This window comes from Nomascus leucogenys, chromosome 13 (genome assembly GCF_006542625.1).
Source record: "Nomascus leucogenys isolate Asia chromosome 13, Asia_NLE_v1, whole genome shotgun sequence".
Classification (NCBI taxonomy): domain Eukaryota; kingdom Metazoa; phylum Chordata; class Mammalia; order Primates; family Hylobatidae; genus Nomascus; species Nomascus leucogenys.
This window is the reverse complement of record NC_044393.1, coordinates 6,731,827-6,873,507: the sequence shown is the minus strand read 5'-3', so window position 1 is coordinate 6,873,507 and position 141,681 is coordinate 6,731,827. Positions and strand designations below refer to the sequence as shown.

General features: G+C 48.3%; 4 protein-coding genes and 1 pseudogene across 8 annotated transcripts; 4 read left to right on the top strand and 1 right to left on the bottom strand.

Moving 5' to 3' along the window:
- Positions 1–42,367: 42,367 nt before the first annotated feature.
- LOC115838015 lies at positions 42,368–42,515 on the top strand (annotated as a pseudogene).
- Positions 42,516–43,586: 1,071 nt separating this feature from the next.
- SPO11 (SPO11 initiator of meiotic double stranded breaks) lies at positions 43,587–57,840 on the top strand. Of its 2 annotated transcripts, XM_030825221.1 has the most exons (13): positions 43,587–43,828; positions 45,677–45,790; positions 47,033–47,121; positions 47,534–47,600; positions 47,834–47,942; positions 48,590–48,676; positions 49,259–49,295; positions 49,638–49,747; positions 52,136–52,235; positions 52,853–52,890; positions 53,969–54,045; positions 56,575–56,686; positions 57,185–57,832. In XM_030825221.1, the coding sequence occupies exons 1-13, from the start codon at positions 43,698–43,700 to the stop codon at positions 57,302–57,304; spliced, it is 1,191 nt and encodes a 396-aa protein (XP_030681081.1). In that variant the 5' UTR covers positions 43,587–43,697; the 3' UTR covers positions 57,305–57,832. The 2 variants fall into 2 exon arrangements, with proteins under 2 accessions (XP_030681081.1, XP_030681082.1); XM_030825222.1 differs by lacking the exon at positions 45,677–45,790 and having other exon boundaries at positions 43,633–43,828; positions 57,185–57,840.
- Positions 57,841–63,405: 5,565 nt separating this feature from the next.
- RAE1 (ribonucleic acid export 1) lies at positions 63,406–91,235 on the top strand. Its single transcript, XM_030825218.1, has 12 exons — positions 63,406–63,739; positions 66,380–66,476; positions 67,069–67,173; positions 68,972–69,064; positions 77,894–77,980; positions 79,347–79,433; positions 79,547–79,618; positions 81,216–81,323; positions 86,256–86,362; positions 86,444–86,519; positions 87,397–87,591; positions 90,790–91,235. The coding sequence occupies exons 2-12, from the start codon at positions 66,387–66,389 to the stop codon at positions 90,874–90,876; spliced, it is 1,107 nt and encodes a 368-aa protein (XP_030681078.1). The 5' UTR covers positions 63,406–63,739; positions 66,380–66,386; the 3' UTR covers positions 90,877–91,235.
- Positions 71,428–72,004, bottom strand: MTRNR2L3 (MT-RNR2 like 3). The gene has a single exon (XM_030825220.1). It carries the CDS (start codon positions 71,550–71,552, stop codon positions 71,478–71,480), a length of 75 nt encoding a protein of 24 aa, XP_030681080.1. The 5' UTR covers positions 71,553–72,004; the 3' UTR covers positions 71,428–71,477.
- A 13,259-nt stretch (positions 91,236–104,494) lies between the features above and the next one.
- Positions 104,495–130,375, top strand: RBM38 (RNA binding motif protein 38). 4 transcript variants are annotated; one of them, XM_030825769.1, is made up of 4 exons: positions 104,495–104,917; positions 105,735–105,858; positions 106,357–106,411; positions 127,653–130,375. In XM_030825769.1, exons 1-4 carry the CDS (start codon positions 104,681–104,683, stop codon positions 127,816–127,818), a joined length of 582 nt encoding a protein of 193 aa, XP_030681629.1. In that variant the 5' UTR covers positions 104,495–104,680; the 3' UTR covers positions 127,819–130,375. The 4 variants fall into 4 exon arrangements, with proteins under 4 accessions (XP_030681629.1, XP_030681628.1, XP_030681630.1 ...); XM_030825768.1 differs by lacking the exon at positions 127,653–130,375 and adding an exon at positions 120,502–122,303; XM_030825770.1 differs by lacking the exon at positions 106,357–106,411.
- Positions 130,376–141,681: the final 11,306 nt, after the last annotated feature.

Genomic DNA, 141,681 nt, shown 5'->3' with positions numbered 1-141,681 from the left:
ACCTGGGTTCAAATCCTAGCTGCTTCACATTCTAGTAGAACGTCCTTAGGCATGAGATTTGGGCTGTTTGAGCCTCAGCTGCCTCATCTACAATATGGCAAAACAGCCACATCCATTTTGGGGGTTGCTACAAGGATTAAGCAGGTCCACACTACGTACCAACTTAGCCCAACGCTGGCATCTCAGAGATACTCGGTGACTGCGTGAGGAACGCGCTACTGCCTCGTAGTAGGACGACATTTGCCCATTTGGAAAGCACTCCTACACTGTTTCCTTTTAAGCAATTCAGGTGGGACCTTATGGAATTGCTGATATCTGACCGTTTTAACCTACAAAAATGGCAGCTTCATTGGGGTTAAAAGATGTTTCCCCAGACCACATGGCTGGGAAGCGCATGAGCCACTCTTGAATCGGAACTCCTGCTCAGTGTGTTAACAGGGCCCCTTTGAGCCTTTAGAAGCTGGCGTCTGACGCCAAGAGAACTCCAGGTTCACTTTGTTCCTCCCTGGTGGCAGGGAGGAGGCAGCTGCCTAAAGAGTGGTGCCAGGAGGGATGATGGCCACAGGGGCAGGCAAAGGCAGGGACCGCAGTGCGGCTGAGCAGGAGATGGAGTCTTGTGTGATAGGAAGAGATGCCCCTACCTAGCCTCTGAGCCCATTCCCTGAGCACATCACACAGCAACCTTTCTTCTCTTCCTTTCCCTATTCCTTCCTTCCCTCCTTCCCTTTTTCCTTCTTTTTCTTCCTTCCTCCCTTTTCTTTTGCCCTTCTTAGCCTTTCTTTCTTCATTTTTTAATTAAACAATGACTGGATTCCTTTCTAGCAGTTTCACAAGGGGTGAAGTCACTTAGCAACCTTAATTATTTCCAACTTAATAACGTCCTGGGGTGGGGGACAGGTCGAGCCCCCAGTGGCCGGAATGCCTTGCTGGGTAAGCCGCTCAGAGGCGGGCTCTGGAGCAAATGAAGCGTCCGACCAAATACTTCTCATATTTTCCCTCTCCCTGGTAAGGGCTTTTGTTTGGAGTGAACCTTTTTTTTTTTCTCCCCCTGATAAACATGAATGACTACAGTTGACTGCAATTTTTTTCAGCTGGCTGTAGCTTCAAAGATTTGAGGGGTTTGAATTCCAGGCTTTAAATCACATGTTTTTCCCTTTTTGCTCTCAGACACACCTATAGTAGATAATAGAAATATGAATTTCATCTTCAACTAAAAGGAAAATAGGGAGATCTGTTGTTGGGAGTAGAGGAGTCATCAGCGGTCAGACTGGTGTGAACAGTGTGCAGTGGTGGAAACCCCATAGATCATCACCACCCACTGAGTAATGACAGGGAGGCCAGCACGGTCCTGCCAGATTATCTCAGCCCTGACGGTGGGCAGGTACTGGGCATAGCCCCTCATAGACACCATGCCTTGGACCACCCTAGAAGGTAGGTGCCAAGATTACCACTGAAAAAGCTGCAGCACAGAGAGGTTAAGCAGCGTCTCCTGGGTCACACAGCTCCATCGTGAAGCTGAACCCAAATGCATTTTTTCCTCCAAAGCCTGCCTGCCTCCCCCAAGACCTCTCCCTCCTCACCAAAGGAGTAACATTCATGAGCAAGCAGCCATAAATCAAAACAAATAAAACATCTACTTTGAAGTGCTGCCGTGGCGCTTCGATGAGATAAAGGGCACGGAAGATTCTGGTTCGTGATTCCTGAAGAAACACTCACTCATTTCCTGCCTCTCCCAACTGGCAAGACACATTTGTAAATACCGAAGGCAAAGATTCAAACAGATTAGGGTTCAAATTGGGCACAAGTCACTTACTGGCCATGTGATCTGGGACGGGCCACTTAACTGTTTCTAAGCCTCAATTTTCCTCATCTGAAAAATAGGGCTCATGGCAGCACCTACCTCGTGGGGCTGTGGAGAGAATTAAGGGAGAAATAACAGTGAGTACTTGATAAATGTCATCTATATTTTTAAAACAAAACAAAACAGTAATAAGCTGGCAGAACTACAGAGGATGGTGGAGACTGCAGGGCGCTTGCCAGATGGCGTCTTTGCTGAAAGAGGAATTTTCTGATGCAGCCTGAAGACAGCCCCAAGTGACTTTCCTCAGCATTTGCTCTGTGCCGGGCAATGCGCTACGTTCCTTCCAGGAACTGGCCCAAGAACATTGCCACTGTGCTCTCATTTAACCACTGAGACAGCCCTAGGAACAAAGTCTTGGTGTGAGCTCCGTTTTACAGACTGGAAACTGAAGCTTGGAGAGAAGTCACTTCTTCAAGGTCACACACGAGGGCGGGGCAGCGAGGATGTAAACCGAGGCCAGTCCAAAGCGCCCCTCCCCACCTCCCGACCCAGCTGTCCATGACTCCAGGGTAGCCACTTCCTGCCATGTTATATTCATTAAAAGTTTAGAATCCACCTACTGTGCGTCAGCCCCTGAGTGATCTAACACTATCTTCGGACGGCACAGGGGTGACGTGCCGAGCTGACACCTTTGCTGTTTAAAAGGGAAAGAAGAGCAAATGACCTAATACATAGCAGACTTTGGGAAACCCACTGGGACTCCTTTATAGCTGCTCCCTTAGCAAAATGGTTTGCAGCAGCACTGTCATAGGAGAACACGGGTCTGGGTTCTTAAAAAAACCCACATCCCACAAAGCAGCGGGGCATCCTCTGCATGGGGTGGGGGGCGCTCCCCACCCCCCACCCCATGCAGAGTAGAAGCAAATCCTGAATTCTTGCAGTTCCCCAAAAACACTTGTCTGATCAGATGTTCCAACCTCCTCAAGGGTGCCTGGAGACCGGGCGATTCTTTGTCATGTTAATGAATCATTTTAATAGAGTGTTTTAACAAAAACATTCATCACCTTTTGTGCAACAAGGATTTTCTTTTTTGTTCTACTTAAATGGTTAAGTAGGTAATAAACGCCTATCAGCTGCACCCCCACAGCCTGGTAATCCCTCCAAACCCTAAATCATAGGAGGATTATTATTGTCCTGATAAATTAACACTCGGAGAAAGCCCACAGGAAAGAAAAGCTGGGTTTTCTTTGAGCCGAGTTCATCAGGTGACAAGCTGACTGCCCTCCAGCCTGGGCAACAGAGTACAGTAGATCAGGGAGGCCCCACTCCCGCCCACTGGGCCCCTGTGGCTGCAATGCCACCCTGGGGATGGGCGCTTCTCTCTCCCTGCAACTCCCCACCCTCTCCATCAGTTACAAAAGGCCCTACAAGGAATCCGGCCCTTTGCTGAATCCTGGGGCAACCAAAGAAGGAAACAGATGGTACCCTTGTCCTCAGGGAGTGACGGACTCCTGAGGGAGCCTGGCAAGGCTGTCCAGGGCCCCAACGCAATCGCCACTGTGGTTGGCACCAGGAAGGAGCCGGGCAGAGGACTGGCATGGGAGGGGGCTTGGCAAAACTCCGTGAGGAGGAGACATTCATCTCAGAGGCTGGGGTGGCTCTGATCTCCTGCAGGGCCTGGCTGAGCTACACTTCCAGAACTGCCTTCCATGTGGGTTTCTGCTGTGAGGCTGTTTCCAGAGGTTGCTCTCACAAAGTTCTGAACGCTTGGATGGCTGAAAACCACAGAAATGTGTTCTGTCACAGTTCCAGAAGCCTGGAGGCCAAAATCAAGATGTCAGCAGGGCAGCACTCCCTCCAGACCTCTGGGGAAGGAGCCTTCCTGGCCCCTTCCAGCTTCTGGTAGCCCCAGGCGTCCTTGGCTGTGGCTGCATCACCCCAATCTCTGCCTCTATCTCCACCTGGCCATCTTCTCCCTGTGTGTCTTCCCGTCGTCTTCCCTCTCCAGGTCTGTGTCCACGTTTCCCTCTCCTTATAAGGGCAGTTCTACTGGATCAGGAGCCCACCCTATTCTAGATGATCTCATTACCTCAATTAATTACACGTGCAATGACTCTAATTCCAAATAACATCACATTCTGAGATCCTGGGGCTTAGCATCTCAACATATCTTTTGGGGGATATGATGCAACCCGAGAAGGAGGCCAGGAGAGAGACCCTCGAGTGAGACCTGGAAGGTGAAACCACCTCAGCCCCTTGCAGCACGCGCACACACATGGCTGCTCTCCACTGCACACTGCATGGCCCGGGGCAGCTGCCAGCCTGCTGTTGCTCCACCTGGCCCCGGTTCCTCCTACAGCTTCTCCAGGTCCAGGTGTGCACTCAGCTTCGTGATAAAGGGCCCAGTGCTGGTGACATTCTCATCACCATGGTGAGAGGCAACAAGAACGGATGCGGGGCTCAGTCTGTCCTCGGGGCACCAGCTCGTGTCATCGGTTACAGCTTCTCCCTCCTCTCCCCATTTTGCGTCCACGTTCCTTTCCCAACTGTCTGTTCTCCTGACTCCATGCATCTGGACCTGCCCAGGTCTCCTCAGGTCCCCCTTTCTGCTTTTGTGCTCTCCTCCCAACTTCCACAGCCAGTGCCTGGTGCTCTGTGCCACAGATGCTCCCCCTGCAGGTGCAGGGAGTGGGACACACCTGGTCCCTACCTTCTTGAAGCTCTTAGCCAGAGACTGAAAGCCCAGCCCTGCCTTCAGGCAGGCCAAGCGCTGGGTGTCATTCACAGCCCAGAACTCCCTGTGATCAGGTAAGGCTGGGATTGCGCCTAAAATCACACAAATTTCCTTGACGTTTTCCCTTCTTGGTTCTGCTTTCCTGACTCCAATAGTGTTTCTCCTGGACACGTGTCCTCAATAAACCACCAGCGTGTGAATCAGTGATTCTGGGTCTGCTTCAGGGAAACTTGCTCTAATGCAAAGACATTTAGCAAAGTGATTTCAAACAGCAGGTTAGGAGTCAAACACCCTGTGCTGACGCTTGTGGAAGGTAAGACCAGGGGCTTAGTGCACAGGTGAGTGCACCTGTGTGTATCCTGGGGCACCACCCCATCCGGCCACGCTTTGTGTTAATGCGGGACACACAAAGGGGAGACCTTAACCCACAGGACCAGTAGGTCTGATCACACAGGCTGCCCTGCGCATGTGAAAAGTGGAAGCTGAGATCAAGCCCACTAAGACTGTCAGGAGGAATGGACATCTTTGCTTACTAATTTTTGTTTTGAAAATAATTTTAGGTTTGCAGCAAGGTTGCAAAACCAGCAGAGTTCCTATTTGCCCTTCACCCGGCTTCCCCTAATGTTAGCATCTTGCGTAATCATGGTACAAGGGCATCTTTTTAAAACTCAGCTAAGGTACCCATGGCTAGCAGCTGGACGCCACCCAGAATGAGTGGGGGAGGCAGGGAAAATGTCATCTCAGATCTGAAGGATGGGTAAGGTTCTCCAGGATGATAACCCTACCCTAACCCAGAAGCAGGGAAAAGTGTTCTGGGACAGACAGAGCATCCTGTGCAAAGGTTCAGAGCAGAAATCCCATGTCCATTGTGCAGCTGTGGGAGGTGATATGAGGGGGCCCTAGGGGAAGCGGGAGACAAAAGGGGCTACCAGGCCCTGGCAACCACACGATGCTGCAGCCAGGGGGACCAGGGCAGGTTCCCAGGGCCCTCTCCCCACCCCAGAGATGGGTGTCTTCACTCTAAGAGAGTGGAGAAGGAGAGAGCAAAGGATCCACAAACATACAAAGACTCCACAGAGGAGCCAGGGTCCCAGGACCAGACTCATGAACAGGGGCTGGGGTCACATCCCAGCTGGGGCAGCCCTCTCCAAGCAGGAAAGGCAGCGCCCCAGGGCTCTGTGGGCCCCTGGTATGTGTGTTTGCGGCGGCGGGGGGTGGGTGGGGGATCTGAGCAGTCTAGGCTACCCCTTGGGGGCTGACTCCACCCCATCATCCTTCCTCAGTGGCCAGGAAGCCATCCCCTCCCCTTCTTTCCTGTCTCACTCTTCCTCGGAGGTCCCTCCCAGAAACAGCTTTGTCCACATTATCAGTTGGCCACCCCCAACTCTACCCAGGCCTGTGCTGTCTCTCCTTAGAAATAAGTCTGTCTCCTTCCTGATAAGCCCTGAGGGAAGGAGACTGTCTTTCTTTCTCCCCAGCCTCAGGCCCACATCTGGACATCCAGAGGCACCTGAGAAGGCTGAAGTGCTGATCTAATTAGCTGAGTAAAGCAATTGGCACTAAGCTGTGGGTGGCCCAGGCAGCACCTGGGACTGGATGCTGGGAGGCCACACAGTGAAGCTGAGGAGCCCAGACCAGTGTGCAGGGGAGGGGACAACAGATGGGGAGGGGCACACAGGTGGCTGCCCCAAGAGATACTCACCTGGAGGCTATCTCAGAGCAAGGATCCCTCCCATCTCGCTTCCTCACCTTTGGGGGAATCTCTGCTCTCCCTCCCTTCCCACTAAGGGGTATCAAACCCTCGCCTGGAGGACAGTTTTGCCCTCTCACAGATGGAAGCCTGCTTAGCTTTGACATCTGTGCCGAAATCATCCCAGCCACCCCCATAGGTCTCCAAGGGCACTGTCACTGCCATCCACAAATGACACCAAATCCACCAATGATGTACAAAGGGAATGCCTGGGGGAGAGGGGTCACCTAGTGGACCAGGAGTCTTGGGTGCCCATAAACTTCTTAAACCACTTTCGTGTGAATTCTCTTTAATTCGACAGATCATAATTCCAAATCTGCTTATACCAGCAGGCTGATCACAAGTGAACATTTAAGCTCTGTGCCTTGGTTTCCCCAACAGTAAAGTGGGGTAAGGAGGGTTCCTACTTAACGGGGTGGTTGTAAGGATTGCAATGGCAGAATCTACACAAAGTGCTCTGTCATTGTGAGCTGCGGGCCTCTGTGTTCTGCTTCTGCTATGGTGGAGGAAGGCCGAGTTGGCAACAGCACACCTGGATACACTCTTTCTGGAAGTCGGTGTTGGAATGTGGGTCAGAAGGCGAAACATACTTCTTACCAGCCATGTGATCTCAATTACTTAACCTCTCCGTGCCTCCATTTTCACACCTGGAAATGGGACTGACAGTGCCTAATTCATAGATCGCTGTAAGGATCAAATTAATTAGTAAACGGGAAGCCTGGATCCAGTGAGCACTTGATTGATATTACGGCTATTATTTGGCCCAAATTCTATTTTTACAATTGTAACTCCAACTTTCAATTTTACAGTTCCTCAAGTGTCATATCATATGCATATAATGCTGTTTGTTGCTGCAGAGCTATTTGTAATAGCAAAGAATTGGCAGCCACTTAAATATCAACCCATGGGGTGGGAACAATATACTGTAGATCAGCTGTCCCCAACCTTTTTTGCACCAGGGACCAGTTTCATGGAAGATCATTTCTCCATGGACTGGGGCGGTGGGGGAGAGGGGGATGGTTTTGGGATGAGGCTGCTCCACCTCAGATCATCAGGCATTAGTTAGAGTCTCATAAGGAGTGTGCAACCTAGATCCTTCGCATGTGCAATTCACAACAGGGTTCATGCTGCTGTGAGACTCTAATGCTACTGCTGATCTGACAGGAGGCAAAGCTCAGATGGTAATGCTTGCTCTCTGCTGGCACTCACCTCCTGCTGTGTGGCCCCGTACCTAACAGGCCACAGACCAGTGCTAGTCCTCGCCCAGGGGTTGGGGACCCCTGTTACAGATCATCCATATGATGGGATTCTTTGCAGCGGTTAAAAAAGGATGACTCTATTTGGAATAATGTCCAAGATGTGCCTAAAGTCAAAAAAGAAACAAGAAAAAGAAAGTGACTAAACAATATGCAGTTATTCCATTTTAGTTTAAAAAATATGGTCGGGGTAGGCAAATACATTCTAAAGGAATTTTCACAAACTGCTCATTTCTAGAGAAAAGGATTCACTTTCTCCACTTACGTTTCTATATTTTTATAATGAGAATATAAGACTTTTGTAATCGACAAATAATACCGTAACAAGAAGTGCACATTAAAATGAAAATGGCCATGATTGCTGTCTTTGGAGGAGGGTGGGAACAAACCGTGGAATACTGTGACTCTGGAAAGGGGGAGAGCCCAGCTCCAGAGGTCAAATTCCACTGCAGTGACCTGGAAAGGGCTGTCACATACTTTGCAAAAGGAATCTCAGGGCATCGAGTGTGACTTTAGGTAGGTGACCCGAGGGCTGTGCTAGGGGATATGTCGCTAATCAGAGGTGCAGGCAGACAAGGAGTGGGGCCTGCCATGCTCCATCAGCCCCCTCAGGACACCCAGAGAAACCTGCCAGCTGCTCAGATCAGGGAGACTTTGATCTAAGGGGCGACAGATGAGATTCTGCCTTCTTGTGATGTGGCCACTTCGAAGTGGAAGAGGAAAGAGCAGATCGGGGGACAGAAGTCTGAGGTGGCACACTCCTCCATTCCCCCCGTCTTCCTTGCACACAGCTTCTTCCTCAGCCATTCTGGGTTCATGAAATGTCACAGAGCTGTCCAGGTCCTAGGCATAACCAGTGCTAGCATTGTTGAGGGCTTTCTGCAGGCAGGTACTGTGCACTAAGCATTGTTTTATTTTTTATTTTATTTTATTTTATTTGAGACAGAGTCTGGCTGTGTTGCCCAGGCTGGAGAGCAGTGGCGCAATCACAGCTCACTGCAACCTCCACCTCCCAAGTTCAAGCAATTTTCCTGCCTCAGCCTCCCAAGTACCTGGGATTACAGGCATGCCCCACCACACTCGGCTAATTTTTTTCTATTTTTGGTAGAGATGGGGTTCACCATGTTGGCCAGGCTGGTCTCAAACTCCTGTCCTCAGGTAATCCACCTGCCTCAGCCTCCCAAAGTGCTGGGATTACAGGCATGAGCCACTGCTCCCGGCCGCACTAAGCACTTTCTAAGGCTCACTTTCTTCCACCTCCTGAACAAACCTGTGGGTTATGTTATTATCCCCCTTCATACAGTCCAGAGCCTGAAGCTCAGAAATTTAAATATTTTTTTCCAAGTCACACAAATAATAAATCGTAGATTTTGTAAATCTTACAAATTTGTGCACTTTTTTGTACAGATTACAATTTTCACAAACTGTAAAACCTGGAATTTCAATTGATTTTGTGTTGAACCCATCATAAACAATAAATCAGCCAACCAGCAAACAAGAATGGTGTTGCTGGAAAGCTCTATAGAGACTCATTTCATTGCCTAACAAATATTAGATTGAGCATATTTTATGCACAGCATACTGTCCAATTGTTCTAGGTCCTGAGATGCCTCCTAGTACTTTTATTTGTATTTATTTATTTTTTAGATGGAGTTTCACTCTTTTTGCCCAGTTTGGAGTGCAATGGTCCAGTCTCAGCTCATTGCAACCTCCGCCTCCTGGGCCCAAGTGATTCTCCTGCCTCAGCCTCCCAAGTAGCTGGGATTATGGGCGCACGCCACCACGCCTGACTAATTTTGTATTTTTGGTAGACAGGAGGTTTCACCATGCTGGTCAGGCTGGTCTCAAACTCCTGACCTCAGGTGATCTGCCCGCCTCGGCCTTCCAAAGTGCTGGGATTACAGGCATAAGCCACTGTGACCAGTTCCTCCTAGTACTTGAAACAGTGCCTGACACCTAACAAGGACCCCCAAGTGATATTTCTGGTATTTCTGAATGAATGAAAGAATGAATAAGTAAATATGAATGATAATTTTTTTAAGACAGGGTCTCACTCTGTCACCCAGACTGGAGTGCAGTGGCTTGATCATGGCTCACTGCAGCCTTGACCTCCCAGGCTCAAGCGATTTTCCCACCTCATCTTCCCAAGTAGCTGGGACCACAAAGCCTGTGCCACCACACCCAGCTAAGTTTTTTATTTTTTGTAGAGACAGGTCTCATTATGTTGCCCAGGCTGGTCTCGAACTGCTAGGCTCAAACGATCCACCAGCTTTGGCCTCCCAAAGTGCTGGGATTACAGGCGTGAGCCACCATGCCTGGCCAGTTCTGCTCTTGAGCAGGACCAAGATCATTTTTGTACAAGGTTATTTATTGCAGTTCTCTCTGTAGAAGCAAACGATCAACCACCACCTAAATATTTCCAGCAAGGGACCTCATCACGGCATATCTACTCGTGAATTTCATGTGATGAAGTGAAAGGAGCTTTGAAAGACGGCTCTATGGAAAAAGCAAGATGTAGAAAAGTGTGCATAATATTCTGCCTTTTGTGTTAAAATGAGGACTATATATATATATATATATATTTGCATTGCCTTTTATCTATAAAAGATATCTGGGAGGATAAATAATGAACTATTAATAGGGCTTTCCTATTGGGATATGAACTGGGGTGGATGGACGGGGGCAGGGTGGAAGGGGGGTTCTTAGTGTTAGCTTTTACATACTTTTCAAACTAGAAGCTGTCTGAATGTTTTACCCACTCAAAGTGCTAAATAATTTTTATTGAAATTCTGTTAGTTGAATTTTACTAAAATTCTTTTAGGATAGCTTAAAAAAGAAAAAAAGCTTAAACTACCAAGTATTGATGAGAAGGTGGTGCAGCTGGAACCCTCCTGCCTTTCACGGTGGATGCTCCATGGGCTCCACCCTTTGGGAGCTGCCAGCCAGCACCTACTCAAGCTAAGTGCATGCTCTCCTTGAGGGCACCAGCAAGACAAGTGCACGCACATCGGCACGAAGAGAAGCACAGGACTGCTCAAAGCAGCTTGGTTCCTTAGAGTCAAGAACTGGAAACAACTCAAATATATACATCAAAAATAGAATGGATAAATAAGTTATGGTAGTCTGGGCGCGGTGGCTCACGCCTGTAATCCCAGCACTTTGGGAGGCCGAGGCGGGCAGATCGCAAGGTCAGGAGTTCAAGACCAGCCTGACCAACATGGTGAAACCCCATCTGTACTAAAAATACAATAAAATTAGCTGGGCATGCTGGCGTGTGCCTGTAGTCCCAGCTACACAGGAGGCTGAGGCAGGAGAATCGCTTGAACCCAGAAGGTGGAGGTTGCAGTGAGCCAAGTTCACACCATTGCACAGCCTGGGCGACAGAGAGAGACTCTGTCTCAAAAAAAAAAAAAAAGTTATGGTATATTCATTAGTAGAATACTACACAGCAATGAAAAATAACAACAACATCAATGAATCTCATGGACGTTGTGTTGAGACAAAGAAGCCGGACACAAAACAGAACTTACTATATGATTCTATTTACATAAAGTTCCAAAGCTAATCGACAGTGAGAGAATTCAGTACAGTGGTTACCTTTCCGCTGGGATAGGGAGAAGTGCTGCCTGGAAAGGGGCTCAAGAAAGTCCTCCAGGATCATGGAAATGTTCTATCTCTTATTCCATACGTATGGAAAAATTCATCAAGCTATTTATCTAACAATGTGTGTACTTGATGTAAAGTTTGTTAACTCCATTAAAAAAAAATCCAGCCTGGGCAACATGGTGAAACCTTGTCTCTACCAAAAAAAAAAACAAAAATTAGCTGGGTGTGATGGTACATGCCTATAGTTCCAGCTACTAGGGAGGCTGAAGTGGGAGGATCGCTTGAGCCTGGGAGGTTGAGGCTGCAGTGAGCCATAAGCATGCCACTGCACTCCAGTCTGGGTAACAGAGTAAGACGTTGTCTCAAAACAATAAAGTATAATACAATAAAAATAAAAAGAATTCATCAGAACAATTTGACAGTTCCTCAAAAAGTTTAACAGTTATGACATGACCCAGTAATTCCACTCCTAGATATATAACAAACAGAATGGAAAACAGGGGCCCAGACATATATCTGTACACAAATGTTCATGGTAGCGTTATTTGTAATAGCCAAAAGGTAGAAACAACCCAAATGTCCATCCAGAAATGAATAGATAAACAATTGTGGCATAGCCAGGCAACGGAATATTATTCAGCCGTGAAAGGAATGAAGTTCCAATACATGATGCAATATGGATAAACTTTGTAAACATGCTAATTGAAAGAAGGTGGACACAAAAATCACACATTGTTATGATTTCATTGATATGCAATGTCCAGAATAGACAAATCCAAAGAGACAGAAAGATGAGTCATTGCCAGGGGCTGGCAGGAGAGGGATGAGGACTGACTAGGTAACAGGTGCAGAGCTTCCGTTTGGGGTGATGAAGGTGTTCTGGAACTGCAGAGTGGTGATGCATGCACAGCGAGAATGTATTAAAAGCCACTGAATTGTACATTTTAAAGTGGTTAATTATATGTTATATAAATTTCACCTTGGTTTTTTATTATTATTATTTCCTTTTTTTGGTGTTCAACTTTTTTTTTTTTTTTTTTTGAGACAGAGTCTTACTCTGTCACCTAGGCTGGAGTGCAGGGGCATGATCTCAATTCACTGCAACCTCTACCTCCCTGGGTTCAAGTGATTCTCCTGCCTCAGCCTCCCAAGTAGCTGGGATTATAGGTGCCTGCCACCAAGCCCAGCTAATTTTTGTATTTTTAGTAGAGATGGGGTTTCACCATGTTGGCCAGGCTGGTATCGAACTCCTGACCTCAGGTGATCTGCTCGCCTTGGCCTCCCAAAGTGCTGGGATTACAGGCGTGAGCCACTGTGCCTGGCCTGTCTTCAACTTTTAAGTTCAGGATATGCAGGTTTGTTGCATAGGTAAATGTATGCCATGGTGGTTTGCTGCCAAGATCATACCATCACCTAGGTATGAAGCCCAGCATCCATTAGCTATTCTTCCCGATGCTCTCCCTCTTCACCCCCAACAGGCCCCAGTGTGTATTTTCTGCCCCGCCCCCCACCCCCACCATGTGTCTATGTGTTCTCATCATTCAGCTCCCACTTATAAGTGAGAGCATGTGGTGTTTGGTTTTCTGTTTCTGTATGAGTTTGCTGAGGGTAATGACTTCCAACTCCATCTATGTCCCTGCAAAGGACATGATCTCATTCCTTTTTATGGCTGCATGGTATTCCATGGTCTATATGTAGCACATTTTCTTTATCCAGTCTATCATTGATGGGCATTTGTGTTGATTCCATGTCTTTGCTATTGTGAATAGTGTTGCAGTGAACATATGCATGCATGTATCTTTATAACGGAATGATTTATCTTTCTTTGGGTATATGCCCAGTAATGCGATTGCTAGGTCAAATGGTATTTCTGCCTCTAGATCTTTGAGGAATCGCTACACTGTCTTCCATAATAGTTGAACTAATTTACACTCCCACCAACAGTGTAAAAGCATTCCTTTTTCTCCACATGCTTGCCTGTATCTGCTGTTTTTTGACTTTTTAATAATCGCCATTCTGACTGGCATGAGACGGTATCTCATTGTGGTTTGGATTTGCATTTCTCTAATGATCAGTGATGAGCTTTTTTTCATGTTTGTTGGTTCCATGTATGTCTTCTTTTGAGAAGTGTCTGTTCATGTCCTTTGCTTACTTTTTAATGGGTTGTTTGTTTTTATCTTGTAAATTTAAGTTCCTTGTAAACTCTGGATATTAGACCTTTGTCAGATGGATAGACTGAAAAAATTGTCTTCCATTCTGTAAGTTGTCTGCTTACTGTGATGATAGTTTCTTTTGCTGTGCAGAAGCTCTTTAGTTTAATTAGATCCCATTTGTCTTACTTTTGTTGCAATTGCTTTTGGCATTTCATCATGAAATCTTCGCCTGTGCCTATGTCCTGAATGGTATTGCCCAGATTTTCTTCTAGGGTTTTTATAGTTTTGGGTTTTGCATTTAAGGCTTTCATCCATCTTGAGTTAATTTTTGTATAAAGTGTAAGGAAGGGGTCCAGTTTCAATTTTCTGCATATGGCTAGCCAGTTCTACCAGCACCATTTATCAAACACGGAATCCTTTCCCCACTGCTTGTTTTTGTCAGGTTTGCCAAAGATCAGATGGTTGGATCACCAAGGTTTTTAAAAAGAAAAAAAAAACATTTAAAAAAATCCCCCAGGAAGTTTCAATGTTGAAAACCCAATTTGTTGCATCTCAGGGGTCAGGTAGAGCCACGTTTCCCTCTAGCGAGAGAAAGGACACTGTGTTGTCCATCAAGCGCTGGCTCTGCCGTGGCCCTGCCTCTAGGGCCATGTTAAAGTGTGGGCATCGGGGGACACGCAGGAGGTGTGGCGGGGGCAGGGCTCTGTGGCTGCTGCGTATGTGGTCTTCTCCAGTGCTTACAGCCCGACTGCACCTCTGCAGCTTTCTGGCTGGGGGATCAGGGTCAAGGTGCTTATTCTCGCTAAGCCTCTTTCCCCCTTCCATAAAACGGGAAAAATAACAATGCTTACCTCACTGAGTCACATAGAATAAGGTGGGCTAGGACAAGTGAGGCTCTGAGAACATGACTGGCCCATTCTAAGCCCTCAAAGGATTGAGTTTTTCCTGCTCTCTGTCCCACAGGACACTCACTGAGTAAAACGACAGGAGGAATCACCAAATATCTCGGTTTTTTTCAAAGTGCATACCACTGAATATGATGAATTAAATTCACGCCTATCATGACTTCAGTCCTCTACAATCAACCCCATTTTGGAGTCTGAGGCTCTGTCAGGAGGAGGATTCACCCTAAAAGCTGCAGAGTGGTTGAGCTGAACGACAGTCCCACTTTGAGTTCATCTCACGCTGGACCTCTCCGGAAAAATCGTCCACAAATAGGTTCTGGGTCAGGCTACATCTTCCGTGGAAGGCTCCAAGAATGGTTTGCCCAGTGCTCTGATCCTGAGGTTGCAAATCTCCCCCAGCTGCAGAGTGCCCCCAGGCATGCTCCCCTGCCCAGCTGTGAGGCAGCTGCTCACGGGCTCTCAGAAATACCTTCCTCGCACCTGCCTCAGGCCCCCCTATGTGACTCTTTCACGCAGGCATCATGTTACAGCCTTGCATTCAGGCCCTGCGGTTGCTTTCTTGCGCACTGCTGCCACGTCTGCAACTTGCCCTCCTTGGGGCCTGTGACACCCACCATGCACCAAGCAGTCTGTCAGCAAGAGCCAGGTGCTCAAAAAGAAGTGAGCTCCGGCGACATCCAGGGGGCTACATGAGGCAGACCCCCAGGGAGTTGGTGTTGAAACCTCCTTCTCCCCCTCCTGCCCCTACTTCCAGTCTGCAACCGCGCTCTGCCAATCTCATCCCCTGAGGAGCCCCCAAATGCATCGGCATTGCTGTGGCCCTGTCACTACCATCTCATCCTGGTCAGTGCTGCCTCTCCCCGGACAGCTGTCCCTCTTCTGCGATCGCTTCGTAGATATCCATTCTCCACGTTGAGTCCAGAACCATCTGTGGAATCATGAATAGCAGCCAATCACAGTGAGCCTCACTAACTTCCAGGTGCTGGTCTAAGGGCATTGTGCATATTAACCCATTTCAGCTTCTTTTTTTTTTTTTTTTTGAGATGGAGTCTCGCACTATCGCCCAGGCTAGAGTGCAGTGGCGCGATCTCGGCTCACTGCAAGCTCTGCCTCCTGGGCCCACGCCACTCTCCTCCCTCAGCCTCCCGAGTAGCTGGGACTACAGGCGCCCGCCACCAGGCCTGGCTAATTTTTTGTATTTTTAGTAGAGATGGGGTTTCACCATGTTAGCCAGGATGGTCTCGATCTCCTGACCTCGTGATCCACCTGCCCCAGCCCCCCAAAGTGCTGGGATTACAAGCATGAGCCACCGTGCCTGGCCTTTTTTTTTTTTTTTTTTTTTTTTTGAGATGGAGTCTCACTCTGCCTCCCAGGCTAGAGTGCAATGGCACAATCTCGGCTCACTGCAACCTCCGCCTCCCAGGTTCAAGCGATTCTCCTGCCTCAGCCTCCCAAGTAGCTGGGATTACAGGCGCCTGCCACCATGCCAGGCTAAATTTTGTATATTTAGTAGAGATGAGGTTTCACCATGTTGGCAAAGCTGGTCTCAAACTCCCGACCTCAGGTGATCCGCCCCCCTCAGCCTCCCAAAGTGCTGGGATTACAGGTGTGAGCCACCGGCCCAGCCCATTTCAGCTTCTTAACCAACCCATGGCGGATGGCACAGAAGAGGAAACCGAGACCCACACAATAAATAACGTGCTTTAAGTCCCATATCTCAAAAGTGGTGGTAGCAAGACTTGAACCCAAATTGTCAGACTCCAAACCACCTGCTGTGAACCACACACCATGCACGCAGGTGTCTGGGGCTCTCTTTGCATCTGTGTCCAGCTAAAGTGGCTTTACAGGGGCAGGATCTGTGTTTCCAAGGATCCTTCTTTCATGGGCTTCAGGTTAGTTTTTTGCAAGGAGAGGTTCTTGTGAGAAACCTGGACAGTGGAAGAAAAGAAGGAGCCGCTGATCTCCGAGGCAGCTGCAGCCAGGTGCACGGGAGACCTGAGGATTCCCAGGGGCTTCCCAGTAATCTCCTGACAACCACACACCCGGAGCTTCTTCTTGAGCCCTCTGTGAAGCAGGCCATGGTCTTTCCTGGCAACATCTCCATCCTTCACTACCTTTGCTCCTGCAAAAGCCCCCAATTCCTCGATTAAACCCTACAAACTTGGAGTACCTAGAGTAGCTTCTATTTCCTAAGCTCTGATCCACTGCCATCCACTATTGATGCCTGAGGCATACTGGTCATTTCAACCCCCACCTCATGATTGCTCTTAGACAAGGACCAACACCCGCACCAGTCCTGCAGGTGCCACTTGCTCCACTCCACGGTCCTCTCCAGCCTCCTCTCCCCATTTCCTGTCCTGTTCCCGATACCTCTCTGCTGTCCTGCCTCACCCACTTCTGAGGTCACCATGCTTCCTTGGAACATCTGCACCTGCAGTCCCTTTTGCCTGGAACTCTCTTCTCTGCCACTCAGACCAGGTAACTTCTCATCTGTCAGACTTCAGCTCAGACATCACCTCCTCCATGGAGCCATCCCTGATTCCCCAAGGAAGAATTCCTCAAGGGATGCCCTCGAGGCTTAGGGCACTGGTCACATTGTTATTTGTGTGGTTGTGATATGGTTTGGCTGTGTCCCCACCCAAATCTCATGTTGAATTGTATTAAGATAATTAATAGTTCCCATAATCCCCATGTGTCATGGGAGGGACCTGGTGGGAAGTAATTGAATCGTGGGGGTGGTTACCCTCATGCTATTCTCATGATAGTGAGTGAGTTCTCATGAGATCTGATGGTTTTATAAGGGGCTTTTACCCCTGCTTCGCTCTGTACTTCTCCTTGCTGCTGCTATGTGAAGAAGTACGTGTTTGCTTCCCCTTCCGCCATGATTGTTAAGTTTCCTGAGGCCTCCCCAGACATGCTGAACTGAGGGTCAATTAAACCTCTTTTCTTTATAAATTACCCAGTCTCGGCCGGGCGTGATGTCTCACGCCTGTAATCCCAGCACTTTAGGAGGGTGAGGTGGGTGGATCACCTGAGGTCAGGAGTTCAAGCCTGACCAACACGGTGAAACCCCATCTGTACTAAAAATACAAAATTACCCGGGTGTGGTGGTGCATGCCTGTAATCCCAGCTACTCGGGAGGCTGAGTCAGGAGAATCACTCGAACCCAGGAGGCAGAGGTTGCAATGAGCCAAGATCACGCATTGCACTCCAGCCTGGGCAACAAGAGTAAAACCCCATTTCAAAAAAAAAAATTATCCAATCTTGTGTATGTTTTTATTAGCAGCATAAGAACAGACTAATACAGGCTGATTCTCAAGACTGTAACTTCAGAAGAGCAGGACCATGCCTGTTGGCTGTCCATGGCATCTCCAGCCCAGAGCAGTGCCCACCCCCATAGATTCTTGTTAAGTAACCTGCATAAGGAACAGCCCAGGGGGAAGATGGGACTGGGCCTAGATAGCCCTGAGACAGGCAGTCCTCACCATACATGATGCCTGTAGAGAGGGAGGAGAAGGTGGGAGATTGCTCCCAGCCAGGAAACACAGGGCATCACAATGACCCCAGCTTTGGAGAAATACAGGGATGGGGCAGCCAGGGACACAGTGGGATAGGCTGAGTGAGCACTGTGTCTTCTGGCCAGGCAGGAAGCTGGATATGAAGGTAGGCCTGCGGGAAGAAGGTTAAGTACCAACATGTATTCTTTCGTCTGTAAAACAGACCCACTCTCTTCATCGGGGGAACTGCTTTTTCCCAGTATGCTTTCCCACCATGGTCCTGGTACAGCTGCCTATCCCCATGACCAGATCTCCTGGCTATGGTGTGGGGCACAAGACTCACAGCCTCATGCCCTTGGCCACCATGGTTTTGGGTCTTTACAAAGGTATTTTAATGATGCAGGGAAAAGTTTACACTACTTAAGTGAAGCAGCAACACATACAATTCTATGAGTACAATGACCTCAATTGTATAAAAATATCTACAGTGCATTTAGAAGCGCTAGAAGGAAATATGGCTTCCTCCGAGTGTGAGATTGTGGGCAATTTTTTTCTCTATATTTTCCAATATGTCATGCGTTACTCTATAACCCTGGAAGAAAACATTGCTAAAAGGGGGGAACCACACCTGAATAGCCTCTTAAGAAGAGCGTTCTGCCCATAGGTTGCCACGGGGCTGCAAGCGAGGGAGCTGTTGAAGGGGTGACAGCCAGAGCTCCTCAGGACACTGCCATGACAACAGAAAGGGAGAAGGTGAACACTATGAGAGATTTCTAAGAAAGATCTTTGTACAGGACATTTGATGGTTTTGTCTTCTCTTCTCAGAATGTTAATCTTTTCTTTCTTCTAGGACTTTTCCTCAGAGACTATAAACTGAATGCTTGTACCCCCAGTGTGATTTGGAGATGAAGCTTTTGGGGGATGACCAGGGTTAGACGCCATGAGGCCCTGGTCTGATGTAATGGGAGTGGTGCCCTTCTTAGCAGGGACACCGACCAGAGCATTTGCTCATTGATGCCCCACCTCCGTGCACACCGAGGAAAGGCTGTGTGAGCCACAGTGAGAAGGCGGCCGTCTGTAAGCCAGGAAGAGGGCCTGAGCCAGAACCTGACCATCTTGACACCTGGATCTTGGACCTCCAGCCTCCAGAATGGTGAAAATATACATTTCTGTTGTCTAAGCCACCCAGTTTACGGTATTTTGCTACAGCAGCCCAAGTAGGCTAATACAGAAACCCCCACCAAACCCTGCAACTCTCTCCACATAGTCCGGTGGGGCTGAGCCTGTCCCTGTCCACGGGTGAACTGGGCACAGAGTATCACATCTTCCCACCCCCACGAGCAGGGACGGACAAGCATGGGTCAAAGATGGCTCAAGGATGGACACCTGACCCAGGCCAAGTTCATCAGAGTCAATACCACTCAGTCTCAGAATTCCTTTTTGGAAGTCTTGTGAAAGGCAATTCTCTCTGCTGGGGTTACTAGGAGCTTTGGACATAACTGGAGCTCCAGACCACCATCTTTCTGGGAGAGTGCCTGCCTGAGAAAGGAGACAACACAGAGAAAGGCACTATTTGAACACCTGGACACAGCCTTGCCTGAATGAAGCCATCTACTCTGCACATTTCAGTTACATGAGCTAATGTTTATTTTTCTGTTGAGCTGGTTTGATTAGGTTTTCTGTCACTTGCAACCTAGAGTCTCACTCATACCCAAAGGCAAAACACACATAGTTGCTTTTGAAGTTGCTCCAGTAGCCACACCTCCTAGATTTGCCCTTGGTGTTCTGCAGATGGCTGTGAGCTGGCCATCCTGCCCAACAGGTCAGGCTCCTTTGGGGGGCCTGGGGCAAATCATCACAGCTGCCCAAATTCACTCCCCAACACCTGCTACTCTTTCTTCTTCCTCTCCTCCTCCTCTCCCCTTACATTCTTCCCCCTCTTCTTCTCTGTAGAGCCTGTCTTCTCTCTTGTGGAGGACTTGCAGACAAGTTGAATCTGAGTGTACAATCTAGAGCCAGACATCCAAGACATCATAAACATCAGACATCAAGTATTCCAGCTGCGTGACCTAAGCAGATTTCTTAATCTCTGTGAGACTCAGACTTTTTTCCATAAATGGGGATAATAATTCCTACTCATGGTCAGGCATGGTGGCTCATGCCTGTAATCCCAGCACATTGGGAGGCAGAGGCGGGCGGATCACTTGAGGTCAGGAGTTCAAAACCAGCCTGGCCAATATGGTGAAACCCCATTTCTACTAAAAATACAAAAATTAGCCAGGTGTGGTGGCAGGCGCCTGTAATCCCAGCTACTCAGGAGGCTGAGGCACAAGAATCACTTGAACATGGGAGGCGGAGGTTGCAGTGAGCTGAGATGGCACCTCTGCACTCCAGCCTGAATGACAGAGTGAGACTTCATCTCAAAACTAATAATAATAATTCCTATTCATGAAGAGTTTAAGTCATGCACGTGTGCCTGGCCCATAGGGAGTACTCATTAACATTGACCACTATTGCAAATCTTTACCTTCTCTCCCCAGTACAAAGCCTAAGTCTACCACTGATGCTCATAGCCGTGGGTGACCTTGAGCACTAAAGAGGCTACCAGATCTTGGCCTGCTCCTTGGAAGTCACCGTGAAGTTATCTGCAGACTCTGTTAGTAGATGACTTAATTCCTCAAACAGGGCCCACCCCAATGAAATGCCTGCCTGCTCAGCCCGTTTTAAAGAATATTTACCACCATTGGCAAGGTTCAAAGCAAGGACCAGTTAATGACTATCCCTAATGGGCCTTCAATCTAAGGCAAGTTTCATCTTGCTATGCAAGGAATGGAGCTTTCCTTAGGTGAGGTTGCAGCAAACAGCCTTGCCTTGCAAGGAGCAGTTTGGCTTAAGGAATAGGAAGCTCATGGGAGCCACATTGTCTGTGTCCTGGGTCCCCAGGCTCAGCACTCTTACAGCAGAAATATGCAGTCAATGCATGGACATTTGCTACAAGGCACTAAGTCCCATCATGAATTTAGCCTGTTAATTGGAATAGCATGCCCACCCTCAACCATCACTGGGAATGCTACCGGTTTGTGACATATATTATTGAAGCTTTTTCTATTCACAGAACACTCTTAAAAAATCCTGCTATTTGTGTAAAATGTTGAACACCACATGACACTGAGGTCCCATCCCAGCCCACGTCCTTGCATAAGTGAAGATTCCCTTGAAATGGCAGGCGAGTTTGTTCAAGGCGTTTGGAAGTCACAGAGTACAGGTTTGTGACTAGGGTATATAGGCCCTGGAGCTGGTCCTGTAAGAAAAGGGGTCCGAGTGGTGGAATTGAAGCACCTTGTCTGCGTTTGACGTTTTTGTAAAGTGCACTGCATAGCATCGTTATCTGTGCAATTGTCTCCTCTTCCAGGCTGAACTGTAAGCTTCTTGAGGGCAGGATGGGTCTCCTGTGAGGCCCCGTATGCTTACCAGCTGAGTACTCTGACGAGCTTCTTTCATTTCCTCATCTGCTAATGGGCATCCTAATGGTTCCTGCTTCATCAGCTGCTGAAGGGTTTAGTGACTGCTGCCTTCATCCAGGCTGTGTCCTGCAGGGTGTCTGAGTGCTTGACATGTGTGACCACATTTAATCTGGACAATACTCCAATTAAATGGGTACTTCTATTATCCCCATTTTACAAATGTGGAAACTGACACAGAGGGAACCTAAAGAACTTGCCCAAGGTCACAGATCTACCAAGTGCTGCGGCCAGAAATGAACCCAGACAGTTGGTCACTGGAGCCCAGCTTTCTGACCCACATCCCACTGCTCCCTGGTGCAATGTAGAACAGATGTGGAAATGTCCCATGGCCTTTGCACCCAGCCATCCATCAATGGTAGCCATCTGGCCATTATTTATGTCCTCCACAGTACTCAACACATATCAGGTTGTTCCATAATTTAATATTTAGTGAATGGCTTAGTGCCACTGTTCACCAAATCTTGATTGAGTTCCTACAAGGCACCAGACACTCGCTATTCTAGACACACGGAAGGAAGCAGCAAAAGACTTGCAAAGCCTCTGTTCCCCTGAAGCTGCCACTGCCGGCAGCACCCAGAGAGTCAGATGTAACATCAGACTTCACATCGTGTCAGAAGGCAATAGGAAGAAACAGAAAGCAGCCCAAAGGGAAAGACACAGACAGGAGTTGAAAGGGGAAGAATTTACGGTTTGTTTGAAATGTGTTATGTTTTAAAGTGGGAGGAGGAGTAAGAAAAGCCCCAAAGGGAATGTATGTGTGAGTTTGTCATACTTTGGTAAAATTAAATACCACCACACAGCAGTGAAAATTATACTAGGGTTTTGAAATGGCAACCGAAAGAGATGGCTGATGAGGTTGCACTGGGGGTTGGAGTGCTTATACCACATCCACTCGCCCCAGCTGTCGGAGCCTAGGGCTCAACGTGACGACCGAGGCCAGGCCCCTGCAGGGACTCCCCACATCCCCCTCACCAGCAGCTTAGCTGACTCAGCAAGGGGCCTCTTGGATCTGTCTTTTGCCTATTTTTGGGTGAGTGGTAAAAAGATCAGCACAGCCTAGAATGTGAAGTCATTCATCTGTGACCAGCACATAAGAACCCATAACCCCAAGATGGAATCTCAGCAGGGTCACAGTGAAGATGCTGTACCCCCAGGAATGGCAGCCAGACAGCCGGACACAGTGAGAAGCTGACCCACATGGCAGTTCACAAGCATGTGACGATAGGGACAGCTTCCCTCGTTGCATATATTATGCAAAAGAGGGTGGGAGTTTCAGTGTTGCAGATAAATGGATAAGAAGAAAAGGGAAATAGGTCTCTGTGCAATTATCTCCGACACTGAGTCACAAGACACACAAGTCCCTGGCCTGCTGGAGGCTGTGACCTGTGGGCTAATGGCCCTGGTTGGTGGCCTCAGATGTTGCCTCTCGGCTTCTCTGTCTTCTTCGAAGACTCCCAAGAGTTCAGTGGTGACTTCATTAGCATTCAGCTCCACTGCTCCTGGGGGATTCAGCTGTGCAGTGTCCAGTTTGAAGTTGGCTAAGGAAATCTGCATGGAGAGCCAGGGCTGGGATTTAAAAGCAACAGAAACAGCAACAGAAACAGACTCAGGGCTTCCCCTTGGGCTGTTGGTAATGTTAAGATGGTCGAGGATCTCACCAGGAGTCCCCTCCCCCAATTCAGGTACCTCACCCTCCCCTTCACAAGCTGATGGGTTGAAAAGACTTCCCAAGAGGGTAGGGGCCATCCCCACCATTTGCTGTCCCAGTGATCAAGGTCCTTTTGAGCTGGCACCGAGACTGCCTGCAGAAGTCATAAGAGGAAACTGACAGAAACATAGCAAGAAAGTCCAGAGTGTTCAGCAATCATCAAAACACCCCCAAGGAAGTTGGATTTCATGTGCAACTAACAGGACCCTCTTCGTACTCCCTGCCCTGAAGATGGAAGTGTCAGCTGCCATAGCTGAGTCCCTAAGAACGCGTCATTTTGTCCTTTTGCCTCTAAAAGCTGAGCATGTGGCTCACTTGGCTGTCCCCAAAAGAAATCCTTCTTGACAAGAACATTCTAATTCTATTAGTGAGGCATTTGAGCCAGGGGTTCTTGGCTCTTCCTTGCCTCACTGGGGGAGTGCACCAGGACCAGCCATGACACAGTGAGGCAGAGGGCTGAGGCCAGCGTTGGGCTCTCCAGGAGCTGGTGGGGCTCCACGCAGCAGGATTTGTTGATGACATGAAAATGTTCCCCACCACTCCACAAAGGAAACATCAGGGCTCCTGTCCTGGGAGAAACCGTTTCCCAAAGTAGACGAATAAGCTCTGCAGTGTCTAAGCCTGGCCTGGATTTAAGTCCTGGCTCCACCACATTCTTGCTGCAGACCCTTGGGCAAGTTCCTTAACCTCTCTGAGCCTCAGTTTCCTAGTGTTTAAAATGGAGATAATAATAGTACCGACTTCATATGAACTTTGTGAGGACTCATGGGATAATGCCCATTGAACTCCAGCCAGAGCCTTTCCTGTTGTAAGTGCCTCTAACTGACCATTAGCCTTACTCAGTCACCGCGGCGAGGGGCTTCCATGTTCTAGCGACTGCGCAGCTGTCATTTATCAAGCTCTCAGCAGCACTAGGAACTGTGCAACGTGCTTTATATACATTGTTACCTCATTTAATTCTTTTTATTTTTTGAGACAGGGTCTCCCTCTGTTGCCCAGGCTGGAGTGCAGTGGTGCCCCAGCTCACTGCAGCCTTGACCTTCCAGGCTCAAGCAATCCTCCTGCCTCAGCCTCCAGAGTAGCTGGGACTACCAGCTCACACCACCATGCCTGGTTAATCTGGGGGGGAGTATTTTTGGTAGAGATGGGCAATCATGTTGCCCAGGCTGGTCTCAAACTCCTGGGCTCAAGCAATCCACCCACCTCGACTTCCCAAAGTGCTAAGATTATAGGCATGAACCACCCAGCCTGGCTGCCTCCCTTAATTCTTACAAGGAATCATGATGTAGGACTATTATACATCAGTCAGAATGAATCTAACAGCAGATCACAGATCACATATTAAGTGGACTGAACAATAAGGACAATGTATCTTCTCCCAGAATGTGACGTCCGATGTCCATGCAGTCCCAGCTGAGACCAGTGTCCCCATAAACTTTTCAGGGACCCAGGCTCTTTCCATCTCTGTGCTCCCCCATCTATGCCGTCAGCTAGAGCCCTCATGGTAACAGGGTGCTGCTGCAGTTCCAGGTACCGCATACAGTCTGGACGACATGCTGGTGGAAGGTGTCTGCTCCTGGATGTCTCTTTCTTAGGGAGCGAGCCTTTCTCTGAAGCCCGTGGTACACAGGCCCTCAGGTCTCGTCTGCTGGGATTGGGGCATATGCCTCGACTCGGCCCACAGTTCACTAGAAAGAAATTAACCAGAGCACTCATCTTCCATGGTGGGAGTTGGACTGACTTTGCTGGAGAAAAAAGAATGGGGAAAGGCAGCAGTAGATTTAGTTTTCCAAAATGCACACTCACATTTTACCAGTTGAAGCACAGAGAGATGAAGAGCGTGTCTAGCGTGACACTGCTGGCAGGTGGCAGCTGGAGTGACTCACAGCTGCAACACGCAGCCTGACCACTATCTTCCTCAGCTTTCCTACCTGGAGTATTCAAGAAATCCTTCCCTCCCTGAAAGTCATATTCCAACATTTTCTTTTTGAAGTTTCGGTTTTCATAGATAGAAGAAATCCTTCCCTGAGTCATATTTTCCAACATGTTCTTTTTGAAGTTTTGGTTTTCATACACAGGTGTTTAATCCATCCTGAATTGAGTGTTGAGTATGATATATGGCTGGAATCAATTTTTTTAAGTATGGAAAAATAGTTGTCCCAGCATTATTTTTTGAATGACCCATGCTTTTCCCTTGTCCTCAAGGCCACCTGAGTCACGGAGCAAGTTTCCATTCTGTTTCATTCATCTATTTCTCGATCACTATTTCAATATCAGCCTCTCTCAATAACTAGAGCTTTGTAAACAACTCGATGTCTGGTATGCCCTCCCTTCATGTTCTTCTCCAAATTGCCTAAATTATTCTTCACCTTTGTTTTTCCATATGAGTTTTGGAATCAGTTTGTTAAGTTCCACTAGGAATGCAACATCCTGGCTGGCCCAGGATGTGCCATGGTGTTTACAACTAATTGATCACAGCCGGTTACAGATTTATTTGTTCCTTCCCCACTCCCACTGCTTCACTTGACTGGACTTAAAAAGAGAAATGCAACATCCAAAAGTAATTGCTGCAAGTTCACTGAACTTCAGTAAATGTGGATACATTCTTATCTTCATAATATTGAGTCTTACATCCATGAATATGGCCACGTAGCTCCATTTATTCTGATCTTCTTTCATGTCCTTAAATAATGTTTCATGATTCTCTCCATACAGGTATCATCAATATTTTCTTAGCTATGTTCTAAAGACCCATATTGGCTTGAACAGAACCTTAACAACTGTGTGATCCAATGGCCCTACTTATAGGTGGGAGACCTAGACGGCAGTTGGCTCTCAGTAGAAAATTCCATCCAAGTGCCCACAGGAATGGTGGTGAGTCACTGGGAGCTGTGGGCATGAGAGGCAGGGGTAGTGAGGGTGCAGAGGACCTCATGGACGAGGTCATCCCCAGGAACCAGCAACACCCATCAAGGCAGAGGATGGGAGGCGGCATTCGAGGTGAGGGTGCAAGGGTCTGGCGTGGGAGATCACAGGCGATGGATGAAATGAAAGAAGTGTGTGGCATTCTCAAACTCTAGGGAGGCAAAACTGAGTTGACAGTTAAAATCCAGGATTGTGAAAGGGGGTGAATGTAAGCTTTGGCCAATACAGACAGATCTTTTTATCAAACTGATGGAAATGGACAGAGAAAAGATGTGAACAGAGTTTGAGCATGTGCTCATAGTGATGAGCATTGTCATCACAACTGAAAGATAAAAAGCAATAATAATAATAATATTAATAGCAATCATGATGGCTAATGTTTATGAGCACTTAATATGTGCTAGGACCTGTTCTAAGCTTCTTGCATGTATGAACTCACTTAGTTCTCACAGTAATCTTGAGGTGGGTACCTTACCATCAGCATCTTACAGATAGAGAAACTGAGACCCAAGGAGATGGAGAACTTGCCCAAGGCTACCAGCTAGTAAGAGGCAGAATTCAGGTGTGAATCAGGCACACTGGCTGCAGATTCTATGCCATTAACCACCAGGAACCAAAGTGAGTTGTCTGTAACTGGGAATGGGAGTTAATCTCAGGGACTTTCAAGACTGCTGGTCTCATCTGCTGGGATTGGGGCATATGGGATTGAGGCCTGAACCAATATTTTGAAAGACATGCCAAACTGACTCCCCATCAAAGATGGTAGAAATAAAAGCGACTGATCACTGGAAGCCCAGTGATTGTAGGACAATCATCCCAGAGGTCTCCAATCAGAGGTTTGGTGACTACTCCCCTCTTCCCACTATTTTCTTTCCTGAAGTTATCCTGTCTCAACAAGATGCTAATGAGTTAACTGAGAAGGTCTGAATTGCTGATTTTTGGCTCTCCTTCCAGACGCCTGTGACTTGCTTTGGCCAAGAAAATGTGCATGGAAGTGACAGATGTCACTGTGTGACATACCACTCTCCCTTTCCTCTGATGCTGTGACTGCAAAAATACAAGTAGAAGTGGAGGCTGCCTCAGCCTGGGTCTCAGAGCTGATAGTGCTTCTTAACCCACTTGCTCAATAGAAGAGCTGGCACTAGCAGACAAACTCAAGTGACAGGAAACGTGCAGGGATGCAGAGTGTCACTGAGATAATCGAGTTCAAGGGGTTGCCCAGCTGCCAGCACCACCTCCATATGTAGAGCTAATAAAATAATTACAAAGCACATGGATATGGTTTTCAAGGTAGTCAGAAGAAAGCAGTATGGGTGATGGAAAGGACACTGCTAGCTCCAAACAGAAGCTCCGGGCATGATTCCCACCTGTGCCACTAAATCAGGCAGCATTGAACTTTATTTAAAGACCGGCGGGCTGAGCACTTGCATGGGGCACAAGCAGGGAAATTCGCAGAGCCCTTACAACAAGACCATAACCAAACCTATCAGACCCATTGAACTCTGTTTTTATTCAGCAGCAAATCAGGAGTTCCAAAGACACCAGTAACAAGGGTTTCTACTTTAAGAACCCCCAAACTCTTTGAAGCTGAGTCAAGGGAAGTGGGAAACAAAGTCATAGACATACGAAGTTTCTTGTGGACCCCATTACATGAAGCTCACACCTCTTTTGCTTCTCCTGATTACAAAACAACCTCTACCTTATAAAATAATTTAAGTATCTCAGAAATATGGAATGTAGAAGGTGAAGTCCCCACAATCTACCCTACTAATGTGGTATGTGACACAACCAGCTTTTTCAGCCGACGTATCTCCAGGCAATACGGTGGTTCTGTTACCAGCTGTAGAGTTTTCCACTGCAGTCACAGGGAGAATTGATTGAGTCAGTTTTGTATTGTATCAGTGAATATTTGAGTGTTTGCAATTTTTTTGCTTTTCCAAATAGTGAAGCATGAATAACATTGTGCCAACTTCGATGGACCCCAAACACTTTAGAATAGATGTTTGGTGCCACCAGAGTCCTCGGAAATGATGGTTTCTACCACTGATGGAGCATTCACCACATGTCTTTACATAGTTGATGCATTTAGCTCTCAACCCTGTGAGGTAGGAATGGTCATTATTCCCACTTTGCAGATGAGAAAACTGAGGCTCAGAGAGGCTGAGAAACATGCTCAGGGGGCACAGAGCCAGTAAGTGGTGGGGCTGAGACACGAACCCAGGCATCTGTAGAGGAAGTCCCTGCACTCTTCTATATGATTGTTGCAGCAATTCGGAGAAAAGGCAAGGAGTGGGTGGAGAGTGACAGACAGAAACCAGGGAGAGGTTAGGGACAAGCCTGGACAGAAGTAAAAGCATTCACAGGAGGAAAACATTAAAGTTTGCCTTTTTTTCTGGGCTAGAAAAACAGAATGCAATAAACTATTAGGCAATAAGGCAATGGCTTGCATTATGTCCCCATTAAGGAGCTTCATAAAGTCACAGCAGAGGAAAGCAGAGCCTGCTGACTTGCTGAGGGGCCCTGGGCACAGTGACAATGGAAATTCATGCCTCTTTTGCAATGCTCTGGACGTACAGGTCAGCAAAGAGGTAGAACAGCCTTGTGGTTAGTGTTTCAGCCTCCAGATCTGGACGACCAGGGCCTCAGCTTTTCCTGAAGACTAGCAGCACCTTGGAAAGTATGCTCACCTCCAGATTCCTCCTCTGTTCAATGGGGATTCCAACAATGCTTGTGACCATAAGAAGGTGCATGTGCCTCCCTTGGCACCATACCTGGTGCCCAAGAACTAGAGATACTTTTATTATTTTCTGCCACTGTTGCTCTGCCCTCTGAAATGCTCACCAGGCCCTGTCTCCACTTCCGTGCTTGGACATAGTGACCCTGTCCTCTTGGTGATAAGCAGCTGGGTTGGAGGGCCCCTCAGAGGTAGGTCAAGAGGTTGCCTCTGCCCACTCACTTGCTGTGTGACCATGGGCAACTGTCTCAACCAGTCGGAGCCTCAGTTTCCTTATATGGAAAATGGGGGTCATATAGACCTACATCCCCCATAAGGTTGAGACAAGGATCAAATGAGTAAATGCATGAACAGCTCTTAGCATAGCAGCTGGCACGTGGTCAGCACCCCTCGATATTAACTGTTCATACTGCTCTTGATTCATTTGACTAACACTTATTTGAATGCATATTGAATGCCAGGCAGTGTTAAATATTGCAGGCAAACCAGTGAACAAAACTAGACAAAGTCCTACCCTCAGGAGGACTTTATTCTAGGGGGAAGCGAGGGGACAACAGCTAAATATCCATACCATCAGATGGGGAGCAGCTTGGGAAAGGCATTAAAGCAGGGTGGGACTGCTTATTTAGGGTGACTAAGAAAGGAGGTGACACTGAGCTAGTCACTCATGTTTTTGGCTCTCCTCCCAGACACCTGTGACTTGCTTTGGCCAACAAAACGTGCATGGAAGTGACAGGTGTCACTGTGTGACTTGCCACATTCCCTCTCCCCTGACGCTGTGACTGTGAAAGTGGAGATGGAGTCTGTGGCAGCCTGGGTCTCAGAACCCCCTAGAATGAGGTTGGAGGTGTTGTGTGTGTGAGAGATAAACATTTGGTGTGTCGGGGCATGGAGGACTTGGGGTTGTTTGCTGCTGCAGCAAAACAGAGCCTGATACAAGTCCTATGTTTTAAGGTAGCACTTGAGCAGAAACCTAATGGAAGTGAGGGGCAAAAAGCCACGGGGCTGGGGTGGGGAGGGCATCACAGGCAGCAGGAACAGCAGGTGCACAGGCCCTGAGACACAAGCATACCTGCTGTCCTTGAGGACCAGTGAGGAGGCCCGTATGGCTGGAGCTCAAACAGAGGAGATGTCGTGAGAGAATCATATGTGTACCGGGGAGAAGGGGACCCGACAAACTCCTTAGGCCGTTGCAAGGTTGATTGTAATGATTATTGGTATTGGGGAGGGGAATCTCCAAGCCAACCAGTCCCTCTCCTCCCAGACCTGTTTCCAGTACTGCAATTTATTTTATTATATATAAAAATATATAATTTTTTATATATAAATATATAATATATAATTTTATATATAAATATATAATATATAATTTTATATAATTTTATATATAAATATATTAATATATAATTTTATATATAAATATATTAATATATATAATTATATATATAATTATATATTAATTAATATTAATATGATATTAATATAATATAATATTAATTAATATATATTAATATAATATAATATAATATTAATATAAATATATAAATATATATTTATATAATATAATATAATATTAATATAAATATATATTAATATATATTTATATATATAAATATATTAATATATATTTATATATAATTTTATATATTTATATATTTATATATATAATTATATATATATATATATTTTTTTTTTTTTGAGACAGAGTCTCGCTCTGTCACCCAGGCTGGAGTGCAATGGCGCAATCTTGGCTCACTACAAGCTCTGCCTCCCGGGTTCATGCCATTCTCCTGCCTCAGCCTTCCAAGTAGCTGGGACTATAGGCGCCCACAACCACGCCCGGCTAATTTTTTGTATTTTTAGTACAGACAGGGTTTCACCGTGTTAGCCAGGATGGTCTCGATCTCCTGACCTCGTGATCCGCCTGCCTTGGCCTCCCAAAGCCAATATTGCATTTTAAAAATAGCAAGGGGAAAATGTAAGAGTCAGTGTGCACCCCCACCACCCCTACAGGCTAGGGCATCCTGGGCAATCCCCTAGCCCCAGTGGACCCATGGCTCCAGGGGGCCTTGTCCTTGCTGGCTAGGGAACCCAGCTGGCTTCACGCTTGGCTGCAGGCCTCGTTTGTTTGGGGCTCAGACAGACTTTCTGAGCCACGTCTGTTTATGAAGGCGACTCTTGCATGTGCCTCCCAGGGCTGCTCCATTTGTCCAAGCATCTGTTCAGCTGATCTTCTCTATTTATTTCTCCAGTAAACAACCAGGTCAAAGGCAGGGCTCTGTCATAGTTCCACAAGTCCCGCTGCCTGTGCCAAGACCTAATAGGATGCAGAGATGGGGGGGTGACCTGAACACAGCAGAGCGCAATGCTCTGGAATCTCCAAGCTGTGTCTGAGTGCAGGCACCCATGGCACCCGGAGGTGTGGACCAAGCTGGCCACTCTCAGGGGCATCTGCTGCTCTGGCCGCCAGCATCTGCTTCCTCTCTTGCTGCAGGTGGCACCCCAGTGACCCCATAAAGAACCACTCTCCACTTTCACAGTCCAGGGGGTTTCAGGGTGGGCCTGGAGCCCTCTGCCCTGCTTGCCTCCTGGAAGAAGTGCATGGCCCAGGCCCAGCCATTAAACTTATTCTCCCCACGGCTGCCCACCTTTTGTGATTGGCTTCACAGTGACCTTGTGACCCAGCTGGGCCAAGGCATGTCATCTCCAAGACTTTTAGGAGAGCCATTGAGAGAAAGGTGAGGGTCTCTCTGCCTGGATCACTGGGATGGCAGGGTGAAGGCAAGAGCTGCTGGCGACCATCCTGGCCACCGTGTGGGGAGCCCTCCTGAAAACGCAGACACACAGAAGAGGGCGAAGGGCAGGGATGGAAGGACACAGGTTTCTGAAAGTAATAGTTGAGTTCCTGGATCCAGCTCACGCTGAAGTCCCTGGATTTGGAGGATAAGTACTTTGTGCTGGTTTCCCGTCCCCTGCAATCACCAGGGCCTGACTGACTCACATACATACATCAGTTGATAGATGGATAAACGTAAGGAAGTGGGCTGCAGTGGTGGAACAAAAACTGGGCAGGATGGAACCTGCGAGAAGGCGAGTGTGTGGCAGAGGGCCAGGCGGTCTAAGAGTCACACATTTCTGGTGGCTTCCTGCCTCCCTCGGCATAAAAGGCAAAGTCCTCACCACGGCAATCAGTCCCTCCCAAGCCTCATCTCCGCCTTCTGCCCCTTGTGCCCCCTGTCCTAGCCACACAACTTCTGTATTTGTTTTCTATGCTGTGTAACAAACTGCCCCAGATTTAGCAACTTAAAACAACACCTGTTTCTAAGTTCACGGTTCTGTAGGTCAGAAGTCCAGTGCAGTGAGTCTGGGGTCTCTGCTCAGGCTGAAATCATGTATTGCCAGCTGTGCTCTTACCAGGAGCTCGAGTTCTCTTCTGAGCTCATTTCTCTAACTGCAGGATCCAGGTCCTCGTGGTTACAGGATGATAGTCCCCATTTCCTTGGTGACCTTCAGCTGGGGGCAGCTCTCAGCGCCTGGAGAGGCCACCTGCATTCCTTGTCTCGTGGCTTCCTCTATCTTCAGCCAGCAAGGGCCCCTGGAATCCTTTTCGTGCTTCCAAACCCTCTGACCTCTTCTGCGCCAGCCAGAGAGGATCCTCTGCTCTTAAAGGGCCCCTCTGATTAGATTAGGCCCATAAGGATCATCTTCATATCCCAAGATCAACTGACTTGGGACTTTCATTTCAACTGCAAACCCTTTGCAGCAGCACCTGGATTCCTGTTTGGTTGAATAATCAGCCAATGAGAATCCAGAGCCAGCTCTAGAGTTCTGCCTACCACAGCTGCCTTGGTATTCCTCAAACACCCCAATCATGCCACCATGCAGGTCTCGTGCGTGCTGTTCTCTCTGCCAAAAAGGTTCTTCCTGCAGCTGGCCACGTGGTTCGCACCCTCACTACATCCCTTCTTGTACAAATGTCCAGGTCTCTGTCCAAACGTCCCTTCCTTGAGAAGCCTCCCTTGACCTCCTCACATAAACATCACCCTGCAGCACCTTTACCTGCTTGATTTTTCTCCCAGAGCTTATGTGATGTTACAAATCTATTTGCTATCTCCCCACACTGGACTGGAAGCCCTGGGAGTAGGGACTTTATTTTGTTCACAGAGCCTGGCACAAATAAGTATTTGCTTATTGAAAGAATGAATGTAGTTCTTCAATTTCTTGGCAGTCTCAGTAGTCACCCTGGGGTCTTTCTCATGTTTATTTGTCAGTCCCAGGATCCAAGGAGAGAGAGTGAAGCTGAGATGGAGAGCCTAGGCATTGCAACCAGACTGCCTGGCTTCATGTTTTATGGGCCAGCCCTTTACTTCTCCAAGTCTGTTTCTCCCTCTGCAAAATGGGGATCATATGGCCGGGCACGGTGGCTCATGCCTGTAATCCCAGCACTTTGGGAGACCAAGGTAGATGGATCACAAGGTCAGAAGTTTGAGACCAGCCTGGTCAACATGGTGAAACCCTGTCTCTATTAAAATACAAAAATTAGCTGGGCATGATGACAGGCATCTGTAGTCCCAGCTACTCAGGAGGCTGAGGCAGGAAAATCGCTTGAACCCAGGAGGCGGAGGTTGCAGTGAGCTGAGATCGTGCCATTGCACTCCAGCCTGGGCAATAGAGTGAGACTGTGTCTCAAAAAAAAAAAAAAAAGGATCATATTAGTATGAACCTCACAAGGTGTCTGCAAGTGCTAAATAACATAATCCAGATAAAGTATCTGGCATTCAAATCAAAACCATAAGGTGACATTGTGTCATACCCACCGAATGGGCAAAAAGTAAGAAATTATCAGGGCTTGGCAAGAATGGTGTAGTGAGAACTCTTCCACTGGGAGTGTGTGTTGGTTCAACTGCCTTAGAGATTCAGTTGGCAAACTCCAATGGAGGTGAAGATGTGTGTATCCTACGTCCTGCCCAGGAGACAAACACAGGAATCTTCATCACAGCATTGCTGGCAACTGCATCTACCAATCCATATACTGCTTACATCAAGATGATCTCACAATGCACACTCACAGATGCCACTAGTAACAATACGTCTTCAGCCAGTTGACTACTAGGCACTAGAGCAAGCACTTTACATAAATAATCCCATTTCATCTTTATTCCCATTTTACAGGTGAGAAAATGGAGGCTGAGAGACGGATAAATCACTTCCTCAAGATCAAACACTTGAGAAGAAGCAAAGTTCTCATTGGCCTCTGGGACTACGGGGGAACAGTGGGGGAGAGAAAGGAGAAGAAGGGGAAATGGCAAAGCAAACAAAATGCCAGCATCCACAAACTCAGAGTGCTCTCCTCTGTAAAAAGCTCAACACGGAGCTCACCATGTGACCCAGCAATTCCACGCCTAGGTGTCTACCCAGGAGAAATAAAAACATGTATCCACACTGTAAATTGTACCTGAATGTCCATAGCAGCATTATTTATAATAACCAAAAACTGGAAACAACCCGTGTCCAGCAACTGATGAACAGATGAACTACATGTGGTCTCTCCATGCAGTGGAATAGCATTTGACCATAACAAGGAATGAAACACAGATCTATGCTACATGGCAGCATCTTGAAAACACTACACTCAGTGAGAGAAGTCAATCACAAAAGGCCACATACTGTATGACTCCATTTATGTGAAATGTCCGGAACAGACACATTCATAGACAGAAAGTAGATGAGTGGCTTCTAAGGGCTGGGGGAAGGGAGAATGAGGTGAGACTACTAATAAGTACAGAGTTTCTTTCGGGGGAGACAAAATGTTCCAAAATTAGATTGTGAGGATGATTGCACAACTTTTTCAATATACCAAAAACCATTGAATTGTATACTTTAAAAGAATGAATTTTATGATGTGTGAATTAGATCTCAATAAAGATGATTTTAAAACGTTTTCTGAGGGGCCGGGTGCAGTGGCTCATGCCTGTAATCCCAGCACTTTGGGAGGGTGAGGTGGGTGGATCACCTGAGGCCAGAAGTTCAAGACCAGCCTGGCCAACATGGTGAAACCCTGTCTCTACTAAAAATACAAAAATTAGCCAGGTGTGGTGGCGCACGTCTGTATTCCCAGCTACTCAGGAGGCTCAGGTACGAGAATTGCTTGAACTCCGGAGATGGAGGTTACAGTGAGACGAAATCACGCCACTGCACTCCAGCCTGGGGGACAGAGCAACACTCCATCTCAATAAATAAATAAATAAATGTTTTCTGAGGATCCCTGGTTTTCAGAGTGTTCAGGGAGTTGGTGGGGGTGGGGGACGTGTCATGAAAATATAAGTTTAGTGAATGCAGGCTAAGCAAGTCCAGCAACAGTTTTGCTACGGGTCTTCTCAGAGACTTCAATTTGTGGATATAACTAGTGATACTCCCAAAAGGAGTATGTACTAATACCAGATAATGCTTATTGAGTATTCACAGTGTTCTAGTCATCTATTAGCTTATTTATATGTATATTAACTAATTTATTCCTCACATTAGCCCTCTGAGATGGACACTATTATTCCACTTTAGAAATGGAAAAACTGGGGCACAGAGAGGTTGAGAATCCTGCGCAAGATCACACAGCTAACAAGAGGCAAAGCCAAGATCTGAACTTAAATAGCCTTGCTCTGGGATTCACGCTAGACTGCTTATCTTGGTATAGTGTACAACATTTCCAAAATATGTTTGACCATAGCTTACTTGAATAGGAACAATCTCAAAGCATCTGCCTTCTCTCCATCCTTGAGGTCCGCCTCCTGGATCTAGAAGCATCTCTCACTGAGACAAGTGCAACGTCTTCCCCATCTCCTTACCTCCACTCTCCCTCCCCACACTCCACTCTCCTTTTTTAACATAGACGACATCCTTCCCTTGCTTCAGACCCTCCGATGGCCTCCCACCACTCTTAGACCAGGGTTTCTCAACCTCAGCACTATTAATATCTGGGACTGATGAGCTCTCTGTGGTAGGGGCTGTCCTGTGCTTTGCAGGACGTAGGCAGCATCCCTGGCCCCTTCCCACTAGATGCCAGGAGCAACTGCCCCCAAATGGGTGGCAACCAAAAATGTCTCCCAATATTGCCAAATGTCCTTTCGGGGCAAAATCGCCCCCACTGGAATCACTGCCTTAGAACAGAGTCCTGTTTCCTCACTGTGGCCGACAGACCCCCCCGCCCATCCTTCTAACAACGTTGGCCTGCTCTCTGACCTTTAAGATCTCCCAGTGAATCTCTCCGCAGGGCCTTTGCATAGCTCCTTGCTCCCTCTGCCTGGAGCTCGTCCCCTCAGATCTTCTTCATAGCTAAGGCTTTAGCTCCAAGGTCCTCACCTGAGACAGGTTTCTTCTGCCCTCCTCTCTCCCACCTTCACTGCACTTTCCTGCCCAGTCACCCACTTTCCTACCACGCAGATTGTTTTTCCCTCTAACACATTGTGATTGAATTTAAATTGTGTAATTTTTTCCTTCTTTGTTTTTCTTTAGAGATGGGGTCTCCTTCTGTCACCCGAGCTGGAATGCAGTGACTTGATCATAGCTCACTGCAGCCTCAACCTCCCGGGCTCCAGTGATCCTCCTGCCTCAGCCTCCCAAGTAGCTAGGACTACTGGCATAAGCCACGATGTCCAGCTAATTTTTTAAAAAAATGTTTTGCAGAGATGGGGTCTCAATGTGTTGCCCAGCCTGGTCTCAAACTCCTGGGCTCAAGCAATCTTCCTGCCTCAGCCTCCCAAAACGATGGGATTACAGGCATGAGCCACTGTTCCTGGACTTTTTGTTTTTTAATCTGCCTTCCCCAGCAATGTGTGTGCAGGAACTTGGTGATGCCAAGCTTGGTTGAATCTCCAGTACTAAGAAGGGCCCTGGGAACCATGAAGGTGCTTAAACCATTTGTTGGATGAATCATAAGCCTGCCAATGTGTAAATCGGGCAGCCCTTCTGGTGTGTGCCTGGGAGTGGAAAAGACAGAGATGTGGAAAGGAAAACACCTTGGGGGTTTCATGGCCTTGGGTTTGAACACTGGACATGCCTTCTGGTCCTTTGCAAAAGGGTCTCTTTCTCTCAAAACCAGTTGCCAAAAAGTCTTAAAAAATGGAAAACAAACAATAAAAAAGAAAAAGAAGAAGTGAAGGGAGAGAAGGAAAATTACTTCAGAGTTTTAAAAGTCTCCTTAAATCAGAGCAAGTCTCTGTTTAATGTTGACTGATTTTCAAATAAAGCAGAGATGAGGTTTTGGAGCTGGCTGGAAAACACTTGTGATGGGGTGTCTCTAGGTCAGGGCCTCAGGATTCCAACCAAGGGGGAGGGTGGAGGAGAGCAATTAGCAGCTCAGCAAGGGTGTGAGGAGGAAAGAAATAAAAAGCAGAGAGGATGAGTCAGGCTGGGCTGTGGCACAAAGCCACCCTGCGTGCTAGCAAGCAGAAAGCGAACCAGCTCGGGGAACCTCCCCTGCAAATCCCCAGGGCGACTCAGTGCAGCATAGGGAAGCTGCTTTTTCTAAAGCCCTCCTCAGCTTTCTCCATCTGGGTCAGTAGTCTGTGAAGGGATTTTGCAGGCTGCAGGGATTTTGCTCAGCGTGACTTATCCTCCCAGGCTTGGCTGCTACTTCAGTGAATGAGAGGCTGAGATTGAGGCTAGCTCTGAAGTTCTCAACCTGGAAGCCCCAGCCACAGGAGTTCTGGAAGGTTATAATGGAGGTTCTAAATATTTTAAACCTAGGCCGGGCACGGTGGCACATGCCTGTAATCCCAGCACTTTGGGAGGCCAAGGTGGTCGGATCACCTGAGGTCAGGAGTTCAAGACCAGCTTGGCCAACATGGCGAAACCCCATCTCTACTAAAAATACAAAAATTAGGTGGGTGTGGTGGTGGGTACCTGTAATCTCAGCTACTCAGGAAGCTGAGGCAGGAGAATCACTTGAGCCCAGGAGGCGGAGGTTGCAGTGAGCCGGAGATCACACCACTGCACTCCAGCCTCGGCGACAGAGCAGGACTCCACCTAAAAATGAAAAATAAATATTTCAAACCACCTGTGAAATATTTTTATGAAAAAACATCAAACCAGAAACAGTTAAACCTCCAAATTCAACTCTCAATTTATAAGAAATACTTGAAACAGAAAAACATAGTAAATGATATCACAGGGATGCAATCCCCAAACTCCTAACTGCACAAAACTCTCTGGGACTAATGACTCAGTTTCTTCAACAAGTAAATTGCAAGGAAAGAAAAGTGGAGAAGAACGTATAGAATTTAGGAGACTTAAGAGTCATATCAACCAACAGCCACGTGTGGATGGACCTTATTCACATCTTGATGAAAACAAACTAAACATAACAAATGCCGCATGGTCTCGCTTATATGTGAAATCTAAAAAAGCCAAACTCATAGAAGTAGGAGTAGCATGGTGAGCAACAGAGGGGGGCTAGGGGACTGGGGAGATAGGGGTCAAAAGATATAAAATTCCAGTTAGACAGGCTGAATAAGGTCAAGAGCTCTACTGTACAACATGGTGCCTGCAGTTCATGACAAGGTATTGTATACTTGAAAATCGCTGAGAGTAGATTTTAGGACTACCTGTGTGTGTTCTCACCACAAAAAATGATAAGTATGTGAGCTAAGGTGTATGTTCATTAGCATGATTTAGCTAATCAAGCTAAATATGGATACAGATTTCAAAACAACATGTTGTATAGGATAGATATATACAATTTTTATTTGTCAATTAAAATAGATAACTTTTTTAAGTGAGAAGAAAACAATTGCTGAAACAATTGGGGCAATTTCAACAGATAGAATACTTGGTGATATTAAAGAATGATTGTTAACATATATTTTAGTATGATAATGGAATTATAATGTGTTTAAGAGTCCTTTTTTTTTAGAAACATGCTGAAACACTTATTAATAAAATAATATGATTCTTGGGATTGGTTTCAAAATAATCTGGTGTGAGGGCAGGGAAGCGGGTGGATGTGGGTGAAAAAACGTTGGCCATGAGTTGACAGTCATGGAAGCTGGTGTTGGATCCATGGTAGTGCATGACAGCACTCTCTAAAAATAAGTGAACATCCTGCTTTTGTTAATAAGATGACCCATAGGCTTGCAAATATTTTGGTGATCTTCTTAACATTAGATTTCATTTTATTCACACCAGGATATGATCTGCTTTACATCACACATCCTGGTACATGATCACTGGCTACAAAAACAAGCAAATTAATTCATCAGTACTAAGTTACCTTGACTTTGAGGCAATATCGTATAGCGGCTTAGATCAAAGAAACCCTTCCTGTCAGCACCTTGTCACTTGCATCTCTATGAAACCCAGCAATTTTTGTACTTCTCGGTACTCAACTTTCTCTGCTGTAAAATGGGAGGGGGTAAATGAGATTTTATGCATGAAGCACTGGGCCCAGTGTCTGACCGTCAGCGAACCCCAGTTCCTATTATTACCAGAAGCAGCAATACCAGTCTGCAGAGTGAGATCCTACTCTAGACAGGTTGCTAATTTGGGCATGAATAGAAAAATGCCTGGGATAAAATACAAGGAATAGGTAACAGAGGTAACCCCATGAGGAGTCATTCATTCAATCATTCCATGTGCCACATGGAGCTGTGGGCACAAGGTAACCAGGAGTCAAGACACAGGGGTGTAGCTCAGGGAGATGTTCAGAGGGCGATCTGAAGGCTGCAGGAGAGTTAGCCAGGTTGGATTTGGGAGGGGAAGGGAGGGGAGTAGGGAAAGAAAAAGGACAAGAGGTCCCAAGCTGCTAAGGGAAAGGCAAGTGCAAAGGCCTTAGAGCAGGAAGGAACAATTCCAGGATCCAAAGGTTGCAGCGAGAAGAGCAGACCAGACCAGAAGCAGTGGCTCACACCTGTAATTCTAACACATTGGGAGACTGAGGCAGGAGGATCGCTTGAGCCCAGGAGGTCAAGGCTGCAGTGAGCTTTGATGGCCCCACTGCACTCCAGCTTGGGTGACAGAGGGAGATCCTATCTCAAAAAAAAAAAAAAAAAAGAGCAGGACCCAAGAAGGTGGAGCCAGTGCAGCTGCAGTGATGGGGAGCGGGGAGGTCTCTTTCACTCACACCTCACACAATTCCAAATTATGTCAATATCTTATGAGAAGCATGTAGCAGTCTTACAATTTTTGAAAGCTAAAAAATGCAAAGGAAAAATGGCTATAAACCCTCAAGAAGTAAAGAAAATATTACAGCATTTTCTCTACTTCTTGTCTAACAAGAATCTACCACATATTTTTCTTTTTTCTTTTCTTTCTTTTTTTTTTTTTTTTTTTTTTTTTTGAGACAGGGTCTGCTCTGTGGCCCAGGCTGGAGTGCAGTGGCATGAATCTCAGCTCACTCTAACCGCTGCCTCCAGGACTCAAGCGATCCTTCCACCTCAGGTCACCACACCTGGCTAATTTTTGTATTTTTTGTAGAGACGTGGTTTCACCATGTTGCCCAGGCTGGTCTCAAACTCCTAAGTTCAAGTGATCTGCTCGCCTCGGCCTCCCAAAGTGCTGGGATTACAGGCGTGAGCCACCGTGCCCTGCCATGAATCTACAAAATGATAAAATTCACTTACGTTTGCTAGAGAAGCCACCTTGTTTAAATGTAAGAAGTATGCTATCCTCTCCTGTCTGGTTAGTTGAAAGGGCCTCCCCATCCTTGCCTCCCTTCTTTCCCTTTTTTGGATGTGTTAGAGGTGGAATAGATCTTTGCACCTAATTTAAACAATACTCCTTTCCAGCCTGCACAAAGGTTTTGGGCCTCTACTGTGTTTCTGGGACTGAGTCTGAGTTTGGAGGAAACACCAGCTAGTAGGGTTTGTGGGGAAGCTTCCTGGCCCATAGGGAGAACTCAGTATTGCGACTGCCCTGCAAGTTGGCATTTGTCAGTTTCATTTGCAATGTGTTGCTAGGAGCAGAATATGTTTTTCTGGTTCCTGCTCACAGCCTGGGGCTGGGACTGTTGACTTTGATGTGAAGGTAATGCACACAGCTGCTGGGGGAGGGCCTGCAAGTCCTGCCGTGGAGCAGGATACCTGCAGGGCACAGGCAGAGCATAGCTGCTGGAGGGTGAGCTGCCCCTCCTGCTTTTGTCAGCGCAGTGGGAACCCTAGCCAAGCCCTTTCAAGTCGCACCTTGCGGTTTCTCCTCTCAGGAATGCCAGGTTTATTACGGGTTTGTTCACTTCACTTCACTGTTTTGATCCTCTCCTTGTGCCCCCACCCAGCTCAGGACCTTTCATTCTGTGTCAGATCTAGCAAGGCTGCTGGCTTCTGCCTGAGTCTAATGCTAAGTGATACCAAAGGCTCTGTCCTCAGGGGACAGGGAAAAGTGGACAGAAATGTTTCTAGTCCCAGGGGAAAGGCACCTTCCAGCAGACAAGCCTTGATGGTGTCATTGACCTCCCGGCCTGCAAGGGCCTTTCCTTTGCTTGTTCCTCTTTGGGGATGATGCATGAGAACCCACCTGCCGCACACCCTCATTTGAAAGATGAGAAAACTAAGACCACCACCAAAGAAGCCCCCAGAGAATGATGACACACTCCAAGCCAGACCCCCACAGGTGCCTCATATCCAAGTGGTTAAGAGCATGAATTTGGAGTCAAGGTTTAACTCTCAGCTCTGTCACTTACTGGAGGTCCAATCTTGCACAAAAGGGTTAATTTCTCCAAACCTCAGTCTCTTCATGTGTGAATTGGGTGTACTATTTTTCACCTCTTAAAGTCATTGATTTATTTTAAGTGCATTTCTTACCCTGCCAACTTAATTATGTAAGAGTTCATCTGGCCAGGTGCAGTGGCTCACGCCTGTAATCCCAGCACTTTGGGAGGGCGAGGAGGATGGATCACCTGAGGTCAGGAGTTCGAGACCAGCCTGGCCAACATGGTGAAACCCCGTCTCTACTAAAAAATACAAAAACCTAGCCGGGTGTGATGGCACTTGCCTGTAATCCCAGCTACTCAGGAGGCTGAGGCAGGAGAATTACTTGAACCCAAGAGGTGGAGATTGCAGTGAGCCAAGATTGTGCCACTGAACTCCAGCCTGGGAAACAAGAGCGAAACTCCGTCTCAAAAAAAAAAAGAAGAGTTCACCTGATTGCCCTTAGTTCTCTCCTCCTTTTAGGCTCTGAGCTCCCTAAAAGGAAGGGGTTTACCTGCCTTGTTCACAGCTGTGTCCTCGGTAATAAACCTTGCCTGGTGCAAGGTAGGCAGTGAGGAAGTATTTGTGATAACAGCAATGTAAAGCCGTCAACACAGTGCTTGGTACATGCAGAACAGCCATCAACACAGGCAGCCATCCCTGTGAACAGAGGGAGTGCATTATTTATGATGGGAAACTAGTTTTAGTTGGAAAACTATCAAATTACCAGGAACAGAAAGAACAAAACAGTTCTCCCAAGTAGCTCTTCTGGGGCCAAGCCCCAGCACCCCACCCATGCAGAACCAGGCCCCCAAAGGCCTTGGAGCCACCTTGTTCCAGGGTCTCGCTCCACTGTCCTCTCACCCTTCCCAGTCAGGACTCCTTTCCTTGGGCTTCAGAATTCCTATCTTCTGCTCTAGAAGGCTTGGAGCAAGTAGGGGAAAGGCACCACTCACCAAGTCTGTGAGCGGACGACATGGTATAGAGGGAGAGGAACTAGATAAAATACAAGATGCCAGTTAAGTTTGAATTTCACATAAACAATGAAATAACGTTCCTTTCTCTGCCATCGTGGTGCGTGCTTGACTCCACTTCTTGCCATGTCTTCCCACAAGACTTTCGGGATTAAGCAATTCCTGGCCAAGAAACAAAAGCAAAATCGTCCCCAGTGGATTCGGAAGAACACCGGATAAAATCAGGTACAACTCCAAAAGGAGACATTGGAGAAGAACCAAGTTGGGCCTATAAGGAATTGCACATGAGAGGGCACACATATTTATGCTGTCTGAAGGTCACAATCACGTTACCACATCAAGGTGAAAATGTCACCACTCTCTGGAGAGTTGTACATGTTTTACTGAGAATATATTTTTTCTCTTTGAATCTGTTATGAATGCGTTGGTTGGCTGGGTTCAGTAATAAATATGTGAGACCTTTCATTAAAAAAAAAAAAGAACTTTTTTTTTTTTTTTTTTGAGAAGAGATCTCCCTGTGTTGCCCAGCCTGGAGTCCAGTGGCTATTCACAGGCACAATCCTAGTGCACAGCAGCCTCCAGCTCCTGGAGCCTCTAAATCCATCCTCCTGCCTCAGCCTCCCTGGTAGCTGGGACTACAGGTGAGTACCACTGTGCGTGGCTACAAAATAACTTTTTAGTAAAAGTATATCCCAAACATTATATGAGACGTAGTTACCCTAAAAAAAAAAAAAAAAAGTATTTGCTGTTTATCTGAAATTCTAATTTAACTGGTAGTCCTGGATTTTCTTTGCTAAATTGGTCTGCCCTACAGAGTGGGAGGGCTGGGGTTTTAACCCAGGCCTGCCTGCTCTGAGCGGACCTTTCCTGGCTCCTGCAAAATTAGGATGACACATTAGGAACTTTCTGGGGTTCTTAAGGGAATCAGAAGAGGGACCTGAGAGCAAAGGGCTTTGGAGGCATTCAACTGCTATGAAACGTTAGTAAGGACAGGGATTGCGTTCGCCTCAATCACAGCTGAACCCAGTGCCGAGAACTGTTATCCCACACAGTTGGATCTTCATCATTACCTGTTTTAATGAAAAATCGCTGATATTGCTGTCCCTAAATAGCCAACTCCCAGAATAATTAAATCATCTCAAGGGACTCTGGGTCCAATATCCACAGCACGCCACACAAGCATCTCTCAGCTCAGCCGCGCAGGGCCGATGCCTGAGCGACCCACACTCAGACAGGCGCTCCCGCCTCAGGGCCTCACAGGTGGGACCGCGCCTGAGAGTCCTGCGCTTGCGCACTCCACGCCGTGCTCTGCGCATACGCCTTCCAGCCCCGCCTCTGGGTGTGTGGCGTGCGCACGCGCCGGCCGCTCAGAAAGCGCGGGAAAGGCACGCAGCCACGCCCCAAGGGCGCAGCCTAGGACAGGGGCTGCTGGCGCTTCTGGCAGCCGTCGGCCCTCATGGCCTTTGCACCTATGGGGCCCGAGGCCTCGTTCTTCGAGGTTTTGGACCGACACAGGGAGTCCCTGCTGGCTGCCCTGAGGAGAGGTGGCCGGGAGCCCCCAAGTGGGGGAAGCCGCCTGGCCTCCAGGTACAGGAGCTGGTGCCGAGGCGCGAGGCAGCCACTCTGTAGAAAAGTCGGTTGCTCTTCCTGGCCCCGGGCTGCCTCCTAGTGTTGAGGCTGAGGAGGCACCCCTTGGTGGCCAGCCAGGAACACCCAAAAAGATCCTTCCTGAGTACCCGCCACCTGCTTTGAACCGTTATTTTGAACTCAGAAAGAAAGCCAGGTGGCAGACTCCCTTCTGTGGCTTCTAGGATGTTCCCCTTCTAGAACGTTCCAGAGGCTCCCTGCAGCTGGATTGGAAGGTTTCCTAAGATCCTTATAGGTTGGGGAGTTTGGGGTACAGTTAGCTTTGTATTTTTTAAACGTTTTTTGGATAAAATTTTAGGTTAAACTTTGTTTTTCTTTGGTTTTTGTGTTTTTTTAGAAAGAGTGAGTGTTGTATGTCTTCTGTCAGTAAGCGAATGGTTTTCTCAGAATTAACAAGGACATCAACACATTTTAAGTGGTTTATAATAAGACAACATGTTTTATTGTTTCGCAAGTGGAGAGAATGTACATATTTTAAATGATTTATTTAAAATCAATTACAGGAACCCTCCAGCTACCCATGTTGGAATTAACCACAGAAAACATGACTACGTTATGGACCACTTTCACTTAAAAATACTTTGTTTCCTTGGCCTCCTTTCTTGGTTGATTGCTCAGCAAAGTTTTTCAGCCTTTTATTTTTAAGCCCAAACCAACCACCAAAAAATCTGAAAAACCTACAAGCAAACCAATTTTTTACAAAATAATTTAGTTTGAGGGAGAACTTAGGAGAATGAGGGAAAAGGAGAGTGGCAAGTCCCTTGTTAATATCGCAGACGTAGACGAATCTGATTGTATCTTAAAGTTGGTTACAGTATTATCGTGCAACACTTTTTTTCTCCAAACTAGGAAAAATGAATATTTGGGTCAGTTTTTACTTTTGGGTCAGTTTTTACTTCCCAATATTAGAATAGATTAAATGTTTTAAAATACATTTTCTGAAACACAAGTTTTCAGTAAAAACTCTGAAGTTCCTGTGGAAATTAAAACTCTCAACATTTTGCCCGTTTTCTAGAGTGCATTTGATTTCTCTTCCTAGACAATAAGTTAATGGTGTTTATAACAGAACAACATTTTTTGAAGCTGATGGCTTGTGAAATTAACAGTCAGCTGACAGAAAACTGGGCTTAGTCTTCGCATTTTGCTGTAGAGTGGCGTAATAGCTGCCAAGTCAACCGTTTGTTGCAGAACTCACAATTTATTCTTTCCAGGGTAGTGATTAAACATTTTCCTTTTTGTATCGCTAAATTTCAAAAGAGCTGATTTTAAGGCATGAGATCAACTAGGGTAATGTGCGACCACAAAAGGTGTTTCTTTTGAAATTTTTGCATTGCATTTTTGGGAAAGAAATTCAAAGCTAATATTGTATCACTTTTTAATTAAAACATTTATCAGTAGTATGTCAAGTCAAGTTTGTATTCAAGTTCAGCTAGATTACAGTAGGTTAATATGAAGTGTAGATAAAAATATAGTTGTAAATTTAGTCATTAATGTAAAAGGGAGACCTTCAACTGGTAATTGCTTGAGAAGTAAAATTACAAGCAAATGAAATTTATTTGTAAATACAATTGTTTTAATGCAGTAGTAAAGGTTTAATGGGAGAGATAATTATTGACATGGATTACCTAGTCTTTTTTTTTTGTCTTTTTTTAAAACCCCACCCCAATTACCTAGTCTTAAAAAAGAATAAAATAAAAAGTTACTTTAGTATTGATCTGGGAAAATCTTACATATTATGAAGTCAAAATTTATGATTAAGATGGAATCATGCTGTGTTTATTGTTTCAGTTCTGAGGTTCTTGCATCTATAGAAAATATTATCCAAGACATAATCACAAGCTTGGCAAGAAATGAAGCACCTGCATTCACGATAGACAACAGATCAAGCTGGGAAAACATAAAGTGGGCATTTTTCATTTTTATTTTTTAAATGTAATATCTATGTCATTATTCAAATTATTTGAGTTAGAGTTCTGGTCATATTTTTTCATTTTATTGCCTTTACCTTGCCAAAAAAAGGATTTAGGAAGTTTACAAAATGCATACCATACAGAGAGGTTATGTAAACTAGAAGTAGGTGTGAAAGATGAGGCAAAGGAAAACAATGCTAGCACCAACAGAATGGAGCACCAGAAGAGGTTAGAATTCCAAATGCATGTGATAAAGTCTCATAACTTTGCTAAGAATAGGCAGCATACTTGGAGCTAAGCTTTCTAGCAGTCAGAGGGGGAGATGCCATGGATGCAATTCTCACGTATGCCACAAAAGCAAACCACTTGCTCAGGGGAGGTATAACCAATCCTGATACCAGACCAAAATAAAAGTATCCTGAACATAGAGCACATTTAAGGCTTTCTCCTGACAGATCTTCTGCCCCTGCTAAGTCATGTGTCCAAAAAGGGTAAAATCAGCAAACAGCTTTATCAGAATTCTTGAACCTAGTTATACAGGTTTTTTCCAGCCTCTCATATTTTGTAAGAGATACAGAAACAAAATGAAAGAAATTTTGAGTCTCCTTCATCGCTGTTGTTATTATCTATATAAGTAATATAAGCTGTATACTTTTCAGTCATGTTTTGAAAGATGGATTTTATCTAGCTTTGAAGCAGCTTACACCTGACATATCCACCTGGTGCCTTCTGCCACCTTTAGGGGAAGCTTGGCAGTTCAACTTAACAACCTAATAAAATTGTTATTTTATGTAATGTAATTTTGCAGGTAAATCAGAAATGAAACATTTCAAAGCTTATTAAATTAAGTAAAATTATTAAATGAGTAGATTACTAAAATGAATAGAGAAGTAATTGTGAAATATTTGAAAACATTTTACATACACTAAAAATGTCTTCCCAGGAAAAAAGTATGCACACACACACAAACACACTCCCACACCCCCTAATCAAAGGTGTTAGATCATTTATGTTAAATGGTTTATCTTAGTGCCTCTGTATGTCACAAACCTAATTTCTTAGTTATCACCTGGAATGATCTATGCTTTCAAACCAGTTGATCCTAAAGCTTCAGTGCTTAAATTGAGAAGAAATGTGGGTTTTAAATGATGTGCAGAAGACCATAAGTATATATTGTTTGGTGTTTAGAAGTTGTCTTTTTCACTTTATTCCTTTGCTTTAAACAAAATGGCAGGTTTGAAGATTCTGTGGGTCTTCAGATGGTATCCCATTGCACCACGAGAAAGATCAAAAGTGATTCACCAAAATCAGCTCAAAAATTTGGTAAGTTAATTGTTCTTAGCTTTTGGTAATAAAGGATAAATACATTTTGTTATCTTCTCAATTTTATTTGTTCCTAGTTAAATAATTTTACCTGTTTTTAATAGATCACTTTCATACATGAAATAAATTTCCAGAATTTTTCATTGTCAATAACTGTGGAAGTAGGTTATCAACATAAACATATTTTTCAAGGTATGTGGTTCAGTGCAAAATTATCCTCTCAGTTTTGCTGTCCATAGAGCAATTAATTTTAACTGATTCTTCAGGTAATTGTTCTGTACTTAACCCTCCCATTTTGGAAAGATAATTTTTTAAATGTTAACTAAAATTAAGTTAAAATCCTTGATAGCAGTATCTTTTGAATCAGTAAGAGAAATGATGAGTAACTTGTTTGTTGAATTTTATTTTCCAGCTCTAATCCTTAAAATATTGTCCATGATTTATAAATTAGTACAGAGCAACACTTATGCAACCAAAAGGTAAATATATCGTTCTAGTACATTACTCTTCAAAATGTAACGTGAGAAATAGTTGGATTAACTTTTATTATATGCTTTGAAAAGTTACGTAAGACTAAACTATAGCTCATAATTTACTTTCTTTATATGTTGTGTTTTCATCCAGTTAAAGCTTTCTTCAGTTAACACTCTAATACTTGTCATATTCAAAGAGAATATGGTTAATTAAAAATATGTATTTTAAATTTTCATAGGGACATATATTACACTGACAGCCAACTCTTTGGTAACCAGACTGTCATCGACAATATTATCAATGACGTTTCTTGTATGTTAAAAGTGTCAAGGAGGAGTCTACATATAGTAAGTAGTACCTAATACAAAACATTTTATTTTAAAACAAAATGTTTGTATGAAACATAATTTTTTTTTTTTTTTTTTTGAGACGGAGTCTTGCTCTGTCACACAGGCTGGAGTGCAGTGGCGTGATCTCAACTCACTGCAAGCTCCGCCTCCTGGGTTCATGCCATTCTCCTGCTTCAGCCTCCCAAGTAGCTGGGACTACAGGCGCCTGCCACCACGCCCGGCTAATTTTGTGTATTGTTAGTAGAGACTGGGTTTCACCGTGTTAGCCAGGATGGTCTGACCTCGTGATCTGCCTGCCTTGGCCTCCCAAAGTTCTAGGATTACAGGCGTGAGTCACCACGCCTGGCCAAAACATAATTTTAAAACATAATATAGTCTTCTTTTGTTATTATTTGATGCTTGCATTTTTCTCACTATAAATTTAGGTAATATATTCTCAATATATTCCTTTGGGTGAATGGACCAAACTGATGAATTACCAAACATTTTTAATTCCTAATACCTTTACATATTTTCTCTTTCATCTCTTAAATTTCAATCCAAGTGAAAATGCCAGTAATTTAGCAGATGAACACAAGGAGTGACTTAATAGCATAAAACATATTCGTGAAGCAGGTTTCAAATATGTCTATTATTTTTTGCAGTTATCTACATCAAAAGGTTTAATTGCTGGCAACTTAAGATATATCGAGGAAGATGGCACCAAAGTTAATTGTACCTGTGGTGCAACGGTAAGAAGCATCATTGATGTTTTCACAGCTTTAATTCTTCTAGCTCCTTCAGTTTTGAAGCATAATTTTATTTCTTGCTTTGTTATGTAACCTAGAGCTTAAGATTTCAAAATAAAACTGAAAGATGAATGGGAATATGCTTTACAGAACTGTACATTACATAGTTTCAAATTATGCTAATTGTCAAATGTCAGATTGAAATAAACATACATATATAACTCTTTAAAAATGCACTATTATTTTCAGATAAAGTGTGGCTTGATCATTTTAGCGTGTTATTTAGTAATCTTCATAAAATTTTCTGGTTCTGAAAGTAATATTTTTAATACTAAACTATTTGCTGGGCTTTGATACAAAGAGAGCCTACAATACTAAACTTAGTACCCCTGTTGGGAGAATTGCTGTGAGTCATGTGCCGGTTTTCTTACTGAAGAGTAAAGCTGTTTTCTACTATTTTTTAACAGAGTAATAAGTCTCCGATGACTAGTATGGTCAAAGAAAAATAAAAACAGAGGGCTTTGTGATAAACTAAAAATGTGGTTATTTTGCTTTTTATGTAAGATAAAAACTTTTTTTTTAAAGGCTGTTGCTGTGCCATCGAATATTCAAGGAATTCGGAGTATCCTTTAAGTGGGAAAACTATTTAAACTTTTGGAATGTTCATTTATTCATTAATTCCTTTGGTAAGCCAAGCCTTCATAATGTGTAAGCAACAAGTTAGGCCCTACAGCAGTCAAGATGAACACACCATGGTCCCTTCTTTAGGACTCTTTTAGGAGCTCACCATCTAGTGGAAGAGACAGATATCTGAATATATGAATAGATATGTTTATATGTTTGAAGGTACAAATTAAAATGTTGTATCTATAGCTGCTTTTGAATTATCTATATGGCACCTTAATTTAGTTGGTGATTAAATTGAAATACTCTTGCTTTCAATTTATCAGCCTTAACTTCACAGATTTAGTTACAGATGCAAAGTTTGTATTAATTGTGGAAAAAGATGCAACATTTCAGCGGCTTCTAGATGACAACTTTTGCAACAAATTGTCTCCATGCATTATGATTACGGTATATTATCTAACTTTACTACAATTCCAAGACTAACATATACTGTTATGGTGATTGGTAAGAGGATTTACAATATTATCTACACAATGTCCTGTTTTCAATATAATGCATCCTTTGGAATCATAGAACGGGAATTTCCAATGTGTTTATTTAAACGTCCTCAAAGCTGGCTATCACCTCAAGTTCATTTTTTTTTTTTAATAGAGACAGCGTCTCGCTCTGTTGCCCAGGCCGAAGTACCATGGCATGATCATAGAGCACTGTAACCTTGATGAGTTCATGTTTCTAAAACCACACTCAAAAGCTTTCTTCCTTGAAAAAGCTGAGTGTTCCTGCCACTTGTCCTGTGGCTATCGGTGCAGACACTGCAATGAGGTCCACACATCAGAGTCAGTTTGACTTACTCCTCACATCCCATGATCACCAAGTCCTTTTGAATTGGCCTTGGGAATCTGTTTCATTTCAGCCCTTTCTCCTTAATCCTTCCCCTTTCATTCTTACACAAGACAACCACCTGGTAGCCTCCAGACAGTCCCCTGACATCAATTATCTCTCATTCTACCTAACCGATTCCTTGCCACACCAGACTTGTCATTTCCCTCCTTGCCAGTTCAAAAACTTTTGGTTTTGTCTGATACTACTACTGCAAATCTGGATGCCTCTGTGGAACTGGTCAGCCCTTCTAAGACTCCATTCCGCCTCCTCTCCAGGGCAGCGCTCCTCACTGCCTGCATAAACATCTCTCACAAATGCCTCTCAAGGAAAGGCTGGGACTCGAGGGCCATATTAGGAAGAGCCATTTTTCACCAGGTCCTTTAATACTGTTTGACTCCTCTACTGTGTTCATGTGCTATTATTTTTCCCAAGGAACATTATGAAAATACAATAAGTACTCATGATGAGCTAGGACCCCTGCTAAGCACTTGACATAGTAAGAGTTGACATTTACTGGTGTTTATCACATGTCAACTTGTAAAGGCTCTCAACGGCCTTAGGAGGTAGGTACTAACATCATCTTCACTTTAATAATGGGGTACTGGAATGCAGGAAGGTATTTTACCACATCTCTATGGCTATTCAAAACCAGGACTGGATTTGAATAGTTAAACTCCATGTTGCTATAATGCCATCACTCGGTGTGACAGGCATATTTATGCTGATTTTATAGATAAAGCCACGGCCTAAAGAGACTAAGAAACTTGCCCAACATCACACCACTAATGACAGGCAGAGAGGGAATTCAAACTCGGAGCTGTGACCCAAAGCCCATTCTGAATCTCCAGGGCTGCTCTGCGCTCTTCTTCTGCTCCCTGTTTCATTTGGTTTTCTGCTTTTCTCTAACGTTGTAACACTCTTCAATTTGCTTTTCTACATAATTATTATTTTAATGACTTCATAATATTATCCCACCATTTAAGTTTTATTAAACCCTAAATTTAAGCCAGGTACTCTTCTAAGTGCTTTATGATTATTAAATAATTTAATTTCTATAATAATCTCATATGTTGTTACAGAGCACCAAACCACACAGTGGTTTTGTTACTCATTCAAGTTCATGCTGCTAAGAAGTAGCAGAGGTGAGATGTGAGCTCAGGCTACCTAGCCCCGCAACTGCTGCAGATCACCACTGTACTATGCTGCCTCTCCACATCCCTGTTGTTAGATATTTTGGCTATTTATATTAGTTTTTGCCATTTTAAATAACACTTCAGTGAGCATCTTTAAATATGTAGGATGTTTATTATTTCTGTTTTTGCTGAAATATTTCCTTAGGATCATTTCCTAGGACTGTCATAATTCCCAGTCCTTCACTCTGTATGTATATAATGTACATTTTTTTTCACAGTCAACACCAGTCTTTCAGCACCTGAAATCCAAGGTAGGAAGATGTAACCTTTTTTTTTTTTTTTTTTTTTTTTGGTGCTGTGACTCAGATATGAACCAGGGTTGCTGTGGCCACATGCAGAGTACTAACCATTGTATGAGCATAACCTATAATTTATCATTATTATTATTATTTTGAGATGGAGTTTCACTCTTTTTGCCCAGGCTGGAGTGCAATGGCGTAATTTGAGCTCATTGCAACTTCCGCCTCCTAGGTTCAAGTGATTCTCCTGCCTCAGCCTCCCAAGTACCTGGGATTACAGGCGTGTACCACCACACCTGGCTAATTTTGTATTTTTAGTAGAGATGGGGTTTCACCATGTTGGCCAGACTGGTCTCAAACTCCTGACCTCAGGTGATCCCCCGACCTCGGCCTCCCAATGTGCTGGGATTACAGGCGTGAACCACTGCGTCCGGCCTAACTTTTAAATTATTAATAAGAGTGTAGTTGTAGCCATTTTATTCTACTGAAGTTAAAATTCTTAATTTTCATCTTGCTTTTAGGGAAAGGGAGTTCCTGACCTAAACACAAGACTTTTAGTCAAGAAACTGTGGGATACGTTTCATGTTCCTGTTTTCACTCTTGTAGATGCTGATCCACATGGTAATTTGTCATTGGACTATTTACAACAATAGTCATAACTAAATCATATTTGTAGTTGTGTTTTCTTCTTCTTCTGCTTCTTTTTTTTTGAGATTGAGTCTTGCTCTGTCACCCAGGAGTGCAATGGCGCGATCTCGGCTCACTGCAACCTCCGCCTCCCAGGTTCAAGTGATTCTCCTGCCTCAGCCTCCTGAGTAGCTGGAACTACAGACACATACCACCACGCCTGGCTAATTTTTTATACTTTTAGTAGAGACGGGGTTTTACCATGTTGGCCAGGCTGGTCTCGAACTCGTGACCTCAGGTAATCTGCCCACCTCGGCCTCCCAAAGTGCTGGGATTACAGGCGTGAGCCACGGTGCCCAGCCTGTAGTTGTGTTTTCTACTCTCAGGACACTTTTATAAAACATTTTAAAAGAAAATGATTACATTAAAATTAGGTCTATAATTATTTGAGACAATTTATTGTTATTTTGTCATATTAAACTGAGAATGGTAAATTTTTCACTGGTGATGTCCACAAAATTAAAATTATACATAGCAGATAAAATTTGAGAGTGCAAATTAACCTGTAATATGAAAGGAGACTAATTTTATAGTTAACTTTCTTTTAACAGGCATAGAAATAATGTGCATCTATAAGTATGGATCTATGGTAAGTATAGAAAAGCAGTTTTCCTTTTTTATTATTTAGATATTTTATATTCATTGAGGTTATTTCTGCATTTACTAATCACCCTCAAGTAGGCTGAGAGTGCCCAAAGTGTAACTGAGGGCCTAGTATCCTATTCTAGGAGCAATCTGTGTGTCAGCGGCTGTGACTCCAGCTCCCAGTATGACCAGTGCAACCACAGATGACAGAGTGGGATTAGCTGTGGGCAAGCGGCAGTATTATCCTGCACTCTCTTGGCATACTGAAGGAACTGTGGGGCTCTGGGGTAACAACAACGCTGTCTGATCACCAAATATACTCGAAATATTATATAGAGCCTTGAATTCTGACTTTTCTAATCCCTTTTCTCTTGCCATAAGGAGAAACGGAAACAATAAATGTCACCACCAGTGTCTGCAATTACCATATACCAGTGGTCTCACAATGTGGTCCTACACCAGCAGCATCAGCATCATCTGGAAGATTCTTAGAAATGCAAATCTCAGTCCCCATCCAGAACTACTGAGCCAAAATCTCTAGGGGTGGGATCCTCCAAGGATTCTGATGCATGGTGAAATTTATAGCAGATGAAAAGGATGGTGGAGCAGGGTGTAAGATGGGAAATCATGAACAATAAGAAATGTAGGTCAGAGAGCTTCATTTATAGTTTGCTTTAGAAAATTAATACAGAAACACTACATAGAAGTTGTGGTGGTGGTGGTTTTGTTGCTGTTTTGAGACAGGGTCTCACTCTGTCACTCAGGCTGGAGTGCAGTGGTGCAGTGACAGCTCACTGCAACCTTGGACTTTTGAGCTCAAGCCATCCTCCCTCCTTGGTCTCCCAAAGTGCTGGGATTATAGGCATGAGCCACCGCACTTAACTCAGAGAAGTTTTAACACCTTCACTAAAAGCCCAGCTTAGCATAGCTGCTGATGGTTTTCTTACTTCTGTGGGCTCTGGGCATGTGAAGCCAGCTTTAGTGGTTGTCCTTCTTAATAAGTGAAAAAATTGACTGAAAAACAAGAATGCTAGTTTTCTGCAATTTAGCCTCACCTAATATACTTTTGTTCTTTATTTTAGTCTATGTCTTTTGAAGCTCATCATCTCACAGTTCCAGCTATTAGATGGCTTGGTCTTCTCCCTTCTGATCTTAAAAGGTTAGATAGTATAGTAGACCTAGGATATTTAAAATGACAATTCATTGTCATATGTAACAATAAGTGTAAAAAGTCACCACAAGGGAAAGCTCTTAATGTTTTTTATTTATATTGTCCACGATGACTTATTATTATATAATTATGAATTAAATTCATTAATGTTTCTGTTTCAACTACTAAAATATTTAACACATGAATTTGGTTAATGTGTTACACTTTCAGCTAGCTAAAAACTTTTTGTTTTACTTTTATGGTTAAGACATTTTATACACTTTTTATACTTAAAAGTAGAATACATTGTAGGCCGGGCACGTGGTGGCTGACGCCTGTAATCCCAGCACTTTGGGGGGCCAAGGTGGGTGGATCACTTGAGGCCAGGAGTTTGAGACCAATCAGGGCAACATGACAAACCCTGTCTCTACTAAAAATACAAACATTAGCTGGGTGTGGTGCTGTATGCCTGTAATCCCAGCTACCGGGAAGGCTGAGGCCCAAGAATTGCTTGAACCTGGGAGACGGCAGTTGCAGTGAGCCACAATCGCGCCACTGCATTCCAGCCTGGGTAATAGAGCTTGACTCTGTCTCCAAAAAAAAAAAAAAAAAAAAAAAAAAAGTACAATACAGTAAATCCAATTAAATTGTAACCATTGACAACATCATTTGCCATATGAATCAATTTTGTCATAGATTTAAATTTTTAACTTCAAAAGAAAAATATCATTTTAAGAGTATTAAAATTTGGGAACCTCAAGTTTGGCAAGTTTAATATATATGTTCATTATAGAAAAAATTTTAAGTAACAAGTTAAATATCACCTACAGATCAGCAGCCTTACCTTTGTAGATTTTTTTTTTGTGCATAGCCATAACTTTTCACAAAACTGAGATCATACTCTGTTATTTTGTAATCTGCTTTTTTTAAAACACAGCAACACAATGTGATCACTTTTCCATGTCAATAAAGTACATTTCTTATTTTAGCATCTTTTGTTGCTGAGTTTTAATTCTAGATGTGCTAGTGTTTATTCAGCCATTCCCTCGTAGCCATTTAAGTGGTTTCCAATTCTCTATTCTCATAGGTCATGCTTTGATGGAGTCTCTTGTAACTAAATCTCTATGCACATCCTTAATTAGTCCCTTAGGCTGAATTCCCAGAAGAACTGGTGGGTCAAAGGAGATCCCCATAATCAGGGTTTGACTGTTGTCTGGATAGATTAAGTTTCTTGCTTTCTCTGAAGAGTAAGAGTCCACCTGTCCCTCAGCTTACGGCATTAACATTTTTTTCACCTCTGCTAATATGATATTTTAAAATGTTTTATTGTTCTAATTGGTCAGTAAGAATGAATTTAAACATATTTATTGGATTTCTTTAAGTGGTGAGCAATCCTTGATAACCGGTGCTTGTTTCCTAAATATGGAATGTGAACAGGTTTTGGGTGATCAGCCACTTCCTATAAAATGAGGGTCCAAGAGGAAACATTTCATTTTTTATTTTTGAATATTCACACTCCAGTGGATTAACGTGTTCAATTTAGTGTATGTGTGTCATGGTGAAAATCCCTTGGGGGTGATCTGTTTGTATAAAAACAATTTTAACACAAATTCAAGACATATGATCTGATAATTATTAAGGTGAATGGCTTCAAGAAACTCTAGCTGCATCTCATAAATTCTATCAGTGCACTAAAAAGCCACTCCAAATGGATATACAATCAAAGGAAAAACACTACGGTAGCTACAGAAGCCGGGCTGCAAGGGAAATCCTCTATGCCTCCCTTTCAATCAAATTGTCACCCCTATCCAAGAGCTGCCCCTGGCAAATGGTCATAATTATGGACACATTGAAAAAGACTCTCCTGGGAAATCTAGGATTTGTGACTTCAAAAGGTAGACCACACCATAAATCCAGGACCTCTCATGTTCTATTTTTAAAACACATACCATGATAAAGTTATATTCCACGTTTTTCAAATTTAAAACTAGATAGGTAAGAATGTGTTTGTGTGTGTGTGTGAAGTGATAAAAGTGAGAGACTAACTTCCATAGCCCAGCATGTTCAATGAATTATGAAGAATTAAATACTCAATGGAACCCAAAGTCCCTCAGTGAATCTCAGCCGTTGGCCATGCATATTGGAGCTCACTGCCAGAAGAGTGTGAAGCTCTGAGAGGCTTAGTGTACATTATTAAGCTGCCCTGGTATCTATATACATGATGGTAGTGCTATTGGCATTTGTTTAATAACCAATATCGGTCTTCCTGTCATCCTGTCATCATCCCACGAGTGTGACATGAAGGAAAAAAGAAACTTTAGAATCTTACTGTGGAAACACAAACTTCCACTATGAACTTGAAAACTTGCTGGTCTAAGACATGACAGATCCCCTCAATCCTGGATGTAAGAGGTAGATCTGTACTAATTTTCTTATTTCTGAGTTTCTTGAAGTAATACCATAAATACAGGCAAAATACATGACATTCAAGTTACAGAAACACTTTTTTACTGATTTTTTTCACCTACTTTTTTCCAGATTAAATGTACCTAAAGATAGTTTGATTCCACTGACAAAAAGGGACCAAATGAAACTTGACAGTATCCTGAGGAGACCTTATGTTACCTGCCAACCATTTTGGAGAAAAGAAGTATGTTTCCTTTTACAACTCAAGTGTTGCATGTTTAATTGTCTTTTACTTTAGTAGTGGCTATTCACATCGTATTTTGAAAATATCCCTCTTGAAAGTTTATATGACACGACTAACATAAGTGTTGTTTGGCAGTAAAGTTGTTGAAATTGAATCATATGAATGCTACTAGATGATATCAGTGAATGGAGCTGGCCTGTTTGTATCCTTATCATGGTTATATACACATTCTTGATGGCTGTATCGTAGTTTGTGGGATTAAAAAAAGGAAGAAGAAATCATAAAGATTTCAGACTATCCCTAATTATTGAAGACAGCATACAGAGTATTCTCACTCCAGATATTTTTAGCTGTAGCAGCTCTAGAATATTCTGGCTGACCCTTAAGGCTATTGTCCCTGGTTTTGGAGAATAAAGCAATTCTAGATTACTAGTTTGTTGAATTGACAGAAATGCAGCTAAGAACTCCGGTATGAGTACATTTTACTTTTATTGACAGATGGAAATAATGGCAGACTCTAAAATGAAGGCAGAAATTCAAGCTTTGACTTTCCTATCATCAGATTATCTTTCCAGAGTGTACTTACCTAACAAATTAAAATTTGGAGGATGGATATAAAAATAAATCAGAAGAACTTCTGATTGCCAGAGGCTTTTCATTAGTTTTGTTTTGATTGGCAAATACTACTGTGGAAAGGACATATATTATATTCTTAATTCTGTAAAGGCGAAATAAAATAACTTTCCGTTAATTATATTTTTTTGTCAAAACAAATGCTGTACTCCAATTTTCTTTAGAAGGCCTTATTCTATCCTCTGTAGAGACAGATTTCTGTCCTATCTTCTAAAGTAAATTATAAAAGAATATGTTATTTTGACCTTTAAATTATGTTTGAAAGAATAATATTTTATACGTCATCAAAGTCTACAAAATACTTTATTTACCTTCTACGATACAACTAATGTTAAGGCATAAAGTATCTTACTGGTAACAAAAATCATAATGATCTGAATTTGAGATGTTGCAAATGGATTGCGGGGTCCAGTGGTCTCTTCTTACATTTTCCTTTGCCTTTATACTTTAGGGGTCTTACTCCATTAATTCATTTGTTACATTAGTAAAATTCAGTATGAATAAATATTTGGATTGATGTAGTCTTCAGTGTTTTGCTTTGTTTTGTATTGAGCCTACTTTTTATTGATAATATTATTTATTTGAAAAGTTTCTCAAAGGTCGTGAATGCTTCTCTAGTCTAGGTCTATAGAACAAAAAACTTCTTCAGTTTTAAGATCTACAGAAGCCTCAGATTTTAATAAGGTACCTCTCCAACAGTAAATATGTGAACTTTTCCCTCCATAAACCTATCTTAATTTTGCCAGAGATGAGTTTTATGATTTTATTCTGTACTTTCAGTAAACCTTTAACTGCACTGAAAGTTTCCTGTGCTTGCAAGCAAGAATAAGAATTTATAGAAGCACGGAAATATTAGGTTAGTTATTTTATAAAGAGAAATGGTAACAATAATAATAATAATATATACCATTTCTGAGAACTTATATGTGCCAATCACTGCTGATTCAGTATCTCATTTAATTCTCCCAAAGACCTTGTAATTACTGGGTAACTACACCATAGTTTACAGGTGAGAACACTGAGGTTGCTATTTGTACAAAGCCACAATAATACAGGGGACAATAATACTATTTACCCCAAGAAAATATGGGTCTCAATGCAAAATGTAAATGTGGGACCCCTTTTTATTAAGAATTTCAAGATGATAGCAGCAGAGAATTAAACCAAGCACAGGCCCTTCTTAGCCTGGGGTCCTGGGTAACTTCACAGGTGGTACACCTATGAGGCTGGGCCTGCCCAAGAGGTTGTATGTAGTAAGGACTAAATAAGGTTATATAATAATAAAGGAAAATACATACATAGCACTTACTATGCGCTAGGTATTTTTGTAGGTGCTTTGCAAACAATAACTCATTGCATCTTCACAGAAACCTTATGAGCTAGGTACTTTTAAAAAATCATCCCCATTTTACAGGTGAGAAAGCAAAGGTACAGAAAGGTTAAATAAGTTTCCCAAGGTCACGCAACTAATAAGCAGTGGAGCTGGGACTTAAACCCAGAAAGTGTGGGTACCGTGGCGCTAGTACAGGTAAAGTACTTCACCTGTGGTCTGTGTGCACACTGCGGGGAAAGGTTTGCAAGTCTTATTGTTGGCTAGTATCAAATCAGGATCCCCCTGATACCATATCTACAATTAACAAAATATGTTATATTCCCTGGTCACATAGGAACCAAACATTTCGAGAACATTCTGGTATGCTGTTAATTTTACTTACTCGTGAGACTATCAAAAATTCTAAAAACATTTTTATAAATAAGAAAAATTTTCCTCTGAATTTATACCATACTTACTCCTTTAACATGTAACAGTGTGACTGAACTTTGGTATGCTTTGTAAAGGAAGACATTACTAACTTAAAAATATGTTTAACCCACAACACATCTGGCTTAGGATATACTATCAAAATGGGAAGGAGTGACAAATCTACAATAGTCATTCAAATTTAAAAATAAATTTGAAAAAGACAGATACCTTCAGTTTGGATAATTAAGTCATCTCAAGTTTATTATTGCAAATTTACTTAAAATAATTTTCAATTATTTGGGAAATGAAAATGGAAGGAGAGCAAAATACACTATAGTTTGATGTTACTACCTATCTTTATTAGATGAAAATGAAAAATTAGTGCTAGTAGCTATTTGGGAACCATCTAGAATTCTAATTCTAGAGATTTCTTTCTAAAAAGGATTACCATAATAATTAGCATTTAAAATGGTAACTGATAAAAACCATCCCATCTACCATCATGTACTGTATCTAATTGGGATATTTCCATAATTTTAATCAAGAAAGAACATTAGATTGGAATCTTTATAATTAAAATTTATAAAAACTAATACAATAAGGTCAGGCATGGTGGCTCACACCTGTAATCCCAGAGCTTTTGGAGGCCGAGGCAGGAAGAGGATTGCTTGAACCCAGGAGTTCAAGACTAGCCTGGGCAAAATAATGGGACTCCTATCTCAATTTTTAAAAATTAGTTGGGCATGGTGGCACACGTCCCATAGTCTCATCTACTTGGGAGGTTGAGGTGGAAGGATCACTTGAGACCAGGAGTTCAATGCTGCAGTGAGCTATGATGGCACCACTGCACTCAGGCCTGGGTGACAGAGTGAGACCTTGTTTCAAACAACAATAACAACAAAAACCGGTACAACAAAAAGGTGCTCAGAGACTCTGTTTTCCCTTAAGGGTTCATAATGACCCTAACAAAGTAAAAGTTGCTTGTAATATCCCCCGTTTTCTGAGAAATTTGATTATAATCATTGGTGATACTAAGTGATTTCAGAAGTTATGAGTTCATAGGTAAGAAAAATCATAGTGCACTTTACAAAAATAAGGAAAACCCTCCAGGGTTTCCATCTATGACTTCCTTACTGAGTGTCTCAGTTGAGCTTCTAGTTTGATGTAGATAATCTGTTCAGTGCTGCGGAAAAGAACAGACTCTCTAAGCTATATATACATGTACATTAAAAGATTTTCAGTGGAATGTGTTTGTAGTGAGATATTGAGAAACGTGTACTTCTCTTTGCTGAATGAACGTCTGTTCACTGTTCTACAGACAGGTATCCCAAAGAAACAATCCTGTAGAAACGAGCCAAGCTCGCCCTCTGCTGGCAAAAACGCTCATTGTTCTCTCAACTCCTTCCACTATTTTGGGTGGAAATTTCTTTGAAATGTTTTCAAGTCATTGTCCTAAGGAATGGGGTGAAAGAGTCTTGAGTCACAACAAAAGAGTTTGGGGAAAACCAAGAGGGTTTCTGTGTGATACACTCAACAGGAATCCGCTTTGTTAATCAGCTTTGGATGCCCCAATTCACTGTAAAGCTACACTTAATAAGTGTGCTTCTTTGCAACCAAGCTATTCACAAAACTTGAAGTCAACATATTACATCTCTTTTATTAAAAATTCAAAATGAAAAGTAACTCATGCTAAGAATATAGGCATCTTCAGTTTCTATTCACCTAGCAATTAAATAGAAACTGTACTTATTCATAAATATTCCCTGTGTAAAAATGGCAGAAAAGTTTACCAGTTTGAATGATAGTCACTACCAAAATTTAATTATTTTTCTATTGTTTAATTATTTTTCACCTATATTGTATGGCTCAATAGTCATACAATCATACCCAGGGATAAAATTTTACTGATCTCGCAGAGCACGGTAGCTCACGCCTGTAGTCCCAGCACTTTGGGAGGCCAAGGTGGGCGGATCACAAGGTCAGGAGTTCAAGACCAGCCTGACCAACATAGTGAAACCCCGTCTCTACGAAAGATACAAAAATTAACCAGGCGTGGTGATGTGCACCCGTAATCCCAGTTACTGGAGAGGCTGAGGCAGGATAATTGCTTGAGCCCTGGAGGCAGAGGTTACACTGAGCCGAGCTCGTGCCACTGCACTCACTCCAGCCTGGGCGACAGGGCGAGAGTCCGTCTCAAAAATAAAATAAAATAAAATACCGCTTTCCCTTTTTGTTTCTAGGAGGGAAAACATAAATCAGCATAATCTGCCACCTGTGGAAGTGTAGAGTTAGGTTTTGGGGCAGGCTGCTTGCATTCCAGTTCTGCCTCTACTCATTGACTCTATGGCTGGGACAAGTTACAACCTGATCTCAGTTTCATCAACCATAAAATGGGAATAACAACAATAATAATGACTTGGTAGGGTCATGGTGAGGATTAAATGAGATTATTCATGTAACAAGAGTCTTGGAATATTAGCTATAATATTTGGGCGAGCATACTGCTCCTCAGTGGTTCCACTGATGGTATATGCAAAAGCAGTTTGTCAACTACATAATCCTAAACAGCGGGAAGAGTTTATAGAGCATGCTGAATAACCAGGATTATAGAGGAATCTGTATCATAATAGAGGCTTCTGGAAGATACATTGGGTATTGAACCACAAAATGCAACAAGTATTAATAACAAACACATGTAAGATACTCTGCTTGGTGCTGCAAAGCATATACATGGAAGTAGATACAAGTTTTAAATCTGGGACTCTAGACAAGACAAATACACTATGTAATCAGGCAGAATATGCCTCGAAACCCTGAGAGAGCTTTGGGAGGGCTTTTGAGAGTTTAAAGGAAAGATAGTAAGAGGAGTTCCATTGAAAAAGGATAAGAAAATATAGTTGAAGCACTTCTCAGAGATGAGTCTGAAGCTTTGCTGGTAGGAGGGTCAGACACAGGACAGACCTCATGGACCTACTGTGTATCAGCTGTGTGAGCTCTGGTAAGTCACATCACCTCTGTCAGCTTCACTTTCCATATCTATAAAATGGAGGTAATTGCAATAGGTATCTTTTAGGGCTGTTCTGGAAACTACAGAAGATGGAGCATCTAAAGCGCTTAGCATAGGGTGTTGCTCAAAAGAGCTATTATTACCATCATCATCTAGACTAGAGGTTCTCAATCTTGGCTGCATCCTAGAATCACCTGGGGAGCTTTTAAAAAATATTAATTTCCTCTGTTCTAGCCCAGACCTACTAAATCAGAATCTCTAAGGGTGCAGTCTAAGCATCACAGTTTTTAAAAAGCTGCCCAGGATTCTAAATGATCTACAGCCTTGGTACTTAACTGTGGTTCGTGGCCCAGCAATCTCTGCTGGGAACTTGGTAGAAATGTGGATTCTTAGGCCCATCCTAGACCTACTGAATCTGCATTGTATAAAAAGATACCACAGATCCTAAACCTCCCTAAGAAGGTCAAGGCACGCAGACCACACTGAGTAGTGAAGGAGAGGATCCAGCGTACCTACATAACCTCACGAAATCCCTTCCTTGTGGTTTGTCTTTTCCTTCACTTTCTTCTTCAGACGCTCCTAAAAGTAGGGGTTGGGAGGAACCAACCAACTGAAATATTTGGAGTGGGCATGTGTGTGAGTAATAAGAATCCCTTAACATTTCTACGGAATGTTCTATTAGTAAGAGTAGTTCACGTGTGATTTCACTTGACCCTAATTAGGAACAGCCCTGGCATCATTTTCCCCACCATGCAGCAGGAAACTGAGGCCCAAAGAGCCCCGAGGTAGGCTCAGAGTACCCCAGTGGGCAAACAGGGAGGCCAGGGCGGGAAACCCGCAGCCGACCTCGCCTCGTTCGGAGGCAGCGTTAGAGCAGCTTCTTGGAGGATGGCCTTGGACTTGAATGGGAAGCAATCAGAATCTTTTAGATGTTTATACATGATAAATGCAATAATTAATTCACAAGAGAAAACAGCTAGCTACCTTGCACTAGCCCTAGTTGCGGACTGATTGACTGATTTGAGATGGAGTTTTGCTCTTGTTGTCCAGACTGGAGTGCAATGGCATGGTCTCGGCTCACTGCAACCTCCACCTCCTGGGTTCAAGCGATTCTCCTGCCTCAGCCTCTCAAGTAGCTGGGATTACAGGCACCTGCCACCATGCCCGGCTAATTTTTGTATTTTTAGTACTGACGCGGGGCGGGGAGGGGGGGTGGTTCACGATGTTGGCCAGGCTGGAAACTCCTGACCCCAGGTGATCAGCCCGCCTCGGCCTCCCAAAGTGCTGGGATTACAGGCGTGAGCCACCGCGCCTGGCCAGTTGCGGATTTATAAAAGCAGTCGCTTAGCAACTTGCAGCGGCTACATCAACTTTGGACCAATTCGCAAACTGCTGGTGTAAAGCGTTTCTGCGCATGTGCTGTCGCCTTGCGGGCAAAGGAGCCTTTTTCTTCGACGATTTCCGGGCGACGCAGGAAGTGGCTCCAGGGCGCACGCGCGTTGTTTCCGTGGTAGTCAGGGCAGTTTCTACCGCAGGCTTAAGGAGGCTTTGGGCTTCTGGGATTTCTGTCCGCGCTCCTCGCCCTAGTCCTCCGCGCCAGAGCAGGTTCGCAAACTCCTCAGACCCTCCTGCTCCCGGCCGCCGCTTTCCGCCGGGGCGAGACCCCCAGGTAGGCCCCGTGCCGCGCGCGTCCAGTCGTTACCCGCCGCCATGGCGCCCGCAGAGGCCGAGTTGCCTCCGGGGAGCGCGCTTCTGCGGGGTGCTGGGGCGCGAGCGGGACTGTTGACTAAGCTTCGTTACTGGGCCCTGGAAGCGAGATTAGAGCTGGAAATGGCCTTAGGGGTCACGTAGGGTCTAATCCATAGCTTTTCTTGTGGGGGAACTGAGCCCCTGGGAAGGGTCACATTGCGTTAATGCAGTGTCTGTCACCTCCGTCCCTCCCCCTTACACGTCTGGCGTCTCGTCAGATACATGTCAGCTCCTGGGAGACGCTTTCCCTGGCCGCTTTGCAGAAGGGCATCCCCTTTTAGCCTCTTCCACGTCAACTTGCTTCATTCTTTCGTAGCAGTTACCACTCTCTGAAACTAAGTCTGTTTCTGTCTTATCCCGCCAAGTATTTATTTTATACGTATATAGGTGCAACTGTACAGGCATTACTTCTCCAGGCAAGTATTATTAAACACCAGCCGCCCTGGGCCAGGCATTGTACTGTGGGACCGAGTATGCATTAAGGGAAGAATCCAGGCAAGTGGCTGCCCTCTTGGAGCCAGCATTCTGGTGGGGAAGAGATTGAGTGTAAACAAGAAATTCCAGGTCATGACTGGTGCTGTGAAGAAGGCAAGGGATGTGATGGAAGGTTAGATATGTTAAAGTTGGCAGAGAAGCCACTGAGGAGGTAACTTTAAAAAAGAATACGTGTGACAGCTTTATTGAAGTATAACTTAAATAACATAAATTTCAACCATTGAAAGTGTACATTGTGAGTCTGGAAATTTTACGCAGTTGTGTAAACATGACAACTTCAAATTTGGGCCATTTTCGTCACCCCAGGAAGTTCGGAGGAGGCAGCTTTTGAACTGGGATATGAAGATTCAAAGGGAGGTAGCTGTGGGGAGGGAGAAGCAAATCATCCCAGGCTGAAGGAACAGCACTAGGTTTGCTCCAAGGCAGGGATGAGCTTGTTGTGTTCAGGAGAGAAGGGAAGCCAGCAGAGCTAGGAGGGCTGGGGTGCAGCAAGGTGGGAGAGAGCGGGAAGAGATTGGGTGGGTCCCACAGATGCCTGTGCCTTCTGAACTTTGGAAGCTTCCCAGTGCTCAGCATAAGGTGTGGTCCACACTGACTAATGCGAACGACTGGCACCTACCATGTTCTTTTCCCCAAGTTCATCCCTAATCGCAGAAATCTTCTCTCCCAACTTGAAGGTTGAGGTAGAGGAATAGAGTGAAAGTAATATTTATTAAGAACCTGTAGTGCTTTAGGCAGTGTGTGTGTGGCTTCACTTAGTTCTCATAACTCTGTGAAGTAGATATTAGTGTCTCTGTTTTACAGATGAGAAAATCAAGGTTAAGTGACCTGTCCAAAGCCATGTAGCCAGCACCTGAACTGCTTGCAGAAGCCTTGTCATGCGTTTGTTCGTTCATGCAGTTAACTGGTGTTTCAAGTACCTCTGCATTTGAGGGCAGAAATGTGGCTGGCAAGCACCACATCCCCTCACGTTCACTAAAATATACATGTGCTTGTAGCTGTTGCTCTGACCTTTTGTTCTGCACTTATTTTTCATGAAGCTGAGAAAACTCCAATGCCTTCCCCAAATTCCTTGCAGTTTCTCCGTTCTGTGTTGTCTTGTTAGCAAGGATGTCACTCAGCCATTTGGCTCCCTTTGGAGAGGTGACTGGTATGGAGGACTTCTCAGTGTAACGGGTAGTAGGATTGAAATGTGGTTTCAGTGTATGTAAGTCCTCGGGGAGTTGGAAGGAAGAAAGAAGGGAAAAGTCGTTTATTGTACCCACTATGAACTAGACACTGCATTTTCTGCATAATCTGATTTGATCTCCAGAGCAGCCCTGGAGAATGTGTTAATGTTCTCTATGTTTGCAGAGCAGGAAAATGAAGCCTGGTGAGATTAGAGTCCCAACTCCTGAGTGGCAAGAGGCCCTGACCAAACCCTGGTGGGGCTATTAGATTATGATATCCAGGAAAAAACCCGGCGTGGGAGAGGTTCTTGCTGGGTAAATGTCCAAAACACGATGCCCGACCTTTTTAAAACTTTTACGAAGAAATTGCTGATTCGCTGCCCGGACTGGTTGTTCTAGGTAGTTTCATGCAGATACTGACCTAAACTAGAATGCAGAAATTAGTAAGAAAGTGAATGCCCACTAGGTGGAAACTTGAAAGCACGGGGACCTGCGATCTTGTTTACTGTTAAATTCCTGGTGCGCAGCTCAGTGTCTCTATGTAAAAAATGAGTGAATTTATTTTCTAGCTGGTGACTACAAAATAATCTGCAATGTATCCATACTGGTTTATTAATGGTAACAAATGAACCGTACTAATATGAGATAATAGGGGAATCTGGATATGGAGTGTATGGGAATTCTATATTTACTATTTCTGGAAACCTAAAACTACTCTAAAATAGAAGGTTTATTTTTTTAAAACACTCTGCTCATTGCATTCTTGTCTGAAAAGTGAAGCCTGGCCTCAAGCCACTTTGAGTATTTCTCTTCTGCCAGTTAATTATCTTACCATTGCCTCTCAGTGATATTACTTAAGAGAAAACCCATCCTTAACATTTTTCATTACTTTTTAGGGTCAAAATGAGCCTGTTTGGAACAACCTCAGGTTTTGGAACCAGTGGGACCAGCATGTTTGGCAGTGCAACCACAGACAATCACAATCCTATGAAGGTACCACAAAAAGCTTCCTGGGGCTTGTAGGAAGAGTTTGGGCAGAGTTTCTCCCATCAAGGACAGAACTTGAGATGACTTGGGAGCCTCCTTTGGGCCGAAAGCTTTGAAACTTTGTCTGATTCATGTTTCTCAAACACTGGAGCACAGAAAATGTGTCCCCTGTACTTGTGTCCTGTTCTTCCTGGCCTGCCAGGTCTCCAGAATCACCCAAGGTGCAGATTCTGGTGTAGATTCCCAGGGCCTGGCCCAGCCAGGACTGTCGACTCAGAATTCCCATGGTTGGGGAGAGGGGATGGCAGGTGAAAACTGTGATCTAGCACTGTGGGGCCAGAGTGAACTGGTCATTTAGAAAACAAGACCATGGGCATTTCATTAGGCAGCTGCTGCTGCTGCTGCTAGTCCTGGTGGTGCTGGTACTTTCTCTAGCTTATTTTTTACTCCTCTCTTTTGATCAAAGTAAGGAAAGGTCTAATTCAGTTAGTTCTTGAACCCAAGGAAAGGCCACCGTGAGGTAATTAGTGAGAAAGAAAACAATTCGGAATGAAGTTGTGAGCATGCATACATTTTAACATTGACTTTTTTCCCCCAGGATATTGAAGTAACATCATCTCCTGATGATAGCATTGGTTGTCTATCTTTTAGCCCACCAACCTTGCCGGGGAACTTTCTTATTGCAGGATCATGGGCTAATGATGTAAGTGCTCCTTAAATACGTGTTCTATAAATCATCTGTCTTTGTATGGCCAAGGTTAGCTTTAGCTCCATTGTTTCCCAAGTAAATGAATCAGTTAGACTTATTTATGGCCTTTTTTAAGAAATCAATTTAGGGGGTGTGAACCCTTCTGAATGGCAGATATTATTTGTTCTTACACCCGTTTTTGTTAGGAAAGCACAATCATGTGTTGTTCGAAATTTTCTACTTTAGTTCAGTCTCTTGAAGTTTATTCCCAAATCAAATGTCATATTCATCCAGAGTGAACATTATACCCAGTGGCACACACCAACAAATTCCCCTTCTTGGCATCCTGACAGTGTTCCTCAGGCGTGTGTGAAACTTTTTCAACGTTAAAAGCACAGATCTGCCTAAATACTTACTCATCATGTACAAAAAGAGAGACAAAAAAATTAGTTTACTAAAAGAAAGAAAACTCTGGTAGAAAAATAAGCAAAGGGTGTAAAGAGGGACTTCACACAAGAAAGAATAAACCTGAACCATTCATCCATACTTGTAATCAAATAAATGCAAATTTAAGACTCTTTTTTTTTTTATTAAATTAACAAAATTAAAAGTTTAAAAGAATAATAGTGCCAGCAAGGATAAGCTGAAACCCTTTATGTACGGCTGGTAGGTATGTAAGTTGGCTTTTCCACAGGATAATTGGCAATTGTTATCAAAAATCCTGCAGCTTATACCCTTTATCTCATTGATGCCCTTCTGGGACTTGAGTAGGAAATCTGATAATGTACTTCAACTACATTATCTAAATTAACCTTTATAACAGCCAGAGCACTGTGAACTTCGTCTCTACTTTATGGATCAGGATGCTGAGCTTAGGGAAGTAGAATAACTGGCCTCAGGTCATGTATCTAAGTGAGTGGCAAAGCCAGAGGCTGCAGACCCACAGTCGGACTCAGGCCCACACTTCTAGTTAGCCAACACCTGGTATTGCCTCTCAAAAAACCATAATGCTAGTGAAAATTTTGAAAATTTTAATATCCAGTAGTAATGGCAATGTATGGTATGTTTGTATGTTAGAGTACCATTGTAAGTTTTTGGAAAAGCTTTCGAACTGTAGCCTATAGCACAGGGGCAGCAGGGGTTAGGAGAGCAGGAGGGAGGATGGTAGTCAAGGTTGAGCAAGCTTGCTTTCTACATGTAATTTCTAGAAAGATTTCAGATGATTTGCTGCTTAAAAAAAGGATGTTTAAAGTTGAACAGGCTGGTGATGCAGGTGAGGAAAGCTGTAGCTGCAAAAGTGAAGATACTGTATAATCTAGTGTCTTACAGAAAATATGTGTACATGGAAAGAAGACTAAGAGCACACAGAACAATTAGCTGTGATTGTCTGTGGTGTGATTAGGGTGATTTTTATTTTTTTGCCATATTTACAAAATCTCTAAAATGTATTACTTTTTTAACGGAGGGGAGATTATAAAAAGTATTCAGAAAAGAGGTAAGTTTCTACTTTGGTCTGATTCTCTGAATGGTAATGGGTAAGTGATATTCTACTTTAGAAGACATATCTCATAGATGCAGTGAGAAAATTATCTGCAGTTTTATGTGTAAGCAGTAGAATTTGTTTAATAGCTTAGGCGTAAGAAAACAGTTGCTTTCATAGATATTTTAATTCCCTTGTTCTTGAAGTTAGATAATTAGGTTGCTATGAGAAGTCTATGTATGGTTAAGGTGTACCCCATTAGTTTTTAGGTGTTAAATGCAAGCAGTACATCGTAAATTGCTTTGTTTGCATTGAATTTTTTTGTTACTACAGGTTCGCTGCTGGGAAGTTCAAGACAGTGGACAGACCATTCCAAAAGCCCAGCAGATGCACACTGGGCCTGTGCTCGATGTTTGCTGGAGTGACGTACGTTCCCTTCCATTTCTTGTGTTCCATTTAAAGTACAGAATGATTTAGAATATTTAATAATCCAAACACAAATAGCATATATGTGTTCATATTGTAGGAATTCTAAGTTTCTGAACATAAATATAGTCATTTATTGATGTTCTTAATGTTGGCTTTAGTTAGCCACTTTCTTTGAAAGCTTTTCTTGTATTAAATTTTGTGTGTGCGATTAAGGAGAGTTTAATGATTAAGGGACAATTTATGAAGAAGCCAGCAGGGAAGGTGAAACACCTGTGCCAAGCTGCAGTGGGCGGGGCTCCTGGAGCACAGCATGAGCTGCAGCTGTAGAGGGGCTTCCGCCTGGCGCAGGGGAGCCAGGGGATGAACAGCTGTAGATGGGCCTCGGCCTGGCCAGGGGAGCCAGGGGTTGAACACCCCAGCCTCTCTCCTCCCTTCTCCTGCCATTGCTGCTGGTGGCTGAACCCAACAGTAGTGAGAATGTTAAGGGGCCTGGTGACAGGCAGACACACGGCAGTGCTGAAGAAGCTAAGCCTTGAGGCCCCTTCCAAGACCTTGTACCTGTTCCTTTAGTCAGGTTTATTGAGTCTGATTTGCCTGCTGTAAAACTGAACCTTTTTGGTATACAGCTCTGTGAGTTTTAAGAAATGCACAGAGTTGTGTTCAAGATATAGAACAGATCCATCGGCCTCCAAATTCTCTTCCTTCCTTTTGTCGTCATATCCTTCCCAACTCGCAGCCCTTGGAAACCACTCATCTGTTTTTTTGTCCCTATAGTTTTGCCTTTACAAGAGTATCTAAATGAAATCCTATAGGGTACAACCTTTGCGCTCAGCATGTTGCATTAACGTATGGTGATTGTTTTATCAGATATATTTCCTGTGTTTGGGGTGGGTTGCTGGGAATTAGGACAGGCGTTGAGATATAACATCTGCAAAATGCTAATGTAAGTGGTAGAGTTTTCTCATAAAAGATGTACGAGTTGGTCGTAGCAGTATTGGGGGTATGCCATTTGAATTTGTAATAAGAGAGTGGTTAGAAGGGTCTTGGTAATGAAATTTGTGGTATAGAGTTCTGGCATATATACAGTGTGTAGTGCTCCTAGGAAAATAGTAGTAGTTAGGGCATTTATTATGATAATATTCATGTATTCTGCTATAAAGAAGAGGGCAAATGAGCCTGTGGCATATTGGATGTTGAAGCCTGAGACTAACTCTGACTCTCCTTTTGTTAGATCAAAAGAGGCTCAGTTAGTTTCTGCTAGTGTGGAGATAAATCATATTATGGCTGGGGCCATGATGGTAGGAACAGTCAGAGGAATTCTTATGATGAGTGTGTGTAAGTTAAATGAGCTGCATATCAGTAGAACTGATAGCAGGATAATAGTTAGGGTGACTTCATATGAAATCGTCTGGACCACAGCTCATAGTGCGCCGATTAGTGCATATTTTGAATCAGATGCTCATCCTGATCATAGAATAGATAGATGGCTAGGCTTGATGTGGCTAGTATAAATGGAAGGCCTACATTAAAATTAGAGGATCTGGTATAGGGAGGGGGGTTCATAAGAGGAGAGTGATAGAGAGGGCTAGGGTTGGAGCAATAATATAAAGGGTGATAGTAGATGTTAAGGGCCACAAGGGTTCTTTGGTGAAAAGTTTTATTGCATCAACAAATGGTTGAAGCAGTCTGTAGGGACCTATAATGTTGAGTCCTTTGCATAGTTGTATATAGCCTAAGATTTTTTGTTCGATGAGTGTAAGGAACGCTATCGCAATGAGTGGGGATAATGAGCAGGAGGAGGTTAATTACAGGCATGTTGTTAAGAAGAGGAGTTGAACCTCTGATGATAAAGTGTTTTATGCAATCGCTGGGCTCGCCATCTTAACAAACCTTGTTCTTGGGTAGGATGTGTGATGATTTAAGAGATTGGGATGGCATCATCTATGGAGTGAGGGCACTTTATGAAGTGGGCCCTACTTCTCTTGTCCTTTCGTACTAGGAGGAATGTTAAATAGGTAGAAACTGACCTGGATTACTCTGGTCTGAACTCAGATCACATAGGACTTTAATCATTGAACAAACGAACCCTTAATAGCGGCGACACCATTAGGATGTCCTGATCCAACATCGAGGTTGTAAACCCTATTGTCGATATGGACTCTAGAATAGGATTGCACTGTTATCCTTCGGGTAACTTACTCCGTTGGTCAAATTATTGGGTCAATGTGTAATAACTCACTTAGACTAGTGTGGTCTTAGTTTAGGTTGTTAGGAGGTTGAATTATGCTCCGAGGTCACCCCAACTAAAATTTTTTAATGCAGGGATAGGAGGCTAGGGCCTGTAGGCTTGTTGGAGTTTCTGTTTGCATTGATGAATTAAAGCTCCATAAGGTCTTCTCGTCTTATTTGTTTATATCCGCCTCTTCACGGATAGGTCCGTTTCACTGGTTGAAAGTAAGAGACAGCTGAACCCTCGTGTGGCCATTCATACAAGTCCCTATTTAGAGAACAAGTGATTATGCTACCTTCGCACGGTCAGGATACCACAGCCATTGAATATATGTCACTGGGCAGATAGTGCCTCTAATACTGGTAATGCTAGAGGCGATGTTTTTGGTAAACAGCCGGGGTAAGATTTGCTGAGTTCCTTTTATTTTTTGTAATGTTTCCTTAGAGCATGCCTGTGTTGGGTTAACAGTGCAAATAATACGGTATTTATTAAATCATTTATTAATATTGGGATGTTAACTGCCAGTGGGTTACTCCCATCTGATGTGAGCTTATGCAATGGAGAATGTCTTCATGTTACTTGTATTAACATTATTGCTTCTATTAAGTAATAGATTAGTCCAATGTGATGTTAGGAGTTCAGTAGACTGGTTAGAATTTAAGATAGTTAGGTATTGAGCTTAAATGCTTTCTTAATTAGTGGCTGCTTTTGGGCCAACTGTGGTGGTAATGTTTTTTTACTGTCTATAGGAAGGGTCTAAAGAGCTGTCTGTCTCTCTAGACTAACAGTTAAACTTACAGGGAGATTAATTCCGTGGGTAATTCCGTGGGTAAGTTGAAAGTTGAACTAAGACAGCCAGCTATCACCAGGCTCGGTAGGCTCATCACCGCTATTCATGAATCTTCCCACTGTTTTGCCACATAGGTGAGTGTGCTCTTTCAGCTATTCTTGGGTAGCCCGTCTGGTTTCAGGGGACTTGGTCATAGTTCTCTATGTAAAGTTATTTCTAGTTGATGCATTATGCAGAAGGTATAAGGGCTTGTCTTTGCTTTTTAGTCCTTGATATAGTTCTTTCATCTTTCCATTACGGTACTATGTCTATTGCACCAGGGTAGAAATTTCTATCGCCTATACTTTTGTTTAAGGTAAATGGTTTGATTAAGATAGTTTGATAATATTTTTAGTGAGGTTTGGGGTAGAGTTGTCTGAGTGGTCAGGTCATGATGAAATCTTCTGGATGTGCCTGATGCTTTGGGTTAAGCTACACTTCTTCGGTTTATCGAAGCGCACTTTCCAGTATGCTTACCATGTTACAACTTATCTCCTCTATATCTGTGTAGAAAATTATCAGTAATAGTGATTTCTAGAGGAGTATCCGAGGAGGGTGATGGGATGTGTGTGCGTGCTTCATGGCCAATTGCTCTCTGCTCTTGGTTTACTGCTAAATCCTCCTTAAGCCCTTAGATTTCATAAAGGCTGCCATGAGATTTTCTGGACATAGAAAATGTTGCCCATTTCTTGCCACCTCATGGGCTACACATTGATCTAACGTTTTTATGTGTGTACTTGTGCTTACTCTATAACCTTTTTAGGGTTTGCTGCAGATGGGCATATAGGCCGGGGCAAGAGGTGGTGAGACGTATCAGGGTATATCGATTATAGAACAGGCTTCTCTAGAGGGATATAAAGCACCACCAAGTCCTTTGAGTTTTAAACTGTTGCTTGTAGTACTCTGGCGAATGGTTTTGTTAATGTAACTATTAGGGTTTAGGGCTAAGCATAGAGGGGTATCTAATCCCAGTTCTTGTCTTAGCTACTGTGTCTTCAGGGTATTAAAGCTACTTTCGTAGTATGTTTTATTTCAACTGGAGTTTTTTACAACTTAGATGGAGCTTAGCACTCTTTACGCCAAGTTCTATTAGCTTGGGTTAACTGTATGGCCATGGTGGCTGGCACGAAATTAACCAACCCTAAATATTTGTATAGCTTAGTTAAACTTCTGTTTATTACCAGATTTAACACTGCTGTTTCCTGTGGGGGTGTGGTTGAGCAAAGTGTTTTGAGCTGCATTTGTGCATGCTTGATACCTGCTCCTTTTGATCCAGGTGATCTAGAGGACATTTTCACTGGGGTAGGGGTGCTTGCATGTGTAATCTTACAAAGAACTAATAAAAAGGTCAGGACCAAACCTATCTGTTTATGGGGTTGTGTAGACCCATCTAGACATTTTCAGTGTCTTGCTTTGAGTGGTTAAGCTACATTAACTGCATAGAATACTTAAGTGGAAAATTAAAGTATGAGAAAGAAAGAAAGAAAGAAAGAGAGAAAGAAAGAGAGAAAGAAAGAAAGAAAGAAAAAGAGAAAGAGAAATAGTTGTTTACAGTTCTGGAAATTCAGGGTCTTTAAAGTTGAATTGGCAGAGGTTTGGCTGAGAGGGTTATCCATAATTAGAGTATGGTTGATTTAGAGTTATGGTGTACTGGGGCAGCACTTTCAGAGGGTTATGCTCAGGGTATCATATCAGTATTAGGGCAGAAGTTTAGTTAATCTATTATACATAGTGAAGGATTTATTGGGTAGGAGGAGCCTTAAGATTTTTTAGAAAATTACATCAATCGAGGGGTAGCTGTTGGGGTGTTTGTGGTTAAAATATGTCTGGGCTCTGACTGGGTTGCATTTTAGTCTCTTGTGTTTGGGGTGTGGCAAAGGTATGTTTACCTAGGTGGATGGTAAAGTCAGATTAGGAGAGGGGGAGTTTGCGATTTATTCGGAAGTACTTCTTGAAATTGAGCATACGTGCATGCGTGAGCATCTGTTGATTAATTGTTAAGTCCTTCAACCATGAATTAACACCTTATGGTTGTTATGTCAGTCCGGAATATTCAGTATACGTTCAGCTACAACGGATTTGGCAGGAGTCAGGCTGTTGCCATGCTGAGTCACAGCACCCCAAAGTTAAAAAAATACCAAATGCATGACAGTGCTCCTGTGACTGGCTAATAGGGTGGTAGTCATTAATCCATCAAGATGTTTTAAAGATTATTTAAAGGGAACCTGTGGGCGATCTTAATTTTATGGCCATACGTTAATGCAGGGGTCCCCAACCCCCAGGCTGTGGACCAGAACAGGTCCATGGCCTGTTAGGAACTAAGCTGCACAGCAGGAGGTGAATGGTGGGCCGGCAAGCCTTACTGCCTGAGCTCCGCCTCCTGTCAGATCAGCAGCGGCATTAGATTGTCACAGGAGCTCGAACCCTGTTGTGAACTGCGCACTTGAGGGATCTAGGTTGTGTCTTCCTTATGAGAATCTAATGCCTGATGATCTGAGATGGAACAGTTTTATCCTGAAATCATACCCTTACTTCACCCCAGTCTGGAAAAATTGTCTTCCATTAAACCGGTCCCTTGTGCCACAAAGGTTGGGGACCGCTGCTTTAATGTGATCTTATTTAGCTTATATATAAGAAATAATTCTGTGTATAAACATTTTGACATAGTTTAGGGGCCACAGTTGCTCCCATTTTATTCATTAGCAAGAATCGGCTTCTCTGAGGCATTTTTATCCGTCTGTAAAATGTCTTCCTGACATACCTGATCAAGTTATTGTGGCACTACCTTAATAGATACATGAAAAGTTTGAAAAGTGAAGCATTCATTTTGTATGCAACTTATTTTTAGTTTACACACGGAAAAGTAGCAGCATGAGTAGATTTGAAACATTTCTAATGTATTTTGTCTGTCTTTACTGATCCGGCAACGGGTCAGAATTAGAAAGTTTCTTATAAAGTATGGCAAGAAATAGAATTAACTAATGCAGGAATCCTTTTGCTCAAATGTTATCTAATGGCTACTGGAATTTATAAAACTGAATCTAAGTTTCATACCATCTAGTGGGAGGATCAGACACAGGAGTGAGAGTTGTACGTTCTGAGGGGGAGGCAGGACGAACTGGTGCTGGGTGGGAAAAAGAATACAGAAGGCAGCTGTAAAGTTTGGAAAGGCTTCTGTGAATGCTTTACAGAAGACAAGAATAGAGGTAAATTTTTGTTTGTTTGTTTGTTTTTGAGTGTTGCTAGAAGTGCAGTGGCGTGATCTCAGCTCACTGCAACCTCCACCTCCAGGGTTCAAGTGATTCTCCTGCCTCAGCCTCCCAAGTAGCTGGGATTATAGGTACCCACCACCACACCCAGCTAATTTTTGTATTTTTAGTAGAGATGGGGTTTCACCATGTTGCCAAGACTGATCTCGAACTGCTGAGCTCAAAGTGATCCACCCGCCTTGGCCTCCCCAAGTTCTGGGATTATAGGCATGAGCCACCACGCCTAGCCAGCAGAGCTGATTCTTGAAAAGTAAACCATGTGCCTATAGCTTTTTAAACATTGTCTCATCCAGTTGAGGCCTGGGTTCAAATTTCAGCTCTGACTCTTCCAGGCTTTTGACTTTGCCAGGTCGTTTAATCTTTCGAAAATTTGTTGTCTTGTTTAGAAAATGAAGGTAGGCTGGGTGCAGTGGCTCTTTGGGAGGCTTGGGATGAAGGATAGCTTGAGGCCAGGAGTTTGAGACCAGCCTGGGCAACATAAGGAGACTCTGTCTCTACAAAAAATAGAAAAATTAGCCGGGTTTGATGGCCCACACCTGTAGTCCCAGCTACTTGGGAGACTGAGGTGGGAGGATCACTTGATCCCAGGAGACTGAGGCTGCAGTGATCCATGATGACATTCTAGCCTGGCAACAACCCTGTCTCAAAAAATAAAAAAAATTATCTGAGTGTGATGGCACATACCTATAGTCCGACTAGTTACTCATGAGACTGAGGCAGGAAGCATCCTTGAGCCCAGGAACTGGAGAGTACAGTGAGCTATGATTGCACCATTGCACTCCAAGCTGAGCAATAGAGCAAGACCGTGTCTCTAAAAAAAAAATAAATAACAATAATAAAGTAAATAATAAAGTGAAGGTAATAACAGATAATAACATTATTAATTCAGCAAATAATTGTCAGGCCCTTATTGTATGCTAAATCCTGGAGATAAAGTGGAAATCAAAGTAGGCAAAACCTACGCTTCTAAAACTCATGATCTCTTAGGACAAACAGAGGAACAAATACAACTTCTCGATAGTGGAAAATTGTGATGACTAGATTAAATCTACATGGAAGGATTAGCACAGTGCTGTCACAAAGTGGTTAAGGAGCTTGCCTGTGAGAACAAAAGTGAGTGGCTGAGCCTAGGCCCAAACCTTCCTGGTGATGGAGCCCATGTGCTTAGCAGCCTCCCTCATGGAGCTTTACAGAAAGAGTCAGAGCTACCTGGGAGAGGAAGACACGCAGGTAAAGGCACAGGGGCGCTGAAGACTCAAAGTTACCTTTGAGGCATAAAAGCCAAACTCGTAAAGTTGGATCTTCGGTACTTTAAGGACATGGTTCAAACTCTGCGGCTGAAGCAGGTAGACTTAGAGCAGCTGGTGGAGCATTCACACATACTCTTTCTCTCCCCAGTGTTTTGCTGGATTCTCCTTTATGTCTGCACGTGTCCACTGAGATTGGCGTGCTCTGCTCCACAGTGCTGATGGCATGTGGTGGGGCTGGCATTATGAGATTAAGAGGCCAGTGTTCACTTGGACTCAGGGCAGCCCTCTCCATACACTCATACCTTTCCTTTGCTGTGTTTTCAAGGATTTGTAGAATTACAACCTCATTAAAAGCATGAGGAGCAAGTTTTATCTTTTCTTTCAAATGAAGTCACTTCAATGGAACAAGTTTTTGCTAGAGGAGAATGGTGGTCAATTTTTGAGCTCTGGAACCAAAAATGAAATATAGACTAGGCCAAGGTTCAGCAAACTATGGCCCATGAGTCAAACCTGACTCATTGTCTATTTTTGTAGATAAAGTTTTATTGAATTGCAGCCACACTCATTGACATAATATGTCTGGCTGCTTTTAAGCTGCAGTGACAAAGAAGACCTACTTTGAGTTCTCTGTGTGAATATTGTGAAACCATCACACAGTGACCACTAATTTTTAAGTCTTTGACAGGTTAGATAAGACCAATGACTGTTGTAAATTGGCATAGCTTTATTGCATGTACTTTGAAGTGTTATTAGATAGGGACTGAATAAAAGTAATAGTGATTATAGTTATGTGTTTTGTATATAGAGAGAAAGATAAATGTGACAGAATGTTTACAATTGATGAATCTATGTGAAGTGCTTATGGGTATTTTTTGTATTTTTGCAACTTTTCTGAAGGCTTAAAGTTTATCAAAATAAGAAAAAAATATTTAAAGTGGCCCATGGTTGCTGCTGAGAGGAGACCTGGGATCAGGGACAAGAGAAAGAGTTTGTTTTCACTAGTTCGTGATTTCTGATTTTTAAAATCCTGTTTATATGTTCTCGCTTAGAAAAGTAAGTCAATCATGAAATAGATGAAAATGAATTTTTTGTATGATGCTGTAGTTTGCAGTACACTGGTCCCCAAACAGTTGGAAAAATAAAGATTGCCAAAGTTTGCCTCAATATGTTCAACGTAGTATCTAAATGTATATATAGTTAGAGATGTAATTTTTCTTAAAATGCAAAATTTTCTCCATTTTATTTTAGGATGGGAGCAAAGTATTTACGGCATCGTGTGATAAAACTGCCAAAATGTGGGACCTCAGCAGTAACCAAGCGATACAGATCGCACAGGTAACAGAAGCCTCTGCAGAAAGGTTGGGCACAACTGGTATCCAGGACTGTGATGGCTCTTTAAGTGAAATAATTATTATAATTATAATAAGAAAACGTGCAGTTAGACTCTGTCAAATAAATTAGACAATGTAACAGAAACCTCTTTAGCACAAAAATAACAATTTTATAACCATTCTCATTCTTAACTAGTGTTCACAGATTGTCTTGTCATGGGTTTTCATATATGTATGGATGGAGTCATAAGGAGTTAGTGACATTAAAATCTATGAAAGACAGGTCATAGGTGGTCCTTGCCATTCACAGGTTGGACGTTGTGACCTCATGCATGGCTGGTCTTCTACCAATTGCATTTGGTCACTTACTCATTCAGCAAGTGTTCTGTCTACGGGCCAGTAATAGAGCAGCAAGTAAAAGGGTCATTTCCCCACACGTGTGGAACTTTTACCGTTACTCAGGGACCACTGGCAGGTACTGTGTGAAGAATGCCAAGGGCAGAAATAATGAAGATAAGAGAACCTAGAACCAGAGGGTCCAGCCTGCTAACGGGGCTTCAGGAAGAGCACAGTGCTGAAACATTTTCAGGAAGGCACTGCATACTCAGGTCACAGTGCTGTGTACTAGAAACATCTCATTGATCTCTTAGTTCCTGTCACCTCAGTGAGTAAAACTGTGGTGGAATCCCCTACTTGTTATTTCTGAATATCTCCCTAAGGAGGAGCTTACTTTCACTCGCACATATGTCTTAATTATGAGTAAAAAAATTAAAAGTTTGCTAGAATGGAAGGTAGATATATGTTCTTGTGTTAAATTGACTGTTTTGATCATGGGTGTATTAGTCCCTCCCTGCATTGCTATAAAGAAATACCTGAGACTGGGTAATTTATAGAGAAAAGAAATTTAGTTTGCTCATGTTCTGCAGGTTGTATGAGTATGGTGCTGGCTTCTGCTCGGCTTCTGGGGAATCCCAAGGGAGCAGGAGAAGGAGCAGGCACATCACATGGCAAAAGCAGGAGAGAGAGCTGTGGGAGAGAGGAGGTGCCGCACTTTACAACAGCCAGATCTCACGAGAACTCACTATCGTGAGGACTGCGCTAAGACAGGAGGGATCCGCCCCCATGACCCAGACATCTCCCACCAGGCCCCACCTTCAACACTGGGGGTTACATCTCAACATGGGATTTGGTGGGGACATGCAAACTATGTCAGTGAGGAAGGATTGGTAAAATGCTAAATATCTTTTGGTTTTTGTTTCGTATGGCCTCAGTATTTAAATTAGTTTCTTCCCTTTGAATTGCCACAACTAAAGCTGTTCAGCACATTCTTAGATTTACCTTGACCTGTTCTGTTTTTGTCTTGTTGAAAGCATGATGCTCCTGTTAAAACCATCCATTGGATCAAAGCTCCAAACTACAGCTGTGTGATGACTGGGAGCTGGGATAAGACTTTAAAGGTACAATGTGCAATTGGGCATTGTTTGGTCCCATCAGGATTGTCGTTTACTCTTGCACCATTTCGACTTCTGCTCTGAATGGTCACATAATGGCTTCTCTTTTTTGCTTTTAGTTTTGGGATACTCGATCGTCAAATCCTATGATGGTTTTGCAACTCCCTGAAAGGTGTTACTGTGCTGACGTGGTAAGAGATTTCAACCTAATACGTGTTTACTTTAAAAAAAAACCAAAATAAGTATTCTCACCTTGTGGCATCTTGCAGTTAGCGAGTAATATAAAAATCCTGCCAGCTTTAGTAATAGATATAAAGGATGAAGTTGAGATTGCCTCAGTCGTCTCCAATTGGGAGATTTTTGTGCTGCGTTTCTTCTAGAAGTACTAAATGCTGGATGTCAAGTTTTCCTGCCACTCATTTGAACATATGCAGCTAGCCACATGCCATCTCTAGTGTGACATCTATCATGTCCTTTCCATGGCAGTAGGAAAACTTGCAGTAACTTTGTGAGGTGGTACCAGGTCTTTGGGGACTGTTTCTGAGTGGGATAGAAATTGAACTTTCTCGGCCAGGCATGGTAGCTTACGTCTATAATCCCAGCACTTTGGGAGGCCAAGGTGGGCAGATTGCTTGAGGTCAGGAGTTCGAGACCACCCTGGCCAACATGGTGAAACCCCATCTCTAAAAATACAAAAATTAGCCGGGCATGGTGGCGCACGTCTGTAATCCTAGCTATTCGGGAGGCTGAGGCATGAGAATTGCTTGAACCCAGCAGGTAGAGGTTGAAGTGAGCTGAGATCACGCCGTTGCACGTCAGCCTTAGTGACAGAGTGAGATTCCATCTCAAAAAAAAGGAACGAAAGAAATGGAACTTTCTCCATTTGTTTAGTCACGTCTTAAAGTTTTATACCAACAATCCCGTAATTCCACTTTTAGGAATTTATCACAAGAAAATAATCAAAGATACAGATGGTCTATGTTTTTTTGTTTGTTTTTTGAGACGGAGTCTCACCCTGTCGCCAGGCTGGAGTGCAGTGGCACGATCTCAGCTCACTGCAACCTCTGCCTTCTGAGTTCAAGCGATTCTTCTGCTTCAGCCTCCTGTGTAAGTGGGACTACAGGTGCGCACCACCAGGCCCAGCTAATTTTTGTACTTTTAGTAGAGACGGGGTTTCACATGTTGGCCAGGATGGTCTTGATCTCTTGAACTCATGATCCACCCACCTCGGCCTCCCAAAGTGCTGGGATTACAGGCGTGAGCCACCATGCCCGGCTGGTCTTTGTTTTATGTAATATAGTGAAACATTGGAAGTGGCCTAGGGCCATCAAGACACAGATAAATAAACCCTGTGGTAGGTTCATTTGAGGGGACGTTAGAAGCTACTGCTAGTGCTTGAAAAAGTGTGTGACGTGGACCTTATGAAACGTTTTGATTAGAGGATATGAACTGTACAGAAATATGCTACATACCAAGTACAATGCTGAGAACAAAGGCTGGAATAGTGACAGCAACTGAAGGGGTGGTGTAGGGTATATTTATTCTTAGTTCCTGAGTATATTTTCTAAATATCCACATATTTTATAGTTAGTTTTAAAACACGAGACTTTTTAAAATATATGAATGTTCTACTTTCAAATACTATTTCTCTAGGTTTTAGTGAAACATAATCCCAGGATTATTAAAATCCAGACTTAATTTTGTAACCAAAAATTGATAAAATACATTAGTATAAAAACAACACACTCCTTCACCTGAAGCACGTCTCTGTTTTCCTCCATTCCCTAGATATACCCCATGGCTGTGGTGGCAACTGCAGAGAGGGGCCTGATTGTCTATCAACTAGAGAATCAACCTTCTGAATTCAGGAGAATAGAATCTCCACTGAAACATCAGGTGTGTCATTAGTCAAATCAAGAAGTATATATTTAGCACCTGTTGTATGCAAGATTGTACTCACATCTGGAATACAGTTGTACTTTGAAAAACCTATAAGTATGTTCAAAGAGGGGTGAATTGAAGGATATAAACACAAATACTTAGTGAGTGAATACTAAGTAATGCTAAGGTATCCTTGGATGAACTGAACTTATGTCTTCTCCAAACATGCCCCTGCATGGCTGAGTGCTACTGAATTGTATGGGCCAAGGGAAAACTTCTCCTTTGCCCTCTGAAGAGGTTCACTGAAAACCAGCTGGTAAAAGACAGATTAATAGGAGAAATGGCATATAAATTTATTGATATGCACAGCATCTTACAACGATCTTAAAGGCAATATGGTTGATGCTTTCATACCATCTTGAGGTCACAGAAAGAAGGGGAACAGGCTCTCATGGTAAATTGGGTTCTCGTAGCAAGACAGGTTATGGGAAGAAGAGAAGAGGAGGTCTGTGTAGCAAAGGTGGTCTTGTTAATGTGGAGGAAACCCCACAGGTAGCACCCTCGGAGAGAATTGAGACCTTTAACGGCACCAGACTGCAGTTAATCTTCCCTAAATCAGGACAAGGGAAGGGCCTTGGAGAAAGCCTGGCTGCATCAATGCCGATTTTCTCTGCAGATACAAATCTCCCCACCAAAGATAGCTTTTCAGCTATTATTTCCAGCCGTTCTGAATAGCCATCTTGAAATAATGTCAGAGAAGTCTATTTTGGGGCAAAATATTTTGGTTTCCTTGAGAATAAAATTACACATCTGGATGGGTTGGTTCCATTGTAAATTCCTAGCTTCCAGCTTCAACTCTGCCTGCATCACGCCTAGACGGTTGCTAGCTTTTTCTCCTTAGCTTAATCCTCCACTTGCCATAGGGCTGCTGGGCCTGCACTCTTGTCAGCTTCTTCAATCTTTGTCTCAGCCAATCAGATCAGCTCTTGCTCAGAGAAAAAAGAAGCTAATGGGAACTTCCTCCTCTTTCTCCTGCCAGATCTAGAAATCTGCCTGTGCTTGCCTCCTCCCCTGCCTTTTCCCCCATGAGGTGGAAACCGTCCTGCTAAGGCCAGTTTTGTGGTGGGACTCCATGCCCTCCAGCCTTCTGAGGAACTGTATGCAGAGTATCACCTCTTTCCCATACCCCCGTCTCTCCTGCCGCGTAGTACTTCTCCATTAGTACTGACACTTGCTCGAGTCCAGTTGATCCTAGAAAACACACCTCCCTTGATCCCCACATCCTCCTCCAGTACCGCCCACGTCCCTTTTCCTTCCGCAGTGGGGCATCTTGCATGAAATGTCCTTTGTTCCCTCACCTCCCACTCATTTCTCACTCAGTGAGACCTTTGCCCCCGTTGTTCCACCAAAACTATTTTTGTCGTGACTACTAGTGGCATCCTCATTGGTGATTCCAGGGGACACTGGACAGCCATCCTCTTACTGGAACAGAGCTTCATTCACTGTTCTTACAAGAAACATTTCCCCTGGCTGCTGTCTTGCCAGCCTTTTACCCGCTACCTCTGTGGCTGCTGTTCTATCCTTGCTGGCTCTTGGCTGAATGTGGAGGTTCCACAAGACGTCTCCCTAAGCCGCCGCCTCCTCCACCCAAGCACAACTGATCTCCCATCCACTGTCGCTCAGCCACGCCCCGTGGACTGGAGACTTGGACCTCATTCCTGTGCTCCTGACATGGACACCCAGTCGGACAGCTCCGTGGTGTGTCTCCCAGGCTTCTGAGCCTACAGTATCCCACGCCAAACCCAAGACTACGTTCTGTGGCTCTTTATTCAAATGTCACCCTTGCCTCAGGATTCTCCCTTGCTACTGCCACCAGTACCATCTATTTTATACGTATGTATGGATGTCATATACATACTAAATATTTCACTTCTTTCGCCTACTAGAATGTAAACTCCATGAGAGCAGAGATTTTTGTTTGTATTCGTTGCCACCTCCCAGCACTTGGAGCAGGGCCTCAAGTGTAAAAGGTGCTCTGTAAGTATTTGCAGAGTGAACACTGCCCCTCTTGGCCACCACCAGCCTGTTGCTCCTGATGTGCTTCACAGCCCATTCAATGGGACCTCCATCTCCTTTGTTATAGCCAGAAATCTTGAGGTCACCCCTGATTGAACTTTCCCTCTCCTGTCTCACTAATCCTCAGTCTCCTCCCCTCCACCTTGAAATTATTTGGGAATCTGTTCATTTTTCTCCTTCCCTCCTGCCACATCTAATTCAAATCTTGGAAAGCACTTAGATCAGAACTCTGTGACATTGGTCTTGGCAGTAATTTCTTGGATATGACACCAAAAAGCACAGGCAACAAAAGCAAAAATGGCCAAGTGGAACTGTGTTAAACTAATAGCTCCTGCACAGCAGAGGGAACCATGAAGAGAGTGAAAAGGCAGCCTGTGGAATGGGAGAAAATATTTGGAGGCTATTTCTGACAAGGGATTGATTTCTAAAATACATAAGGAACCCCTGCAACTCAATAGCAAGAAAACTGGTGATGTGAAAAATGGACCAAAGACTTGAATAGACATGTCTCCAAAGAAGACATACAAATATCCAGCAGGTGTATGGAAATGTGCTTAACATACTAACCATCAAGGAAAGGCAAACAAAAACCACAGTGAGATACCGTCTCCTACCTGACAGGACCACTGTTACCAGAAAGCCCAAAGATAACAAGTGCTGGGGAGGGTGCAGGGAACCTGGAACCCTCGTGCAGTGTTGGGGGCATGCAAAATGCCATAACTGTTACAGAAAACTGGAGGCCTCAAAACATGAAAAACAGAATCACCATACGATCTAGCAGTTCCACTTACGGGTCTTGATTCAAAAGAATCAAAATGGGTATTTTGAAGAGCGACCTGTACTCCCAGTGTTCTTTATGGCACTGTCCACAATAGCCAAGTGAACAGATAAAGAAAATGAAGTGTATACCTGCAGTAGGATGCTGTGCATGCAGCCTGAAGGAAGGAAATCCTGCCATTCGTACAATGTGGGTGACCATGAAGCAGATTATGCAAAATGAAATAAGCCAGACACAGAAAGAAACTGCATGGTTCCACTTAAATGTGACATCCAGCATAGACTCACAGAAGTAAAGGGTGGAATGGTGGTCATCAGGGGATTGGGGGAGAGGGAAATGGGGAGCTACTTAATCAATGGGATGAAATTTCATTAAGCAAGATGAGAATGTTCTAGAGATAATGCTGTACTGCATGGTACCTGTAGTCAACAATAATGCAGACTTAGAAATGTGTTAAGCGGTGGCTCTCATGTTAACTGTTCTTACCACAATAAAATAAGCGTTTACGGCCGGGCGTGGTGGCTCACGCTTGTAATCCCAGCAGTTTGGGAGGCCGAGGCGAGCGGATCACGAGGTCAGGAGATCGAGACCACGGTGAAACCCCGTCTCTACTAAAAATATAAAAAAATCAGCCGGGCGTGGTGGCGGGCGCCTGTAGTCCCAGCTACTCGGAGAGGCTGAGGCAGGAGAATGGCGTGAACCCGGGAGGCGGAGCTTGCAGTGAGCCGAGATCGCGCCACTGCACTCCAGCCTGGGCGGCAGAGCGAGACTCCACCTCAAAAAAATAAAAAATAAAAAAAAATAAGCGTTTAGACCTTGGTCCTCGTTCAAGGCATCCTCCGGAGGTGAGGCAGGGGCTCTTGTAAGTGGCACCACTGGCCTTGCCAGACCCCGGCCTAAGCCCTTCCCTGCCTCCCCATTTCCTTTTGGATGAATCCCAAAAAAAACCTAGTCCCATCTGGCTTCACTTCCTGCCACTCAGTGCTAGCGCCCTGGCCTCTCCGTTGTTGAGGACTGATTGCCATCGGCCTTTGCACAGGCCAGTGCATGTGGCTCTTGGTGCAAGTGGCACCCCTGGCGTTGTGCAGTTCCTGGTGTGCCACACAGTAGACCCTGTGCTGACAACCAGCCATGGCCTTTTCTGTCGTCTAAGAACTTACAGATGTTGGTCAGTTTGCTTTACTTTTTTTCTTTGTACTCACAAAAGTGATGGCCTGGCAGTTTTTAAAAAGGCAGGGGAGCAAACAGTACAGGAATGAAAGAGGAGGCCGTTTTCCTTCGTACTTAGGAAACGTGCATCCCCAGCAGCTGTCACAATGCCAGAGGCGGCTGCTCCCTTCGTCTTGCCTGGCCCCTGCCTAGGTCCTGCCAGGCTTCCCCTGAACTCACACAGAAGCTCAGATGACCAGCTCAGGCAGGGTGGATGGCCCTCCAGGCTTTGGCCAGGTTGCCACGACTGGAAGGAAGAAGTGGTAACTCCGAAATTGGCCTCTCCTCAGGGTGGTCAGCTTCTCTGCCCAGGAGGCCAGGTAGTGGAATCTCTGGGTTCTTCTGTAGAATGGAGACCCGCCCTTGGGCCCTCACACTCAACACTGGGCGAAGTGCAGCGTGTTGCTTGTGTGTAGCATGGCCACTGCACCCACTGTCCCCTTCACCCTGTTTCCCTGTGAGACGGGTGTGGCAGAGCCTGCATCCCTCCTCCAGCTGGGGAGGCAGAAGCGCAGAAGCTTGGGGTGACCTCCTGAGGGGTGTCTTCCTAGCCAGGGACGTCTCCATTCCCCACGGGCAGGGCCGCTGTCTGCCTCACACCCCATGGGGCTCTGCTGACATGAACACAGCCTTGCAGGGTGGTGGAGGGAGAGCGAGCAGCGGGGGCAGGGGAGGAGCACAGGGTGTGCAGTTCGGTCATAAACTCACTGCTTAGATGGAGTTACTAAGGAGTTAGAAAGCAATGCTTACTGCTTTATCATATTTGAGTGATTTTTTCTGGTTCTTCTAAAACCTAAACATGGGGTAAAAATGACTTACCTTCATGTTAGTCATGAAATCTTATATTATGCTGTAATTATGTCTCTGTTTTATTTTAACTGTAGCATCGGTGTGTGGCTATTTTTAAAGACAAACAGAACAAGCCTACTGGTTTTGCCCTGGGAAGTATCGAGGGGAGAGTTGCTATTCACTATATCAACCCCCCAAACCCGTAAGTGTGACTCTGTCAGCTTGCAGATTTCACTCAACTTTCTTTAATAAAGGAAGACTTACATGAACCTTTGTCTTTCAGCGCCAAAGATAACTTCACGTTTAAATGTCATCGATCTAATGGAACCAACACTTCAGCTCCTCAGGACATTTATGCGGTACATTTTTAGACACTTTAATCATGGTGATACTTCTGGAAACCAGACTTGGAGGTGGCTGAGGAATTGTGGGACCAGAAAAGAGTCATCATTGAAGAGCTTGTGTGTTCATGTCCGGAGATAAGTGGCTTATGCTGTAGGCTTCAGATTTCTGTGGTTTTTTGTTGTTGTTTTTGAGACGGAGTTGCTCTGTCGCCCAGGCTGGAGTGCAGTGGGGTGATACCAACTCACTGCAACCTCCGCCTCCTGGGTTCAAGTGATTCTCCTGTCTCAGCCTCCCAAGTAGCTGGGACCACAGGCACCCAGCTAATTTTTGTATTTTTAGTAGAGACGGGGTTTCACCATATTGGCCAGGCTGGTCTCGAACTCCTGACCCTGTGGTTCACCCCCCCCCCCCCCGCCCCACCTCCCAAAATATTGGGATTACAGGCGTGCGCCATCGCGCTCAGCCTTGTTTTCTGTGTTAACGTGCCCCCTGACTAGCAGTGTTCTGTATTTGTTTCTGAACACAAGCTTAGGATGTTTTGCCAAGAGTCTTCTCCCTCCCTTAGGAGTGCTGGTAGACAGCTCACACACAGAGCTCAGACTGAGAAATCTGTTTGCTCAAAAGCAACGTTTTCCTGAGGTCTGCTCCTTGTTTCTTGCTGTCCACAAGCTCACTTTCTCTGGTGTGCAGGCCTCACAGTAGGCAAGATTGGGTTCTGGGCTGGCATTTGATGGAGGAAGCCTGGATAGTTTTCTTGCGATCAGCGGGCAGCAGCTGGAAGGAAATGTACCTGTGTGCTTTGTTTGCTAACTCAAGCAGGAAGTGTGCGTGGGTGGAACCTTCTCCACGCTCCTCTGCCTGGCTTCTCATTGTGCATGTCAATCCTTGCAGGTAAATGGAATCGCTTTCCATCCTGTTCATGGCACCCTTGCAACTGTGGGATCTGATGGTAGATTCAGCTTCTGGGACAAAGATGCCAGAACAAAACTAAAAACTTCGGAACAGTTAGATCAGCCCATCTCAGCTTGCTGTTTCAATCACAATGGAAATATATTTGCATACGCTTCCAGCTACGACTGGTCAAAGGTGAGAACTCCTGGGCCTGCTCTGGGCGCTCCAAGGCAGCAGAGCCAGGCTCTGGGTTCAGAAGGCCTAGGCCTGAGTTGTGACTCTTCTCAGGACTCACATGTGTCCTTGGGCAGGTCACCATCCCCTCCCTGTAAGGGGAAATTGCAGGACTTGCTCAAATGGTTGTGGGTATTCAGTACAGCCTTTGGCCAGAACCCAGCACACAGGAAGCGCTCGGCCAGTGTGAGCCATTACGGGCTGCTCTGTTCCTGGGCACAGAAGCACAGGCAAGCCGGGGGCTGCACTTCATGAAGGGGGTGGCAGGGCGGGTCATGGAGCTTTCACCTGGGTGCCGTTGGTTGCTTGGTTGGCTGGGTGGTTTGGGCAGGGGGAGTTAGGAGCTGGCAGGAGCGGGGCCACATTTTTGAGGCCTTTGGGCGTGATGGTGAAATGTGTAGACTCGGGTACTGTGCCCAACCCTGTGGAAAGTGTGTTGGCTTTCAACCAGCCTGCGTGTTTCTCCACTGCTCAGCTCTTCTGGAGAGGTTGTCATCATTGTATTTGTGGTTTTCATCATTTTCCTCCCACCCCACTCTGCCCTTTGCCCACAACAGCCTTCTAGACTTTCCCCTACCCTGCCCTGGCTTCCGATGGGGAGGTCGCCTGCTTCACATAGGAGGGGCTTCCAGTGGCCTGCAGTGTCTTTCCCGCTCACCTCATGTCTGCGTGCGCTGACCCCGCCTCCTTCCACCCTCATGGCTCTTTTCTGGGCCTTCTCCTACTGTCTTCTGTCCCCGTCCACCAGCTCCTCCCCTCTGTCTAAGCATGGAAGGCTCGAGGAGCCATTTCCCTGTATATTAAGGCTATCGAGAGAGTGGTGTCGGCACCTACCCTCTTGGTTCCCTGTGCACTGGCCCTTCCTCAGTCCACTGCCAGGTACTTTCTGGCCTCTTGCAGCTGTACTCAGAGTCCCTGTGGCCACGTCCCCCTCATCCAATCCAGAAGCTTCCTTTCTCTCTGTGCCGGGCACTCACCTGTCCCTTCCTCTTCCATGCAGCTCTCCTCCCTGCTTCTTGGCCATGTCCTGGTTTATTCTGCTTTGGGCTGTGGTTGCCGTCCTCCTGCCAGCTCCTGTCTCTTGCCCCTTTTGCCTTGCTGGCCTCCCGCTGTCTCAGCCTTGGGGGGCCACCACAGGGCTCTAACCAGCGCTTTGCATTCCCAAGACACCTGCTGCCACACAAGCCAGTGACTGGAGACATCCCTTGGTTCGGGCCCTGCCCGCTCCACCTGTAGTGTTTCCCAGTCTCAGGAGCATGGCTACACCTGAGTTCCCCTGAGGCCCTGAACTTAGACACAGAAGTCCAGCTGATTGCCTTCCATCCCTCTGACCCTCCAGGCCTGCTGCTGCCCCTGTGTTTTCCTGTTTGAGGGTTTGCTGTGTGAGCCATGAAGCTGCATTCTTTTTTTAAAGCAACTTTATTGAGGTACAATTGAAATGCAGTCATTGTTTAAAGTGTACAATTTGATCAGTTTCAACATCTATAAATACCCATGAAACTACCACCACAGTCATCTCCCTGAAAGGTTTTTGTGTGTATTACTGTAATCTTCCCGTACGCACACACAAAACCATGGATCTGTTTTCTGGCATTATGGACTAGTCTGAATTTTCTAGAATGTTACATAAGTGGAGCCCTACGCTACATTTTCCCCTCGCCCCAGCTTCTTTCCCTCAGCATAAGGATTTTGAAATTCACCCATGCTGCTGAGTGAATCACTCGTCTGTTACTTTTCAGTGCTGCGTAGTATTCCCGGGTGGGGTGTGCCATTTGTTTATCCATTCACCTGTGTAAGCCATGCACTCAGTTTTGTGACCAGAGTGTACTTTTTTGGTTTTGCCTGGCTGAGGTTGGACAGGCTGTGGCATGCATGGAGCCCGAGGCCTCAGCTCCCACATTGGGCTCTTCATTGAATCTCCTCTTTGCATACTCATCCCAGCAGCTGCATCAAAATTCTGCATTTTAACTTAAATGACACGCGGGACTCTATACATTATAAGCATTAAAAAACGTAAATTGAAAGCAGTGAGAAAGGTAATTGCTTTGAGTGCTGTTTAAAAATTGAAGTAAAAACTCATTCATTTAAGCAATTAGTGTCAGCTTATTGTGGGGGTTACATAAATTAGCATCTTTTTAGTTTAAGAGAAGTTTGCTTCAGGGGTTTTTCATTGTTCTTAGTTGAAGGACAGTTAATCTCCAGTGCAAAGTCATGACCACATATGATTGATGTTATTAGCTTGCTGCTTGAGTAACTGTTCAGAAAAACTACACTTTGTAAATTATGAGAATTAGTGGTCACTGTTGAGCAAAACTTATAGAGCTTTCTTGGCGTGCCTGTTGGGAAGAGAATAAAAATGTGTCATCAGAGTACAGGTGACGGAGTGCACCCAGCACCATGCCCCACCTCCCTCTTCCAGGTCTTTGGCCCACCTGCGCCTCCTGCCTGCTGTCTTTCTTCCGGATCATCTTCCTGGCTCACCCCACTCACCTCTCTTCCTAAAACTCAAATGTGATCACGTCGCTGACCTGCCTACAGCCTCCTTTTCCCTGAGGAATAACGTTCAAAGGCCTCCCTCTGCCGTTCACAGCCCTGTAGTCTGGCCTCATCCTGATTTTGGGGGTCTTTCGATGCTGTATAGCCCTGCATCCCCTCTGGTGTGGGCCTGGGCAGACGTGCACACCTCTGCACACACCTCTGGCTCACTCACCACCGTTCATGCCTCTGCTGCACTCCATGTCTGTTGCTCCTTCCGTGTGGGGCGGGGTGTCCTCCCTCATCCCCATGATACCTTGCAGGTCAGATGTCCTCCTTTCTGTGAAACATTCTCAGGTCAGAACTAATTCTGACCAAGGGACCCAAGGCAGTTATCTTGGCGTTAAAGTCCTGGGGTGTTAAAAAGGGGCTCAGTGTTGAAAACGAACCTGTGAAGACTCTCTCAGCAGGACATTGATGACACACTGGTACCAACCACATCCTTAGGCCTTTCTCTGAGGACTGAAGTTCTGCTTCACATTTGACTTTATCTTTGTTGTTTTATTTCTCTGAGAGATTATATGTTTCCAGTATTGTAGCACAGGACTTCACCTAGAAAAAGCACCTACAAATGCTAACTTTCTTTTGAATAATAAGATCATTGGTGTTTTTTTTTCTCTTTAGGGACATGAATTTTATAATCCCCAGAAAAAAAATTACATTTTCCTGCGTAATGCAGCCGAAGAGCTAAAGCCCAGGAATAAGAAGTAGTGGCTGGAGACTCTGGCTCGGCCAGAGTTGTTTCTCTCCACTCTGCCTCATCTCTGTACGAATTTGGGTCCCAGCCTTGTTGGGTTGTCAGCCATGGACATGGATGTCAACCCCTGGAGAAAACGATGTCATTGTTCAGCAGCCGAGAGCCCAGGCGTCCCCGGCGACTTGCCGTCTCTCCATTACACTGCCTGTTGCAGAGTGTTTCTGTAACTAAGGGGATTGAGGTTATTGTAGACGTTAGATTGCGGGCACCACCAGGGATTTTGCAGTGCTTCAGTGTACGTGCTAGAGAATATTGGAAAAGTGTCTGTGAGCCCCGTGCTGTATTTTGTAATAAAGTCTTTTGCAGATTGCTTTCTGAGCTTCCTTTGTCCTTTTCTCCCTTTGCCCACCCTGTAACCTCAGGAACATGCATCCTGCCCAGCATCAGCATGGGGTTTTGAGTTGAGATTTCAGACACCCTCTGGGAAATGCAGCAACCTCAGGGGAAAGGGAGTCCCCAGCTGCGCTCACTTCCGCCGCGCAGAACGGCAGCTTCTATGAGCCCTGGTGGGCAGAGTTTGAGTGTGTTTCTCCTTGCTTCCCTCATTCCCATCTTCAAAATCCCCAGTGCTTTCTGGCCTTGCTGCTCAGATTTCCGAGTGATTCACATGGGGACTGTTACTTGTGCTTGGTGACAGACCATTTGTGGGTAACCTCCTAAGGCCCAAGTGGGTGACACTTGTGTGACTTTCAAGTTAGAACCCAGGCCCCCTGCATGGGAATTGCCATGAACTCTTACCCACCCCGGTCCCCTGCATGGGAATTGCCCTGAACCCTCAATAGTGGTTGTTTGGCTGTTCCTTTTGTATTTTGTGTAATTTAAAATTCCTGGTTGGTAAGTATTCAAAATGAAATTCAGCTGGCCTGAAAAAAAAAATATGACTTTTGGGTCTATCACTGTATTTTTCACCTGTGATCTCAAACGCTTCTTAGGCCTTTCTGTTTGGACTAGTGTGTGAAGTCTGACTTGCTGAGTGTAAAATTCTAGTATTGATAATGTTGTAAGATGTGTTTGCCTACTCATAAAAAACAATGAAAATAAAATTTTCTACTGGAAGAGACCACCTGCACTCAGTGGTTTAAATTCTTTGGTAGGTCACAAATGAATTCACACCCACCCACTCTCCAGCCCTGTTTTTTAGCCCGAAAATTTATTTTTTAGAGATAAAAAAGCAGGTGCACTAGAAAAATATCTGAATTTTCAGGTTAACGGTTTCCAGCTCATTTTTCTCTTCACTTTATGAATCAAGCCTGTGGTCTTATCAACGTGGGGAAGATCTAGCAAGCATAAGACTGCTGTCAGGGGAAATTGAAGCTTGATTATCTCAGCAGCCAACTTTCATATTCAGCTTTAGCTTAGCCAGAGGTTCACTGTTTTTACCAGCCCTAGTGACGGGCTAGGGTGGGAAATGAGTCTAAATTGCAGGCCTTTTAGAATGTGCTTTCCCAGGATGGGACCTTGCCACCTCCCCAAGGGGAGAGTTTTTGTAATTGGCAAATTTAAAACATTTGCATAAATCCAAGATTGGACTTGGGCTGTCAGAACCTGGGAGGGAGCTCTTTGCTGCCACCAGGAAGTGAACCCTAGATGAGGCCAAGGCTCATTTCTCTGCTGCCCAGGGCCTAAAGCTTAAAAGCATACTATATGTTTGCTAATGAGGATCTAGGAAATATTCACTGAGATCGTTAAGCTTCTTACAATATTTATGTTCCTGTTTCCTAAAATGCATATGAAGTCTTAGAGGAACTCTTCATCTTTTTTTTTTTTTTTTGAGACGGAGTCTCGCTCTGTCGCCCAGGCTGGAGTGCAGTGGCGCAATCTTGGCTCACTGCAAGCTCCGCCTCCCGGGTTCACGCCATTCTCCTGCCTCAGCCTCTCCGAGTAGCTGGGACTACAGGCGCCCGCCACCACGCCCAGCTAATTTTTTTTTTGTATTTTTAGTAGAGACGGGGTTTCACCGTGGTCTTGATCTCCTGACCTCGTGATCCGCCCGCCTCGGCCTCCCAAAGTGCTGGGATTACAAGCGTGAGCCACCGCGCCTGGCCGCAGGAACTGTTCATCTTAAACTTTAGCATCTCTGCAGGCACCTGTAAGTTACATGCGGTAGGTGCTCATTAAGTATTCATAAGTTTGATGGCATCTTCTAGTTCAAAGAGATACTAGTATAATCTTGGCTCTTTGTTTTAATAAATGTCAAGTCGTCCTGTCATTAAATATTTAGTGCACACCCTGTTAGAGCTGCTTTCGTTGAAAATAAAGTATATAAACCTCATGCAGAAGACAAGTTGTGTTCTTTCACTTAATTTTTTCCAACATGTTATGAAAATTTTAAAACATACAAAAAAAGTGGAAAGGGTTTTGGCAGTGAACATACACCTGCCATCTGCCTGCCACCAGGATGCCACCGTGAACACTGACCTTTCCCTTGATTTTCTGCTTGGTTTTGCCTGGCTTTCCTCCCACTCTTTGTTGTAACATCGCTTCCTTGGTTCCTCACTATGGGAACAGGGCCTGGTGGGAAGAACTTTGTGTAAAGATGCTGCTGAAACAAGGTGGCAGGGATTTAGGGTGGGTACAGGAAGGTGCACTCAGTTCCTGTCATGTTTGGTTGCAAGCAGGATGGAGCTGTGGTGGGTTTGTGTGAGACACCTGTCTGTGAGCCTGTGCTCACGTGTGTGCACGTGTGCATGTGAGCCTGCCTGTGAAAACCCTCTCAGTCAAAGGGGCCAACTGAACCCGCCTGCCTCACCCCGTTTTCGGGTTAGCTTCACGCCAGAGGATCCTCTGGTAGAGGAAGAACAAAGGATACGGCAAGTGCCTGGCCTGCTGGCAGTGAGCTCGCTGACTTTCACCAGAAAGTCACCACCAAGAGAAGGTAAACAGCAAGGGCCAGGCGCAGTGGCTCACGCCTGGAATCTCAGCACTTTGGGAGGCCAAGGCGGGAGGATCACTTGAGGCCAGGAGTTCCAGACCAGCCTGGGCAACAAAGCAAGACCCTGTCTCAAAGAAATGTATTTGAGTCATGTAGGAAATTTTTGTTTTTCTCATTCAACCACAATTTTCATCTCTTTTGGAGGAGAGACTCTAAAACATGAGCTAAACACATGTCCTTGAACACTCAGGAGCGCCTAAGCCAGCCTTTTCCAAATTCACTCATGACCCATTCGTAGGTTGTGAAATGAATGTAGTTGTTGCAGTGAGCATTTCTTTTAGTGGAGCCACAAAAAATTAAGAATATATGTATGTATTAGATATTTTAATATCCTGGGGTGGGATTTTTCTCTGTTCCTGTCACTTTTTATGTGGTTTAGGATGAGTTTTAGCTTCAGTGACCTCAAGTACTAGCCATAACTGCACTTGAGGTCTCCCCAAAATGGGAGGGATGATTATATTAATTATATTTGAAATAACCATATAACATTGCAATTAAGAACAGGGGGCTGGGTGCGGTGGCTCATGCCTGTAATCCCAGCACTTTGGGAGGCCGAGGCAGGCGGGCCACTTGAGGCCGGGAGTTCCAGACCAGCCTGGCCAACAAGGCAAAACCCGTCTCCACTAAAAATACAAAAATTTGCTGGGCATGGTGGCACATGCCTGTAATCCTGGCTACTGGGGAGGCTGAGGTGTGAGAATTGCTCGAGTGCTTGAGCCCGGGAGGTGGAGGTTGCAGTGAGCCTAGATCACGACAGAGTGAGACCTTGTCTCAAAAAACAAAAAAACATGTACTTGGACTGCCCACCTTCAATTCCAACTCTGTCACCAACTTTGCTGACATGTGATTTACCCTTTGTTTAAGCCTGTGATTTAAACCTCTGAGCCTCAGTGACCTCATCTGTAAAATGGGAGACATTAAAAGTAGCTATCATAATGGTTGTGTGAGTAGTCAAAGAGTTAAAGCGTAAAAGTGCCCCCGTGGCTGGCCTGTTATGTAGTTTAAATGTAGCTGCTACTATAAGTGCCAGTGAGGATGACGTCCATGAGAATTCTCCTGCTCAATGGGGCTGTGCTGTCCGCATACAGGCGGGACAAAAAGGTCCACAGACCAAGTGACTGGAGATCTTGCTTGTCTCTAAGATTCTTTCCCCAGGAGCCGGGTGTTGTGCTTAGGTCTGGCCAGCAGATGGCGCGAATGGCCCCAATGCCAACATTGGAGCCTGTGTTCTGTATTCAATTTCACACAATTTCTGAGTTCATTAAAAGAAATGAAGTGTTGGCCACCCCCCTCCATTTGCTGTTGTGCTAAGCTTTTAAGATATTTGGGAAGTAGAATCAAAACATTGCTTATGCTGTTAGAAGAATCGTCTTAAAAATAACACACTTTATCGAAAGATTGAAGGTCTCCTTGGAAAATGCTAAAGGAGATAATTTGTCAGAGGTGGGACCCTGATTTTTCTGTTTCAAACTTAATGTCCACGATGGTTTCCTTGTAGAACACTGAAGCCTTGGCGCCCACGGTGTGGGGTCTCTGAGCACTCCCGTGCCCCATAGCATCATCCCTGCCCTGATTTGGGAAACACAAATCCCTGGTGGTGGCAAACAGGTCACTTTAAGACTCGTGTTAGTAACTTTGAAGGCTCTGTGGCCCGTTGGAATTGAGATGTAAACCTAAAACAGCAGATTTCAAAGGCTTAATGCCAAAAAAAATGAACTAAACACATGCTCTTGAAATTAACGTAAACGCCATTAATTTTCATACCAATTACACATTCAAATGATACTATTTTGGATAATAAATTTAACTTTCCCCTGCTTATATTTGTTAAAATGTGGCTACTGGAAAATTGTAGATTACATTCGTGGCTCATGTTATATTCATCTTTCTCTGGGACATCACTGCACTAGGTCCTCTGACTTTTGGAGGTGTCACCCACCACTCCACACCAAATATTAAAATGCACCCACATCCTGCTTTAAATACACATTGTTTTGAAGGCAAATTCTTTGAAAAAATTTCCTATTTTACTTCTGAAATGATTTGGCAGTAAGTTAGCGTACACTCCATGTTGATTTCTTAATCATCACCTCGAATACTAGGGAATTTCTCACAAAGTGCAGCATTTCCTACAAAGCTACAAATTGTTTTCAAATCAATTGGATATTAGAACACTAAACAGTTTGTGAGGTCTCCAGTATTACATTTGTAGGCCTTAAACGGATTAATTTGGGGATTTTTCTTGTTTTGGGTTTTTTGGGGGGAGGATAGCATCTTGCTGTATCGCCCAAGTTGGAGTGCAGTGGTGCAGTCTCGGCTCACTGCAGCCTCTGCCTTTCGGGCTCAAGTGATCCTCCCACCTCAGCCTCCTGAGTAGCTGAGACTACAAGTGTGCACCACCACACCAGGCTCTGGGTTTTTTTTTTTTTTTTTTTTTTTTTTTGTATTTTTGGTAGAGACAGGGTTTTACTGTGTGTGCCCAGGCTGATCTCAAACTCCTGGGCTCAAGCAGTCCTCCCACCTCGGCCTCCCGAAGTGCTGGTATTACAGGCGTAAGCCACCACACCCAGGCTGGGGTTGTTGTTTTTAAATATCTTCAAGTCAGTTCTATTTTTCTTTCTCTCTTTCTACGTCTCTCCCCTTCAACATTTTTGTAGGCTCTTAAAAAGCTGTATAAGCCCCAGACCCCAGGGCCTGGCTATAGTGTTTAGGAAAGGCAGTCTCAGCACAAGCATTGTATTTCCTTGCAAGGTACTGGCTTGTTAATCAGAGCCTGGCAATGTTTCACAGCTCTGCGAGGTCTTTCTGCTCACTGCGGTTCCCCTATTTCACGGCCCACATTTATCCCACGGAGATGGGAGAAGTCAGGAGAGGTTGTGCCTGCAACTTTGTGGGTTTTATTATGACAGGTGTTAGGTCACTGTAAGGCAAATACGGGCAGTGTAAACAGTTTTGTAGCTGACTGTGTGAGTTTTTACACTTTATTGAAGTGTGACTGACATATAAAAGGCTGTACATATTTAACGTATACAACTTGATGAGTTTGGAGATAAGTATACACCCATGAAACCATCACCACAGTCTAAGAGACTATTGTGAATTTCGCATCAATCTATTGAGAAATATTCTTTAAGGTGAGGGCTGTTTTCAAAGCAGATAAGAAACACCTGTTGCATACTTGCTTAAAATGTAAATCAGCTCCCAAAAAATAACTGACCTGCATTCTTAATCTTTTATTCTTTTTCCCTCCTGATTGTGGTGCAGGGGAGGCGGTATGGGAGGAGACAAAGCTCAAAGAAGGCACTGACAATCCCCAGCATCCTACGGGCCCGAATCCACACCGCAGATTCCGTCAGCTCACTGGCGGCAGCACTCTCTGGTGTCTTTTTTTTTTTTTTTTTTTGAGACTGAGTCTTGCCCTATCGTCCAGGCTGCAGTGCAGTGGCGTGATCTCAGCTCCGTGCACCCTCTGCCTCCCGGGTTCAAGCGATTCTCCTGTCTCAGCCTCCCGGGTAGCTGGGATTACAGGAGTGAGCCACTGCACCCCGGCCTTCTCTTGTGTCTTTTGTCTTTCATTTCTCTTCTTCACTACCCATCAGCATGATGGGTTTCTTCCTTCTCTTATGAATCCCAGTGTCAATATACAGCCTGATCGCCCCCTTAATACAGTGATGCCATTATTCCAGACCCCTCTGCAATCACTGGTCATTCATCAGCTTTCACGAGGTGAACTGGGGACAAGGCAGGGGCTTGGACCGGCTTCCTGGCCAGGACTCACTGCCTTCCTCAGCTGAGGAGACTGCATTTCCAGGTTGAACTCTGACCCCCACTGACTTTGGCCATCTCCGTGTGTCCTGTGTTTGCCAGCCTTTCCACTCCCTTGTAAATCTTTCTGCCTCCAGGACTGGCCGCTAAAACAGGTGCACTGGAGGCTGCTCCTTGTGTTACTTGAAGCATGGCACTCGCCACTGTCTTCGGTGAGGGGGCGTTTCCCTCTGGTGCTGGGGAGCCCAGGGCATCCATTTGGGGCTTCAAGTAATCTCTTGGGACTTCATGTACCTTGAATCCACCCTGTGGGCCCCTTCAGTGGGGCTTTGCTGTGAGAGCACCTTGACTGGTGTGGAAGGCCCAAGCACGGTTCTGCTTAGCACCTGACGGTTGCCTACAAAAGCAAAATCAGTATTAATATTTGTTATAGGCTGAGCTGTCATCCTCCAGATTCGTATGTTGAAGTCCTAACTCCTAGTACCTCAGATTAGGACTGTATTTTGGAGACATGGTCTTTAAACAGTCAATTCAGATAAAATGAGGTCACTGGGCTGGCCCTGGTCCAATAGGTCTGGTATCCTAGACCAGGAAATCTGGACACAGACAAGGACAGAGGAAGGGCCGCATGAAGACACAGGAAGAGGGCGAGGTCCACACACCACGGAGAAAGGCCTTGCAAGGAGCCAGCGCTGCAGACATCCAGATCCCAGACTTGCACCCTCAGAACTCTAAGAGAGTAAACCTCTGTCGCTCGGTCTCCCGGCCTGTGGTAGTTTGTCACAGCAGCTCAAGGTGACCACTACAGTCTTCCGCAGTGGCCGCTTGCATATGGGCTGCATGACCTGGTGCCTGCAGGATCCACAGCACCGGCCACCGCGCACCGGGCTCCCAGGGCAGGCAGCGTTGAGCGTTCTGTAGCGGCGCTGGCGGGGGCAGGATCTCCGGCCTGTGCCACCCTCATGGCCACTGCAGAAACAAACTCAGCCTTCCCCAGGGCCATGTGCAGCTCACAGCTCGGGGATTCGCTGCGGGCTTCCCTTCACCTGCTAACCTGCAAGGTGCCACAAAGCCAGAAGCAGTAGCATCCCTGAGGGACTTGTGGCGTTTGTGCCCCACGTTTCCTGCCAGTAGTGGCTGCTTTCCTTGGCTTGATCAAGGCGCTGCCTGCAGCTCTCCAGCTTCTTACCTGACATCTCGGCGACCCAGCTCAGCTCGAGGGAATTCTTGTTCTTCGTGGCACTTCCTTTTCCTAGAGCTTTCGTCACCACCATTTTTGTTTGTTTGTTTGTTTGTTTGTTTTTGAGATGGAGTCTCCCTCTGTCACCCAGGCTGGAGTGCAGTGGTGTGATCTCGTGATCTCAGTGGCGTGATCTCAGCTCACTGCAACCTCCATCTCCCGGGTTCAAGTGATGCTTCTGCCTCAGCCTCCTGAGTAGCTGGGATTACAGGTACCACGCCCAACTAATTTTTGTAGAGATGGAGGCCAGGCTGGTCTTGAACTCCTGACCTCAAGGGATCCACCCACCTTGGCTTCCCAAAGTGTTGGGATTACCCACCAGCACCCAGCCTCTCATCACCATCTTGAAGCCAAAAGATGAGGGGACACCGAGCCCAGGGGCAAGTGCCATCATACATGCTGGCACCAGCACCTGCCTAGGCCCCCTATGCAGTCCCTGCCCTCGCAGACACACCTGTCCACGCTGCTTAGCAAGGCCACCTCCCTCTTCATGAGAAAGATCCTGGGGCAACGAACAACTTTTGGCACAGGAGACCAATCAGGTCATTTGGTTATTGACAGGGAGTAGCAGGCTCTTCCCCACTTTCTCATTCTTCTGCACCCCCAATTTGCCACTTGGACTGCACTCCTTTCCCTAGGGGATGAGGGCACAGCTTTCGATGTGAGCTGTGTTGTTTCCCAAGGTTGCAGTAACAAATGGCCACACACTTAGTGGCTCAGAACCACAGAAGTGAATCTTCTTATAGTTCTGGAAGCCTGACATCCAAAATGACTATTAGGGGACTAGAATCAAGGTGGCAGCAAGGCTGGTTCCTTCTGGAGGCCTGAAGGGAGGATCCATTTCTTGCTTCTCCTGGCCTCTGGTGGCTGCCAGCAACCCTTGGCTTGTGGCCGCATCACTCCAGCCTCCTGCTTCTGGGCTCACATCTATTCCCATTCCTTAGTCAAATCTGGAGCTGTCCTCAGATGGAGACTCTTGTGATTTTGATGGGTCCATCTGGATGACCCTGGATACTCTCCTCACCTCCAGATCCTTAGCTTAGTCACATCTGCAGAGTCCCTGTCACCAGGTAGGGTGCCATGTTACAGGTTCCAGGGATTAGGATGCAGAGGCCAGGATTCAGCCATGCACACAGGCCAGTGTCTGTCTTTGCAGCTGAAACTGAGGCATGTGCACTCTGCTGTTCCAGGCGCTGTCCACCAATGCTGCTGGGGGGCCTGTGACAGCATCGACTGAGCCTGTCAGTGCCACCTGGAGAGGGGGTGAACCTTTCCTCTCCCCAGTACCAGTGCCTGCTGGTGCATTTTGGCCTCTGTGCCCAGTAGTATGGGAAAACTTTTTTTTTTTTTTTTGAGATGGAGTCTCACTCTGTCACCCAGGCTGGAGTGCAGTGGTGTAATCTCGGCTCACTGCAACAACCTCTGCCTCCCAGGTTGGAGTGATTCTCCTGCCTCAGCCTCCCGAGTAACTGGGATTACAGGCACCCCACACCCAGCTAATTTTGTATTTTTAGTGGAAACGGGGTTTCACCATGTCGGCCAGGCTGGTCTCGAACTCCTGACCTTAGGTGATCCACCTGCTTCGGCCTCCCAAAGTGCTGGGATTCCCAGGCTCACTACTCTGCACGTGGCAGATGAAAACGGCAACCCAGGGCTCCCGTGGATTCAAAGGGGCCGGGCTGCAGGGTGGGGGTGTACAGGCCACCTGCACCAAGCTCAGCCCAAAGCTGAGTCCCCGAAGAGCCTTGATATAAACACCAACATGACAAACAAAAGGGAGGAGGCCCAAGAGCGCAGGGCCTGAAGACTCAAACCAGAGCCCCACCTGGACGGGGCTGCGCTGTTTCAGATCGCAGTGGCCGGCCTCACCTGCTCCTCTCTGCGCATCCTCATCAGGGTAAACTTACTCTCCCTCCTCTGCAGGGCAGCTGGAGCCACAGCTGGGAGCAGAGAGCAGGCCTAGGCCAGGCAGTTCTGCATTTGTGCCCTGCACACATCACACATTTGCGAGGGAGGCAGGAGAGGACCTCTCTGGGCATCAGTTTCCTCAGCTATATAATGGGTATCATCGTAGTCATCTCTTCCTAGGGCTTTTGTGAGATGAACTAAGATAACACACAGAAAGTGCTGGGCTCATCCTCACATTGAGCAGGCATTCTGCGTTCCAAGCTCCTGCAATTTCCATTTTCTCACCCAGCACACACAGTTGCCAGTCCTTCCTCCCGCTCCCCAGTGAGGCCTGAGGGACCCAAGTCACCTCTGCCCAGCCTGGCTCCCAGCCTAGTCTCACAAAACTGTGTTCCCTTTGCAGGGGCCCTTTGTGGGCCATGGAACCCTTGGCAGTCAGCTGATACCTAAGGTAATAGTATTAAACACTTAAAAATAAAATGCTTACCAGCCAGGCACGGTGGCTCACACTTGTAATCCCAGTGCTTTGGGAGGCAGAGGTGGGAGGATTGCTTGAGGCTAGGAGTTTGAGACCAGCCTAGACAAAAAAGGGACACCCTAACTCTACAAAAAAAAAATAAAAAAAATTAGCTGGGCACATGCCTGTGGTTCCAGCTACTCGGGAGGCTGAGACTGCAGGGAGCTATAATCACACCACTGCACTCCAGCCCAGACAACAGAGCAAGACCCTGTCTTTATAAAAAATAATAATAGCAAATAAAATAAAATGCTTAGATTAGCAAAGGAAAACAATCACATTAAAATATAGGCTGGGTGTGTTGGCATGCGCCTGAAGTCCCAGCTACTCAGGAGGCTGAGGCAAGAGGATCAACTAAGCCCAGGAGTTCTGTATCAGCCTGGGCGACATAGAGAGACCCCATCTCTAATTAAAACAAACAATTAAAAACGGCCATGAAAATATTTAAAAAACAAATGTGTGATGTAGCAATGTAGACAAGCAATGTCTTCCTCATCAATGCGTTCAACAAGGTCAAGCAGTGGCGCTGATGAGACTGTAGTTTTTTGTTTTTTTTTTGAGACGGAGTCTCGCTCTGTTGCCCAGGCTGGAGTGCAGTGGTGCACATAAATGTGTGTTTGAGGCTGGGTGCAGTGGCTCAGCCTGTAATCCCAGCAATTTGGGAGGCCAAGTCAGGAGGATTGCCTAAGCCCAAGAGTTCGCGACCAGCCTCTACACAAAATATAAAATTATCCCGGTACCGTAGTACGCACAGGTAATCCCAGTTACTTGGGAGGCTGAGGCAGGAGGATGGCTTGGAGCCCGAGAGGTCGAGGCTGCAATGAGCTATGATCGCTACACTCCAGCCTGGGCGACAGGGAGAGACCTTGTCTCAAAAAAAAAAAAAAAAAAAAAAGTGTGTGTTTGGGTGAATGATTGATTGTCAGGCAGAAGTTGGTGACCCGTGGCGACATGGGGCCGCCGGAGGGGCGGAGAGATTGGTGATCCAGAAACCCAAGGGGGCCGGGGACGAAGGAGTGCGACTGGACCTGCACCTGGGCAACCGCGTCTCCAGCCTCCACGCCCCTGTCCCGCCCCCTTCCGGGCAGGCAGAGGCCCCGGGGCTGCCCTGCCGCCTGGGCCCGGCCCCTGCGGCAGCAGCCGAGCGGCCGCACCCCCTCTTGGGGCTGTCGTGCCGGGAGGGGCGCGAGCGAGGCGGGCCCGGGCGGCGCTGGGACTTGTAGGCTGGGAGCCGGGGCGCCTCCAGGCTGAAGCGCGTGGCCACGCCACCGACGCGGCTCCAGCCCGCCCAGGCAACGCGACGGCTGGGGACAGCCTTGGAAAAACTGAAGGGGAAACTGAGGCCTGGTGAAGGGATCCAGCTGGCCCAAGAGCAAGCAGCCAGGCAGTGGCCGCCTCCCCCGGCCTCTAGGGGGCATGTGAAGGTCACACTTAAATGAAAGTTTTCAAAGGCGTTTCGAAGGGCCTCCGGCTGGGCGGGAGCTTACCCCACCCCACCTTGTTCCATCATGGATACACTCAACAAACATATCCCAGAGCCCTCTCCTTGCCAGGCCCTCCAGCTTGGGCGAAACATCCCAGGTCCCTGCTCTCGCGGCGCCCAAATAGCAGGGGAGGGGCTCCAGGCAGGCGAACACACAGGGCCGGGGAGGTGGGAAACTCCGCGAAGGAAGGCGAGGAAACCACGCTGGATGAAGGGCAAGGGGGGCCGCGAGCGGGGGCAGGAGCGCCAGGAACGAGGAACGAGGAACGAAGGGGGAAGGGAGGAAAGGACGCCGAGGCTTCCGGAAGACTCGGGGTCCCATCCCCACTGTGCAGAGGGCTAGAGCGGGAGCTGGGGGAGGGAGAGGTCAGAGGTCAAGGCTGCCGCGTGGAGCGTGGGCCGTGGAGTGGGGGAGGGGGCGGACAGACTCCTCCCCGCCGGCAGCCAGGGCAGAGGGTGCTGGAGGAAACGCGGAGAACTCCTCGGTGCTGGAGGAAACGTGGGGAACTCCTCGCCGGCCTTGCGGTCCCCCACAGCCCACGGAGTGCCACTCCCAGTCCCCACAGACCCCACCTGCGTCGCCCTGTGCTGAGAGGAGGCCGCAGGGCTGGGGCCGGGAGTGACCCCATTTAGAGCTGCTGTTTCCCAGCTGCACGGGTCCCAACCGCGGGGTCTGGAGATGAGGCGGGCTTGAGGCCCCCAGTCCCGGCTTCAGAAGTGGAGGGTGTGACCCGCAGGTCCGGGATCCCGGGGCCTGTGCAGTCACACGGCCCTTCCCTTCGCTCAGGAAAGCCCGGGGCTGGGTTTCATGCTCAACTGCTGCCAACTTGAAATTCCTAGCTTTTGAATAAGGGGCGCCACGTTTGCATTTTGCACTGGGCCCCGAAAATTCTGTGGCTGGCCCTGCCTGGTGTGAAGCTCACAGAGCCCCAGTATGCGCCGCCTTTCTATGGCTGGGAGCCGGATGAGGGAACCGGGTCTGCTCTTGACTTGCCCCAAGGGTCCCTGACACCAGCCCAGAACGGGGTGGAACTGGAAAGAGCCCACACCTGCTTCCTCTGCCCACCTCATCTCCCGCGGGGCCTCCGAGACCGCCTGGGACCCGCTTCTATCGCTGCACCCTGGTGTAGCTCCCTCCGGGGTCGTATGCTGTATGTTTACTGGCCGAATTGTTTCTCAGTCCTAGATGCTCCGTGGGGCCAGGGAATATGATATGTGCTCCGCTGCAGCCTCGCGCCCAGAGTGACGCATGGGGGCCCTGGTAAATATCGGTCGGATGAACTAATCTTACATATAAAACAAATCATTTCACTTTTTTAATATGACACGTGGCTGTTCCCTAAGTCTCCCTGGGTTAAATACCGACTCAATTAACAAGATGCTAAAAACCGTTTACGTTTAATTCACCAGACGGTGCGCTCCACGAGGGAAGGGGCCTGGCCTCCTTGGTTCCCGGCTGTGCTTAGCGCCTGCAACCAGGAGGGCCCGCGGGGGCAGCCAGGAGAGAAAGGCGCGCCCAGCGCCCCGAGGCCCGGATCCGCCCTCAGCCCGCGTGCGCGGCCCTCCCCCCTCCCCCCAATCCCCGTGCGCCCGGGCGCGGCTGGGCGGGGTTGGGACTACGCTTCCCGGCAGTCCCCGCGCGTCCGGGGCGGGGCGGGGCCCGCTGGGGGCGGGGCTGAGCTGGCGGGGGCGGGGTCGGCTACAAAGCCCGGGGGCGGCGCCGGGGCGCAGAGTCCCTGCAGCGCCGGTCGGGAGCGTAACGCGGCGCAGCTCGGCGCGCACGGCGGGAGCGGCGCGCGAGTGGTCGGGCCTGGCGGCTGGACGGGCGCCACTGGCTGCCCCGAGCGCTCCCCGCCGCCCCCCATGAGCGCAGCCCCGCGCGGCCCGGGTCCGTAGGCGGCGGGGCGCCCCCCATGCTGCTGCAGCCCGCGCCGTGCGCCCCGAGCGCGGGCTTCCCGCGGCCCCTGGCCGCCCCCGGCGCCATGCACGGCTCGCAGAAGGACACCACGTTCACCAAGATCTTCGTGGGCGGCCTGCCGTACCACACTACCGACGCCTCGCTCAGGAAGTACTTCGAGGGCTTCGGCGACATCGAGGAGGCCGTGGTCATCACCGACCGCCAGACGGGCAAGTCCCGCGGCTACGGCTTCGTAAGTGGCCCCCGCGCCCGGGCCCGCACCCCGCCGCACACCTTATCGCGGCCTGGGCGCCGAGTCCACTCCGGGGCACACGCCCAGCCTGCCTGCGGCCGCCCCCGCCCCAGGCGCCTCCAGCCGGCGCCCGCACCTGCCGCCTCTCCCGGGCGCGCTCCTGCCGGTCCCGCCCCCACCACCCCGGGCCCCGGCCCCCACCCCCACCCCCACCCCCGGTTTAAAAGGAAGAGCCGCTGTGTTCAATTAGGACTTCTAAGTTGGTGGGGAGGTTTTGGAGCCAGAGGGCACTCGGGATTTCCTGGAGCAGCGGGGGGTGAGGAGCAACGGCTCCACCCCGGGGTGTTAGGAGCCCTTCGGCCTCCCTCATATTTTTAACAGCCCTCTCAGCCGCCCCAAATAAACCTCAGCTTAAGTAAAAACGGCTTGAAGACACTTTCCTACTTCCCTTCCAAGCATAGCGTCGCAAACTCCATCTCGGAGGAAAGTCTCGGCTCTCACTGGTGGGCAGTCCAGGCGACCCCCCAGCCTCCCTTCGGGGTTCATGCCCTTTCCCCGCAGGGGATTATTTTTGTCCTTGAAGGCCACATTTCCCAGGCCTTGAACTTTAAGGGGAGGAGCTGGAATCCAGGAGGCATCTTTGTGGGAGGGCCCCAGGTAGGGGTCAGAGGGGCTTTGGCTCAAGGATCCTGGGTCACAGGCACCCTCAGAGGAAGGGAAGAGAGGGGTGGCAGCATCTGTGCCAGGGCGGAGCCCTCTGCCCCTTTCGCCCCTGGTTCCCCCCACGGCAGCCCCTGATGTGTCTGTGCTCCTCCAGGTGACCATGGCCGACCGAGCGGCAGCTGAGAGGGCTTGTAAAGACCCGAACCCCATCATCGACGGCCGCAAGGCCAACGTGAACCTGGCATATCTGGGCGCCAAGCCGCGGAGCCTCCAGACGGGTGAGAGCTTGTGTTTTCCTGCCTGGCTCTTCTCGGTTTCTATATTGGGTGTCGGTATCTGTCGGGTGGAAAGAGGCCCCCCTTCCTCGCCCCAGCAGTGGCAGTCGGCTATCATGTGCCTGCAGAGCCGGCACAGGGCAGCCATCCCCCCCTCGAGGATCTAGACCCCTTCTCACAGCGTGTGGCCCAAAGAAGGGGGCGGGGGGCAGGGAGGGTACTGCATCCCAGTTGCCAGCTGTCCCAGGAGGGAGGAAGTGGCCATGGGGCCTGGAGGTTGGGAGTGCCGACACCAGTGGCTGCTGACACCTGCGTCACTCGCTGTCACACTTCAGCGGTGTGCCTTGGGGTTCACGAGGGGGAGGCCTGGGAGGGGAGAGGAAGCTGATGATCCCTTTTGACTAGAGGTGTGTGGCTTGCGGGATTCTGCCACCCTGTGTGCAGCCCCTGAGGCATTGCTCCTGCAGTAAGGCCAAGTCCCTGATTGTTCTCTCGTTTTAGGCTTTGCCATTGGGGTGCAGCAGCTGCACCCCACCTTGATCCAGCGGACTTACGGGTGAGTGGACGTGGCTGGCTTGGGGTGGGCAGTCCTTGGAGATGAAGTGGAGGGGGCCTTGGGCTTCCTGGGTCTGGAAGGCTGGTGAAATGACAGTTTTCAGACATGTGATTGCGTTTAAGCCAAGGGAGTGAAGAGAAGGCAGATTGCATTTCTCCATCCCTGGCAGAGGCCATACCACCTAGGGGATGGTGAGCCTTGGAGCCTGCCTGCCTTGGTGCACACCCCAGCTCCCTTCGCTAAGTGTGTGGCCTGTTTCCTCACCCGTAAAATGGGAGTGGTCACAGCACATCTGAGTTTTCTGAAAGGAGGGCCTAGGGTGGGCCTGGTGCAGGTAACGCTCTCTTGAAGTGTTTGCTGATGACTCCTAGGGACTGGCAGGCCGGGTTCTTCCCCAGGCGCTCCTCTCACCTGTTCTAGTGCTGGGGCAGGTGGTGGCAGTAGGTCATTGCTACCAAGGTCTGATGTTTGTGAACGCTGCTGCAGATACGATGTGTTCAGGGCGGAGGCCACCTGCCTGAGTGCCTGGCCTATGGGCTTGTAGTCTGACTCATTTAGAAGCAGCACAGCCCACTCTTCATCCTCAAATGCCTCCCACCTCCCTGCCCTTTTTTAAAACATCTAATAAGTCCTGGCAGCTGCTTGGAGAGGGACACACACTTAAGGGATGCAAAGGGTCCTGCCTTGCGGCCTGCCTCCCCACCCCGGTGATGGATGGGAGCTGTCTTCCCTAGCGCCGTGGCATATTGATGGGGTTGGAGTTGGAGGGGAAGGCAGCTCAGAGACCACCACTCCTTTTAGGGCGTTGGCACTTCATGAGCTTTCTTAGTCCAAATCCCTAATGCCAGTTGATCGCGTGTGTGTGCGCGCATGTGCGCGCACCACGTAGATTCCATGGAGAGAGACACAGCTTGAAGAGTAACCTGCCTCACTGGGGCAGTGTGGACAAGGATCCTGTGGAACTGGGCTGAGCCTGGCTCCCAGGTGATTGGGTCAGAGGCCCCAGCAGAAGTTGCTGTGCCCACTTTCTGGGAACGCTTGGGGTGACTCGTGGGCTCCCTGCCGGCTTCCGTGCGTATTGGTGGATGTGTGCAAGTGTAGCAGTAGGAGGAGCTGCTGGCTGAGGGGTGCTGGAGGGTGGCCGGGGCCCTTCTAGCCTGTGCAAGTGGCCGGGCAGCTCAGCTTCCTGCCGGGGTGCCTGTGTCCTCCTGGGAAGGGAGCGTGTAGGTGGTGGGAGCAGGCGGCCCTGTCCGTCTCGTCCTGGAATCTGTTTTGTAGATGTCTAGAGCAGTCTTAGAGGGTGTTTGGGGACACTCTAGCCTTCATGCCTTCACCAAGATTCTTCCTCTGGGGTTCAGGCCACGTGAAGAGGGTGTTCCTTGTTTTCCAGAACCTTGGCTCCGTTCCCTAGGCCCGCAGCAGGCGCCGGGGGGCATGGACTGGGCGGGAGGTGCTGCTAGAGGTGAGGGTGTGCGCCTCCAGTGCCTGCAGCTCTTTTCTGCTTACTGTGGGACTAGGCCTTCCCACCTACTTCTGGGCTCGCTCTGATCGACGCAGCTGCCTCTGGGACTCCATAACCATCAGTGCTTGGCCTCTGGGGCCTGCGGACGTGGGTTCGAATCCTGACTTTGCCCCTTACCATCTGGGTCTGTCTTGGCAGTGGCATCCTCCTCATCTGGAAAACGAACATTAACTGCTTAAAACAGTGTGCAGGCACATGGGCTGGGTGCTGTGGCTTCCCCAGAAGTCCTCTCCTGTTCTCATAGCAGGCCTCTGAGGATGGGACTGAAACCATTCTTACTTTATAGATGGGGAAACTGAGGCAGAGAATGGCTAACCACCTGTCTGGGCCTGGGGCGGGGGTGGCGGGGCCGGGGTGGGGAGGTGCGAGGTAATAGATGTCCGGGAGGAGATTGGAACACAGGTGGTGGGTGCCTGAACGCATGCTTTCTTGGTGGGGGACAGTGGGAAGGGCCCCGGCCCTGGCCTGACCTCTCCCTTGCTATCCTGGAGTCCTGTGAACACCACCCATCCAGAAGCAGTTGGGATCGGTCACAGAGTTTGCCACTGTGTGCACCCGACTTCAGGCGACGGTGTTTTGTAACCCAATCTGCTGGCTGGCCATTCGATACCTGTGACGATGAAGAGGCCGCAGACTTTGTTGGTTGCCAAAGGGTGGAGACCCAAACAGGGATGGTGTCAGAGGGACCATCCGCTCTTGGTTTCCCGGGAGATCTGAACTCAAGCCTCTGAGAATCCTCCTGCCCCTGCCTGGGCCTTACTGAGGTGGGTAGGGGGAGGCTCCCGGGTGCAGCTCCCGGGGGGCATTGGGGCGGGCTGCCTGGGTCAGCTGTCTGCCCCCAGCCCCCGTCCGCTGGTGGAGCTAGGGAGCTGGGCCCTCGTCAGCGTCCCTTTTGTCTTTGTGAACAATCAGGCCCCGGGAGCACAGCCGGGCCTGACTCAGCGGCCAGTTTTTTCGGCCTTGGGCTGGCAGCGACTTGCTGTTGGCTGAGGGCATGGAGGGAGGTGGGAGCCAGGAGCCCGGGCAGCTGAGGGTTGTCCACCAGTTAACCCCTTCCGTGCCTGGCTGAACTCTTCCTCGACTTTCTGACCCCGACCTTTTATACCTTGCCCTGGACAGCTCTGAAGATCCCACAGCTCTGCTTTTAGGCAAGGCCCTGTGGAATCTTTGCCTGGCTGGGTCTTAAATGTTTGTTTAGAATGATTTACCAAAGAACTTTACACTTTATGCTATTTGCCGGAGTTTCCTTGCCTCTTTCCTTTTTTTAAGTTGAACAAGCTCTGTGAGACCTAACTCACCCGTGCATTTCTGACCTAACTATATGTGACCACCGTCTGCAGTTTGGTGGAGCCTTCCTCGGCAGTGGCAAGGGCGTGGTAGTCACAGCAGGAGCCGGTGGTCATGGCCCACCAAGGGTGTCTGCCAGCTGAGTGTGTCCGTCACCTGCCGGTGGGAGGGGAGGTGCAGCGGTCTGGAGAGGGTCTGTGTCCAGGCAGAGCTTAGTCTGGCCTGGGAGGATGCCCTGTGTCAAGGGGTGTCTGTCCATTCTTGGGCTGAGGGCACCGGGAGCAGAAGTTTGTCCTGGGCCTGGCTGCACCCAGAGCCTCTTCTTGGGTTATTTTTGAAGGGCCAGCTGCTTCCCTGGGTGCAGGTCTCCCTGCCTGTTAAGGGGGCCTGGCTGTGGCCTTGACTCCCGTTCACAGAGTGCCTCACTGTGTACATTATAGAATGTCTGAAGGGGGTGGAATATCCCGGGCTTCCACCCCTAGAAGCCAGTAGCATTGCCTCGCCTAAGTCATGACTACCAAAAATGTCTCCAGACATTGCCAAATGTCCCCTGGGTTTAGTGGCATGAGGACCAGTATCTGTGAGTCTTTTGGACCTTGCCTCATGGTCACAAGATGACTGCCACAGCTCCAGACATCCCACCTACGTTCCGGGCAGAAAGGACAATAAGGGACAGTACGAACTGCCTCTGTCTTTTTTAGCAGAAAAATGGAAGCTTTCACAGAGGCCTCAACAGGCTTCCACTTAAGTCTCACTGGCCACAACTGGGTGACAGGACATGGCTGCCACAGGGGCTCCGAGATGACAAGACAGGCTCCTCGGACTCTGGGGTATCAGGTACAGGCCGTATCCAGGAGCAAGGGCCCTGGGGGTCTGCCTGGGCTTGAGGCCAGGCCCAGCCCGTCTCTGCAGGCTCCTCCCCATCTGTGAATGAGAACAGTAACACTGTCTCCCCTACAGGGCCAACTTGACTGTGTGTGGAGGGCCTGGCCCTAGGAAGTCACAGTTTGTCAGTGACGCATCTCTTGCCGGCCCTGCTCCAGGGTCTGTTGATTGACTACCTGTGCAAAACCGAGGCTTAGAGCAACCGAGAGACTTGCTGGGTTCACACATCCCGGGATGGTGGGGCCTGAGTTGGGGGCTGCGAGACTCTTGTCCCTCCCACAAGGACTCAGCGCCTCCCTCTGGCTAGATGGCAGCTCTTGGATGATTCAGAGCACAAGGCCTCAAGACTGATGATGGCCGTGAGACCCTCTCCCAGGCATGTGCCTGCCCCACTGCATGTATAGTTTCAGGGACCCCTACGTCCTTCGTGTGAAGGTCTCTGGTTCCCACTGGGTAGTAGATGGCTGCCCTTGCCATCACGGGCCTTGGTGTGTGCACGCCATGGGGCCTGGACAGAGCACCTGGGTCCCCAGAGCAAGAGGACGGACTGGGGAGGCAGTGATGGGAAGGTGTCTGTCTCCTTGAGAGCATGGGGTGCGTGAGATGGGGAGAACGTCAACAGCCACCCCCAGCATCATTCATTCATCAGGTGTTTATTGAGTGCTTGCTGTATGCCAGGCCTGGTGCATAAGAAGGACACGGTCCCCGATCTCAGGTGCTTACATTCTGCTTGTGCACTCGTGGGCCCGCATGGTGACGTGTGCAGTTAAACAGGAAGCTGCCGGAATGAGTGCCTGCGTGGGGACCGAACAGTCCCACGTCTCAAGTCCAGTGGTGGGGAGATGTGTCTGTGTGTGTGATAAAGCTTCACAGTTTGTGTGTAACTACACACGACATATAAGAAGGTTAGTGTGTGTAGAAGATGATGCAGTGTGCTGAAGGCCTGCAGTCACTAAGCCACTGTGCCTGGCTTAGTGTCCTGGTTTTGCTCGTGTCCTTAGTTACTCTGATGTGCCCTTGGGGGATAGAGGAGGCAGAGTACACAGGACCTCTCTGTACTGTTTTTGCAACTTCTTGGGATTCTTTTATTATTTTATAATACAAAGTGAAACAAAGCCAGAGGAGCTGTTTGCAGGTGATGGCGTGTGTGTGTGTGTGTGTGTGTGTGTGTGTGTGTGTGTGTGTGTAAGCGTGCTGGGGAAGGCTCCACTGAGGATGGGGGAAATGGGCCCTATTGGCGTCTGGGGAAGAGCAAGCAGCCCAGGCCCAGAGTGACAGGTGAGCTGCAGGTCACCGTGGCGGGCATAGGGTGAGCACCGCAGGGCGAGGTCAGAAGCTGAGGTCAGAGCCAGGCGGCATGGGGCTGGGAGGAAGTGACTCCCCCCAACACTGTGGCGTCACGTTTTCACCCTGAGGGTGTCTCGTGGTGCCCTCCACCCCCCCCACAAGGCTTCCTGTTTGGCAGCTCATCTGGAGCCAGGCGTGGGCTGCGCCGTGGCCCTCCTGGGCGGGCGCCCGTGCCGCACCTGTTGTTTGTCCTGTCTGCTGAAACAGAAAGCAGCCTTTGGGTGGCGGGGGCTCCTCTCCGAACATGAGTTCTCACCCTGGCTCCCTGCTGGGCTTGGGGAGCCTCTTCTGGAAGCCTTGGGCCAAGGGGCACAGCTTTGTCTCAGGGTAGAGGCCTGATCACAGACCGAGGTGGAGGCCCAAGTTTGAGCTTTCCTCATTTAGCCTCAGTTTCACCTTGTGTTGAGGGTGGACAGGCTGAGAACTCTGCAGTGTGCTGCGGGCATCAGGACCTTCCTGCCGATCTTGTTTGGGTAGAGTAGGGAGCTGGACACTGGGTCAGCTTGTCTGACAGATCTTTGCTTGCATTGTGCCAGGCTGGGGACGCCTGCCATGGGGGAGAGGGGAGACCCGGTCCCAGCTCCTAATCACAGTGCTTCCTGCAGCGAGGTGCTGAGAGGAGGACAGAGACAAAGGAGGTCAGCATGCCTCAGAAGGCCACAGGAGCTGGGGAGGGGAAGGGAGCAGCCGGGGAGGGGAAGGGAGCAGCCGGGGAGGCTCAGGGCCCAGCAGGGTAGCCTCAGCTCCTAGAGGACTTTGATGACCCAGGGAGGCACTGCTACATTCCTCCAAGTGACACCGGGCCACGCAGGCTCAGAGCGGAGGAGGGATGGGTCAGTCTGCATTTTTGTTTTCAGAGTGTTTTTGCTTCTGGCTGCTGGGTTGAGCCTGCACGGCCGAGGGTATTGTGGTGGTTGGAGGCCCTTAGAGGATGCGCAGTAATCCAGGCATGAGACGAGGGTGCAGCCTGCACCAGCGGCCCTGGTGAGATACAGTGAGATTCTGGGTGTCTATTTTGAAGAACCTGGGAAAGAGAGGAGTCCAAGAAGATTCTGGAGCTTTGGGCCTATGAAATGGAAGATGGGCTTGGCCCTGACTGGGGTGGAGGCTGCTGTGCAGTACAGTTTTGGAGAGAAGGTCAGGAATTGGAGTTTGGGCCGGTTCAGGTGGAGATGCTGTTCGGGGCCTGGCATTGCCCCACAGAGAGGGCGTTTGACCTGTGTCCTGTGGCTGGCTGCCTCACAGAACTTGAGTGTCCCCAGACCTCCCAGTCCTCCCCCCTAACAAGTCACTGGGGATTCCCGGGAGGCAGGGCCGTGGCCTGGCTTCCTGCCTGCCAGGCGCCTCGGGGACCTTCCTACACCCAGCCAGGTGGGAGTCAGAACCCTAAGAGCTGCGGTCCGTCTCTGCCGTGGTGGGGCAAGGCCCCTGGAGAGCAGGGAAAGTGCAATGGGCTCATTTGCCTTTTTCGTTTTTATTTTCAGAGGCGACTTTATGTTCAGAAAATGAGTCCTCCTGGGCCGTGGTCAGTTCTTTTCACTGCGAGTTCTGCTTTGAGTGTGGACGTGTGTCCCAGGCACCATCTGTACTTCCCTCACCCGGCCCGCCAGGGGGTTCTCAGACTCTGCCCGAGGCCCAAGCCCTCTGTCTTGGGGGCAATCTGTTGGACTCTGCAGCATCCTTAGTTTACAGATGGGAAACAGAGGCCGGAGGGGCTGAGTGATGGTCCATGCGACTTGGACAGGCATGGCCAGGATCTGGGCTTGGGGCTCTTCCTGCCCTTGGACCCCTGAGTCTCCGTGGACAGAGTCAGCTGTGGTGCTCTTGGCTGTGTGCTGACCCTGGGTGTGTTGGGGTTCAGATGCTGCCTAGGCCACGTGTGAACGGGAAGGGAGACAGGCACCTCAGATTTCCAGTCTGGACCAGGCTCTGGGTCCCCCTGTCCTCTCCTGGGCTGTGGCAGAGTCAGCTCCTCCTGCATGCCCCGCCCTCCCAGGATGGCCTGGCCTTTCCAGCCCTAATGGTGGCCCATTTCAGTGGCTCCATGATTTGGGGGTTTGGTGTTGCCCAGGCTCCGGCACTAGGGGGAAGCAGAGAACCCCTGAGTCGTCCTTCCGCAAACACCCTGGACCCCAGCTAGGTGCCTGTGCCCAGTGTCCAGCGTTGCAGAGGGGCTTGGGTGGCATGTGGGAGTCTGTCCCACCCATTCCCGTGGTTTCTTCCTTGGCTCTGCCTGGACTTTGCACAAGTGGTAGGATTAATTCTCTGGGAAACAGATCCGCCTCTGATTGGTGCAAGGCCCTTCTCCGGGGTCTTGGTGGGAGTATAGAAGTTTTCTGCAGAGGATGAGGAGGCACGGACACCCAGTTGTTCTGAGGCCGGAACTTGGAAGGAAACTGGAAGGGAAGGAGGCCCCTGCCCTCTCCTATGAGGGAACAGCTGGGCCATGGCTCTGCATCCCTGGGGAACGGATGGGACTCCAGCATCGGCCGTACAGAGGGCCGATTCCAAAGTGACTTCTAGAGGAGGGAGCAAGTGCAGTGTGCCTGAAGAGGCCAGCGGGCCCTGGCCAGACAGGAGCAGCCCTGATGAGCATCGGGTCCCCCGACCTTTAGGCTCCTACCTGATTGTGCCTGGCTGCTGGTCTGTTTTGCTCACCAAGAGTTCTTGGCTGCTGCCCCCTGACCTGGGGCTGAAAGTCCTAGGAGAGGGAGGGCCTCTGTCCCTCCCAGCATTCCTCAGGCCCAAGGAGGCGTCCATGCTGCTGAAGCCTCTCAGGTGCACAGAGCAATAGATCCTCACAGCAGCCCCCTGGGGCGCGTGGTTCCCCAGAGGCAGTGGTGAGGTCACCCGGGGCCGCCAGGCACCTGGTCGGGGAGCAGAGGCTGGCGGGCTGTGCCTGTTTAGCTGTGACTTGTTGGGTGGAGCCGTGCCTGCCTGTCCCTCCAGCCTGCCCAGCCCTGGCTGCTCAAGGCTGAACTGCTTTCTCTGCCTTCTTGGGGCAGGGACTCTTGGCCTGGGAAGCAGAGGCCATTCCAAGCGGTGGGGGGGCTCTTTTGCCTCCCAGCTGCTTGCAATCCGGGGCCTGCCTCAGACGCTCAGCACTGGGCACCTGCTGTGCTGGGGCACTTGGGACGCAGTGGCTGAGACCATGCTCTTGTGGGGAAGACATTGTGCAAGGCAGATGACGAGGGGGCTTCTAATCATAAGGAAACAGAGCCTCCTGGGTGGGACCCTGAAGGGTGAGCTTTGAGCTGTGGGAAGAAGCAAGCGCATAGGTGCGAAGGTCCTGTGGTGGGAAGGAGTCAAATCTGGGAACAGAAGGAGCCCAGGGCAGTGGGAGTGTGGCCAGGGAGGGCACAGTGCAGGTGGAGATGAGTTAGGAGAGGTAGGTTGAGGCCTAATAACGCAGGAAGCCACGAGGGAGCAGTTTGGGTTTTCTTCTGGGTACAATGGGAGGCAGCTGGAAGGTTCTGCTCCTGGAGGTGATGGGGTCTTGATGTTTTCGTTTGTTTGCTTGTTTTTTGAAACGGAGTCTTGCTCTGTCGCCAGGCTGGAGTGCAGTGTCTCGATCTCGGCTCACTGCAGCCTCCGCCTCCCTGGTTCAAGCGATTCTCCTGCCTCAGCCTCCTGAGTAGCTGGGATTACAGGCATGTACCACCACGCCCAGCTAATTTTTGTATTTTTAGTAGAGACGGGGTTTCACCGTGTTGGCCAGGATGGTCTCGATCTCCTGACCTCATGATCCACCCGCCTCGGCCACCCAAAGTGCTGGGATTCCAGGCGTGCGTCTTGATGTTTTTAAGACAGCTCTGGCTGCTGCTGGGTGAAGGATTCAGGGCTGGGAGGCAGGCCTCCACCACCACCAAGGCAGGGCCACGCCACTGCGCCCGCCTGGAGAGTTGGTGATGAAGGAGAGGGAGGATTGGAGAATGGAGGGATGGAAGCAGGGAGCTCCCGTTGGATGGTGTGGGCATAGGCTGCAGTGGGGGTGAGTGGGCAGGGCAGTGCCTGGGTGGCCTGGTGGGCTCTTCACTGAGGTGGAGAGGGCAGGAGAGTCCCACCAGGGCCAGGCAGACACGTGCCCTGGCAGGCGAGCCTGTGCAGGGGACACAGTGTTGATGGGGCTTGGTGGGTGGGGCAGTGTGCAGCTACCAGGCCGTGCCCTTGCGTGCAGAGGCTGTGGCACCTGACCTTTCTGAGCATGGAGTGTGAGGGGGGTGCCGAGGAACCTGCCTGGTGCATGCACACCCGCTCTCCATTGCCAGGCAGTGGAGTCTTAGGCCTGCGGCCGGATGCAGGCCCGGGCCGCCCGTGGACAGTGCGGGGCTGGTGGTTTGGCTGCATTTTTCTTTCTCACCTGACCACTCAGTGGGTTCGCCCATGTGTGCATGGCTGCATGTGCCCCTCTGTCTCTCAGTTCCCACCATCCTCCTTTGCGGCCCCCCTGGCGTGGGCACTTGTGGTCAGAACAGCAGTAAGGATTCCTTGTCTTTGCCCTTCCCCATGTGGTTTCTGATGTTCCACAGTCGGGCATCTCAGCCTCAGCACTGCGGACCTTTAGGGCGGCATTGTTCTTTGTTGTGGGGGCACACTGAGCATTGTAGGAAGCAGTCAGCACCCCTGGCCTCGACCCCTGTCAGCAGCACCCCCACCCGCACCCCATATTCCTGGTTGTCCGTTGTGACAACTAGGACCATCCCTAGGCATTTTCCAGTGTCCCCTGGGGCACAGTTGTCCTGGTTGGGAATCGCTGTCCTAGTGGCGCCTCTAGGGCCTCACAGCAAGCTTTCGAGGTCAGCCTCTGTAGGACCCAACTTACAGATGAGGAAACTGCGCCTTGGAAGTTTTGAAACCTGTTTGGTAACTCAGACAAGTGCAGGGGTGAGGCGAAGCCCTAGGAGGGAGAGAAGCCGCTGGAACCCAGCTCCTGCCTGGCAGGGCTTTGTGGCTCCTTCTACCTTAACTTCGGCTGGTGTTCTCACTCCCCCTTGGGGCCTTGAGGTGTGGCCCCTGCTGTGCCTTCCTTTTATTTTGAACTGAACCTGGGGCCCCAGCCAGTCCTTGCAGGCACAGCTACCAGCAGCAGACCCCACTGTGCCAATCCCTTGCTCTGCAATGGGGCAAATTGCTTGGGGCCTCTCTGAGCCTCGGATTTCCTCTCTGGGAAATGGGCTAACACTAGCATCTTTTCTGTGGCTTTTTTGTTTTGTTTTGTTTTTTCTGAGACAGAGTTTCACTCTTTTGCCCAGGCTGGAGTGCGGTGGCATGATCTCGGCTCACCACAACCTCCACCTTCTGGTTTCAAGCGATTCTTCTGCCTCAGCCTCCCGAGTAACTGGGATTACAGGCTCCCGCCACCACACCTGGCTAATTTTTATGTTTTTAGTAGAAACAGGGCTTCGCCATATTGGCTAGGCTGGTCCTAAACTCCTGACCTCATGATCCGCCCACCCCAGCCTCCCAAAGTGCTGGGATTACAGGCGTGAGCCACTGCGCCCGGCCTTCTGTGGTTTTGAAAATGCTTCGCAAGTTATCCCAGGCCCTTTACATACAGAAAGATGAGTAGATACCGACATGCAGTGTCTGCAAGGGTCAGGAAACAGGAGAGCCCCTCCTTCCTCCCCAGCCTAAACATTGCTCACCCACGCTTGTGTTTGAGTGTCCTTGAGTAGGGCAGCTCCTTGGTGGCCAAGGCAGCGCTCTGGCCCCGATGATGTGGGGCATCAGAACCCGATAGAAATGACACAGCCCTCAAGGTGAGTGTGGCCGGAACCCGGCTGCCCCACAGCCCCAGGCACTTGTGTTCTGCGTCCCTGGTCTGGGCAGCGGTTCTTGAACGCAGCTGCGGATCAGGACCCCGGGGCCTGTTCATGCAGATTTCTGGGCCCCATCTGCCTTTGCAGTCTGCATGGGATCCACATTTTTAGCAAAAACTTGCGGGGAGGTGTCTGAGGCAGGGGCATCACTGCCCATGTTTGGAGAAGGTGTGGGTTCAAAGCTTCCATAGCCTCCAACTAAGGAATGTTTTCGAGGTTCCGAGAGCTGGATCGTCGGTGGGAGGGGGCACTGGTGATGCCAGGGACAGCCTTCTGGGCACAGCCCCAAGACAGTCCTTGCTGTGTCTCCACTCGCCCCCTTCCCAAGGGAGGCCTCTGAGACCCTGCTGGGCCCCCTGCCTCCGCTGGCCAGAGCTCCTCATCGTTCTCAGTGGGGTCTGTGCCACCCACCGGGCCTTTGTTCCATCAGCACCATGTGCCCAGTGCCTCCTACAGGCCTGGTCCTGGCAGAGAGCTGGGGGTCCAGACAGAGCCATCTCTCTGACAGAGCGCCATCCAGTGGGGCGTCGGGCAGCGTAGCGAGGTGAGGGGCTGGCCTCCATGTGGGGTTGGGGGGGCCTCGCCAGGATAAGGGCTCCAGGCAGAGGCATTGGCAGGTGTCAGGCCCAGGTGGGGAGGATGCGAGGGATTGAGGTGCTGTGGGGCGTGGGCCGGCACCAGGGTGGAGCTGGGTGTGCAGTGGAAGCCAGGGGTCAGCAGTTCCGGGCACCCCCATGGTGGAGGTGCCGCGAGAGGGTTGTGCACAGAGGCTGCCGGCTGCCCTCCTCCACTCTTCAGATGCTCAGACTGGTGCCTTCCTCCACCTTATGCCGCAATGCTGCTCCCCTGCGGCCAGCTCTGCCTCATCATTAGGTCTCTGCAGGCATCCCCTCCTTCAAGAAGCCACCCTGTCCTCTCCCCCATCGCTGTCCACACATCACAGCCCTGTGCTGTCTTGACTTCTCCTGAGCCCCCCAACTCTGGTTTATGGGTTGGTGCGTTTTGGTGCCTCTCCCATCCTAGAAGCTAAGCCCCTCGAGGGCAGGGGCTGTATGGTCTGCTCCTCTCTGCATCCTGGCAGATATGTAAGAAAGGCGTCACAGCTTGAGAGTCAGAATTCAAACCCAAGCCTGGCTCCGCACAAGGCTCTTGTTCCCATGGAGGATGCAGGGTGGATAGCAGAGGCTTCTAACCTGGGGAGAGGGACAGGAGGTGCCGCTGTGGGGTTCCTGGCAGGAACTGCCTGGGCCTCTGGACAGATGCTGTGGAGGGTTGGCCGTGTGGGCTGCAGGTGTGGCCACAGCAGCCACTAGGATGGCTCAACCTGGGAAGGTAAACAGCAGTAGAGAGGGTGATGCGGTGTAGAAACTTCCCACACACTTCCCAGATGGGGTGGGGGGAGCAAGAGGCCCTGTCATCCAGGTTTCCCTGGTTCCCACTGTTGCCATAGGGCTGGGGGATCCACTGAGTGCACCTGCCTTTGTGCTGGAAGCCAGGGCTCCTCTCTGACCCTGAGGGTCCCTGGCTCTGGGGAGGGAGTACGTGTTTTCAATGCCCACATGTTGCCAAACCGTGCTCCAGAAAGCTGCCCAGTTTCTGTCCCTGCCGAATGCAGGAGAATGCAGGGAAGGATGTACTTTTTCTCCAGAGCTGCTTCCCTTGAGTGAGGGCCCTGCCTACAGGTGCAGAAGGAAGCTGAGGTTCCAAGTTGCCCCCTAGGCGGGCCTGGCCTGTGTAACACGCAGGTGTGCAAGGCAGAGGAGATACTGATGCCCAGGGCACAGTGCCGTGCCCTGGCAAGACCACTCCATGCCTCAGGCTCTGCAGCAGCTTCTGATGCCACTGAGGTGGCTGTTCTGTTGCAGATGGGAAACTGAGGCTTAGCGGCTTGCCCCAGGCCACCGAGCAGCTGGTTGGCAGAGCAAGCACACGCCAGGAAAGCTGCCTCCCTGAGCCTCGTTTCCCCCTTTGCTGAGGGCTGAGCATGCTGTTGCATGGCCAGCCCACAGCAGGCAGGAAGTGGTGGCCTGCCCGGGTGGGGTTAAGAGCACAGCTCTGAGGCCAGCTGACTCCTGGCCCCTCCACCTCATCAGCTGTAGGACCTTGGGCAAGTCACCTGGCCCTGTGTGTGAAATGGGCCTCATGATGGGAAGACCAAGCCGACGGGGTGACACACCCAGTCACAGTACGGGTCTCCCCCAGCGTGGGCGCTAGCGAGTATGGCAGCTGCTGGCACCATTACTGAGGGCTGCTCATGGTGCCATGTCTGTGGTCACCGCCATTGCACTCCTTTGCTCCAGCATTCACCCAGTCACTCTCACATCTTCACGGAGCTGCTGCAGGCCAGAGTCCGTGCTGTCAGGGACAGAAAGAAACCCTGTGAGGGCTGAGCACGGTGGCTCACGCCTGTAATCCCAGCACTTTGGGAGGCCGCGGTGGGCGGATCACGAGGTCAGGAGATTGAGACCATCCTGGCTAACATGGTAAAACCCCGTGTCTACTAAAAATACAAAAAAAAATTAGCCAGGCGTGGTGGCAGGTGCCTGTAGTCCCAGCTACTCGGGAGGCTGAGGCAGGAGAATGGTGTGAACCTGGGTGGCGGAGCTTGCAGTGAGCCGAGATCACACCACTGCACTCCAGCCTGGGCGACAGAGCAAGACTCCATCTCAAAAAAAAAAAAAAAAAAAAAAAAGAAGAAAGAAACACTGTGAGGAGTGGGTGTTGGCTAGGAGAGAAGGTGTGTACATGAGCCGGGTGTGCAGTGTCACTTGGTGGGTGTTGGGTATCAGGGAGATGAGCAGGGAAGGGGACGGGGGCTGGCCTCCTAGACATGCAACCCGGGCATTCGTACAGGGCCCTGCTCTTGATCGCATGCTGTGCTGTCGTGGCTTCAAATTCTCAGTCATTTGAAAACAACCGTTCAAGATTTTTATTTTTGCACCAGCTCCGGGGATGTGGGGTGTAGGGCTGGGATGGGGGGTGCAGTCTGGGAAGGCCTTGCTGAGAAGGAGACATGGAGGGGAGGAGGGAGCCTGGTGGTTAGCGCGGACAGCCAGTGTGAAGGCCTTGAGGCGGCAGCATCAGGCCCGGTGCTGTTTCTGTGCCCATCTGACTGATGAGGAAAGTTGGGGCTCGCGGTGGGGGGCGGCACGCATCATGTACCCCACTGTTCTCCCAGCTGTATTCCCCAACTCTGTTCTGGCCCTAACCCGCTCTGCTTGGCCCCACAGGCTGACCCCGCACTACATCTACCCACCAGCCATCGTGCAGCCCAGCGTGGTGATCCCAGCCGCCCCCGTCCCATCGCTGTCCTCGCCCTACATTGAGTACACGCCGGCCAGCCCGGCCTACGCCCAGTACCCACCGGCCACCTATGACCAGTACCCATATGCCGCCTCGCCTGCCACGGCTGCCAGCTTCGTGGGCTACAGCTACCCGGCCGCCATGCCCCAGGCCCTCTCAGCCGCAGCCCCTGCGGGCACCACCTTTGTGCAGTATCAGGCGCCGCAGCTGCAGCCCGACAGGATGCAGTGAGGGGCGTTCCTGCCCCGAGGACTGTGGCATTGTCACCTTCACAGCAGACAGAGCTGCCAGGCCATGATGGGCCGGCGACAGCCCAGCCGAGCTTCAGTGAGGTGCCACCAGCACCCGTGCCTCCGAAGACCACTCGGGCATTCCGCCTGCGCCCTGGGACAGCAGAGAGACGGCTTCTCTTTGAATCTAGGTCCCATTGTGTCTTGAGGGAGGACTTTAAGAATGACCGAGAGCTATTTAAAGACACAATCCCAGGTTCCTTGCACACCACGGCAGCCTCTCCTTGCACCTTCTCCTGCCTCTCCACACTCCAGGTGCCCTCAGGCTTGTGTCCCCACCGCCGCATCGTGGCGGGGTGTCACAGACCCTCTGCAGCCCCTGGCTGCCCTGGACTGTGCAGAGATGCCTGACTCCAGGGAAACCTGAGAGCAAGAAGTTAATGGACTGTTTATTGTAACTTGATCCTCCCGAGCTGTGAGCACAGTCCGAGGTGTGAGGACACAGCCTCCTGTTGGAGTCCCATTTTCTCCATCAGGGCACGTGGGCGGCTTCCTCAAGCCCAGAGGAGCTCCCAGGCGCACGGGGGCCGCCGGTAACAGGGGCAGCCGGCCAAAGGCCCCTTTCCAGTCATAGCACTGAAGTTGCAACTTTTTTCTTGTAATTGTTTTGCTACTAAGATAATTTCAGAAGTTCAGTCTATTTTTTCAGCGGATACTGCCGCCACCAAGAATCCAAAACCTATTTTTGACTTGGAGAGACTTGCTTTTTGTTGGTTCCGCCCGTGGAGACGACGACAGTGTTTCTGTATAATAAAGTGTCTGCCGGCTCGCGGGCCAGGATCCTCTCAGTGGGATGGGCGCCACAGACAGGAGGCCCCTCAGGCCCGCGTGGGCCACTGTCTGCTGCTGCCTGCCAGGGTGGCGGAGTGAGTTGTCTCAGGATCCCGTCACTGCAACGTTGACACTCCTCTCCCTTCCCTCCCTCCCCAACTCCCCAAACACTGTGGAACGGGAAAAGGGAGTGATCCGCAGCATTCAGGCCACTTGGGGTCTAGACTACGGCGGTGCCAGCCTGGGGGGGTGGGGCGGAGCAGAGGCCCTCAGCTCTGCCCGCTGGAGCGGTTGAGTGCAGGAGGGTGTGCCTCTTCCCTCTACCCCCGCACCACCTGCTGTGTGCCAGCCCGAGATGGTTCCTGCCTGTCTTGGGGGTTGGTGGAGGAAGGAGGCAGTTCTGCCAGCTGTGGCAGGGCTGCTATGGGGCATCCAGGGCTGTGGGGGTCTGGAGGAGGGGACATGAGGTGAGAGGTATCCTGGCTGAGGGCGGCGGGCAGCGGGGGGTCTCCCTCCGGACCTACCTCAGGGAGCTGAGCGTGCAGGCGCTCCAGGGCAGGCCTGGGACAGAGTCAAGGCCCAGAGAATAAAGGTAGCTAATCTCATAATAATATTTTTATTAGAATGTTCTGATGATAAAAATAAAACTTGTTTTCTTTAAAGAAAAAGTTGGTCTAATTTTTCTCAAAACGCAGAGCTCCCCTGGTGCCTGTGGGCATCACCCATGCCCCACCCTCCTGGTTCAGGAGCCCAGGATTTCGCTGGCAGCCATGCATAGAGTGCCTGGCCTGCACCGGCCGCTGAGCCTCAGTAGCAGAACAGACGCATCCCCCCTTCACACCTGCTAATGCAGGGGAGGCCTGGCGTCCCCGCCGCCGTGCGTCATCCAGCGTCAGCTTCAGACCCGGAGAGGACTGCGCTTGCGTTACTTCTTGACACTATGGCTGGGGAGGGACCTGGACGTGGATTGTGATTGGCAGCCCCACCAGAGTCCTGTGGAATAGGAGGACAGTTCCCCGAGAGAAGGGGGGTTGCCACCAGAAGACCCTGAATGTGGGCTCCTGAGGACGATGGCAGGTGTCCAGGACAGCTGCCCTTAGGGTAGACTTGGAAGGGAAGCCTTGGTCTGGGGCTGGATAGTCCCAGCATCTAGAACTCAGAGCTGGGGAAATCACAAGGCCTTCATAGAGGAGGTGTCAGGGCTGGAGAATCCATTAACTCCTTCCTTGAATTGCTCACTCACTGTGTCATCCCAAGACGTGTGCTGGGTCACACGCAAAGCGCTGGGGATAGAGCAGACAGGGTTGCCCTTTGGGTTTCTCATCTGCTGGGGCAGACACAACAATGCCCCAGGTTGATGGAGACTGACAGGTTTCCGGCGGGGAGGGGGTAGAGATGCCGTGAGGGTCTGCACTTCCTCCCAGGCCCTGCAGGCCGGCGCCTCCCTCCCACTGTCTCAGTTTGCAAATGCTTGTGAGGGGTCAGGGAGGGCAGCATGGGGCTTCCAGCCCGGAGGAGGAGACTTGCTGCAGCTGATAAGAACTTGGGGATCCACGGAGGGGGGCTGCGGGTACTGCCAGGGTTATCGTGAAGGCCACTCGCGGCCTGCATGTTTCCTGTCACTATCAGCTGGTGGCAGCCTCCGGGACAGGCCTTCAGGAAGGCCCTGAGGCCTTGAAAACATCTCCTGGGTCCCAGGATTGAAGGCTCTGGATGGTGACAAACCCAGGAGAGAGAATTTCTAAGTCACCTGAGCTGAGTGGGGAGCAGGGGCTGGCTGAGGGCAGCAGGGATGCAGAGCGCAGCCACTGTCCCCAGCAACGAGGGTCCTAAACCCCAGCACTGCAGCACCAACATCTGCAGCCGCTGACTCAGGTCCGCACGCTGTGCCACACGCGTTCGTGGATGGTCTCAGTTCCCCTCCAGGTATCCCCATTATCAGACCTGTGAACCAAGATGCTTACGAGTAGAGCCCACATTGCCTGGGCCCCCAAGAGACGTGGTGAGAGGGGCTTGCCTGGAGCTGAAGGGTGTGGGCCTGATTGAGGTGGCCAGGGTGTGCCCAGACATGCAGGCTGAGCCCAGCCAGGTCCTCCCTGGCCTTGAGCCTCACTGTGCAAGACGGTCGCGAGTGTCCTCCCAAGGCAGGGACTTCCTGTCCTACCCACTGTGTTCTTAGCAGCCGGCACAGGCCTGGTGCCCAGAGGGCCAGATGTCACACACACATGCATGCAGATGTATGTTTGTGTACGTATATACGTTAACAGACATCCCGGCCCCCCATATGCACACATGCATAGACACACACACACACACTGATACAGGCATACCTGTGCATAGATACACATATCCACACAGACATGCATCCAGACACATTAACACATAAACATGTATGTGCTATACACAGACACTCCCACTCAATGGTATTCAGAGATACATGCACACAGAGAAACAGACACACACTCATTCTCAGACACACCATCACACATACACAAGTACTGGCTCCCACACAGTACATGCACATATGCGCATGGAGACACGCTTGCACACAAAATTACCTTCCAAGGCACACACGTGCACACACATATGTATATGTGGAGATAGACACATATGCACACACACCCCCATGTACCCCCACAAAGATACACACATGCACCCAGACACATGTGCACACATGTGTTGAGTGACAGTACAGGACCCACCCCCATTGTTTGGCTCCACAACAAGTGAGGGTGTTGTGGGGGGCAGCAGCCATGGTTTTGAGGGTTCATTGACTTGGGGGAGAGGGAAGTGGAGCAGGTCCAGGCCGGAGGGCTTGGGGGGAGAAGAGACGGGCACAGTGAGGGAGGTGCCGTACCTGGCCGCTCACCTGGCTGGGCGGCAGATGGTGGCCGCCAGTGTCCTTTGGCGTGGGGGAAGACTGCTCACTGCCAGCCCCCTATTCCTCGAGAGGGTTTCTGTCTGGACATTGGCGCAGGCTCGGCCAGTGCATAGGCAGGCAGGAAGGGCCAGGGAGCTAACACCCCGGGGCAGCCCTCAGCAGGCTGGAGGGCAGTTGGGGGATAGACGCCCCTCCTTCGCCGCCCTCGGCAGTCACTCTGGGGTGCGTGCCCTGCGCTGGTGCCCTGAGTCCATGACTCCCCCTTCTCTTCGCTGTCTCACGTCCTTGATCCCGTGCTGTGCTTCCAGGGATCCCCTCCTGAAGCAGCTGCCTGTGGGGTTTGCACTCCCAGCTGAGACGGCTGTGAGAGACCTCAACGACGGCAGCATGGGCCAGGCACTCACCGCCCCCGGGAGTGGGGTGCCCAAGTCCTGAGGCCTGGAGAAGCGCCTGCTTCCCCCTCTTCAAGGGGCTGACAAAGCCCAGAGAGCCTCAGCAGTGCAACCAGGGCCATCCCACCAGCCGGGCTTTGCCCACAGGTTGGGCCACCTCCGAGCTGTTACCCTCCAAGCAGGCAGGAGGACCAGGCCCGGGAGCAGAGGCCGAGCGCAACTTCTGGGGCACGTGGCTGCTGTATGAGCCAGCTGGGGGCTGGGAGAGGCACACAGGATCCAGAGGGGCCTGAGACCCCACCCCGCCCCATGGCATTGATTTGGAGACTTCTTGCTGGGGAGGGGCAGTGGTGAGTGGGAGGTGCTTCCCTTAGCGATTGGAGCCCCATTTTCATCCCACTTTCCAGTTGAGCAAACTGAGGCCCAGAGAGGAAAAAGGGGCTCTCCAAGGCCATTGGGCTGTCACTCCCCTTCTGGGGGTATAAACACAGAGGGACTGGGCTGGGACAAGGTGTGGGAACCACAGCCACCGCAGCCCACAAGAAGAAGCCACACGAAGGTGAGGTCACCTCCATGTCACAGCCCCGGCTTGCTCTGCTCTGCCCTGGTGGGGGGCTTGCCTGGTTGCCGTCCTCCCTGAACCTCACCTTCTTCCCTGCATGCATTGAGCTGACCCCTGGGTAGCCCCGCAGGTCCTGCCCGCCCAGCATCCACTCCCTTCCTGGTGACAGCACCTGCTTTTCCTTAGGGAGCTGCCCCCGCACCGCCCTCAGTCCAGGTGGTTCAATGGAGCCACATCTACCCCTGGATCCCCAGCTCAAATAGTCAGCATATTCTACTCCCCTGGATCCCGAGAATGGTTCAGGGATAGACGCGTGACCCGGTGTGGGTCCATGCGAGTCAGTCCTCCTAGGGGAGGAAAGCTGTCCCTCTGCTGAGGAAGCCAAGCTGGGACCAGATAAGCCTGGAGCAGCTGGGGGCGGAGAGGAGTTTGTGCTTATGGAGAGGCTGCCTGAGAAGGAAGCCAGCCCAGGAGAAAGGAGAGCTGAGGAGGAGAGAGGAGCAGAGATGGGGTCTTGGGGACATCTCTGGGGGCCTTTGATACAGCTATGCCTGAAGTTAGATCCTGGACCTTTTTAATTTGAGAGCCAATACTTTCCCCCTTTTACTTAAGCCTATTTGATTTGATTTTTTTGTCCCTGGCAACCAAGACTCTGGACATATACAACCTCAAAGGGCTGGCATTACTCAGAATTAGGTTCAGCAACTGCAATAGAAAGTCCAAAATCAGGGTGGTTCTTAGCTACCTATAATTTGTTTATTTTTCTCATGTAAAATAAGTCTGAAGCAGGCAGTCCCAGGCTTGGATGACAGCTCCACAGTCATCAGGAGCTTAGGCCCCTTCAGTCATCCCAGTGAACCATTTCAATGCATGGCTTCCTTCCTTAAGACCATCTCGGGGACCAAGATGGCTGCTGGAGCTCCAGCCATCATGTTCAAGTGCCAGGCAGCAGAAGACAGAAAGGCGAAGGCTAGAGTATCTCAAGCTGAGACTTCTCAAGGAGCCTTCCCAGAAGTTGCACACGACATTCCTCTTCCATTTCATTGGCCAGAACTTAGTCACACGGCCATACTTAACTGCAAGGGAGGGTGAGGAGTGTCGGTGTTTAGCTGGGTATATAGCTACCTAGAACACAGAAAGCCTTCTGCTACCAAGGAAGACACGGGAATGTCCTTACGCAGACAACTTGCATCCAGCAGTAAGCTCTGAGTCCATGAGAGTCATGTCCCATTCGCATGCGCTTTATGGAGACTGTTATTGACCAAGCCTGTTACCTCTTTACCTTCACACCAGTGGGGTGCGCTGGGTCTATCCTTATGCCCATTTCGCCCAGGGGGAAATTGAGGCTCAGAGCGCTCACTGCACGTGGCCTGAGGTCACCTGGTTCCTTAGGGGCAGTTCCAGGAGGATAGCTCGAGCTTCTGCCTCAGTGAGGTGTTGGAAGTTTGGCAAACAGTTCTCATCGGACATGGCTGCCCATGTTCCTACAGGACTGGCGGCCCAAAGTGCCTTCGCATTCATGGTCCTTGAGCGGGAGCTGGGCCTGGGGCCACCAGGAGGTGCCCTCTGATGTGCTCCAGCGTGCTGGCTCGGTTCCTTCTCCTTAGTATCCTCCCATGAGGAGTGGAGTCATGGTCCCATTTTACAGAAGGGAAGATGGGCTCAGAGCAGGGAGGTGGCCCGGTGAGGCTTCGGGCCTGGGTCGGTCTGCCTCCAAAGCCTGTGTTGTTGGTCTTTGGCTATGTGGCCTCCAGGGAGCTTGCGTGGAACAACTTGACCAGGGCTCAGTCCTGTCTCCTAAGCCCCACGCAGGCCTCCTTTAGGAGTGCAGACCCCCAGCCTGTGCCGGCTGCAGGCAGGGCCAACAAGGTGCGGCAGGAGGGGCTGGATGCTCGGGCCACCTCAGGCGATTGACTGAGCCCGGCTGTTCTGGCCACCTTAGGTGATTGACTGAGCCACAGTTACATCACCTAGAAACTGGTTAATAACCAAGGTCCCGCTTCCCAGGGCTGTGGCCGGGATTACAGGGGATGAGTTAGGTAAGGTGCCCCGTGCAGCCCTGGTGTGGAGTAGGTGCCCCTCAGAGAGCCCTCAGCTCCCACTGCCATCAGGGGAAGCGGAGCAATGGAGGGTGGGTTCAAGAAGACCCCTGATTCCTGGAAGGCCACCCACTGTTTTTCAGGGTGCTGCCTGAGGATGACGGATCCATGCTGCCAGTCCAACGAGACAAACCCTCCCGCTTCAGTCTCCCCGCCTCTGGAACCGAGGTTGTCCTCACAGCCCCAGAACGCATGAAAACTGGCATTTATTGGAGACCTGCCATGGCTTTACACCTGTCATTTCCCTAAACTCTCCCAGCAGCCTGTGGGAAGTTGACTGTGCCCATTTCACAGATGGGAAAACCAAAGCTGAGAAGATTTGGCTGCCTGCTCAAGGCCAGAGAGCTGGGCAGTGGCAGGGCCAGGGCAGAGCTGGGGGTTGGACCCATGCATCCTGAACCTGGAGCCACACGCCGCTGCACCCCAAGGCCTGGGTTCTGGCCGCCGCACCCGTCCTCCACCTTCCTCACCCAAAGCCAGCCGGGCGTCCTCCCCACCCCTGCCCTGGCTGCTGAGTCACACTTGTGTTTGTTCCCCAGAGACGTAAACATCCAACCAGGAGCCCCCTGGGCAGGAGGTTGGGAGCCCTCCAGATGCTGAGTGAATAACAGGGGCATCTGCCCAGTGTGCCTCAAGGCTGGGTGTTGCACAGGGCACAGCCTGGGGTGGGCACCTGGCCTTCCAGATACCTCCTGGGCCTCCCGCAGGGGCTGATAAGTGCCTGGCTCTGCTTATCAGCCCCGTTGCCCCGCCTGCTCCCGCCTCAAGCCCTGGTATACACACTGGGGTGCACGGTGGCCCGGAGATCACGATGGGGTGAACCACCCTCCACCCGCAGCCCGGCCCACCAGACAGCTGAGCCTGGTGCAGCAGAAACAACTCAGAGGGCTCCCAGGTGCCTCCTGCTGGCTCCCTGCTCCAGTGATGGGGGCATTTTTAGATAAATTAAAATAAAGATCTTTTTTTTCTAAATTATAAAAGTAACACTGTTGGGGGGAAAATGTGACCATTTCCTTTAATTTATTAAAATAATCTACATATGTGTATAAAAAGAAGCGGCAGGAAAGAGACCAGGCGTTAATGGTCGTAGGAGGACAGGAGGCTTTTATTTTTTGTTAACACGGCTCTCTATTTTTCACAGCTGAGAAATGAAAGCTAGTGAATGGGGCTTGGCGTCTGGTCATTTGCTTCTGCATCTGTGTGTGCGCACTCCAGACGCTCCGGGGGTTCCAGTGGGTGGTGCCTGTGCCCCTCTCTTCTGCTGACTTTCTGGGTTTCTCTGATAGGCCCGAGCCTGCAGCGGGGTGGGGTTGGGGTCCAGGCGCTTGTCTATGGGAACCCGCTCCATCTTCAACCGTGTGACTCAGAACACAGTTTCCTGGCACACACACAATAACACAATACAAGCCCTCTGTGACTCTCCACTAAATCCTTGCTCAGCCTCCACGGCCAGGGCGAACTGGCCCTGCCACCTGTCCACCTGTCTGATCCTGAGAGAGAGACAGAGATGGAGGGAGTCACTCTCTCCTTGTTGTCCCTTAACCGTAACTCAAATGTCACCCTTGGAGATGCCTTCTGGGACTTCCCTATCTAAGCTATCACCTCCAACCCCATCCTTGTTCTCTCATTTGTTTTTCTTTCCAAGCAGCTGTCTCTGGGATAAGGGCCTGGCCTCAGAGTGTCCTAGGCATGAGTCTGGGCTGCCTCTTCCTCCTCCTCCCTGGGCCTGACAACCTCGCTCCTGGGGAATGGGCTGAGCCTGGGGTTCCTACCCTCCCATGCAGTGGCAGGACCCTGCTCCCCAGCAGCCAGCGTGCCCTGGGATGGCTCGCCCTGCGCAGGTGTGGACAGCCCCTGCCCAGCTTGGAAGCACAAGCCCTCCTGAACCACGGGAGAGCGGAACATCACCAAAGGCTGCTTGGCTCCTGCAGGCCTAGGTGGAGGTGTAGCCTGTGAAGGCCACAGTCCTGAATCTCAAGCTGAGGTTTGGCAAAAGCCTGCAAGGTAACCAGGGGCGTGGGGAGCTGTAGTCCTCATCCTCAGGGTGGGCAGGGCAGAGAAGCCTGAACTTATCCAGCACCGGGCTTGTGCCAGGCCCTGTGTCTACCACTCACCAGCATGGGCTCATCGAATCCATACAACAACCCACTTTATAGATGCAGACACTGAGGCTCAGGCTAGTCAGGGAGTTTTCCCAGGGTCACACAGTGAGTAGCTGGCAGAGCTGGGCTCCAAACCCTGGGGGATCTGATGGCAAAGCTGCCCTCCTAACCTGTAGCTGGGGTCTCCATGGGAGGAGACAATGACCTGTATTATGGTGTGGCCACAGGGAGAAAGGCCACAGAGCCACGAAGAATGATACTGTGGAAGTCTATTTCCCGACACAGAGAGATGGCCATGGAGTATGGTGGAAAGAAAAAAGGCACCATGAACAGAAGCTCCTCTGACAACGCTGGGCCCAGAGTTCCTCACAGCAGCAGTGACACCCGTGCTCTCCAGTTTGCTACAGTCCCCACCAATCCTTACTGTGCCTCTCATTGAACCCTGGCAGGCATTTTAATTTGTCAGTTAGGAGCCATGGGAGAGCCAAGTAGGGGAGGAAGCAGGAACCATGTCAGATACACATGTGCTTTATCCTCCTTGACGTCTTTCTAGAGGACAATTATGCAATTATGTGACAGATGGATGGAGGGAGGGAGGGACTGATGAAAGGGAAAAAATGGGTGGAGGAATGGATAGAGAGATGCAAACGAGATGGATGGATGGAGGGTGAATGGGAGGATAGATGGATACATAAATGGAGAAATGGATGGGGAATGGATGGATGGAAGGAGGGTGAATGGGAGGATTGATGGACAGATGAATGGAGAAACGGATAGAGGGAAGGAGTGTGAATGGGAGGATTGATGGACAGATGAATGGAGAAACGGATAGAGGGAAGGAGTGTGAATGGGAGGATTGATGGATAGATGAATGGAGAAATGGATGGGGAATGGATGGAGGGAGGGAGGGTGAATGGCAGGAGTGATGGAAGATGAAATGGAGGGAGGCATGAAGGGAGGGAGGGAGTGATGGATAAAGGAAGGGATGGATGGGGGGATGAATGGAAAGATAGAGATATCTTCAACCTTGGTGCCTACTCCAGCAGAGTTAGCTTTGCCTCAGGGGATGGTCTGGTACAAGGGTTAATAATTCAAGTGTTTGGAATCAGACAGACCTCAATGTGAATGTGAGTTTCTTTCCTGACAAGCTGTGTGACTTTAGGTAAGTCACTCACCTTCTCTGATGCTCAGTTTCCTCATTATTAGAAAGGAAATAATAATACTAGATAATAATAATAATAATAGAATAATAATCCGCATTCTATGGATTTGCCTATTCTGGACATTTCAGAGGAATGTCCATGCAAGATGTGATCTTGGGGGTTTGGCTTCTTTTATTTTGCATCAGGTTTTCAAAGTTCATCCATGTTGTGGCGTGTGCTGGCCCTTCTACTCCAGCAGAGTTAGCTTTGCCTCAGGGGATGGTCTAGTACAAGGGTTAATAATTCAAGTGTTTGGAGTAAGACCTGAATGTGAATCTGAGTTTCTTTCCTGACAAGCTGTGTGACCTTAGGTAAGTCACTCACCTTCTCTGATCCTCAGTTTCCTCATTAATAGAAAGGAAATAATAATACCTTGTAGTGCCTCCTAGAACACGAAGTAGAACAAGCACTTAGGGCCAGGTTGGAGGGAGAAGTTGAAGGTGGACCAGCCTTTATTAGGATCAGTGCTGATGCTATGGTCCTATCACCCCTGCCCTGAGAAAGTGCCCTCTCTGCTTCCGGGCCCTTTGTGTTGAGCTGGTTAATCTCTGGGGAGACTCGACGGGTTCCCCATCTCCCCACCCCCAGCTCTGAGGATCTTGGGATCTCGCTGGACTGGTGTTAATACCAATGGCATCCCCTTGCTCACTGCCTCCAACCTCAACCTGACTCTCAGACCCCACCCAAAGCCACAGCCGCATCTTCGTGACCATGACCGTGAGAAGGCTCCTTGCAGCCCCACCCCAGAGCAATCCTGTTATCAGGGCTTCCAGCCCTGGCTGCACCTGAGAACTGAGCTGCCGGAGCTGCTAAAAGCAATGCTGCCTGTGCCCCACCCGGAACCCAGTCTTTGGGAGAAGCGCCTGAGTATTTTTTTAAGCGCTTCTGACTGATACTAAGGCAAAGCCTGGCCTGAGAATAAAAGAAGCTCTGTGTTTAGTTTCTTTTCTTTTCTTTTTAAAATGTTTCTATTTTTTCTTTACTTTTCTCTTTAGTTTCTTCGGCAGTGAAAACAGACTCTGCTGTCTCTAGTTGGATGAAGAATTCACGTTTGTTTTCCTTTCAGGGTTTTGATGGTTCAGTGTAAAATATGTTTTTTGTTAATCCACTTGGGGTACAGCTGGTTAGACTAGGGTGTAGGGAGCCCCTTCCTCTTCCTTTACAGGCCTCCAAAATCCTCCGCAGAGTACAATGTGGGGCTGAGTTTTATTATAAGGTAGACTGGTTTAAAACAATAACACTAAACACAAATCAAAGGAAAGAGATGAGCTACCACTTCACATCCACTAGGATGGGATGAAAAAGTCAGAGAAACTCATGTGCTGGTGAGGATGTGGGGGAATTGGACCCCCCCACACACTGCTGGTGGGAATGGAAAATAGACAACAATCTGGCAGGTTCTTCAAATGATTAAACAGAGAGAGCTACCATGTGACCCAGAGATTCTACTCGAAAAACCCAAGAGAAATAAAAGCTTCCACACCAAAACTTGGACACAAAGGTTCTTTTTGTTTGTTTTTTTTGTTGTTGTTGTTTTTTTATACTTGAAGTTCTAGGGTACATGTGCACAACGTGCAGGTTTGTTACGTATGTATACATGTGCCGCGTTGGTTTGCTGCACCCATTAACTCGTCATTTACATTAGGTATTTCTCCTAATGTGATCCCTCCCCCAGCACCCCAGCCCCCGACAGGCCCCGGTGTGTGTGATGTTCCCCAGCCTGTGTCCAAGTGTTCTTATTGTTCAGTTCCCACCTATGAGTGAGAACATGCGATGTTTGGTTTTCTGTCCTTGCGATAGTTTGCACAGAATGATGGTTTCCAGAGTTCATGTCCCTGCAAAGGACATGAACTGACCCTTTTTTATGGCCGCATAGTATTCCATGGTGTATATGTGCCACATTTTCTTAATTCAGTCTATCACTGATGGACATTTGGGTTGGTTCCAAGTCTTTCCTATTGTGAATAGTGCCACAGTAAACATACATGTGCATGTGTCTTTATAGCAGCATGATTTATAATCCTTTGGGTATATACCCAGTAATGGGATGGCTGGGTCAAATGGTATTTCTAGTTCTAGATCCTTGAGGAATCGCCACACTGACTTCCACAATGGCTGAACTAATTTACACTCCCACCAACAGTGTAAAAGCATTCCTGTTTCTCCACATCCTCTCCAGCATCTGTTGTTTCCTGACTTTTTAATGATCACCATTCTAACTGGATGGTATCTCATTGTGGTTTTGATGCACAAATGTTCTTAACGGTACTGTTTGTAATATCCAAAAAGTGAAAACAAGCTAAATGTTCCCCAGTTGAAGAATGGATCCACAAACTGGCATATCCACGCAATGGAAAATTAGCAGCCGTAAAAAGAAATGAAGGACCGGCACACACCACAACATGGGTGAACTTTGAAAACCTGTTGCAAAATAAATGAAGCCAAACACCCAAGACCACGTCTTGCATGGACATTCTTATGAAATGTCCAGAATAGGCAAATCCATGGAATATTTCAGAAAAAGCAACTGAAGTCACCACGGGAAAATCAGAATTTTTTGGGCCTTCCCTATGCATATGTATAGCTTAATATCTCTTTTATTTTGGATGGTGTGCGTGGTGGGGCGCCTCATTCTTCTCCCTGTTTGTCCCCAAAGTCTCCACTTGGCAGGAATACTGGGTTGGAGATGACCAGGGGCAGGCACATCCCGAAGCAGGGAGGAAGCCACTGGGCAGTGCCCCCAGGCTACACTAGAAGCCTTGACTTCCAGGGGGAGGGACTCAGCCAAATTCACATGAGCAGCAGGGTGCTGGGGGCGGGAAACTGGGAGTCCCATTGTGCCTTGCTGAGTGTGGGCTGGTGGGCAGCGGGAGGTGCCTGGCGCATGAGCCGGGCTTGGGGAGGGCGCAGGCTGCAGGGGCTGAGGGTGCTGCATTGGGCGGGACGGATGGGCGATGCTGCCACGAGCAAATCCCTGGGGCCCAGTGGCTGAAAGCACACAAGCTGGTTCTCATCCAGGACATGTCTGTGGAAGCTGGAGGCCATTCCATGTCACTGTGGCCCTCAGAGCAGGATCCCGGACAGGCTGAGCTGGGGCTGAAGGGAACAACGTGGTCATGACGGTGGAGGGAAAGCGCACAGTGGCCTTCACGCATCTGCCTAGAAACAAAGCACTCATGTCACTCAACCCACGTGTTGTCAGAGCCAGTCAGACGGCCAAACCTCACCTCCTAAGGGCGGGAGGTGCAGCCCTCCGGTGTGCTGAGGGGAGAGAGAGTCCCCAGAGACCACTCCAGGCATCTCCAGCAAACAGAGGGTGTCACCACCCTCAGCCGGCAGAGACTGCCTGCGGAATGAGTGCAGTGGAGGAGAGGGGAAGATGATCCCCGGCAGGGACCCACCCTGTGCAGGGCTCTGGAGGGGAGGAAACAGCCCTGGTCCCAGCTCCTTCCAGAGCCGCTGACCTAGCCAGGTTGCACCCTGCAGGAGGTGGCCTGGGAGCCATGCTGCCCCTAACCTTACCTTGAAGCTGGTCCTTCCAGGAAGGGCCGCCTCCTTGGAGAGAGGAGGAGCTGTGGAGAGGCCAGGAAACTGCCACGGAGCCATGTCCAGCACTTCTCCAGCCAATACTCACCAGAAACGAAAGAGGTTCCAGGGCAACGTGATTGGAGTCTGTCTGCCCTGCTCTAGACTGTGAGCTCTAGGGACACAGGGACGGGCCAGGCTCTGCTCACCACCATTGTCACTCCGGTGCCCGGCACCCTGCCTGGCATGCACTCGGCACTCAATAAATGTCTGTGGAAGGAACGATGCATGAGGAGTCCTGAGTGCACAGGTGGCCCTGCTGAAACTCCTTCCCACCGCGGGGCCTTCGCACATGCTGTGTCCATGCCTGGAGCGCCTCCCTGCAGGTGTTGATGTAGCTCCCTCCTCCACCCACCCTCCGACACTGCCTGCCTGCTCCGAGCGCTTCTCAGGGTTTGTGCCACTCAGGTGCATTTATTCGTTTGCTCATTTTAACATCTGCCTCCTTCCTGAATGTGAACTCAGGAGGCAAGGGTGTTTCTGACCCATCCATGACAGTGCCAGCTGCCCGTCCAGTGTCTGGCACAAAGTAGGGAACTTACAATAGTTGCTGCTCATGTGAATTCTAGAGAATTTAAATTAAATGACATTCCAAGCTTCAAAGTCAGCCGAAGCAGAATCTGCCACCCACAGTCACCTGTGTCAGGTGAGTCCTCATGAGACAGTGCACTGGGGGATGGGAATGCTCCAGGCACAGACTTGGGCCCCCGCCTGGAGCTGCCCTGGGAGAGGCCTGTGGGGGTGCAGCCAGGCCCCCTCCCCTGTTCCCCGCTCCTGGGGAGTCTTCCAGGAGAGTTCAGAGATGCCCGTGGGAGGGTAGGATGCGGAGGCCTCCCTCTGAGATCATCTTGGGACAGCCTCGCTCTCCTTCACGGGCCACAAGATTCAATTTTGACCATATTTGCCTCAGAGACAAACAGCCACCCCGTGGGGTCGTGGTATAAATACCAGTTTATTTACTCTGATTCCCAGCAAAGCATGCTTCTAAGGAGCAAAGGCTTCCTGCTTGCTAGTGTACAATTTTGGAAATGTGGCCCTGGGGCAGGACACTGTGGCAGGCTCGGCTAAAGGCACAGTGGGGTATGGGGTGGGGTGTCTGAGAATGGGGGTGCTGGGGTGCTGCTCCACCAAGGTCACCTCACGGAGTGCCTTCCCTCCGGAAAGTAAGACAAGGCAAATTCGAGAATAGACTCCCCGGCCCTCTGCTCTGGGGCATCCGAGGCCAATTACCAGACAGCCTGGAACTGTGCCCAGGTTTTCCTCAAGGGACCCCTCCCTTCCCTACTCCAGGTCCCTGGGTCTCAGGTGAGTCCAGTTCTACCCCTGGCACATGGGGGTGGGCATGAGGCCCAGGCCTGGCCAATAAGAACATTGGATGCCACTGGCCTCAGTAATGAACTCAGGAATGGGCACATCACCCAGTTAGAGCCAATGAGATACCATAAAGTTTATGCTGGGGTGGCCGGGAGAGAGGCAGGACCCCTTTTCCATGGACATTAACCAGGGGGGTTAGAGCCTGAAGCTGCCAGGATGACCCTATGGAGCCTGAGCCTGAGGCCAGTTTGGGGGATAGCAGGTGTGGGAAACAGAGAAACCAAGTCCTGGTGACAGTGTTTAAGCTGCTGGATCCAGCCATTCCTGAAGCTGGGTCACTGAGCGAGCAAGTCCGTTCTCTTTTTTCATTAAACTAGTGTCTTGATTTTCTATTACCAACTTATCACCAACTTAGTGGCTTAAAAAACACTTATCTGGCCAGACATGGTGGCTCATGCCTGTAATCCCAGCACTTTGGGAGACTGAGGCGTGCAGATCACCTGAGGTTGGGAGTTTGAGACCAGCCTGACCAACGTGGAGAAACCTCGTCTCTACTAAAAATACTGGGCGTGGTGGCACGTGCCTGTAGTCCCAGCTACTCAGGAGGCTGAGGCAGGAGAATTGCATGAAGGAGGCGGAGGTTGCGGTGAACCAAGATCGTTCCATTGTACTCCAGCCTGGGCAACAAGAGCAAAAAACTCTGTCTCAAAAACACAAAAACAAAAACAAAACAAAAAAATCCCACTTATCCATTATGTCACAATTTTGTAGGTCATGCCCCAACAGGGACCTTGGCTTGAGGTCTCTCGAGGCTGAAATCAAGGTGTTGGTGGTGCTGGATTACTTACTGGTGGCTCTGGGGAAGAATCTACTTCCAGGCTCATTCAGTTGCTGGCTGAATTCAGTTCTTTGCATTTGTAGGACTGAGGTCTCCCTTCCTTGCTGGCTGGGAGCTGGGGCAGGTCTTTGCTCCTGGGGGCTGCCAGGTTCCTTCCTGCACTTTCATTTTCCTTTTTTTTTTTTTTTGTTGAGATGGGGTCTCACTCTGTCACCCAGGCTGGAGGGCAGTGGTGCCATTGCGGCTCACTGCCTCCACCTCCTGGGTTCAAGCAATTCTCCTGCCTCAACCTCCTAAGTAACTGGGACTACAGGTGTGCGCCACCACGCCTGGTTAATTTTTGTATTTTTAGTAGAGACAGGGTTTCGCCATGTTGGCCAGGCTGGTCTTGAACTCCTGACCTCAGGTGATGCACCACCTCAGCCTCCCAAAGTGCTGGGATTACAGGCATGAGCCACCACGCCTGGACTGTTCCTGCACTTTCCACATGGCCCCACCAGCAACAGCAAGTGAGTGCCTCTCACACTCAATCTCTGCAGCTTCCCTTTTGCTGCCCACCCCTCTCTGCCTCCAGCTGGAGAAAGTTCTCTGCCTTCACGGGTTTATGGGATTAGATTGGTCCCACCTGTATAATCCAGACATCATCTCCCTATCTGGAGGTTTATAACCTTAATCACATCTGCAAAGTTCTTTTGCCATATAACTTATTTACGAGTTCCAGAGATTAGGACATAGATGTCTTGGGGTCATTATTCTGCCCGTCCCAGCAGTTTGACTTGGGGTTTCTGTCATTTGGTAGGGAACCTGGGAACAGCCCCACCTGGACTGGCTGACCCTTCCTGGAGAATGGTTGGACTGGACTGGCTCATGCAGCTATAAAGTTCTGGCAGGAATGACTGAATCCAGCAGCTTAAATGCTGTTATAAGGACTTACATTCTCACCATTCTCAGCCAGTGTTGGTTCTGTGCCAAGGCTCTACAGGTGCCCCTGGCTTTCCCACTCTGGGTTAGTTCTCAGGAAAGAAAACATACCTCCCTTCCATTGGCCCCTAAAACAAATTTAACTCTATTTATCATGCACGGCAGTCTTTTTTTTTTTTTTTTTTGAGACGGAGTCTCGCTGTGTCACCTAGGCTGGAGTGCAGTGGTGCCATCTCGGCTCACTGCAAGCTCCGCCTTCCGGGTTCACGCCATTCTGCTGCCTTAGCCTCCCGAGTAGCTGGGACTACAGGTGCCACCATGCCCAGCTAATTTTTTGTATTTTTAGTAGAGACGGGGTTTCACCTGTTAGCCAGGATGGTCTCGATCTTCCTGACCTCGTGATCCGCCCACCTCGGCCTCCCAAAGTGCTGGGATTGATTACAGGCGTGAGCCACCGCGCCCGGCCTATTTTTTTTGTTCTGAAACTTTCCATCCTGGGTTGGACTCTGGCTCTCCCTTTGATAAGCCTCATAACCACTCAATATTTTCCCTCTAAATGACAGTGCATTAAGCCCCAAAGAGTCTCCTTTTGTTCCTTCCACAAATGACACCTGAGCTGCTTGCTCCTCTGGGGGTGGGGGGAAGCAGCAGTGAAGCAGTGAGAAGGTGGGCGTGGCTACTGCCCTCTGGGAACTCACTGCTCGGCACTGAGTTACAGAGTGTGAGGAGGGCTGTGGAGGAAACGGGCAGGTAGGATGCTGGAGGGTCAGGAGGGGCCAGGTGAGAGGCAGGGCCAGCAGAGCCTGGGGAGAGATCCCACAGTAAGGCACAGGGGAAGAGCATTGAGGAGGAGGTGGTGGCCTGTGCAAATGCCTGGAGGCTGGACATGCTCGGCTACGCTGAGGAACTGCAGGGAGGCCGGGAGGGCAGGAGCATGGTCAGGGAGTGGAGGCTGAGGCTGCCAGCTGGGGAGGGGCCCAGATGGGGCCGCATGACTTCATATCCTCCCACCCTCTTACAACACAGACACTGCTGGCGGCTTTGGAATGGCAACTCTCTGGGGGTTGGGAGCAGGGGGCCTGACTCCTGGCAACTTCTTCCCCTCCCCCAGCACCGCTGCACTTGACCCGGAGACCATCCCAGCGTGATTTCCAGTCTCACTTCCACCCAGTCTTCCAGAGAGCGCTTGAGACCTCCCCGAGGCTACCCCCTGGCACCCGGGCGCAGCAGACTGCCTTCACCACACCCTGCACCCTTCCGCCCCCAGAGGAGGGGGAGCACCATTGTTCTTGGTGGAAAAGTAAGTGCTGGGATGGTTGGCTTAGTGAGAAGAGGGAGGACAGATAGGTCCCACTGAGATGGACTCCATATACCCTGCTTTGCACCCCAGCCTCTGAGCTCTCCAGGCTTCAGACATCAGCTTCCTGCTGCTAACGGTGGTGGCATTTCAATTTTTAATTTTTTAGAACAGGGTCTCGCTATATTGCCCAGGCAGGTTTTGAAATCCTGGGTCCAAGCTGTTTTCCCACCTCTGCCTCCCTAAGAGCTGGGATTACAGGCATGAGCCACCTTGCCTGGCCCGGTGGTGGCATTTCAACACAGAGAATGAGCCCAGCTTCAATTCCCTATGTATTGATGGAATCCAAGAGACTGTCGTGGAAAGTCTCTCTCCCATCCTGTCCCTTCCAGTTCTCTTCTCCCGAGGCGTGCAGCACCTCCAGCTGGGGACACTGAGGTCTGCACAGGTGGATGTTTACTCTCCCCTGCTGCAAGCACAGGCCATTTGCTCTGCACAGCACCCATCTCTTTCCCCCTAAATGCGTCTTGACCAGGCCCCTTAGCACACACAGGGCTTGCTCTTTCATTGCCGTCAGCTGCGTGCTGTCTGTGGCGTGCGTGGGGCAGGCGGGGTGGGCTTTCCCATCCCCAGCGATGGAGGCAGATGCTCTTTCAGGCTCACCTGGAACACAGTCGCATGTGCTGGTCTGTTGGCATTGCCTCGGCAGTGAGCCCCTCTGTGGGCCACCATTTCATCTGCACCTTCCTCCTTAGTCCTCCCACAGCACTCCCAGGAGGGCATGGTGGGGGGCAGAGACACTGGATCTCAGGCCACACTTTCCTGAATTTTTCCCCAAATTCAGTGACCCAGCAGGACCTGTGCCTCCTGAAGTGGTTTCACTGTTATTTCTGGAGTCTCCCAAGGGGGCCCCCAAACCAGCCTCAGAAGCCACTGTGGGTCCTTGGAAGCCACTGTGGGTCTTCCCTGCCCTCTTCCCACTCTGCTCTCACTCGCCCGTGCCTGCCACCCCAAGGCTCTGGAGAAGGCTGCCTGGGGCCCCCATCCCGGGACACCAGTGTCCACACCAAGGTCTCTACCTGCAGGCAGCTGCAGAGCTCTGGCTCCTGGGAAGGTGGGGGAAGGGAGCCTCCTTCCTGTGTGGAGTCCTGAGCCCCTCCCCGGGTCCCTACTGACCATCACAGCACCCACCTCACTGCTACCCACCCCACAGCAAGGCCTCCACGGCATGAATGGAGACAGTGGGCCTGTGGGGGAGGGGGTTAGAAACAGCGTCATCTGTTCCAGCAGGAGCTGGTCACGCCGCAGGGCGGGCGCCTCTGACAACTTCACCAGCCCCAACCTCTCCCTCTAAACGCATTCATTCAACCAATCTTTCCCCATTTACTTATTGAACACCAACCAAATACAAGGTCCTGGTGAGAAGACAAAGATGTAAGTCATTTAGCCGGGCATCATGGTGCATGCCTGCAGTCCTAGCTACTCGGGAGGCCGAGGCAGGAGGATCACTTGAGTCCAGGAGTTCCAGGCTGCAGTGAGCTATGATTGCACCACCGCACTCTAACCTGGGTGACAGAGAGAGACCTTGTCTCTTAAAAATAAAAAAACCATGCATGTAATCTCTGGCATAATGTTTAACTTCAGTCTGATAAATGCCACAGTGAAGTGCTGAGCCTGCCCAGGCAGCGTCCCTGCCTCAGGCCCTTTGCACGTGCCGTTCCCTGAGCCTGAATGTTCTTCCCCTAGGTGTCCACACGGCTCACCTCTTACCTCCTGCAGATCTCTTCATCTCACTGGCTGCTTGGTTCAAGTTGCAGCCCCTCTCCCCGGCCTGCTTGACTTTTCTCCATAGCCCTTGTCACTCCTTCCGGCCTTTGCTTGCTCTGTGCTGCCCACTTGTTGCTTGTGTGTCATTTATGTGTGTGTGGATTGCCGGTCCCCCCAAGGAATGTGAATCCAGGTGGCAGGCGTTCTGTCTTATTTGCAGCTCTTTCCCCAGTACCTAGGCAAGTGCCCCATACATAAATAGCTGCTGAATGAATGAACCGCCTTAAGGCATGTGACCTGTTCAGTGATTCAGCAGCTCAGGAGGAAGATGTCAGGGGACATTTTCCCACCACTGGGGACAGACTCAGGTTTTTGTTTTTTAGTTCAGTTTTTTTTTTTTTTTTTTTTTTTTTTGAGACGGAGTCTCGCTCTGTCACTCAGGCTGGAGTGCAGTGGCACAATCTCAGCTCACTGCAACCTCCGCCTCCCAGGTTCAAGCCATTCTTGTGCCTCAGCCTCCCAAGTAGCTGCGATTACAGGCGCCCACCACCACACCAGCTAATTTCTTTCTTTCTTTCTTTCTTTTTTTTTTGTATTTTTAGTAGAGACAAGGTTTCTCCATGTTGGCGAGGCTAGTCTCAAACTCCTGACCTCAAGTGATCCACCCGTCTCGGCCTCCCAAAGTGCTGGGATTATAGGCGTGAGCCACCGTGCCTGGCCCAGGCTCAGGTTTTTCAAAGCCTGAAGTTATGTCAATTTTGGACACAATCTTTAAGAAAAAGAGATACAGTTACATGTACAGAATTAGGGCCAGGGCCTTTCCCCTAAGCTAAAGCTTCGACAGCCTCAGGGTGAACCCCATGTGAGCTAAGACTGAAAGAAAGACTGGCGCTGATGACAGGAACCTCCTTCCAGGCAGGGGGAACAGCCGTGGAAAAGCTTCGAGGTGGCAAAGAGCTGGGAAAGAAGGTCTGTGCAACTGCAGCTTGGCAGGGGATCCAGGAGAGGCTGGGGGCCCAGCAGGGCCGGACCAGGAAGTGGCAGGTATGACATAGTGTGGCCTTGGTTTCTCAGGAGTCCAGAGGG

Bases quoted from the DNA above. Each gene is read 5' to 3' on its own strand.
- RBM38 (XM_030825768.1), top strand. From the start codon at position 104,681: ATGCTGCTGCAGCCCGCGCCGTGCGCCCCGAGCGCGGGCTTCCCGCGG. The intron at 104,918-105,734 runs GTAAGTGGCCCC...GTGCTCCTCCAG, and splicing joins AGTCCCGCGGCTACGGCTTC to GTGACCATGGCCGACCGAGC. The intron at 105,859-106,356 runs GTGAGAGCTTGT...CTCTCGTTTTAG, and splicing joins GCCGCGGAGCCTCCAGACGG to GCTTTGCCATTGGGGTGCAG.
- RAE1 (XM_030825218.1), top strand. From the start codon at position 66,387: ATGAGCCTGTTTGGAACAACCTCAGGTTTTGGAACCAGTGGGACCAGC. The intron at 79,434-79,546 runs GTACAATGTGCA...TTTTGCTTTTAG, and splicing joins GCTGGGATAAGACTTTAAAG to TTTTGGGATACTCGATCGTC. The intron at 87,592-90,789 runs GTGAGAACTCCT...TTTTCTCTTTAG, and splicing joins CCAGCTACGACTGGTCAAAG to GGACATGAATTTTATAATCC.
- SPO11 (XM_030825221.1), top strand. From the start codon at position 43,698: ATGGCCTTTGCACCTATGGGGCCCGAGGCCTCGTTCTTCGAGGTTTTG. The intron at 47,943-48,589 runs GTAAGTAGTACC...TATTTTTTGCAG, and splicing joins CAAGGAGGAGTCTACATATA to TTATCTACATCAAAAGGTTT. The intron at 52,891-53,968 runs GTAAGTATAGAA...TCTTTATTTTAG, and splicing joins TCTATAAGTATGGATCTATG to TCTATGTCTTTTGAAGCTCA.